Source organism: Bubalus bubalis, chromosome 19 (assembly GCF_019923935.1).
Source record: "Bubalus bubalis isolate 160015118507 breed Murrah chromosome 19, NDDB_SH_1, whole genome shotgun sequence".
In the NCBI taxonomy this organism is placed as follows: domain Eukaryota; kingdom Metazoa; phylum Chordata; class Mammalia; order Artiodactyla; family Bovidae; genus Bubalus; species Bubalus bubalis.
Window position 1 is genome coordinate 21,795,708 of NC_059175.1, and position 144,179 is coordinate 21,939,886.

Here is a 144,179-nt window from a genome sequence, read left to right on the forward strand (position 1 = left end):
AGGAGACCCTCAAACACTCACAGACAGAAGATGAGCACACATCCTTCTACTCTGCCATCAGCAGAAAACTGAATGAAAGATTTACCTAGCATGGCCCTGCCCACGAGAGTAAGACGCAGCTTTCCCCACAGCCAGTTGCTCCCATCACCAGTAGCTCTTAACTTTTAACAATTTTTACTGTAACTCCCCAAATGCTCTGAGAGCTACCTAACCCGAACAAAGGTCAGAGGGTTTTCTCCAGTTTAGTCTCTGAAGCAACAGAGCAAGAAGGAATAGCGTGACTCCAGGTGTGGATAATTAGCCTGTGAGTATGAAAAATACCTGTTTTGTCAGAGTGCAGTGAGTAATCTGAAAGTCCTAGGCTTAGCAATTGCAGAAAGGAAGACTATCTTAAAGCATCTGAGACTCAACCATGAAGGATTCCTTGTGTTTCTAACATACAAAGAGCAAAAAGATGAAGAGAGAGACAGGCTCAAGAAAGAGTTTGTTTTAGGATAAAGAAACACTAAAAGGCTTGTAGGCACAGAGAAGGGAAAAGAAGGGAAGGAAAAGGAGACAAAAACACACGCCTTGAGAAGTAGGTGTCTTCCTGTGCTGTGCTAAATCGCTTCAGTCATGTCTGGCTCTTGGCAACCCCACGGACTGTAGCCCACCAGGCTCCTTTGTCCATGGGATTCTCCAGGCAAGAATACTGGAGTGGGTTCCCATTCCCTTCTCCAGGGGATCTTCTCCACCCAGGGATTGAACCCGCTTCCATTATGTCTCCTGCATTGGCAGGCAGGCTCTTTACCACCAGTGACACCTGGGAAGCCCAGGTGTCTTCATGCTGCTGCTGCTGCTAAGTCACTTCAGTCATGTCCGACTCTGTGCGACCCCATAGATGGCAGCCCACCAGGCTCCCCCATCCCTGGGATTCTCCAGGCAAGAACACTGGAGTGGGTTTCCATTTCCTTCTCCAATGCATGAAAGTGAAAAGTGAAAGTGAAGTCACTTAGTCATGTCCGACTCTTTGCGACTCCATGGACTGCAGCCTACCAGGCTCCTCTGTCCATGGGATTCTCCAGGCACGAGTACTGGAGTGGGGTGCCATTGCCTTCTCCAAGATATCTTCCTAGGAAAAAGCAAAGAAGGCGTTGCTTCAAAATCTGACCCCATACACTGCAGGTAAGGACAGACCAAAGGAAGAGACTGGTCACTCACTCCAGATGGGTAGGTGGCAGGTTTAATAAGCATGGAACTTATGTACGAGGCTGCTCCTGGGAGCTGTAAGATGAGCAGACCTACACACTGGTCGGCAGTATCTTAAAATGTATATAACAGCTTTAATGGGGTTCAGTCCTGTATTCAGAAAACTCAGATCATGGCATCAGGTCCCATCACTTCATGGCAAATAGATGGGGAAACAGTGGCTGACTTTATTTTTCGGGGCTCCAAAATCACTGCAGATGGTGATTGCAGTCATGAAATTAAGACGCTTACTCCTTGGAAGGAAAGTTATGACCAACCTAAACAGCATATTAAAAAGCAGAGACATTATTTGCCAACAAAGGTCCATCTAGTCAAGGCTATGGTTTTTCCAATGGTCATGTATGGATGTGAGAGTTGGACTGTGAAGAAAGCTGAGTGCTGAAGAATTGATGCTTTTAAACTGTAGTGTTGGAGAAGACTCTTGAGAGTCCCTTGGACTGCAAGGAGATCCAACCAGTCCATCCTAAAGGAGATCAGTCCTGGGTGTTCATTGGAAGGACTGATGCTGAGGCTGAAACTCCAATATTTTGGCTACCTGATGCAAAGAGTTGACTCATTTGAAAAGACCCTGATGCTGGGAAAGACTGAGGGCAGGAGGAGAAGGGGACAACAAAGGATGAGATGGTTGGATGGCATCACCGACTTGATGGACATGGGTTTGGGTGGGCTCCAGGACTTGGTGATGGACAGGGAGGCCTGGCGTGCTGCACTTCATGGGGTTTCAAAGAGTTGGACATGACTGAGTGACTGAACTGAACTGAACTGAGTCCTGTATAAGGACTGTCCAGATGGTCTCAGCCATGCTTCACCATCTTGAGGCCCTGTCCTTGGGGCAGCTCTTAGTGCAGGAAAGGCAAGCAGACACCTGTGCCAAGGACAGGGGATGGGGGAGGGGCCTCCGGCTGCCGGGGTCCAGCATGAAGGTTAACCAGCAGTCACATCCTCTCTGTGACCTCCTCCAACACTCCATCTCTCAGACAGGCTCTTATAACCTTACACAGATCCTTCAGTATTAGCATTAGAGGCCCCTCCTCTAGTGGATCTCTGACTACTGGAGGCAGATCCTATAGCAGCAGTAGAGGCACATGCAAGAGAAAACACAGATCAAGATAATGATTTTCAAATAAGTAATTTTTTCCACCAAGAGCTCCATGATCTGAACCACTGATCACTTAGTCCACTGGGCTGGGGTTCAGATCACCTAGGATGTTCACTTGTGTCTGCATGTGATTTTACAAAAATGATATATTAGCAGACTCATCAGCTATGAACACATAGCACTTCATCTGGATGATGGCACAGGTGTTTCCCAGTGAGGCAGTCATAGTGTCCAAGGCCATCCTATTTACTTTTTTTTAATAGTTATTTTTTATTTGGCTGCACCAGGTCTCAGCTGCAGCATGCAGAATCTTCAGTTCTCGTTGCAGCACACTGGATTTTTTAGTTGCAGCATGCATGATCTAGTTCCCTGACCAGGGATCGAACCCAAGCCCCGTGCATTGGGAGCATGGAGTCTTAGCCACTGGACCACTAGGGAAGTCCCAAGGCCATCCTATTTTAAAGGACAGCTTTCCTCTTAGAGGCATTTCAGTGTTGCGTAAGAACAGATTTTGATAGCTATCACTAAAGACTTGGTGAATTTCGTCAGAGCTTCCCTGTATGCTGTCATGCCCTCCAGGCCAGTGGAGCAGCCAAATGATGGAACCAATGGAACAGAGACCACCTGGCCTTGAGGAGAGGGAGGCTGGCGGCATTAGGAATTTGATCTGATTGTACAGATCATACATGTTGGCCAGGGGAAGCAGCACTGTCTGACATGAGATGAACAGGGTGGTGGGTCAGGGGCAGAGTTAGGGTTCAAACCAAAGCTTTCCCAACTCTAGTCTTAATGACCTTACCATTTCCCATAGTGGTTAGCAATCATCTCAGGCTTCTGACACTTTAACTTAAAACACGGCCTTCTCTCTTCGGCCACTTGCCAGCATTTGACACCATCCTCCACCTTCCTCCCTGGCTCCAGCACACATTTCTAGTCTTCTTGCGGCCACTGCCCCGCCTGGCCACTCGCTTCACATCCCCTTCACCTGGTCTTCCTTTGCTTGGCCACACCTCTGCACATGCTCCTCTTCTGGCCCAGTCCTGTCAACACAAATCCTCATGAATTTCTTGCTGAGTTTAAATGAAATACTAACCTAAAGAAAATTTACAACATATCATTGTGACAAGAGAAGAGACAACAACCTGGTTTATAAATGTCACCATTTTAAAGATTATTTAAGATTAGCCACTGAATAAGAAAAATTGTAATGCCTAAGACCTAACAGTTCTCTCATTGGTGAATCTCATTTGATAGAAGTTTTCTCAATTTAGCAATTCTAAAAATTTACAAGTTGTGAAACTAAAGGAAACTTTTCTAAAATATCAATTCAGTCCAGTCTCTCAGTCATCTCCAACTCTCTGCGACCCCATGAACCGCAGCACACCAGGCCTCCCTGTCCATCACCAACTCCCGGAGCCCACCCAAACCCATGTCCATTGAGTCAGTGATGCCATCCAACCATCTCATCCTCTGTCGTCTCCTTCTCCTGCCCTCAATCTTTCCCAGCATCAGGGTCTTTTCCAATGAGTCAGCTCTTCACATCAGGTGGCCAAAATATTGGAGTTTCAGCTTCAATATCAGTCCTTCCAATGAACACCCAGGACTGATCTCCTTTAGAATGGACTGGTTGGATCTCCTTGCAGTCCAAGGGACTCTCAAGAGTCTTCTCCAACACCACAATTCAAAAGCATCAATTCTTCGGCGTTCAGCTTTCTTTATAGTCCAACTCTCACATCCATACATGACCACTGGAAAAACCATAGCCTTAACTAGACAGACCTTTGTTGGCAAATAATGTCTCTGCTTTTGAATATGCTATCTAGGTTGGTCATCACTTTCCTTCCAAGGAATAAGCGTCTTTTAATTTCATGGCTGTAATCACCATCTGCAGTGATTTTGGAGCCTAGAAAAATAAAGTCAGTCACTCTTTCCACTGTTTCCCCATCTATTTGCCATGAAGTGATGGGACCAGGTGCCATGATCTTAGTTTTCTGAATGTTGAGCTTTAAGCCAACTTTTTCACTCTCCACTTTCACTTTCATCAAGAGGCTCTTTAGTTCCTCTTCACTTTCTGCCATAAGGGTGGTGTCATCTGCATATCTGAGGTTATTGGTATTTCTCCCGGCAATCTTGATTCCAGCTTGTGCTTCTTCCAGCCCAGCGTTTCTCATGATGTACTCTGCATATAAGTTAAATAAGCAGGGTGACAATATACAGCCTTGACATACTCCTTTTCCTGTTTGGAACCAGTCTGTTGTTCCATGTCCAGTTCTAACTGTTGCTTCCTGACCTGCATACAGGTTTCTCAATAGTCAAAGATAAATTTCAGTTAATGACATTAGAGGGAAGAGGGGATTACCTTTCTATTCCACTAAAAAACATAAGAAAATGGCATCATATGAAAAAGAGATCAGAGAAAAAGTAGCCAAAAACTGTACTGGGAGAAGTGTTATATAGAGGTATGTCTGGGAACTATTAATAATTTTAAAATATTATCTTTCTGGACATTTTCAGTTTGTAGCATTTGTCATCTTTTTAAAATTTATGATCTGTTGTGATTTGTTCTCATTCTAAATAGTCTGTTTTGTAATTTTGAATTTTTCTTAACATCCCCCAAATTGCATAAGTTTTAGACCACAAAACCTGAATCACCCCAACTAAGCTGAGATGGTATATTAGTTTTGTACAGGCAAATTACCACACACTTAGAGGCTTAAACGACACAGATTTGCCTTACAATTGTGTAGATCAGAAGTCTCACACGGGTCTCACTGGCTAAAATCAGTAGCAGGCCTGTATTCTTTCTGGAGGCTCCAGGGGATAATATGCGTCCTTGCTATTTCTATCTTCTGAGGGCTGTGAGCCCTTCCTCCATGTTCAAAGCCAATAGTGACAGTCAAGTCCTCCACGTCACATCACTCCGACCTTCAGTAGTCACAGCGCCCTGTTAGCCTCCCGCCTCACTCTCCCATATTTAGGGAACTTTGTGACTCCATTGGGCCAACCTGGATAATCCAGGATGTCTCCCTATTTTAAGGTCAGTTGATTAACAACTGTAATTCCATCTGCCGTCTTAATTCCCTGTTACTATTATGTAAGTAACATATTTACAGGTTCCTGGACTCAGGACGTGGACATCTTTGGGACTTATTCTTCTGCCTTCCACAGAGGGTTGTTAGTCTGGACTACTGTGCACCAGACTTCTCCACACCCATCCCCAAAGGCCAAAGCTATCAACAGAAAAGAAAATAAGAATAAACCCGAGGAGGTGGGCAAGATGTGCAATGAAGAGAGGGAGAAGGAGAGAGGAAGAGAAAGAGGAAGCATTCACAAGCCCTGGTCACACCGAGTCCCTGACTCCACCCACTGTTCTTCCTTGTCCTTCCGCTTGAGCAAGTTTGAGTTCAGTTTCCGTCACTTGCCACCAGCAGAACCCTGATTAATAGTACAGTCATTTATTGAATCTACTATATGGAAAGCACTGTGAAACACTTCCCATGCACTTGCATTTTTTTAAATCCTCATAACCATTCTGCAAAAAATTTTAGTTTTTGCATTTTAAAAATGAATAAGCTAAGGCTCTATGAGGGGAAATACCTTGCCCCAGGTCACCCACCAAGGCTCAAACCTAAGTCTGTTGAAAGATTTTAAAAGACTTTTTAGATCAGATTTGGGGCTTCTCTTTTGTGGGTCTTTTCCTTCTGAATTTCCCCCTAACTTTCTGTCCTATGGTTCTTCAGCCAGAAAGAATACAGATTTTCTGTTGGAGTTCTAGCTGTTCATAACTAGGGCCTGACTCAGGCTAGATGCCAGAAAACAGAAATCTCAGACAGTGCTATCCATTTTTTCAGAGCCAACTTCCATCCAGGTTTTTCTGGATGGTCTCTTGCCAGTGCCCCTCTGTGTATCAGTCACTCAGTTGTGTCCAATTCTTTGTGATCCTATGGACCATAACCCGTCAAGTCCCTCTGTCCATGGGATTCTCCAGGCAAGGATACTGGAGTGAATTGCCATTCCCTTCTCCAGGGGATCTCCCCACCCAGGGATTGTACCCAGGTCTCCTGAACTGCAGGCATTCTTTACCACCCGAGCCACAAAGAAGTCCTCGTCTTCCGCCCTCCAAATCTGTATGACTAACTGCCTTCGAGACATTGCTATTTGAATGTCTCAAATCCAGTCATTCTTATTCCCAGAATACACTGTTCCTTCTGAATTTCTTATTTTAGTAATGACACAACCATCTAAACCAAACACAGGCAGGCGTCCTGGACTTCTTCACTCCCTTACCTACCAAATCGTACTGATTCTCTCTCCTTAACGTTTCAATTTCATTCCTATTGAATTGCCTGAGTTCACTTCTTTTCCATTTTTTGCCAAAATGCAACATTTCAAACTCACTCCCTACTCCTCAGTTTACCCCCTTCTCATCTTCTTTTTACACTGTGGCCAAAGTGAACTTTCTGAAATGTGTATACCTGCTCATATGACTCCCCAGTTTAAAACTTTTCAGCAGTTTGTTGCCTCCAAGAAAACCTGCCAGATGTTTATTTCAATAGTCAAGATCTCTGCCTGCCTCTTATAGCTATTCCTCCACACAGTCCTCCAATACCATCTACACACTAGCCCCGTTGTTGAAACATCCTTTCCTCCACCATCCAACTAACAATTGTTCTGCAAGACAGGATCAGAATTTTACGTCTGCAGAGAATTTTCTGACATGCCTTTATGCTCGTCACAGCACTTACGACGCTGCCTTGTTTTTAACTTTGCTGGCCTCTCTAGGAAAAGAGCTTCGTGAAGGACGAGAGTCCCTTTTCAATATCCGTGTTCCCAGAGCCCAGGATAATGGCTGATACATATTAGACTCTCCATAAATATTTGAACAAATAAATGAAATAAAATGTTTCAAAAATGGAAGGGTGGTCAAGTTGTAAATATACTCTGTGGATGCATCTATCCTAGACTTTTCTCTATCTAGATAAAAATTTTAGTTCTTCCAAACTTTTAACACTTTGGTGAACTTCCACCAAAAAACAAACAAAAAAAAATTTCTCCAGCATCCTCACATGGCATTTAACCTTAAAGCAAGTATAAAATTCTTGGTTCTTTCCACTGCATTGACCATCAGTGTGACTGAGTGATCCGAAAGTCTTTTTAATAATTTGGGTATTATAAGGAACTCAATACACCTAAGGCATATTATCAGAACTGCCAAATTTGTTAATAATAACTGGGGAGATCACCCACATTGTCCATTTATGTAAGAGTTCCCTGAAAATAAATGTGGTCACCTTTGCTCTTTTGGTTACAATTATGTGCACCTACAAAACCACAGAGTAAAAAAACTCATTTATTTTGGAACAGGTATAACAAGATAAAATAAATAAACTCAATTAAAGGAAAATTTTAAATATGCCAGACATTCGTAATATGAAATAATGTCTGCTCTCAAAAGAAATATAGACCCATAACAGGGTGAAATAACAAAGATGTGAATCAAAGGCAAGAGGTAATTTCAGAATATCAAGTACAAAACTCACCTTTCTCATCAGAGAAAACTAGCTGCAACGATCAACTTTTCTTGGCAACAGGAAAGTAAGAAACCGTGGAGTACAGTCAATTGGTCAGCATCTTCATGCTAGTAAGAAACTATTCAGCAAAGAATATTATCATTTCAACCTGTATCAACATGAAATGGGACATAAAAAGTGGAATACAAGAATTTGTTTGACACTTGTAAGATAATTTGGAGTGGAAGAAAACTCTATCAATCCAGAGAAGTAGCGACCTAAACCCAAATTAGGCTCAAAAGTAAAAAATAATGCATGCAGTATTTTCCATAAGCTGCTTTGCACTACTATGCCTCTTGAGGGCACCAAAGATTTTTAAATACTTTGACCATGTTTTCTGATGAAATTAAAAATTCTCAAATTTTTTCAATGAACTTTTATTGAAGACTGTTAATACGTTTTATGGACAAGGAGCCATAATGAAGATGCAAAGATAAACAAAACATGATCACTTCCTTGGTGACTGAGCTCAAGGTCTGGTGGGAGTGGCCTTAGCACTATTAAGATAATGGAGAACGTAATTTGTTGAACTAACTGCTGGCATTAGGTATAAGCATATCTAATCTAGCCTTGACAGGGGTTCACTAAGTAGGGGTCAGACTCCTGAGGCTATGACTCCCTTTTCAGGTTGGGAAAAGTCAGAACTACTTTCACTATAATACTAACATGTTTTTGCTTCTGTAACTTTCATTTTTCCATGCATGTACAGTGGAGTTTTCCAGAGGCTAAGTGACACATGATAGTGTTACTGCTCTGCTGACTGATGCAATGTGTATTTGTATATTGTAATTTTTTTTTAGAAATTTCTAAGGCATAACTGGTTTAGGGTATGAATTCCTGCATTTTCAAAGATTAATTTTGTCCTCTGTTCTCCTACAGGGCTCTTGCTAGCTATCTTCAGTTATACTTGCTATGTTTTCTGCTAATTCATTATCCAATAAATCATGATTCTGAAGCCCACAAGATTTTCTTGTAACTCTGTGGAAACAACACTACTGAGTATAATTTGATATTTTTATATTCTTTAATATAAAATTCAATATTTTAAAATTCTTGAAACTGTTTTAGAGTTTTACATAAAATATTAGGGTAGCTTAATATTTTATATGAAAATTAGCTATGTATTTTTCTTATGTTTTAGAATAGATGCCTTAAAATAGGGAGATTGAAAGACTGTTTTTTTCAATCCACACTTGTGCCATCTACATTTAAAGATGTTGAAAGAGATGAAATTGACACCCATAGAAGGGTCCTATCTCATGGAAGGGAGAAGAATCTACATCTACTCCAAAGAAACTGGGCAAGACTATAAGCAAACAAAAGTACAATTAAAACTCTCTTCCCCTTGGCTTGACAGATGTTTATAACTTGCCTTATTGTGCCTTATACAGGAGAATATTTTCATATAGTTTTTCAAATAGTTTTATAGTGCTACTTAAATTGCAACATCATTTTGAGACCAGAGTTTAAAGAAAGTATATAAAGAGTTTAAAGAAAAAGGGATTGAGTTCCCACTGAGTTGTGTGCCGCCCCTCAAGTTCCTGTCTACCTTGAAAGTGAGAATGTCATTTGATGGAGGCAGGGTCTTTCAGATGTAATCAATTAAGAGGAATCATAATAGCGTAAGCCCTAATCTAATCACTGATGTCCTAAAAGAAGGCAGACATACTAGATACACAGAGGGAAAAGAACCATGTGAAGATGCAAACAGAGACTTCATGTTACTTTTTGTTACTGCCACAAAGCAAGGAATGCCAAGCATTGTCAGAAAACACGGGAAGCTAGTTAGAGACAAGGAGGAACCCTCCCCTAGAAACTTCAGGAAGGGGACAGCCCTGCCAACACCTTAATTTCAGGCTTCTAGTCTCCAGAACTGAGAGACAATAAATTCCTGTTGTTAAAAGCCACCTAATTTGTGGTACTTTGTTACAGCAGCCCTATTATTTTTAACATGGACATGATGAGCTCTTTAAAAGCCAAAATAGTTTAGGCATTTCCAAACTGGAAATGAAAAGGTCATCAAAGCATCTCACAAGTTTTTGTATTCCACTAACTACAGAAACTCACACATTAGCTGAGAGGCATTTAATTTCAAGCCCTGATAGAATAGACAATATGGAATGCCTGAAAATTCAGTAAAGACATCACAAGCGTGCTATTTTCCAATGATATGGTAATTTGTTGAATTAAAATTTTAGCTGCAAACATGGAGACTGAATTAATAGCTTATCTTTAAAATTGTACTTGCCATGTAAATGACTGAATTTGGGATTTGTTGTTTTGCTTATATTCGCCTGGTATCAATATCAATTAATTACCAAAGAATATCTTCTTCTTTCATGTAAATGCTTGCCAACAAACAAGTTATTCAGTGCTTAAACAGTCAAACACTGAATAATTTCTTTAAAATATATAGTTCATACTGGAACAATTGCGCTGAATGTGTACACCAATGGTACTTGAGCATGAATCGAGGTGGAGGCACCAAACAATATTAGTAATCATTGTATCTTTTCACTCCCAGGTACTAACAGTAAAGGAAAACAAAACAAAACAAAACACCAGCTTCATTTAAAAATGTTCTGCATAAAACAGTAAGTTATTTTTACCGGATTTCAATTCTTGAATACATGTCTTTTTAATATTCTGTGTGATGCAAAGGGACACACACCTAAGGCTAAATATTCCAGGTCACATTAGTCATAGAGTGCTATTAGAAAGCATGAGGCAAATGAATTACACAGAACATCCAAGGGAGAAGCAGCTGAAGTTCTTTATGACCTTGTAATAAGTCACAGTGAAAAACGACAATTTAAAAAGCACAAGTTCACAAATTTCCCCTACATGAGACCATACAATCTAAGTCAAAAGGGCCATTTCAGTTATCTAGGGCAAGATTTTCCCAAATACAAACAGCCCTTAATAATATCTATCAAAATTGGTCACCCAGCTCCTGCTTGACTACTGTCACTGCTCATACCTTCTCAAGGAAACCACTTTGTAAGAACTCTAGTAGGAAGATTTTTCATTCAGTGAGCTGAAACCTCCATCCCTCATCCAACATTCTTGGACTGGCCCTTAACCTAGTAGAAAGCACACTAAATTAGGAAATTAGACAGCCCCATTCATAATTTCCAGTGTACCCACGTGCTAGGAGGGTGACTTTTGGCAAATTACTAATCTCCTTGGATTTCAGTTTGTAAAAATAAGAGTACTTAGTCTTTTCAACTACACTCCAGCAACTGGTGTAAGGACCAGTGAAGAATATGTTTAAAACTACTTGTTAAACATAAAAATAATGTTTACTCATATGACACATTTATTTAGAAAAATACTTGCTAGATTTCTCAATAAGCTACATAGAAGAAAAACAATAGCAAAAGCTAATATTGCTGGTTGTTGACTACCTGCCAAGCTCTTTAAAGGGCTTTACATGTTTGAGAGGTTTTGTTAGTCTTCCCCCAAATTTTATAAGACACCTCCAAATAGTGTCCAATTTTTTACCTAAGGAAACTGAGGTACACACAAGTTAGGTAACTGAACCAACATCGCACAAAAACTATCTAATTAATCCCTCTTTTTCCAAGAGTCCTGCAAACTCTTAAAACCAGCCTTCTTACTTGCTCTCTACTTGCCTCATCTTTCGGGGACCCTTGTACACACATTTATCTTTTGCTCAAAATAGCCTGGAGTCTAAGCAATTGATAGATGGACCTTCTGAGACCCAAAAATGCCTGTGCTAATTAGATTCAACAAGATGAATGAATGCCTATGAAGAGTCACCCAGCCTGCATTGAGAGAGATGCTAGGAAAATCTAACCTCTCTTCATAATTATCTCCAAGTCAAAAACAACAGCTTGGAAATTTGCCAAAGTTAGCAACTGCAATTTCAGCAAAACTCCTGTCTACCAAATCAGTAGCTAAAATTCAAGGCAAACAACAAGTAATACTCTAGGAATTTTTTTTATTAACATTACATCTTATAAAACATGTGATTTTTATTTTTTTTAACAAGCACACTGGAACTGGACCATCCAAATGACTATTGTTTCAGACTAATCACATTGGTAGGCTGTACACTTCGGAAGACTCAGGAGAGGACCTGGGCATACCGAAGTTGCTTAGATGTGCAAATAATTTTGGTGATTTGCCATTACTTAGATAATTTTTGGAATTTTTTTGGTTCTGTCCTCCAAAGACAAGACATGTATTTATTTTAAATAATCTTTGATAGGAGCACTTCTTGGCCTTAGAGGATACAGCTTAGCCTGTTGTGAATTTCTTCCTCTCAATTGTTAAATAAACCACAGAAAATTACATACAACATGAAAAATTTGAACAAGCTGTAAGTGTAAATTCAATTTATTTTTGGAAATAACACAAATACCTATTCAAAGAGATTTTTTTAAAACAAACGTTCAGATACTAAGAATGTATCTAGGTAAGCTATACAAAGAATCAGACTTATCTTTCCTGGTCTTAAAATACAGATATTTAGGTAAAAAGAGCATGTCTCTTGAGGAAGGACCATGTCTTTATATGTTGAGTCTCCTCATTCACTAGCCCTACATTTTGTTTATGGTAATTGTCAAATAATTTTCAACTATTTGCTTTTTAGTATGAGTTACTTTGGACTACCGGAAGCTGACTGTGGCTCAGATCATGAACTCCTTATTGCCAAATTCAGACTTAAACTGAAGAAAGTAGGGAAAACTACTAGACCATTCAGGTATGACCTAAATCAAATCCCTAATAATTATATAGTGAAAGTGAGAAATAGATTTAAGGGACTAGATCTGAAGGACAGTGTGTCTGATGAACTATGGACGGAGGTTCCTGACATTATACAGGAGACAGGATCAAGACCAAGAAATGCAAGAAAAAGAAATGCAAAAAATCAAAATGGCTGTCTGAGGAGGCCTTACAAATAGCTTTGAAAAGAAGAGAAGCAAAAAGCAAAGGAGAAAAGGAAAGATATACCCATTTGAATGCAGAGTTCCAAAGAATAGCAAGGAGAGATAAGAAAGCCTTCCTCAGTGATCAATGCAAAGAAATAGAGGAAAACAATAGAATAGGAAAGACTAGAGATCTCTTCAAGAAAATTAGAGATACCAAAGGAACATTTCATCCAAAGATGGGCTCAATAAAAGACAGAAATGGTATGGACCTAACAGAAGCAGAAGATACTAAGAAGTGGTGGCAAGAATACACAGAAGAACTGTATGAACAACATCTTCACGACTCAGATAATCACAATTGTGTGACCACTCACCTAGAGCCAGACATCCTCGAATGTGAAGTCAAGTGGGCCTTAGGAAGCATCACTACAAACAAAGATAGTGGAGGTGATGGAATTCCAGTCGAACTATTTCAAATCCTAAAAGATGATTCTGTGAAAGTGCTGTACTCAATATGCCAGGAAATTTGGAAAACTCAGCAGTGGCCACAGGACTGGAAAAGGTCAGTTTTCATTCCAATCCCAAAGAAAGGCAATGCCCAAGAATGTTCAAACTACTGCACAATTGCACTCATCTCACACACTAATTGGAGAAGGCAATGGCACCCCACTCCAGTACTCTTACCTGGAAAATCCAATGGACGGAGGAGCCTGGTAGGCTGCAGTCCATGGGGTCGCTAAGAGTCAGACTCGACTGAGCGACTTCACTTTCTCTTTTCACCTTCATGCGTTGGAGAAGGAACTGGAAACCCACTACAGGGTTCTTGCCTGGAGAACCCCAGGGACGGGGAAGCCTGGTGGGCTGCCGTCTATGGGATCGCACAGAGTCGGACATGACTAAGTGACTTAGCAGGAGCAGCAGCAGCACATGCTAGTAAAGTAGTGCTCAAAATTCTCCAAGCCAGGCTTTAACAATATGTGAACCATGAACTTCCAGATGTTTAAGCTGGTTTTAGAAAAAGCAGAGGAGCCAGAGATCAAATTGCCAACATTGGTTAGATCATCGAAAAAGCAAGAGAGTTCCAGAAAAACTTCTATTTCTGGTTTATTGACTAAGCCAAAGCCTTTGACTGTGTGGATCACAATAAATTGTGGAAAATTCTGAAAGAGACGTGAATACCAGACCACCTGACCTGCCTCTTGAGGAATGCGATGCAGGTTAAGCAGCTACAGTTAGAACTGGTCATGGAACAACACACTGGTTCCAAATAGGAAAAGGAGTACATCAAGGCCGTATATTGTCACCCTGCTTATTTAACTTATATGCAGAGTACATCATGAGAAACTCTGGGCTGGATGAAGCACAAGCTGGAATCAAGATTGCCGGGAGAAATATCAATAACCTCAGATATGCAGATGACACCACCCTTATGGCAGAAAGTGAAGAAGAACTAAAGAGCCTCTTGATGAAAGAGGAGAGTGAAAAAGTTGGCTTAAAGCTCAACATTCAGAAAACAAAGATTATGGCATCTGGTCCCATCACTTCACGGCAAATAGATGGGAAAACAGTGGAAACAGTGTCAGACTTTCTCTTTTTGGGCTCCAAAATCACTGCAGATGGTGACTGCAGCCATGAAATTAAAAGACGCTTACTCCTTGGAAAGAAAACTTATGACCAATCTAGACAGCATATTAAAAAGCAGAGACATTACTTTGCCAACAAAGGTCTGTCTAGTCAAGGCTATGGTTTTTCCAGTGGTCACATATGGATGTGAGAGTTGGACTATAAAGAAAGCTGAGTGCCGAAGAATTGATGCTTTTGAGCTGTGATGTTGGAGAAGATTCTTGAGAGTCCCTTGGACTGCAAGGAGATCCAACCAGTCCATTCTCAAGGAAATCAGTCCTGAATATTCATTGGAAGGACCGATGTTGAAGCTGAAGCTCCAATACTTTGGCTACCTGATGTGACGAGTTGACTCATTGGAAAAGACCCTGATGCTGGAAGGGATTGGGGGCAGGAGGAGAAGGGGACAACAGAGGATGAGATGGTTGGATGGCATCACCAACTCAACGGACATGAGTTTGAGTAAACTCAAGGAGTTGGTGATGGACAGGGAAGCCTGGTGTGCTGCAGTCCATGGGGTTGCAAAGTCAGACACGACTCAGTGACTGAACTGAACTGACTTTGTACAAAGGAGAGATAAGAAGTTTACTTATTGAAAGAGAAAAATCATTCATTAGAACCTCATTTTTCTGGGGTCATTACCTAACATGGTATTATTGATGGGCTGCCTTGGGGAACTTCTCTTGTGCAGATCAGACCCCTGTTCAACCTTTCGCCAACATGCCAGTTTTAATTTGCCTCTTCTATTGCTAACATGCACCCCTCAACCTAGATGACTTTATGTACGCAAACCTGCATGAGACATTGGCAAGCTTTCCCTCCTACCTGCCCCTGAGTTTTAAGAAAGCATACATATGAACCTTGACGTAAAAAGACTTATAGCTCAAGCTTACACTGAACCCCGTAAGGTTTCCTGAACTCAGTATGGGCCAATTCCCATAATTCGCCTAAAATTCCCTTCTGTCCTCTGTGTGCCTTATAAATAATTATTCGTTAAAACCAAGCAAAGATATCTTCTGGAAAGCCTCCCCTGAGACCTCTTACCCTACCCCTAACTCTACACACTGCACATATTTTGAAAACTCATTTACATTAATTTATCCTACAAAGCCGTGATCAATTTCAGCACAGGGGTTATCTGTGTTCTTTGTACTTTCAGCACAGGGCCTGGCCTAGCAGGCCCTCCTTTTACTGACTTTTCTATTTGTTTTAACTTGGGAAGTTCCAGATATAAGGAATATTTACTGCTAAATAAGTCACTGGTCAAATTTAAATGTAAGCTAACAAGAGTTTATATCTCCACATTTTTTCATTCTCCATTTTAGATCAAATCCCTCTTATCTAGGTTGGATGACAGAGTATTTAAACCTGGAGCCAGTTAAAGACCATTTAGTCCTGTCTCTTGGGAGTTATGGCTGGGTTCAGTCATTGCTGCAGGAACTTACTCCTTATTCTTTTCTATGGATTTAGACCCCATGCGGTATCTGTGCAGTGGCTTGACTGCACTGTTTTGCAGGTTTACTAGCTGAGGAAGCTGTTTCCTATCATGAATTTCTGGGTTCAGATTCAATACACTAGTTTTACCTTTTTCCCTGTTAGAGAGCTGAGACCTTTTCCTCACTCCAACTTGAGGAATAATTTTGTACTGTCCTCTTTTCTGTGCCAAACTGCTATTCTGAACATGCACTACTGAGAGATTATCCGAGTTATCATCTGGGCAGTCATCTAAGCAGCCACCATACTTCAAATGAAGGGACCCAAAATGTAATGGGAACCTGATGTGTTGTAATAGTAACTTCCAGTACCAAACAGAGTTGCTTCTCTCATGTTTAACAGATAAACTATTCTTCACCATAAACTGTGCCGCTTCAGAGAAAAATTCTAATTTCTACCAAAGGCTTTGCCTAAAGGCTTTTCCTTTAAAATAAATGGTTCATATTACTGTTGACAAAATAAAAAAGGAAAAAAAAAGTTTCTTTTTATGTTTATAAACACATGAAGTCCAGAATGCTGGCAGAGTAACAGAAGTCAGGAAAGAAATTACTGCACTTTTAGGGGAGAAAAAAGTTTGTACTTCTAAAATTCTCCATGTGTTACTAAAGTTTTTCCATTTTCTCAGTAGTCTCTACTTATATGGTATTGATAAATCTGCATTTCTTTCGATGTGATTCAGGATGCAATGTATTTTATCCTGCATAGATACATTACTACAATCATCTTTACAAAAACAGGAAAAATATTTTAAAGGTTTTTTTAACAAGACAAAAAATCATCCAGGTAATGGTGCAAAGATCAAATACCACAATCCAACTTTTACTCATTTCCAAAGTTCTGGTCCTTAAGACTGAAAAGTTGTTGTGCAGTCACTAAGTCATATCCGACTCTTTGTGACCCCAAGGACTGCAGCACGCCAGATGGATTCCTTGTCGTTCACTATCTCCTGAAGTTTGCTCAAACGTGTATCCATTGAGTCAGTGATGCCATCCAACCATCCCATCCTGTCACCCCCTTCTCCTCCTGCCCTCAATCTAGCAAACTACTGCCCCTAGACAGCTAGTTTTATTGGAACACAGGACACATCCATTCATTCAGGTATTTTCTGACTGCTTTCATGCTATAATGGCAAATTTGAGTAGTTGCCACAGACCATATGGGGCTTCCCTGTTGGCTCAGATGGTAAAGAATCCACTTACAATGTAGGAGACACAGAATGAATCCCTGGGTCAAGAAGATCCCCTAGAGAAGCGAATGGCTACCCACGCCGATATTCTTCCCTGGAGAATTCCATGGACAGAAGAGGCTGGCAGGCTACATTCCACAGGATCACAGAGTCGGACATGACTGAGTGACTTAACACTTTTTCAACAGATTATATGGCCTAAAATATTTACCATCTGCCATTTTATAGAAAGTCTGCCAACACCCAACTTAGAAAAAAAAATGCCCCATAAGGAAATTATAGATATCTTGATGGGTGGCATGAAGGCTTTACATCTCTATTTGGGCATAAAGATGGGCCCTATATGCCTTACTTCTCACTACCCAGGTTTTATCTCATCTATTCCACCAAATGACTCTCTGCTCTACAACTCACTTCACAAAAAATATCAGTGCCATTGTCAGGACATTTCAGCTCAATTTTGAGGAGAAAGTACTAACTCCAAATAAAATACTTTTTCACCTCACCAAATCAGCTTCTTATAAAGCAACTACTACTATTTCAGTACCCAGACTAACTGAAGGAAGCATTTAAAATGTGCTTTGTCTGTCAGTTGTGTTGGATTCTTTGCAACCCTGTGGACTATAGCCCACCAGACTCCTCTGTCCATGAGACTCTCCAGGAAAGAATACTGGAGTGGGTTGCTATTTCCTTCTCCAGGGAATCGTCCCAACCCAGGAATCAAACCTGGATCTTCTGCATCGCAGATGGACTGACTCTTCACCATCTGAACCACCAGGGAAAACACCAGTTAATTGCTAGTTTGCAAATTTCTCCTATCTTTAAAGAAAACCACATTCAGTTCAGTTCAGTTACTTAGTCATGTCCGACTCTTTGTGAGCCCATGAATCGCAGCACGCCAGGCCTCCCTGTCCATCACCAACTCCTGGAGTTTACCCAAACTCATGTCCATCGAGTCGGTGATGCCATCCAGCCATCGCATCCTTTGTCATCCCCTTCTCCTCCTGCCCCCATTCCCTCCCAGCATCAGGGTCTTTTCCAATGAGTCAGTTCTTCACATCAGGTGGCCAAAGTATTGGAGTTTCAGCCTCAGCATCAGTCCTTCCAATGAACGCCCAGGACTGATCTCCTTTAAGATGAACTGGTTGGATCTCCTTGCAGTCCAAGGGACTCTCAAGAGTCTTCTCCAACACCACAGTTCAAAAGCATCAATTCTTTGGCACTCAGCTTTCTTTATAGTCCAACTCTCACATCCATACATGACCACTGGATAAACCATAGCCTTGACTAGATGGACCTTTGTTGGCAAAGTAATGTCTCTGCTTTTTAATATCTATCTAGGTTGTTCATAACTTTCCTTCCAAGGAGTAAGCATCTTTTAATTTCACTGCTGCAATCACCATCTGTAGTGATTTTGAGACCCAAAAAATAGTCTGCCACTGTTTCCCCATCTATTTCCCATGAAGTGATGGGACCAGATGCCATGATCTTAGTTTTCTGAATGTTGAGCTTTAAGCCAACTTTTTTACTCTCCTCTTTCACTTTCATCAAGAGGCTTTTTAGTTCCTCTTCACTTTCTGCCATAAGGGTGGTGTCATCTGCATATCTGAGGTTATTGATATTTCTCCCGGCAGTCTTGATTCCAGCTTGTGCTTCTTCCAGCCCAACGTTTCTCATGATGTACTCTGCATATAAGTTAAATAAGCAGGGTGATAATATATAGCCTTGAGGTACTCCTTTTCCTATTTGGAACCAGTCTGTTGTTCCATGTCCAGTTCTAACTGTTGCTTCCTGACCTGCATATAGGTTTCTCAAGAGGCAGGTCAGGTGGTCTGGTATTCCCATCTCTATCAGAATTTTCCTGAAGAAGGCGATGGCATCACTCTAGTACTCTTGCCTGGAAAATCCCATGGACGGAGGAGCCTGGTGGGCTGCCATCTATGGGATCACGAAGAGTCGGACACGACTGATCGACTTCACTTTCACTTTTCACTTTCATACACTGGAGAAGGAAATGGGAACCCACTCCAGTGTTCTTGCCTGGAGAATCCCAGGGACGGGGGAGCCTGGTGGGCTGCCATCTATGGGGACGCACAGAGTCGGACACGACTGAAGCGACTTAGCAGCAGCAGCAGCAAAATGAATTTCTTACTTTTGACTTATATTTAAAAAGAACTAAGATCTTTTTACTTATATTTCTTTTTACAATAAAAATGGATTAATTATGAAAAAAGAAAAAGAATTTTCCACAATTTACTATGATCCACACAGTCAAAGGCTTTGGCATAGTCAATAAAGCAGAAATAGATGTTTTTCTGGAACTCTCTTGCTTTTTCCATGATCCAGCGGATGTTGGCAATTTGATCTCTGGTTCCTCTGCCTTTTCTAAAACCAGCTTGAACATCTGGAAGTTCATGATTCATGTATTGCTGAAGCCTGACTTGGAGAATTTTGAGCATTACAAAACCATGTTAAAGCTGCATTAAAGGTGTAACAACAAAAGTAAATCCCTTACTGAAAAAATACTCTAATATCTAAAATGTCATTACAAGGGAACCTTACTACACTGTTGGTGGGAATGTCAATCGGTACAGCCACTATGGAGAACAGTATGGAGGTCCCTTAAGAAACTAAAAACAAGAGCTACCATATGATCCAGCAATTCCACTCGTGGACATATATTTGGAGAATACCATAACTCGAAAAGATACATGTACCCCAATGTTCACTGCAGCACTATTTACAATAGCCAGGAAGCAAACTAAATGTCCACTGGCAAAAGAATGGATTAAAAAAATATGGTAAATACATATACATAGGTCTTCCCTGTAGCCCAGACAATAAAGAATCTGCCTGTAGGAGAACCAGATTCAGGAAGATACTCTAAGAGACTGGAACCAGACTGCGTGTGCGTGTCTGTGTGTGTATGTGTCTGTGTGTGTCCACTCCATTGTGTGTGTGTTGCTGCTTAGTTGCTATGTCATGTCCAACTCTTTGCAACCCCATGGACTGCAGCACACCAGGCTTCCCTATCCTTCATGAACTCCCATAGTTTGCTCTGATTCATGTTCGTTGTGTCAATGATGCCATCTAATTATCTCATCCTGTTGGCCCTTCTCTTCCTGTCCTCAATCTAGATAGATATCTATATATTTAGATATAGATCTAAATATATAGATATCTAGATATATACATACACATACAATGGAATATTACTCATAAAAAAGAGAATGAAATAATGGCATTTGCAGTGACATGGATGGACCTAGAGATTGTCATACTGAGTGCAAAGAAAAGAAATATATCGCTTGTATGTGGAATCTAAGAAAATGGTACAAATGAACCTATTTACAAACCAGAAAGTCACAGATGTAGAAAGCAAATTTATGGTTACCAAGGGGGAAGGCAGGAGAGTTGGGAAGGATAAATTGGAAGGTTGGGATTGATATATACACAACACTATAATAAAATACATAATTAGAACCTATTGTGTAGCACAGGGTACTCTACTCAAGGCTCTGTAATGACGTATATGGGAATAGAATCTAAAAAAAAGTGGATATATGTGTAACTGATTCACTTTGCTATTCAGCAGAAAGACACTGTAAATCAACTACACTCCAACAAAAAATTTTTAAATATTACAAAATCATAAACTTCTTAAAAGTTGATACCTATAATCTTAATTTTCTTGTGACCCAGACCTAGTAAGCTTGTCCCATGATCTAATGTCCATTTAAGGGTAAACAGCTTTTAAAAAGTCATATTCCTCTCATCAAAATTCTCCACATTATCTCTGATCATCTTTAGCATCCTAGAAAAAGGATAAAACCTTGAGAGAAATAAACTCCAGCTTAAAATTATTTCTACAAAAAATGGCACTATTAAATGCAATTTTATTTTTAAAAATTTGAAAATACTGAAGCCCACCTTTGTAATTAGTTGACAAGAATATGATTTACCACTAAAGTTTAATGACTGCATTTCAGAAAACTGGTAAACTTCTCCTTAGAGTGAAAAAAAAAAATCAAGTTTAGTTCATAACTGAGTATAATGTCAAATAAATGAAGTGGAAAAGAAGTCAGTTTAGTAAGAACTCAACCAGTTGTTTTACACCACATATAACCACTTAGAATAGTTTCTGTTTAATCTAACATGTAACTTTTAAAAATATGTACTACATGCTTCAAAATCACTGCAGATGGTGACTGCAGCCATGAAATTAAAAGATGCTTGGTCCTTGGAAGCAAAGCTATGACCAACCTAGACAGCAGATTAAAAAGCAGAGACATTACTTTGCCAACAAGTCTGTCTAGTCAAAGCTATGGTTTTTCCAGTAGTTATGTACGGATGTGAGAGTTGGACTATAAAGAAAGCTGAGCGCTGAAGAATTGATGCTTTTGAACTGTGGTGTTGGAAAGACTCTTGAGAGTCCCTTGGACTGCAAGGGGATCCAACCAGTCAATCCTAAAGGAAATCAGTCCTGAATATTCACTGGAAGGACTGAGGCTGAACTTGAAACTCCCAATACTTTGGCTACCTGATGTGAAGAACTTACTCATTGGAAAAGACCCTGATGCTGGGAAATATTGAAGGTAGGAGAAGGGGACGAGAGAGGATGAGATGGTTGGATGGCATCACCGCCTCGATGGACAAGAGTTTGAGCAAGTTCTGGGGGTTTGGTGATGGACAGGGAAGCCCTGCATGCCGCAGCCCACAGGATTGCCGAGTTGGACACGACTGAGCGACTGAACTACATGCTACTGGGAGTTCCTGTTGAATTACATGGTATTAACAGCAGTGATTAACAGCTAAAATTCATGAACACCTACTGTGTGCCCAGGATTTACACTAGGTGTTAGTGATTCTCTTCATCCTTACGGTAATGCTACAGAAGAGATATTAACATCTCAAGAAGTTAACTATCTGGATTAAGATGAAAGCTCACATAAAGAGGAAAGCCAGGATTCAAATCCAAGTGTGACTACTCTACCATACTGCATGTCAATACATTAGGATCTTTTTTTTTTTAAAGTTCTCTAGTAACACTAATGTGTAGACAAATTTGAGAACTACTACTACAGGGGGTCTTATGTATACCCAAGGGTTGGGACACTGCTGCCATTAAACATGCTACAGTAATGTCCTTCTAACATGATTTAACATTATAAATTTGTTTCAGATTAGGTTTCTACAAAACAAAGATTATAAATGGATAGGTAGAGTGAAATCTACAGGATAAATTAAATGTCAGCAAGTGATGAACTGCACAAGTAGTGATTAACTGCACTTTATATCTCATAAGGACAGAATTTCAATTAGAAAACCTTTTAAAGTAGATAAGTGAATTATACATATTCTCAAGCCCTTAAGTAGTAACACTTTGGGTCCATGTGTCAGCAAACAAAATTATCTACTAAAATAATCAAAAGTTCTCTTGGGAGACCCATCATTTTTCCAAATTCTAGCATTCAGCCCTAAGGCAAATTTACATTAAGTGGCAAAATAGAATAATGGAAACTTCTTTACAGCCCTCGGAGACTTTAATGGATTTTGCTATTGCTTGAAATGTCCTGCTCACTCACTCCTGAAGAGCCAAGTAATGATTACAACCTCCAGAAATGTAACTGTTTTCAAAAGAAAAAGTCATAATACCCACCTCTCACAATTAGTGATATTCTTATTTAAAAACCTAGCAATATATCCCTAGGCCTTCCCAGGTGGCGCGAATGGTAAAGAACCCGCCTGCCAATGCAGGAGACATAACAGACGTGGGTTCAATCTGGTCAGGAAGAGCCCCTGAAGGAGGGCATGGTAACCAGTATTCTTGCCGGGAGAATCGCATGGGCAGGTGGTGCAAGTGGTCATAACCTGCCTGCCAATGCAGGAGACATAGAGAGACGCAGGTTCAATCCAATCGGGAAGATCCCCTGGAGGAGGGCATGGCAACCCACTCCAGTATTCTTGCCTGGAGAATCCCATGGACAAAGGAGCCTGACAGGCTACAGTCCATAGGGCTGCAAAGAGTTGGACATGACTGAGGCAACTTAGCAGCAGAGGCAATATATTCCTAAATTTATATGGCAAAATAAAAACCTCACTTTAAGGAAAAATTTCACAAGTACCTTTTCTAATCCAGGTAGCTGAATTCTAATAAAACACATTTAATAAAACATCTTTTACAAAGTTTTAGAGTAACAGATTATGAATCATTTAGGTAGAATCTGAAGTCAGGTCAAGGTTAGTTATGTTTTGGGAGTCAGTAATATACACTTCCACTGTATAATCATAAAGGATAAATCAAATTCCTTATGATTATACAGTGGAAGTCAGAAATAGATTTAAGGGCCTAGATCTGATAGACAGAGTGCCTGAAGAACTATGGACAGAGGTTCATGACACTGTACAGGAGACAGGATCAAGACCATCCTCAAGAAAAAGAAATGCAAAAAACCAAAATGGCTGTCTGAGGAGGCCTTACAAATAGCTGTGAAAAGGGAAGCAAAAAGCTAAGGAGGAAAAGATATACCCATTTGAATGCAGAGTTCCAAAGAATAGCAAGGACAGATAAGAAAGCCTTCCTCAAAATCAATGCAAAGAAATAGAGGAAAACAACAGACCAGCAAAGACTAGAGATATCAAACTACTGCACAATTGCACTCATCTCACACACTAGTAAAGTAATGTTCAAAATTCTACAAGCCAGGCTTCAGCAATATGTGAACCGTGAACTTCCTGATGTTCAAGCTGGTTTTAGAAAAGGCAGAGCAACCCGAGATCAAACTGCCAACATCTGCTGGATCATGGAAAAAGCAAGAGAGTTCCAGAAAAACATCTATTTCTGCTTTATTGACTATGCCAAAGCCTTTGACTGTGTGGATCACAATAAACTGTGGAAAATTCTTCAAGAAATGGGAATACCAGACCACCTCATCTGCCTCTTGAGAAATTTGTATGCAGGTCAGGAAGCAACACTTAGAACTGGACATGGAACAACAAACTGGTTCCAAAGAGGAAAAGGAGTATGTCAAGGCTGTATATTGTCACCCTGCTTATTTAACTTATATGCAGAGTACATCATGAGAAACGCTGGACTGGAAGAAGCACAATCTGGAATCAAGATTGCCGGGAGAAATATCAATAACTTCAGATATGCAGATGACACCACCCTTATGGCAGAAAGTGAAGAGGAACTTAAAAAACCTCTTGATGAAAGTCAAAGTGGAGAGTGAAAAAGTTGGCTTAAAGCTCAACAATCAGAAAACAAAGATCATGGCATCTGGCCCCATCACTTCATGGGAAATAGATGGGGAAACAGTGGCAACAGTGTCAGACTTTATTTTTCTGGGCTCCAAAATCACTGCAAATGGTGACTGCAGCCATAAAATTAAAAGACGCTTACTCCTTGGAAGGAAAATTATGACCAACCTAGATAGCATATTCAAAAGCAGACACATTACTTTGCCAACAAAGTTCGTCTAGTCAAGGCTATGGTTTTTCCTGTGGTCATGTATGGACGTGAGAGTTGGACTGTGAAGAAGGCTGAGTGCCGAAGAATTGATGCTTTTGAACTGTGGTGTTGGAGAAGACTCTTGAGAGTCCCTTGGACCGCAAGGAGATCCAACCAGTCCATTCTGAAGGAGATCAACCCTGGGATTTCTTTGGAAGGAATGCTAAAGCTGAAGCTCCAATACTTTAGCCACATCATGCGAAGAGTTGACTCATTGGAAAAGACTCTGATGCTGGGAGGGATTGCGGGCAGGAGGAGAAGGGGACAACAGAGGATGAGATGGCTGGATGGCATCACTGACTCGATGGACATGAGTCTGGGTGACTCCGGGAGTTGGTGATGGACAGGGAGGCCTGGCATGCTGCGATTCATGGGGTCGCAAAGAGTCAGACATGACTGAGCGACTGAACTGAACTGAACTGAACTGAGAGATCTCTTCAAGAAAATTAAAGATACCAAGGGAACATTTCATGCAAAGATGGGCTCAATAAAGGACAGAAATGGTATGGACCTAACAGAAGCATTAGATATTAAGTGGCAAGAATACACAGAAGAACTATACAAAAAAGATCTTCACGACCCAGATAATGGCAGTGGTGTGACCACTCATCTAGAGCCAGACATCCTGGAATGTGAAGTCAAGTGGGCCTTAGGAAGTATCACTTCAAACAAAGCTAGTGGAGGTGATGGAATTCCAGTTGAGCTATTTCAAATCCTGAAAGATGATGCTGTGAAGGTGCTGCACTCAATTTGCCAGCAATCTGGAAAACTCAGCAGTGGCCACAGGACTGGAAAATGTCAGTTTTCATTCCAATCCCAAAGAAAGGTAATGCCAAAGAATGCTCAAACTATCGCACAATCGCACTCATCTCACACGCTAGTGAAGTAATACTCAAAATTCTCCGAGCCTGGCTTCGGCAATATGTGAACCATGAATTTCCAGATGTTCAAGGTGATTTTAGAAAAGGCAGAGGAACCAGGATTCAAATTGCCAACATCCACTGGATCATCAAAAAAGCAAGAGAGTTCCAGAAAAACGTCCACTTCTGCTTTATTGTCTATGCCAAAGCCTTTGACTGTGTGGATCACAATAAACTGTGGAAAATTCTTCAAGAGACAGGAATACCAGACCACCTGACCTGCCTCTTGAGAAACCTGTATGCAGGTCAGGAAGCAACAGTGAGAAATGGACATGGAACCACACACTGGTTCCAAATAGGAAAAGGAGTACGTCAAGGCTGTATATTGTCACCCTGCCTATTTAACTCATATGCAGAGTACATCATTAGTACAGAAACACTGGGCTGGACGAAGCACAAGCTGGAATCAAGATTGCAGGGAGAAATATCAATAATCTCAGATACGCCGATGACACCACCCTTATGGCAGAAAGTGAAGAACTAAAGAGCCTCTTGATGAAAGTGAAAGAGAGTGAAAAAATTGGCTTAAAGCTCAACATTCAGAAAACGAAGATCATGGCATCTGGTCCCATCACTTCATGGGAAACAGATGGGGAAACAGTGCCAACAGTGTCAGACTTTATTTTTGGGGGCTCCAAAATCACTGCAGATGGTGACTGCAGCCATGAAATTAAGATGCTTACCCCTTGGAAGGAAAAGTTATGACCAACCTAGACAGCATATTAAAAAGCAGAGACATTACTTTGCCAACAAAGGTCTGTCTAGTCAAGGCTATGGTTTTTCCAGTGGTCATGTATGGATGTGAGAGTTGGACTATAAAGAAAGCTGAGTGCCAAAGAATTGATGCTTCTGACCTGTGGTGTTGGAGAAGACTCTTGAGAGTCCCTTGGACTGCAAGAAGAGCCAACCAGTCCACCCTAAAGGAAATCAGGCCCGGGTGTTCATTAGAAGAAGTGATGTTGAAGCTGAAACTCCAATATTTTGGCAATCTGATGTGAAGAGCTGACTCATTTGGAAAGACCCTGATGTTGGGAAAGACTGAAGGCAGGAGAAGGGGACGACAGAGGATGAGATGGTTGGATGACATCACTGACTCAATGGACATGGGTTTGGGTGGGCTCCGGGAGTTGGTGATGGACAGGGAAGCCTGGCGTGTTGTGGTTCATGGGGTCGCAAAGAGTCGGACACGACTGAGTGACATTACAACATTTAGGACATTAGTATTTAAACTTATCCCTAAGTAAGTTTAAAATGCTTATGTAATCTTATTCTAACAACAGTACAAACACTAGCCAAGAAATTTGAAATGTTTATAGATACCAAGCCCTTCAACATACTGAATTTTAATAAGGTATACCTGATGCTTTCAAATCTGATTTTTTTTTAGCTCAACATTTCTATATTCATTTCAACTTTAATAAAAATGTATTTATGGAAATGTTACCCTAATCCTGAATATAAGACAAGATATAGTTTTGGAAATGCTATTTAAAATCCATTACCGTAAGAATTTTGCTCATTAAAAAAAGGCTGGGAAGACGGGGTAGTAGTAGTAGTAAAAGGGGAAGATTACAATGGAGGAAACATAAAACTTCTCAGCGTGACATATACATTCACTACCCTGACTCCAGCAATGGTTTCCACAAGGCAAAGATAAACTATATGCTTTAAATATGTAGTTTATGCCAATTTATACCACAATAAAGTGGTTGTAAAAAAGAACTTACCACAGAGAAACAGTTTGAAGCAATTAAAAGCAGTAACTTCCCCTCCCAGGCCTCCATGTCCTGGGTTTGACAATTTCACACTAGATGTACAATTTAACTAGTTTCCACAATACTCACTGGTTCCCTTTCAAACAACATAGTCCAAACTCTACCAGCTGCCCATATTTCAAGAGCAAGTTTAAATCATGCTATGCTTTAAACATTCTATCAAAATAAAATACATCCATATGGCTCCATCTACTCAGTAGCCAAACTGGTTAATGCTATCATTAAATACACAGAATAACCATACCATTGTATCTTACCACAATGGAAACATTCAATATCACAATATGTGAATACACAATAAACAGTAACTGCTGAAAAATGAGACTTAAGGCAAAATTATCTGAAAGCAGAAAACGACAAAAAATTGAAAATTATAGAATCTTTTCAAAAAGCTATTTAGAAAACAATAAATTTCAAACATAAACCACATTTTTCAGATCCCTTCGAGCTTGTGTTAGCAAATACAACTTGCATCTGATAAATTTTATTAAGCCATAAACCAAACAGTGCAATCTAAGGGTTCCAAAAACATTAGATACTGACGAAGCTTTGTTTCAGTTTCACTGTGGCTAATGCTTCCGTTCACTTTAAGTGATTAGACTGATTTATGGCATATTATATAATAAAAGCCTATTATAAAAGACAAATTTTAAGATATATTTAATACTAATATCCACTTTAATCCATCCTCAGAAGTTCTGTGGGGGTGAAACTTGTGTTTTGTTTCAATTTCCCCATCACCAGCAGTCTCAATGTGGACCAAAAAATCTGGCTTCTGGTGAAAGCTGGGGATCCTGCATAGGATTTCTAAAATGGAAAACAGCAAAAACACTGCAGCTTTCTGAGAAAACATCTTGAGGATGTTAAACATTTTTGCTTTAAGATTATGCTCTTTACAATCAGAATATATTTAAACATGGAAACAGGATGGAAGAAGCTAAAAGCAAATGTGGGTAAACAAAATCAGAACAATCAAAAATACTAAAAAAAGAGAACAAAATTACTCTTACAGTGAGCAGTAAAGAGAAAATTCTATAATTAATGTGCAAATGAAAAATAGTGTTTGTTTTTTTTTAACCATTCATTCATTTAATAAACTTGTTAAGCAGTTGATAATAAAAGGGCTATTTTAAGTAGTTTTCTTTTTCTAAACTCAAAAGTAATCACCATAAAGAAATAAATAAAGTATAACTTTGTTTTAAAAAGCGAATAAACCACAATGTGTTCAGAGACCAATATCTTGAACACTACAGAGAACGACAATATTCTGAAAATCCAGTTTATTTTCCATGTGGACAGATCCAGTCAATGTGATCAGTTTTCTGCATGTGTAATAATTTATCAAAATAAGTTTTCCCACAGACTCTTTTCCATCAACTCTGAAAATCCTGGTCTTACAACATACCCAAATAAAGCTCTTGAAAATCACCTCCTTAAATTTGGAAGAAAGTGTGGCAAGTCTTTCCTGTTATATTTACTGAACTACAAATGGCTAAAGAGCAATTTATGTTTTAAAACGTGACTAGCACAACAGTTGAGTTCAGGAAATTAACGTTTTAGTGCACTTTGCTCCAGTTTTAGCCAACATGCTACATTGTCCTTTTTTGGAGGGGGGGAAGGCTGAGGACAGCGCCACACAAAGTGGACTTGAGGATTTCCATTGTACGAAAAGATATGACTCTGCAAGCAGAACAGTGTAAGCTGCCTTTTTTCTTAAGACCTGGACATTTTAAGACAGAAGCTTTGCAAAACATTACACGATTTTTTTATTATTAAATGAGAAACTCTCATTTGTTACATCGTCACATTGCTAGTCAGAGAAATGCTGCAGTGATGAAGAAAGTCAATGTTGGATCAACCAAAGTCCTCATTTCTACAACATTCATTTACAAAGAAATAATGTTCAACACAGCCCAACACAACATTCTTGGTTTTCTTCATATTGAAGTCCCCCAAAAAATCATCTTCTAATGGGGTATTTTACTACATAAATTATAGTTCTTCATTTTTACAATTCACCCCAAACTGTATGAGAGATGTATCACACTAAAATTTCTAAAGCTGTCAGGAAACCCTTCACACGTCGTCGTCATCTGATGTGTCACTGCTGCTTGTCTCTGTGTCATCATTCTCAATAGTGGGTTTGAAAGTGCTGTTTTTCCAGGGTCCAAACTTGAAGTCACAGATCAGGCCATTTTTCAAAATGCCATTTTTCCTCAGACCATTCTTCTGTAACTAAAATATCAACAAAAATAAACTGAATAAATAAATTATCCTCCCAGAGTTACTACAACTAAGAATCCTCTAGTAATTAAATGTAACCAAGAACACAGTAAAGGTAAATAGAACTCCAAAGATTATGGTATCATTTCTGAAAAACTAGCTATATAGGTAATTATAGATCAAACCAATATAACAAAATATTTCCTAGGAATAAATCACTACTCTCGGGAGAGCTGCATTTACAGCATACCAAACCATTTATATATATACACATACATATTCTAATGTTTTGGGGGTGGGTGGGGGGGTGTGTGTGTGTGGGGAGAGAGAGAGAGAGAGAGAGAGAGACACTACTTATCAACCTGTAGCCATGTAGATAGATATCTATACACCCATATTCACACAGCATTATTTACAACAGCCAAAAGGTGGAAGCACCCCAAGTGTCCATCAATGGACGAATGGATAAACAAAATGTGGTACATACACATATAATGGATTATTGTGTCTCTGAAAAAAGATATTCTGATTGACCCATGCTACAACATGGATGAACCCTGAAGACATTCTGCTAAGTGAAATAAGCCAGTCACAAAAGGACAAATACTGCATGATTTCGCTTACATAAGGGGCTAAGGCAGTCAAATTCATAGAGACAGAAAGCAGAGTGGTTGTTTCCAAGGGTTGGGAGCAACAAGGAATAGTTATGGTTTAATAGGTACAGATGTTCAATTTTACAAAATGAAAAGAGCTCTGGAGGTGAGTGGTGGTAATGTCTGCATAACAATGTGAATGTAGCTAAATGCCACAGAATTGTATGCTTAAAAATGATCTAAATGGTAAATTTTATGCTATTTGCATTTTGGCACAAATTTTTTTTAGGATGATGAATCTACTAATATAACTAATTTCCTCAAAAATTTCATTCAAAGCATGTGAAAAGTGTTTGGAAGATTATTAACATTAATACTACTTAAAAATCACTTCTGTATGACCAGAACTATTTTCAAAAAGTACAATGGATTTGAAAAAAAATTTGAAAAACTCCCTGAGATTTCCCTCAACTCTACCATACATCTTCTAAGAAACACTCCCTGGTGGCTCAGTGGTACAGAATTCACCTGGCAATATAGCAGATCAGGTTTGATCCCTGGGTTGGGAAGATGACCTGGAGAAGGAAATGGGAACCCACTCCTATATTATTGCCTGGGAAATCCCATGGACAGAGGAGCCAGAACGGCTATAGTTCACTGGGTCAAGAGTCGGACATGACTTAGCAACTAAACAACAACTCTTTCAAAAAAGCAACTATGCAGACATTAAAATATATGTAAGATGTTATAGGACATCAAAATTCCTGTGCCAAGAAAAGGATAAAAGTGAAATTACATTTGAGAAAGCTACTGTTGTTTTCTACTTATCATCAAGTCATTTTTTAAATGCCTGGAAAATGATAAATCAGACACATTCTTTACACTAATTTCTAAGTACTGCAAATCCATGGATTTAAAGAAATCGGCCTTGAAGACCTACTTAAAACAAAGGCAAATCTGACCTATAATGTGATGCTCAACAAATCCCTAAATAAAACTATCTTACCCCTTAAAAATGCTTAGTTATATGTTGTTCTGATTAAGGAAGGGCTATTTTTAAAGTGAGCTTACATGATTCAGTTCTTCTTACCTGTTCACTAATAACTTGGAATTCTCTCATTTCATCCTCAGTTAAGGGTGCACATGTTTCATCATTTTCACTGTCTTCTTGCCAACCCATCTCCTTTAACAATCTGGAAAGGGATGGAAATGAATAAATTTAATTTAGAATTTCACCCAAATTAAGTCCTTTTATATTATGCGCAAGAAAACATGATCCATTATACAAAGTCCACACAAAAGATGTTAAGGTTTATGCTTTAACTATCTTTCTGAAAATGAATAGGTAAGATTATGCCCAATAAACTGTTTTAAATAATAAGATCAGAATGAAATGCCTAATTACTTTATCTTAGGTGTAAGAGGTTCTTTAAGGCTGGAAACCTGCAAAAGGTTCTTTAGGCTAAAAACTGAAGAAAATTTGCTAAATTCTTATACTAAAAGTAGAAGCAATACACCTCCCTGTTTTCTTTAGGGCCACTACAGTTCATCATGTTCTTAGCTATTCATTAGGTTTTCTACTTCTGTTTTTTTTTTTTTTAATAATTACATCCCTTAAGCACTTGTTACTCCTTTTTATACCTAACTCATTTTTCAAACTGAACCTGTCACAAATTGACACTCTGTAGATCTTTACATACTGTCAAACAATCTCATAAAAAATCAGTGCTCAGAGACTTGTAATATACCCATAATTTCACCTAAAGCCTTTGACTATGTGAAGCATCACAAACTGTAGAAAACTCTTAAAAGAGATGGGAATACCAGACCATCTTACCTGTTTCTTGAGAAACCTGTATGCAGGTCAAGAAGCAACAGTTAGAACCTTTTTATGGAACAACTGACTGGTTCAGGATTAGGAAAGGAGTACAACAAGGCTGTTTATCGTCATCCTGTTTATTTAACTTATACACAGAGAACATCATGCGAAATGGCAGGCTGGACGAGTTACAAGCTAGAATCAAGACTGCCAGGAGAAACAGCAACAACCTCAGATATGCGAATGATACCAGTCTAATGGCAGATATGCGAATGATACCAGTCTAATGGCAGAAAGCAAAGAAGAACTAAAGAACCTCTTGATGAGGGTAAAGGAGAGTGAAAAAGCAGGCTTAAAACTCAGTATTACAAGAATTAAGATCGTGGCATCTGGTCCCATCACTTCATGGTAAATAGAAGGGGAAAAGGTGGAAGCAATAACAGATTTCCTCTTCTTGGGCTATAAGATAACTGTGGATGGTGACTGCAGCCATAAAATTAAAAGACAATAGCTTCTTGGCAGGAAAGCTATGACAAACCTAGATAGTACAGTAAAAAGCAAAGACATCACTTTGCTGATAAGGTCCATATAGTCAAGATTATGGTCTTTCCGGTAGTCATGCATGGATTTGAGAGCTGGACCATAAAGGCAGAGTGGCAAAGAATCGATGCCTTCAAATTGTGGTGCTAGATAAAGTTCTTGAGAGTCCCTTGGACAACAAGGAGATCAAGCCAGTCAATCTTAAAGGAAATCAACCCTGAATACTCATTGGAAGGACTACTGCTAAAGTTCTAATACTTTGGCTACCTGATGCGAACAGCCAACTCGTTAGAAAAGACCCTGCCTGATGCTGGGAAAGAGTGAAAGCAGGAGTAGGGGGCACCAGACGATGAGATGGTTGGATGGCATCATTGACTCAATGGACCTGAGTTTGAGCAAACTCCAGGAGACAGTGAAGGACAAGGAAGCCTAGAGTGCTGCAGTCCATGGGGTTGCGAACTCGGACATGACTTGGCAACTGAATACCACACTATACCCACATTTTACAGATCAAGAACCATGATCATGTAAGTAAAAAATTTTGCCTACTTGATAGCAAAGCAGCAGAATTCTGGTTTTCTGCCTCCCAAGTTAATATACACTGCACCAAACTCTGTGGCCTCTGGACTAAACCCACAATTAGGAACAGATCATAACAGTGATCTGCACTGTCCCTTTTCATTAGCATTTCTTCTCCTTCTCTTTCAAACTATTATCAAATCACTCTAATACCACTTTCACAATTACCATCCTCTGCCAAATATTTTCAACAGCTTCCCAATTCCTAAAAGAGCAAACTCCGTAGCACACAATGACCACAAATTCAAATTCCTTACACTAGAAAAAGCACAGCACTAGAAGTGGAAGACCTGGGTCACAAATCCTACTCTATCAAAAACTAGATATAAGACAGAGCTCCTTCTTCATCTAAAGCATTCAAAGAGTTTGACTAGATCTCTAAGACCCTGTCTTTGCAATGTATCTCTAACTTCATTTAGGACTCCACACTCTTGTCAAGTTATGCTATACATCACCCCTAAAACAAACCATGCATGTATTCTATTCTAAACATCCTTTCATACCCCCATTTAAAAATGACTACCCAGTACCCTTGCCTGTATTGTCTCAGCCTTTAAGATTTAATTTAGGTCCCAATTAAAACTTTCTAACTGGTACTCAAGCCATAATGCTATCTAACCCCAAATTCCTTTGAAATTTTCTGGCACTGATTTCTATTAATTCATTTGGTGCTTAGACAAGGTAACAATTACCTCTCTGATGTTGAAACTATCCTCAATATTTTGATGGTATACTGAAACTTGGTAATAACTAGTAATATATATGCCAAATTATTTCATTTTAAATTTTAATTTACACATTTGAACAAAAAAAGTCATCCATGAGAACTGTATCACTGATACCTAACTTTTTAAATCAAGCAACATGAGTACTTAAATATGTATGTAACTTAAGAAAGTTTACAGGGAGGTCCCTAGTGGTCTAGTGGTTAGGACTAACACTTTCACTATTGTGGGCTGGGTTCAATCCCAGGTCCGAAAACATATCCCACAGCCCTCCCCTCCGCTCCCCGCCCAAGAGATGTACAGAAAATCTGAAGCCATGGAAAATAAATAGCACTCAATTTTCAGAGAAACACATTACAATATGGATGAACCTTGAAAGTATTACTGAAAGTAGACTGGTGGTTACTCAGGAAAGAGAGTAACAATGAGGAGTAACTGTAAATGAGCATGGGGTTTCTTTATGGAGTGAAAGAAATGTTCTGAAATTAGACTGAGGTGACAGCTACACAACTTCAAATATACCCAAAATTAATGAACTGAGTAAAAAAATTAAGAGTGCATATAAATTATATTTCAATGAAGTTGTTAAAAAAAAAAATCAATTTTCCATGTAAAATCAAAATTTTGGGTAGAGAAAAAAGTAAAAACACCGACCTGTGTTCTGCTTCAAGTGAACTAGAAAGAACATCAGTCTGCGGGAAGGTTGAAGACCGAATGATCTGTTGGGAAATTACTGAGGCATTGCCATTCTCTTGTGGAATTTCATTTTCATCGAAGTTTCGGTTTATATCCCTTTCTTGGTGAGTACTATTGCTGTTATGCAAATTAAATGAGTCGTCATCCTGATTTTTGAAGAGTTAAAAAAAAAATTAGAGAATAGTTATTAAAAAAAGGAAACTTTAATAGATCCTGGTGAGATTTTCATGGATAAAACGTAACTGTAATGTTTATATAATCATGTAGAAAACAGTTTCATAAGATGTAAAAATAAGTTGTGAAGGCAACTTACTAACTTCAAGTATTCACATCTATTTAACCAAAAATTAAAAGGACAAAGGCAGGCAAGATGGGGAAAACCAAAAATACAAATATGAACAGGAATCTTTTAAATTTCATTTTTGCACATCAACTAGAGTAAGAAAAATCTATTCAGAAAGGAATTCATTATTTATGCAAATAGCTAACTGGGCCTTGCTTTCAGAAATATGAAAATATTCAAAGATCCTAAATAATATATGTCCAACTATTCCAATGACATGCTAATGTCAAGCCCAAGAATTACACTACACGTTCAATTACCTTTTCTGAGCCCACATGGCTTTCATCTTCATGTTCCTCTTCCACTCTGTCCCTTTTCAATGCTTTCAAAAACTCACTCTTTTTATCTGTGCGCATTCGTGTCAGTTTGGTTAGACGAGGCTGCTGATTAAGTTTGTCAACAGGTGAAGAAGAATTTGAGCGATTACACTGAGAAAAAAAATTTAGAATGTTGATAAATACATAGAGAACTAATATCAACATAAAGTTCACAACTATAATGACTTTCTATTTCACTGTCTTCACAATATACAAAATTGATTTTAAATTCTATTTTCTACTATCCTTGTTATTTTTAATCTATCTCACTGAATGACTAAATATAAAATCTTTCTTATCTGAGAAACAAAGTCTGATAATACTAAGACCAGAGTCCCTTGGACTGCAAGGAGATCCAACCAGTCCATTCTGAAGGAGATCAGCCCTGGGATTTCTTTGGAAGCGATGATGCTAAAGCTGAAACTCCAGTACTTTGGCCACCTCATGCGAAAGTTGACTCATTGGAAAAGACTCTGATGCTGGGAGGGATTGGGGGCAGGAGGAGAAGGGGACAACAGAGGATGAGATGGCTGGATGGCATCACTGACTCGATGGACGTGAGTCTGGGTGAACTCCAGGAGTTGGTGATGGACAGGGAGGCCTGGCGTGCTGCGGTTCATGGGGTCGCAAAGAGTCGGACATGACTGAGCGACTCATCTGATCTGATCTGATGATTCTAAATTAGGAGTTTTAAATACTATTTTATAAAATGGATCCTGAAATTGTTTAAATATTTTTACATATATTTTTTAAAAAGCAGTTTTTAAAACTGTGCTCCATAGAGTTCGAAGGTTCTAATAATAGTTTCCAAAACAAACTAGTATAATTATTTATGCACAGGTACACTAAGGGTTTATCATATAGAATTTCACAAGGGAAGTTTTGTGGAAGAAAGAGGAGCGTGGTAAAGGAACTTGTATTGGAGTCCTTTTATTTTTCATATATTGAGAGTGGAATACAGAAGGAAAGAGAATGTTGGAATTCTGTGTCACAGGAATTTTAAGCCTTGGGAATAAATCAAAATGCTTAACTTAGCAATAACATCTGCAGACTATAATGAATTGAAGCCACAATTAACCAGCTGGTAACACGGGTCCTTCTAGCACAGCTCTAAAATTCTATGACTGAGAACTAGTCAATGACGGGTTATAATATTCCAATATAGTACCCAGAACAATCTCAGTTATTACAATATAGTCACAAGTGTCTTTTGTCCCTGAACTGGTAAGTGAAGTCCCTCATCTAGAAGCTTCAGAAAGCTGGCCAAATGAGAAAGAAATGTGTAAGCTATTAAGTATTCAAAGTCAGTAAATATGCATCTTTCTCTCTTCTTCCTCCTCTCTGTCCTGAGTGTTAATACTAATAAAATGTCCATCATCCCCAAAAGAAGAGTATATAAATCCTGATTTTTTAGTCAAGGTTTAATCCTACATCATAGCATAACTTTATGACAAAAGTAAAAACATCTGTTTTCATAATTCTTTTCTTAAAAATTACTCTTTCTGGGGCTTCCCTGGTGGCTCAGTGGTAAAGAACCCGCCTGCCAAGCAGGAGACGTGGGTTCGATCTCTGGGTTGGTAAGATCCCCTGGAAAAGGAAATGGCAAACCACTCCAATATCCTTGCCTGGGAAATCCCATGGACAGAGGAGTCTGGTGGGCTACATCTATGGGGTCATGAAGAGCTGGACACCGACTTAGCAGGAGACACAGGTTCCACCCCTATACAGAAGATTCCACATGCCGAGGAGCAACTAAACATGTGCACCACAACTATTGAGCCTGTGTTCAAGAGCCCAGGAGTTCCAACTACTGAGCCCACATGCTGCAAACACTGATGCCTAAGCACCCTAGAGCATGTGCTCCACAAGGGAAACCCAGGCAATGCAACTAGAGAGTCGCCCCCACTTGCCAAAACTCAAGAAAAGCCTGTACAGCAGTAAGACCCAGCAGAACCAAAAATAAATAACTTTTTAAAAAACTCCTTCTGGTTAATGGGTTACACATGTTTATTTTACCATAGAATTTTCTACAGTTTAGGTTATTTGGACATTGTGTTAGAAATTTTTAAAATTGTCCCTCCTTAAATTGCAAAATTAGTTAGCAAACAGAGAGAAGTATCTGAATTCTAGAAGAACTAAAGTCTCTTACTTTAATGAATTTGTTCAGTGAATCTATGCCTTTTGTTCACTGTTAATTAAATTATCATGATTCAGATACATTTGGCTCCTTAGGAGTACTTTTATTAAATGCCATACCTCTTTCACTGAAGTTGTTGACGGACTAAAATTCTTGGCAGTTGATTTAAAAGCATTAAAGTTGCCAACACCGTATGTAGACTCATGAGGGAAAGAAGTCCCAACTTTATTTTCTTTAGTTTGGCTTTTCCATTGTGTAGGCTAAAGAAAAAACACACAAACATTAATTAATGTGTATCTAAACAGATTACATAGAGGAAAGAGAGAACAAAGTGAATACTATAAAATAAAGATGACTAAATATGACTTAAAAAAACAATTATTTTGTATTGTATCTTAATCATTTCTACATGGTTCTCTTTTTTTCAACAAATAAAATCAAAATCTGGTATTCAGATAAAACATTTAACTACCTTGCTTTTTTTCCAACTTTTATAAACCTTAAGTTAGGTTTCCTTTGCCTAATACCAAGAAAACATAAGTGAGAGTTTCAAAAGCCTAAAACTGAAGATGAAGGACAGCATTTTATACCATTAATAAACAAATATATCACAGACGCATCTGGCAAACACGTATTTACAGATTTCATTTACTACTGACTACTAAAACAAGAAAACATACACAAACAAACACACAAACCACTTAAAAGATAATTAAGGATACACAATGGCCCAACACTTTCCACTTAGAAATCAGCAGCCCATCAATACCCTCCCCACTTTGATGTGAATTTTTCAAGTTTTGGCCAAAGTAACTCAGTTGATATCAACTTGTAACTTGCATGTTAAACAATTTAGAACTTACTTTTGTAGGTGGAGCAGCAGGTTTAGGAACTAAGCCTTTATAAACACTTGGACCAGTCCCATTCTTAACTGGCTGTGACTGAAGATTTCCTACTACTGGGAATCCAGATAGTTGTAAGTCTTTTGTATTACCTTTCTTAATGACCAGCATCCTTTGAGTTCTAGATTTAGGATTCGGGGGATATTCTGTATAAATAAAGCACGAGCAACAGTTATACAGTTTAGATTTTAGCATAAAATTAAATCACCAAAGAAAAGCATATTCCAAACTTTACTATATTTAAAAATAACAGCTGCTTCTTGGATAAAATGACTAAGCTATGTAAGTATGAATTATATTCTTGCTTGAGAAATAAAGCTTCAACAATCATCAGACCACAGCAAGGAACTGAGCAATGTCAAGTAACATTCAGAGATGAATTCAGTTAGACAGTGGCCTAGAATGCTATGACCAAGCCAAAATTAACTACATTCGAGTATATTTTTCGATTATAAATTTCATCCTAACAGCTCTTAAGACTTGAAATACAAGATACATTTTCCTCTTTTCCATTTTGAAACGAGTTTTCCTAATTCTTTTTATTTCATTCATAAAATTACTACCAATAAGAAACGATCTACAGTCCCTCTATTTCTAAATTCCTGCTTAATTTATGACTAATGAAAAAGGGAACTATGTTTTCACAATACCAGTTCATTCAAATATTTACTAGCCATCCAAACTAAACTGAAGGCATTGTGCAAGCTGTAGGGGATCCAACTCAATCTTTGCTTCTGAAGATTATACTAGAAAGTTTTTCTCAAGACAACTAAATTTGCTAAAATATGAAATATAACTTTTAGAGTTTAATCAGTTAATGTGTAACCAAACAGTTAATGTGTAATTGAACAGGTGTTACAATGAGCATGTTCCCAACAATGGCAGTGACATGTCTTTCTTCCTATAGAAATACTCTGAAAGCCATCAGTTTCACCACTGAAGAGTTTTGAAGAAAAGAATTAACTGGAAACAAAACTGCAGAAAATGTAAATTAAAATTAGTTTAAGATATGATCCTATGAAACAGTGAGTAGTACATATGTATATAATGATGGCCTGCATCAAACAAACTTTCTACTGATTTATCTCAGAAACTAAACAAGGACTACTAGGAATACAGAGGCATTCTCAAAGTCCCTCTGAAACTTAACTCTTCAAACTATAGAGCTGATAAAGTAGTTCATTTATTGTAATGCTAAAAAAATAAAAGAACAAGAACCTGAGAATTCCCTGGTGGTCCAGTGGTTAGGACTTAGTGCATTCACTGCACAAGCCCTGTGGTGTAGCAAAAGCAAGCAAACAAATGAAAAAACACACCACCCAAGAACCTAAAGCAACTAAGAAAAGATTCATCTTTCTGAAAGTTAAAACACTGAAAGTTTACCTACTAGGGCAAACATTCCAACTTCTCAGCTACCTACAAAGGCCCAAGATATGAAGGCTAAGAAAAATATTTTCAGGCACACAAGGACACTAATTACATCACCAATATATAGTTTTTCTGAAAAACTAATTGAAGTCAAATTGACATTGAAGTCAAAACAAAATGAAGAATAATGATCTTACACAGAGATCCAATGAAGAACATTAGAAATAGTGCTAAACAATTTTAAGTTTTACAATTATTTCTGGTAAACAGAAGGTGACACCATAAATAAAATAATAAAAAGACTCCTGAAATTACCAATTCTTTAAATTAGAATATAAGAGAAAATCTTAACAGTCTAGTACTCAAAATCTAAGTTAACAAACCTCAGGAATCTGAGGGATGACTGACTGACACTGGGAAATGCAAAAAATCTAAGAGTCTCTAAGGTCTGATCTCAGAAAAATCCAAGTGCTGAAGTAGGAGGCGGTCTTATCTGTGCACCACAATAAGTTCATATATGACTGGCAAAGACTTCTATTCCAATATCGTCAATTAAGCACACAAGTTTATCTTCCTTCCCTTTTAGATCCTTATGTTAAAATTACCATAATGAGTGTTAGTCGCTCAGTCACATCTGACTCTTTGCAACCCCAAGGACTGGAGCCCACCAGGTTCATCTGTCCAAGGGATTCTCCAGGCAAGAATACTGGAGTGAGTTGCCATTCCCTTCTCCAGGGGATATTCCCGACCCAGAGATTTAACCCAGGTCTCCTGCATTGCCTGCAGGCAGGTTCTTTACCATCTGAGCTACGAGGAAGCCCCCCAAACTATGAGGGAGTAAACAAATATAGCAATAAAGAACAGGAGGAGGTTCCTCAGCAATGAATGATATCAACCCATATTTCTAGAGAGTAAATAAAGTAAAGAAAGAAACTTCAGCTTAGTGTGTGCACAAAGAAACTCAACAGCTGAGGAGGGGACTAATTTCCGCTGTAGAATCCTGGATGTAGAGTGGGACTTGGAAATGCCATATAAAGCAAGAGGAGGAAATGAAATCTTTTCAGACAAAAGTTAATCACCAAGAAAAGTAAAGTAAATCTACTAAAGTAAAATCTTTACTAAAGCAAATCCTAAACAATGCACTTTAGGCAGAAGTAAATGATTTCACATTGAAGCTGAGGATACAAGATAAGAAATAATATTTTTGTACATAAGTCATCACTGATCAAAACTAGAAGACAGAAGAGGAGAACAGATAAGCACGCAGGGATGATTAAGCCTCAATATAATTTCTGACTACCAAGTTCACCTTTCCTAAAACTGGATTTCTAGATACCTAAGAAATACTTTCACAGTTTCCTCAAAGAGGTCTTTGGTGCAAAGAATGAAAGGAAATCCTACAAAGAAAGATGAAGCCTAAGAAATCAGTCACAGACAAGAGGTAGTAAAGTAAAAGATAATAAATGTACCTAAAAGATGATGAAAGGGACTGGGAGGAAAAAGAAAGCAGACACAGTGCTGATTTACTAAGCATTCATATTCAAATAGTATAGAAATTAAGACCATGTGCTTTTGTACCAGATTTATAGAATTTTGTTACTTGCTCCAACATCACTAGTTAATCTCATCTATAAAATGAAAAACAACAGTTCTTGTCTCAGAGTTACAGTGAAGGAAAAGTCATATACAATCTCCACTGTAATAGGTAACTGTATTTCAAATTAAAGGTGTCTTTTTGAAGAATTTTAAACCTAAAATTTAAACTGAACCACAAGAGTATAGAAGATGAGAAAAATTACAACAGAAATAAACAAAATAAAGACTAACCTATATCATATATATCTATGCTGAACACACTACATAAACCTGCCTGCTTAACAAGAAATGTGTCCTTAGTCTGATGGGCCAGGATGGCATGGTGGCCGCCAGCAGAGGTGTTCACCTGGTGAAGTGTTCCCAACTGTGTCTGCCACCAGTGTCTGTGTCCTCAGGGTGAGCTGCAGGCAAGTCCCACCAGCCTTCCCTGCTGCTCTGGGAGACTCCCCAGGAGCAGCAGATGCTGGTTATTGAACTGCTGGTATCATGAGACTGGCTGACCAAAATTGAGAACTCGGACTTCAGAATCCCTGCTTTTTGATAGAGACGTTCTAGCTAAACGCTCAAATTAATGTGTTAAATATCAATACAAGAATACAGGAGCCAAAAAGACAAGTGGGGAAGGGGTCTGAGGGAGGGGGAGAGGGAAGGAAGAAGGGAAAAAGGAAGGGTGGGAAAGCTGGTTCTTGATGGTAATAATCACATCTAAGCAATAGCAAAGGCGATGGCAGCACTAGTAACTTAAATCTGCATCATTTCTATTACTTATAAACTGGTTTATCTATTCATAGATTATCTCTACAAATTCTCCTGACATGAACCTTCTGAGCTAGGTGCTGAATCTGTTGGATTCAAACAGTACCCAATGACTCCTTCTATATTTTCTTCACTTTATCAACTGCTAAACTTCCTGAAAAAGATTCAAACTGCTCATTTTTCTTTAAAAAGAAAATTTATGCATTGATGAAAGACATTAACACTTATAAAGAAGAATTAGTGACTTAGGTGACTTCCTTCTATAAATCATATAGGCTTATTATCAAGCTCATATAAAGCAAATATTCAAATTGCCTTCAAAATACCTAAAAGCAAATATGAGCTGTGGATTTTCATATCATTACTTCCTTCCATCCTCACCATCAACTGTAATCTGATGATACCTGGCTTTAAATATTGTTTTATCATCTTGTTATTTCATGCTCTCCCAGTATCTTTGAATGTTGTAGTAAGTTTTGTTCCTTAAATACAAAGCCAATAGTGGAGGGGAGAGGCTCAATCTTTTGAAGAAAAATTAGAATTAAAACACTGCCACGTATAATACAAAGTAAGTTGGCCACACTCATAAGTCAGAGCTGACATCTCAATTCCTTATTCTCTTTTCTGTTTTCATGCTCTCCATACAGTTGGCTTATATTCTGAGTCAATCAGTTTTCACTTTTATTTTTGAATCTATCACTTTTCATCTTTTCGTAAATCTATCAGAATCTTCCTCACTTACTAGATTTGAACTTAATTAGCTAACTCATATTAAACAGCTGTTAACATGATCAAGGATACCAATTTAACAGACAACTTAATATTAACAATGCTTTTCTCATTAGTATTAGCATAGTGCTCCATCCTCATCTCAGAGACAAGAAAATTCACTGAGATTAAGTAACCTTCCCAAAGTCTAAATAACTAAAAAGTAAAAGACCTAATGTTAGCACCCAGAACTATCTGATAATGCACTTAACCACTATATTATATTACTGGAGAAAATGGATTAGAGTATTGGCTAGGTCAAACAGTTAAAAATGTATACCATTCTCAACTAAAATACTACTAGTAAGTCTATACTGAATGGTCAAAATAGGAGGCTTGAAAGTGTACACTACCAAGTCAGGGTCCGCCCTTCCCCTCATCACAGTGATGACAATTACTAGGTTTAGTTTCCTTGTCGCAATGTAAGAGGCAACTTTACTGTGTGAATAGTAGTCAAGTGAAGGATAAATAGTATTTTAATTGTTTTCACATTAATTTGAAGAGGAAACTCAATCACATAAGACATAATAACATACAAATACCAGAAGCAAAGAATCGGTACCATAGCAATAAAGCCATCTGAACACTAATTTTAAAGGACAAAAATATTTTAAAGATTATTTTTCTATAGATTGATATTATTTCAATATTTCTATTTTTGATATTTTATATAGTGTACAAATATTTTGTTTCACAGTAGTATGAGACTTTTTAGTCACATGAGTTTCACTAACATAATGTCAAAGAAGGGGCATGATATTCTTTCCTTTAACAAGGTACCCACATTACTCATATGAAAAAGAGCAGGCTTTCTAAAACAAAAACAACTTAATTGACGAACACTATTTCTAACTCTAACTCTTACTTATGTCAAGTCATCTAATCAAACTCTTAATTTTCCCTTCTCAACTTTGAACATGTGTGGTAGTTACCTTTTTCTTACTGTTAACAATTGTTTTCACCTGAGACACTGAAGGAACGTAGACTCATACCAATATATAATCTACCTACAGAATACTTTTATATACAGCAATCTGATAAAGATTATTCCCCTCTCTTAATTCCTTTACAAAGTCACCTTAAACACTTTACTTGTTTTCATGACCTAAAACCTCATTTAGTGTTATCATGTCACTCAACCTGTATGCTAGTGGTTAGTATCATTAGAATTCTCTAGAAAACAACCCATCTTTAAGAACTGGTTGACAATTTGCTTTAATTTAGAAGGCTAAACAAATAAAGTTCATAGTACTGTATCAAATACAAGCAAAAATTAGGAAGTTCATCAAATTATCAAGGGATAAACACAAATGTAAATGCTGAGTTGCAACAAAACTAATAGTGACTAAAGGTTTTCATTATTTAGTATCTTAAGCACAAAATGTTAGGCTCTGTTATGTTGCTGACATATGTCATATGACAACATATGACATATGTTGCTGACATATGTCAACACAGAATAGCCAGTAGGACTTCTAAAAACATAAGTCAATTTGATAGTTACTAATGTCTCAAACTGCATACAAACACATATCATTTTCTTTCTCACTACTCAAATCAATCACCCAGCTAAATTATTTTAAAATTCTCACAGGAACACTGAAGTGCCTTGATTTTTTGTTTTAGATTTAAATTGCTAGATATAGGAGATAAATTTAGTATGAATCAAGCAACAGTAATCCTGGTTAAGATAAAAACACTACAAAAGTCAATTACAAACTACAAGGAGTTTCCAATAAAACTAAGTTCTAGGTAGAATTAAACATATTTAACAACAGGTTTAAACAGCTTAACTATTAATACTTCATTCAAACTATTTTTTTAAATTGGGATATTATGTTTAGACTCTTGCAATTTTTGATTTACAAAAGGACAGTTCCAGGGACAAACTGGTGGTATTTGTTTTTTAATATATATTACATTTCCATTATTAAATTTTGACTTACCTGGAAGGAAGTAGCACTAGAAAAGTTCTACTGAAAATTTTCTGTCTTCCTCAGGAACATAGCTATTTTAAATGTTGCAATGGGGATAACAATATTTGGGAACCCAGGGCATAAATTAAGAAAGGAATAGTGAAGTGTAACACAGTGAAAGTTTCATTGTATTCCTATGGGAAGTACTGGGAATTTAACAATTAATCAAGTCACAGTTTTTTTTCCTAATGCAGACACACTTTTTAGTTTACCTAAGACACAGTAAAGAGTACATCGTCCTTTTAAACATCTTTTCAACTAATGCTCAAAATCCTTAGACCAACTCTGAAACAGTAGAACCAAAATCTTTATATTAATACATTTTATGCTCAATATTTTCAAAAATGTATTTCTAAATCATTTCTAAAATTATTAACCAAGGATCAGTACCAGTAGTATCTATAGGTAGTTTTATATGACAATGCTCACTAACATTCTTGATTTTATTTACTTTCATTTTAATCAAATTCAAATTATTCCTAATTTCTTAAGAGATTTTATTTAACACCTTGCAGGTGGTTCTATATTCTTATGCAATCAGCTGTTCCCAGAAAAACTGAATAATAAGGAAACATACCTAAGAGAGGAGCTTGGGAGATTTTTTTGGTTGGGTATGTGTGTGTCTGGGCGTGTAGGCCTGGGGAGAGTGGTAGAAATACTAATTTGCAATACAGAAAAAACAATGCCATTCACATGGTTCTAACAAAAGTGTCTGACCACCCCCACCCCCACCCTCAAGAAGCCCTTAAATATATTGGGAGATCAAAAGAAACAAAATAATTCCCCCAGCATATCACCCCCAAATACAATAAAGAACAGCACAGGAAGTGGCAAAGTTTAAAATAATGCCTTTATCATTAGGACTATTATGCTGTCATAAGCCACGATCCTTTTGTTTTGGTAAATTGCTTATTTTCAACAGAAAAACACAAGAATGTGTGTACAAGTTCCAAAGCGGATGCAGCGCCTCTGAATTTGGTATCAAATAATTAAATTTATTTTTCAGATATCAAATCTTCATATTTTAAATTATTCCATTATTTTAAACTTCACTTGAATCTCTAAAAAGCTAATTAAGTTACTCTAAGTGCAGTTTAATCTTCTGTAGATGCTATCAAATTAAACTTTCAGCAGTTTTAAAGAAAAGGGAGTCATTACCAGAAAAACTGTCAAGATTTGACAACCAAAAAGGCAAATAATTTCAAACATAGACTAGTTCTAGGCAAAATTTATACAATTACTTTTAATACTCTCTATGTAGAACCATTTTCATTAAAAAAATTATTTTTATAGCACACTATGATTAAAAGTACTTATCTTTCCAGTTAAGTTTTCAACTTTGAAAAACTATAAATTGAGTTAAACTAAATTTTTTGTTTCAACAGATTATCAAGCTGCTCTCCAAATGATATCAATTCATTACATTTAACTTACTTTAAAAACTCATATCTGAATATATTTAATGGTACTAATATGTATAATTATCCAAATCAAGCTTTTCTTCTGTCCCCAATATCTTTTTTTAAAGTGCTACCTTTTTTTTTATAGCTTAGCACATCAAAAACAGGTATTTAAAAGATAAAGTTTAATTCTAGCCTACTATTTTAAAAAACACAAATATGAAACCTAAAAATAACATTTTATACCCCTCAACAATAGATCAAAAATTACTTACCCCATACACCCGCAGCTAAAGATTTATTCTGATTTGGTTCTCTCTCATATTCAGGATTTAGAGATGGCTGGAAAAAAAAAGGTGGAATAAAAAGAACAAATGTTTAAACTAATCATATTTAAGAAAAAAATTCCTTTTAAAAGTAATCTCAAGAATATACTGACAAATTTGACACAATGAACTCTTAACAACTAAACACTAATTATTCATAAATCTTACTTTCTACTTATTGTAACAATTAAAATGGTTAATATCTATACTCACGCTAAGTTGAAAAAAACAAGATAAGTGTCTTTAAATGTTCTCCTCATCCTTAATTACATGAAGAAAAAATGTTAAAAAAAATAAGAAAGCAAATGTAGGAGAAGGCAGTCTTTGCATCAATATGAGAAATCATCCTTTCTTAGCATAAGGTTAAGAGCAGACAAGAGGAAATCAGACCATTCCTTAATTCTTCTGTTAGGTTTCCATCACTGAATGCTTTAGTTAACAAGCTCATACTCAAAGCAAAGTACAAGTTTATTACTTCAAATAGTGATGCTCAGGTTATTAAAAGGAAACTGAGCTGAGCGCTGAATGTGTACTCTAAGATTAGCTTAGTAGATGTTTGCTCTTTAGAAAAGGGAAATTATCTAAACTTCTATGAAGAATAATATGACAAATTTATCCAAAGTTTAAAAAAACCACATGGTGAGACACAGGAATAAGTAGATGTAAGGAATGAAGAAGACTGGGGAAGGAAAGAGTTATCTACAGAAAGTCTCACGAAATGTAAAGACTAAAGATAACTGAACCAAAATAAATAAATAAAAATTAAAAAATAATTGAACCTGTCAAGTGTGATCTCTGGAGAAAATGATATGTGCTGATAAAATCTCCTGAGAGATTTGATGCTTAAATAGCACTTGTAGAAACCTCATTCGTATTAAAATTACAAGCAACTTACAAAATCCTCAGCCTCAAACTGCTTGCGTTCTCTCTTGTCGTCTTTCCTCCCTGTCTCACTGTCAGGTATGTTGTTTTCATGAAGTCCTTGGCTTTTTCCAGAATGGAAAATACTGCTACGAGAACGGGAACTTCCACCATGGTATCCCCCTCGATGATTTATGTTTTCAGTACCATTTCTTCCATGTGTACGCCATCCATTTTTTTCTTTCCTTCCAAAGTTACCTTTTAAAAATAATGGCAAAGTATTACAAATTCAAAGATGGTTATGCTTAAAGACTCAATCACAATCAAAACAATTCTTGCAAGAATGTGAACAAAATTCTTCTTAAACTCTACTATTTCTCAGCAACTTACCTCCATTAGGACGTCCAATACCAGAATCAAAGCCATCTGAAGAGTTGTGTCGTCGGCGGTTCACATCATAACGATTTTCTGTCCATGAAAAGTTTTCAGAATGCTTTTCAAAATTCAGTGACGACTGAAACAAATTATAAGCATACAGATAAACATACATATAAAATTTGACTAACTTTAGAAACTAGTAATAAACTGGCTTAATTAATTCCCAAGAATTTTAAATGGTTAAGAAGAATATTTTATAATTATTTCAATGTGTTTGGTAACTGAAAACTTGTAAGAGGGATTCCACTGTTCATCTATTTTTTCTACTTAAGATAAACGAGAGCACCATTCTTAAAGAGTTTAACAACTACATTCACCGGAAAACTTCAAAGGTAAAGCCACTGTAAAGGCATCACAACAAATATAGTACACTTCTTTTAAAATAAAACATAGCATCGTGTATTTCACATTCTTTGATTTAAATAGCTCAAGGTTTTCTTCAAGATCAGAAAATTATGGTGAATGAAGCTACAGTTCTATTTTAAATTCTCTACAGATTTATTTCCAAACTGCTCTTCCCCAAAACAAGTGTTTTTAAAAATCTGTCCAAGGAAGAATGTTGTAAAAACAATTATTACAATTCTCTCCAGGACAAACAGAAAAGCTCCTCAGTTTTAATACAAACACACTGCACACACTCTTTACATTTAACTAGGCTCCTCCACATGGCCACTGTGGGACTTACTGGTGCAAGTTCCCCTACTGCTCCTGGCTTCATCCTCATGCTGCTTCTATGAAGCATGAAGGACAAAGCCCTTCATCTGTCTTCCACCAGCATCCATGAAACAACAGTGACAACCTGGCTTGCTAAGCTTTTAAGTAGGGTAAAAACCCAAACACTTCACAACCCTATCAGTTATGGTGATGAAGATACCATGCTCTCAAAGCTAAAACTTTCTAGAAAAACAAGGGTAGGGTCTCTTAGGCCAGACGGGGGCACAGGATAAGATTCTTCAGGACCTGGCAACAATTATTCTCATCCAAATGATGGGTAGAAGTAAAGGTTCCATTGTTTAGCAACTAAGTAAGTGGCAAGGGGCAGGACTGAAGCAAGATGTCCAAATAGTGCTTTAATGATGAAACTCTCCTCTGAGTAGAAGGAAGAGATGTATTATCATGAGATGGGGTCCCATCTGAAAGGCAATACGGCTGCAGCTGCTGAAGTCAAGAGGTCACCAAAGCTGAACAGCAATGAGAATAGAGAGTTTGGGAAAGACTGAAAATATTAGAAGTCAATTTGTTAAGGCCAAACTGCTACTGACATTGGAAACAAAGAAAAATGCAAAGCCTAGCTTTCTGGAGTGGATGTATTCTGTGCTCTTTGTACTTTCTGACTCCTTTCTTCCCCACATCAAACTCAGCTGCTTTAACAAGAAAGTCAGTGTGCGCCAGAACTTAAGGCAAGAAAGAAACAAACTCTTATAGTTCTCTTACACACAGGTACCCAAGTTACCATCCTACCCACTCCCATGGAGGGGAGACAGCATCAAGCACAAGAGTAACTCAAACTTTTCCATACAGGGCAAAGCCATGGCATTGTGGTATATGGGGGCATGAAAGGTCCCAGTCTGGGGTGTTTCCTGGGGCCAGGAGGTACATAAAAGAGAAATCAACACCAATCTTGGCTTGAGAAGCCACAAGAGAAAAAGCCTCCAGGCCACCCACGCAACCCCCAAAGGAACAGTCTCACCCTCCACCCTGAACTTTCCCACATTCCATGCTAAAGAAATCGTGAGTGGTCCTGAAAGCTTAGACTGTAACTCTGATATGCATATATATACTAAACTCCTTAGTCTAGGCAAGAACATACAACTGAGAAAACAAGTGGTGCTGGGAAAACTGGTCAACCACTTGTAAAAGAATGAAACTAGAACACTTTCTAACACCATACACAAAAATAAACTCAAAATGGATTAAAGATCTAAATGTAAGACCAGAAACTATAAAACTCCTAGAGGAAAACATAACCAAAACACTCTCTGACATAAATCACAGCAAGATCCTCTATGACCCACCTCCCAGAGTAATGGATATAAACGCAAAAATAAACAAATGGGACCTAATTAAACTTAAAAGCTTTTCACAATGAAGGAAACCATAAGCAAAGTGAAAAGACAGCCTTCAGAATCGGAGAAAATAAGAGCAAACAAAGCAACTGACAAAGAATTAATCTCAAAAATATACAAGCAGCTCATGCAGCTCAATTCCAGAAAAATAAACAACCTAATCAAAAAATGGGCCAAAGAACTAAACAGACACTTCTCCAAAGAAGACATACAGATGGCTAACAAACACATGAAAAGATGCTCAACATCACTCATTATGAGAGAAATACAAATCAAAATCACAATGAGGTACCATCTCACGCCGGTCAGAATGGCTGCAATCAAAAAGCCTACAAACAATAAATGCTGGAGAAGGTGCAGAGAAAAAGGAACCCTCTTACACTGTTGGTGGGAATGCAAACTAGTACAGCCACTATAGAGAACAGTGTGGAGAGTCCTTAAAACACTGGAAATAGAACTGCCATACGACCCAGCCATCCCACTGCTGGGCATACACACTGAGGAAACCAGAATTGAAAGAGACACGTGTACCGCACTGCTCATTGCAGCACTATTTACAATAGCCAGGACATGGAAGCAACCTAGATGTCCATCGACAGACGAACGGATAAGAAACCTGTGGTACATATAGACAATGGAATATTACTCAGCTATTAAAAAGAATACATTTGACTCAGTTCTAATGAAGTGGATGAAACTGGAGCCTATTATACAGAGTGAAGTAAGTCAGAAAGAAAAACATCAATATAGTATATTAACGCATATATGCGCAATTTAGAAGGATGGTAACGATGACCCTATATGTGAGACAGCAAAAGAGACAACAGATGTAAAGAACAGACTCTTGGACTCTGTGGGAGAAGGCGAGGGTGGGATGATTTGAGAGAACAGCATTGAAACATGTATATGACCTTATGGGAAATAAATCGTCAGTCCAGGTTTGATGCATGAGATAGGGTGCTCAGGGCCAGAGCACTGGGATGACCCTGAGGGATGGGATGGGGAGGGAGGTGGGTTCAGTTTGGGGAACACATGTACACCCATGGCTGATTCATGTCAATGTATGGCCAAAACCACTGAATATTGTAAAGGAATTAGCCTCCAATTAAATAAATTAATTTAAATAAATAAATAAACAAACACCTTAGTCTGTGTGCCCAGGGTGGGAATGGACCCTAGTATCCCAACATGGCTGATAAAATTTGGAAAAATCTCAGCAGTAAGAGTGGGAAATTAAAATGATCCTACAGGTGGAGCCACTAGGCCAATTCAATGTACCAGTGTGTTTTATAGCTGGTGCTGATGTTACATGCTTGTACTAAAAATGCTCTAGATTCTCCCATTCAGGAAATGTCACAGGTTGACAGATGATTCCCATCCCCTTCAAAATGGTCTAATAAAAAGTACAGCTTCCAGAAGGAAAGAAAATAAAATCATATGTGGCTGAAGACTTGGCTCTGCAGTATTCAGAAAGACTATTTTCCAATACAGCAATGCCATCTGCCTGACACACACACCAAGTACACACTCCTTTTAAAAACTGAGTTCCCCTGGTAGCCTAGTGGTTAGGATTCCAGGCTTTCACTGCCATGGCCAAGGTTCAGTGTTCAATCCCTAGTCGGCCAAAAAAAAGAATGTGGCTCCTGCCATAATGCTGAGCTCTTACTGAAAGCAAACTTAAACTAAGGACTAACCAATAAAAGAACCCAAGAGGGCTCTTGATCAAATGGAAATCATGTGTTCAACAACACAGCTGGCCTCACCCTTGAAGTGCCAACCATAAACTTGCAGTATACTTTATTCCCCTTCTTGCCACCATGACAAGCCAGTGTTTCAATAAGCTCTCAAATCAGAAAAGTTCCCCTAAATGACTGAGCCTGGTTCACTGATAGTTCAGCTAAGTTAAAAGATGTTGGCACACACAGTAGCCACCCAGCCCCAACAACTCTGGAAAACCAAATGGGTAAGTGCCAATCACCTCAATGGAATAAAGCTATGATCCCTGCCTTAGATATTCTTAAGGACAAGACATTTTATATTTTTCTAACTCTTGTGTTGTTGCCAATGGCCTCATCATCTATCACTGAAAAACTATAGACTAGCCAATTAAAAACATCTCTTGGGGTCACACATGATGGGAAATTGCAGCTGCTGCTGAGACAATCTGAGTCATTCGTGTTGATTCAGTAAGGCTTGCTATCTGATGAGAGTGAATGGCATTGAGAGCGACTGAAATTAGAATGCTGATCAAATCTTCAGCATACCACCTAGACCCATTATCACACCAGACATGAAACACACCCACTATCACAGACTGGTTACAAAAGAAAGGACTTTATCTTTCTGATGCAGAAACCTCTACCGCATGCCAGCTTGTGACTCCTGCCAAAAGCTGGTCCATGTGTCTCACTGTAAAGAACACCACATCACACGGAACTACATCAAAGATCTGACTTCTTCATGGAGTCCTCAACAGAGTTGCATCACTACTGAAACTTTTTCAGGTTACATTATTACTGCTGCAGTCTGATGGGCTAACTCTGGTCACAGTATTGTGTCTCCTGAAATTATTTCACGTAATGGGTATATTCCAGACCAGAACAGTCCATTAAACAGTGCATCTTTTGTCAAAAAGGTCATCCTGCAATGAATTAATATTCAAAGTACTCAATGGATGTTTCATACTATTATTCACAAGTATAGACAAGCATTTTAACAGTCCCCTCAAAATTCAACTCAGAACCATTTATACTACACCTCTATACCCTTCATCTCTTCCCACATCTTAGTAAGATGAATGAATGCAGCATAACCAAAAGGGGATCATCTCCTCTTGGCCACTTCTTGTGTAGTAATCAGGATGACAGAAGTGGAAGAGTTATGACAGTAAACAGACTTACACTAAAAATTCTGCTCTGATTATCCCTAGATATAATGTTTCTTTCTTTTCCCTAAGAACAACTACAGGCCAGGCCAACCCACAGGGTGATGGCTAACCAAAATGGAATTCAAACAAATCTAGTTTGGCCATCTGGATTCTCCTGTTGAACTGGCATGGTCCTAGACATGTAGACAACAGCCATTTGCTTGTGTACACTTCTCACGGAGTCCCTGCCTACAGTATCCAAAGTAGACAAAGGTGAGGGTGAGATATCTTTAAAATGCGGTCTCTGAAAATTATTTAAAAATGCCCCTGTCCCACTCACATCCAGTTCCTCTAGATTAAAATATCTAGGTACAAGGAGAGTTTTTAAGTGAAGTTAGAGCTATGGGAATGCGACACACTGCATACAGATTACATGGCTATAGAGGGAGAGCAAAAACCCTAGCAATTGGGAGAAGAAACATCTTTAACACCAGAAAGCACAGGTACAAAGGAGAACAATTAATGATCTCCTTATCCCTTGGAACAAGGGCCCCCAACACGCCAGGCCATGGACCACTACAGGCCTATGGCTTTTAAGGAACTAAGCCACAAGCACGTGAGCAGTGGGTGAGTGAGAGAAGCTTCAACTGTATTTACAGCTGCTCCCCATCATTCACATTACTGCCTGAGCACCACCTCCTGTCAGATCAGTGACAGCATTAAATTCTCAAAGGATTGCGAACCCTACCATGAACCATGCACAGAACGGACCTAAGTTTCACACTCCTTATGAGAATCTAATGCCTAATGATCTGAGGTGGAGCTGAGATGGTGATGCTAGCACTGGGGAGCAGCTGCAAATACAGATTACCATTAGCAGAGAGGTCTGACTGCACAGTGAAAGTCGCTCAGTCCTGTCCAACTCTTTGTGACCCCACAGACTATACAGTCCATGGAATTCTCCAGGCCAGAATACTGGAGTGAGTAGCCTTTCCCTTCTCTAGGGGATTTTCCCAACCCAGGGATCGAACTCAGGTCCCCGCACTGCAGGTGGATTCTTTGCCAGCTGAGCCACAAGGTATGGACTCCTGACTGCACAGAGACCATAATAAATCAACCGCTTGCAGATTATCATCAAAACCCTATCAGTGAATGTCAAGTCACAACAGGGCCGCATCTGGTGGCAGGCTTTATAGTGGCAATAATGCACTTCGTCTCATGAGACCTGGAAGTCTCATCTTCTGCCAGCATCCATCAAACAGTAACAAGCTAGCTTATTACAGTTATCTTGAAAGCAGGATAAAATTTCAGACCTTTCAGACTCTGACATATAGCCAGCATAGTAAAATATGAATACGAAACACAAAACAGGATTGAAAATATAGAAAGAAAACTGCTATTTTTGTGAATGATTGATTTTCCACATTAAAAATTCCAAAAGCATTAAAGTAAAAATTAATCAATGTTGCTAGAAACAACATTAATACTTCAAGATACAATATATATGCTAGAAAGACTTAATAAGAAAGCGTTTTAAAATAGCATTTAAGGTAGCAACAAATAGGAACCTCCCTGGTGGTCCAGTGGCTAAGACTCCATGCTCCCAAAGCAGGCACCCAGGTTTCATTCTTGGTCAGGGAATTAGATCACACATTGCACAACTAAGACCAAAAATCCTGCATTTCACAACTTAGAGCCAGCACAGCCAAATAAATAAGACTTTTACAGAAAGAAAAAAAAAAAAGGAACAACTACTATAAAGCAATTGAATATGTTGGGTACGTGTGTGTGTGTGTGTGTGTGTGTGTGTGTGTGTGTGTAGAGAGAGAGAGAAATACTTGGGTGACTGAAAAAGAACTATGCAATTTTATGTAAAACAGTTAAAGATCACACACAGACATACATACACACACACACTCTCTTTTTCTCTCCCCCGCCAAACCAGTACTCCCCTCAAAAAGGCAGCCCAGAAGAAATAATAAACAAAGAATGTGAATAGGCAATTCACAGAAACATAACCCAATGTCCAAGAAACAGTAAAAATACATTTCATAACAAAGACTGGAAAAATGTTAACCCTGATAATCTGACAAAGTCTTGACGAGAGTACAAAGTAAAAAGAATAGTTATGTACAGCATGCTATGCTATGCTAAGTCACTTCAGTCGTGTCCGACTCTGTGCGACCCCATAGACGGCAGCCCACCAGGCTCCCCCATCCCTGGGATTCTCCAGGCAAGAACACTGGAGTGGGTTGCCATTTCCTTCTCCAATGCATGACAGTGAAAAGTGAAAGTGAAGTCGCTCAGTCATGTCCGACCCTCAGCAACCCCATGGGCTGCAGCCTACCAGACTCCTCCATCCATGGGATTTTCCAGGCAAGAGTACTAGAGTGGGGTGCCATTGCCTTCTCCGATGTACAGCATACAGGAGTATAAATCAGTATACCAGATGGAAAAGAAATTTGGCAGTATGGAACTGAATTCCAGCAATTTTTCTTCCAACTATAGGTAAGAGCCTTGCCATTTAAAATGTGGTCCAGAGACAAGCAGAATCAACAATACTTTGAAGATTGTCAGGACTAGGACCCCATCAGAGATTTACTGAAACTAGAATCTGCATTTTAACAAAACCCCCAGGTTACTTTCATAGCCATTGAAGTCTGAGAAGCAGGAGTCTAAAGAATTCTTATCCATGCATGCTAGGAGACAGTAAAAGAATAGTCAATACAGTATTCATTATAGAGTTCAGTTCAGTTCAGTCGCTCAGTCTTGTCCAACTTTTTGCAACCCCATGAACCACAGCACGCCAGGCCTCCCTTTCCATCACCAACTCCCGGAGTCCACCGAAACCCATGTCCAGTGAGTTGGTGATGCCATCCGACCATCTTATCCTGTCGTCCCCTTCTCCTGCCCTCAATCCTTCCCAGCGATATAAACAATCTCAACTTAATGAGACAAACACACTGTGATACAGAGGCAAAAAATAGAATACAGAGTTTTGAGGCTCCCCTGGTGGTTCAGACTGAAGAATCCACCTGAAATGCAGGAGACTCAGGAACAGTTTTTAAGGTAATTACAGCAAATCTGCAGATATCAACATGGGGGGAAATCTAAAAGATATAAATAACAAATATAAAAACAAGGTTCAGAATATAAATGTTAATCATTTATATTAATGTTCTATATATACAGAAAACTCTTTTGATATTCACATACCTAGTAACAATATAAGAACATGCACTGAGAATATCTCTGGGGAAAAAACGAAGACAGAAAAAAGACTGTGAAGAAGTCAACAGCAGACTTCAATTGTTTATTTCCATAAGAGACACAAAGATAAAACTGCAAAATGTTATGATGTGACTTATTCTCCATGTTTCTCTGTACGTTTAAATATTTCTTTAGAACTATCCACATGGTTCTTTTAGAACTATTAAGACAAATATACTGTAGGAAAATATATGCAGAATATGCAACAAACCCCACAATATGAAAAGAGCTATTACAAATAAATCACTAAGAAATAAATTACATGAATAACATTTCGTAAGACAAAAATATGCTCAGTCATAATTAAATAATGCAAATCAAAACAATGAAGTGTCGTTTTTCATTGAATTTCACAAATATGAAAAAATGGGACAACAGCCAGCATTGCCAATGGTGAAAAATCTGCCCCCCTCCATATAATTTTTATAGGATTATAAACTGGTACAACCTTTCTAGACAGCAATTAGGCACTATCTACCAAAAGGTATAAACTTCCTAATTTACAGATTCTGCTGCTAGGAATTTCCCCTACAAATACATTCAAGAGATGCCCAAGCATTCCTGCAACTTAGTCCATTAACAGGTCCAATTAATCTATGAAGATTCACTCAATAAAAGATTAAGGTTGACAGTTGAAAAATGCAGGGAGTTAGGGGTGCCGACTATGTATGGTCAAAATCAGTATCCACAGATCACGGAGTTGTACAGTACATATATTTATTGGGGAGAAAAAATCCACATAAGTGGACATAAATAGCCCAAACCCATATTGGTCAAGGGTCAACTGTACACAGCTACTGCAGAGTGAAGACACCCATGTACTAACTACAGAAATAGATTACTGGAGATGCTACCCTTGAAGGAAAAAAAAAAAAAGCAATTTCATTCGCTTACCTAAACCAAGATAAAATTATATTCTGATATATATATTAAAACATCCCGGTATTTCACTTCTGAAAATTAGTCTACTTCTTAATAATCAAAAAAAGAAAGTTATTAAACATAAATATTTAAAGTCAAGCACACATATGTTCCTACACTAACTCAAGCACTTTGGGTCAAGTTACTTGTCTCTCTCAACCTCAGTTCCCCATCTGTTTACATTGGTTGGGGCAAGTAGTGGTAGAAGAGCCGAACAGTATTTTACCTTTTATGCTTTTGTTTGCCTTCTTATAAAGCGCTTTACACAGTGACTGGTATGCAGTAATGACTCGAGAAATATTAGTTACCACATTTTAAATCTTTTTCTGAATTTTTAAAAATAATAGCATAATTTTCTGATTCCCAGAATATGTGAATCAACAGTTAAAAACTGCTTAGTAAACAAGAAGTTTCAATGAATTCAGCTACCAGTCTAAATTTTCTCATCCTTTCTTAGCCTAAAGTTTAAAAAGCACCATTTCAATGCAAACTGATACTACTTATATTATTGAAGGCAAATAATTACAATTCTATTTTTCAAACTGCAGGTGAGGTCTCATTATAAATAAGACACATAATTAGTAACAATTTGTATTTTTTTTTTGATTGGAATAAAAAGACCCCAAGAGAAATAAGAACACAGGTAAATGACTTTTTAGTTACAGCTATGTGCATATGAAAACATGATGTAAAATTTCTTACTGGGTCCTAATGAACAGTTCAAATGCCAGTATGTCTATTTCATAGACAGAAACAACCACATGCAGTTTAAAATTTCACCACATGATGGGGCTAAAATTCTGCACGCCTTAGAAAACTGCTCAGGTGCAGTGTTGAAAACATTGTTAACCCTTAATTCAAGTACTCTTATCATCTCTTCAAATAATAAAAGAAAAGACTTAACACAAAGTTGAAAAAGAGAACCCAACAGTTATTTATGACTATCCCATTTATTCAGGAAAAGATTAAAAGGGCTCTGTCAGAAAACAAGAATTATAACTGAAAACCCACGAATAGTGATTTTGAGTGATACAGCGTAAGTCATTAATACCTAATGATGTGTGTATTTATTTATTTGTTAAAACCACTTTGCGAAAGGTCTAAGAAGGTAATTTCAAATATTGCTAGTTAAGAGTTCAAAGTGACATTATTTTCTGTAGGTAATCTAAAATAAATTAGAATTAATTGAAAATTTAGAATTGGCAAAATCAAGACTTCGTTTCATGAGGGCCTATATTCAGATCAAATGTCTGGTTCTAGAAAGCATTAAGAATTCCACCACACAAAACAAAGTCAATCTTAATCAACCTTAATCAACACTTCAATGAAGACAAGAATTATCCTCAATAATGTTTGTAACTAATTTTCCAGGTGCTGATAATTTTTATTGATATGTTTAAAAATGAAAACAAATCTTGACTCATTTCAAAGAGAAAAGGGAAACAAACAGAGGAGCAAGAAATTCATGTACTTCCAGGCTCTGAAGTGGGTCTGGAAAAAACTGAATCCAGGAAAAGCATAGCTGACAGCAACCAAGGGGGTGGGGTAGACATAAACAACAAGAGCAAAGCAAATTTCAGAGACCTAAAGAGAAGAGGAAAGGCAGGCAAACAGAGTCTGTAACTAAGAAATGGTTTTCCCATTTCCTAACAACTGTGATCCCATTTTATAATCTATGAAATAAAATGTTTAATCATTTTACAAAATTCACAAATGAAAATACTACAAAATAGAAAATGCATCCTAGATTCTAGTCTAGGCTCACACTAATCATATGAAAAGAGGCAAGTCAATGAGCCTTCCAGAGAATCCATCTGCATAAAATAACGTCAGTTCACATGCTATGTCTCCAATGCAACTTTTCTAATATATTATGATCTGACAAGTCCTTATTGGGGAACAACTCTGCAAATTATAAAATTGTTCCCATAAAAGCTGTTTCGGCAAACTGTTCTATAAGAACTGCTTGGACCCCCAAAAGGTCCTAGATGAATGCCTTAGCATGGTAGAGACTGATTAAAAGGTAAGCAGATGATTAAGACCTCCCACTTGATTCCTTTGCACTATGGAAAAAACAAAGTAGAAGATAGTATGGAGCCAGATAGATTGATTCTAATCCATTTCAACATCCCTCTCGGCAAGGCTTATAAGCGGATGACAATTTCAATGTCAAGCATGTCTTATACACCAAGTTCTGTTTCGGTTATATAAAATGAACATTTTAAAATCAGTGAGTCATCTGATATGTAGCAACACTGCAATGTTCTCGTAACTCCTAAAACTGAGTAATATGCCAAAGTCTCATTTATTTGAAAAAGAATTCTTCCAGTTGTAAGGAAAGACTTAAAAAACTTCTGATGTTTTTTTAATGTTATCTATAGGAAAGTAAGCAAAGTTAATTATCAGAAGAATAGTACAGAGAGAGGTAAGCCGCATAAGTAATGTGCAATGTATTTAACTGGCTTGAATTGTAAAATGCAGAACTTTAGCACAAAAGATAACTTTTGAAGTAAATGGTTTAAGAATGTTGATGGTATACTGAAAATTGACATATATAGATAAACCAACACATTAAATATGAAATAATTTAGAAAGTTTAGGTGTTTCTCTGCAAAACATTAAGCTTTAGTTTAACTACATCTGTGCAGAACATGAACTAAATAAAAGCAGATAGTCAAAAAGAAAAGAGAGATGCAAGAAAGAATACCTTTGTTGATGATGGTGGGGTAGGAAAATTAAGCCAGGCTGGAGCAAAGTCATGCTGCGCCATTTAGGTCCAGTCTCTCCAACTCAGCGAAACAAGGTTTCAACACCTCATGGCAAGTCCCTGTTATATAAAAGTGGAAAACATTAGATCTATATAGTTCCTGGCCAAAGTATCTTATACCTCCTTTAAATTACAATGATCTGACTACTGTAAGATTTCAATTATAATTCTAGAAAAGGCAAAAATATAGTGACAAACCAGATCAGCACAGTGGAGGGTAAAGGGCCTGGAGAGAAGGGAAATGACTACAAAGGGAAGAAAGAAATTTTCAAGGGTAACTGGGTATTTATCTTAATTGTGGTAAAGGGTAGACACTTGTTAAAACTCACCAAATTATGCACTTAAAACTGGATAATTTTATTATAAACTACCTCAATGAAGGTTAGTTTTGAAATTACAATAGTCTTGAAACAGACTAGTTATAAAGTGTCTCCTGATGTGACACAATATGATGCACACAGCATTACCTATGTACACAGCACATGTTCTTCCCCCCTGGCCCATACAGAATCTGAATTCTGATCTAATTACCAATTTGCAGGAAATTCAACACAGATAATAAATTAAAGGACAACTGAGGGAAGTAATCCCATCGAATGGAGATGACATGATATTCTACAGGTCAAATGACCTGGCTTCTTCAACAAATACATGGATTTCACAGACAGATCAATCAAATACATGTGGACCTTACTTACATAGATCCTTATTCCAACCAAATTCAAAAAGTGAAAATTATGAAACAGTCCAAAATTTGAACATGATCTGAATATTAAATGACTTTAAGAAATTATTAGTCACTGTAGATGTAACAGTTAGTGCAATGATGGTACTGTGGACCCTTCAATAATAAGGTCTCAAACTGTCATGGTTTGAGATACTTATATACAGATTTTTTTTCACTAAATATGTAATACATCACTACATGACCTGAGGTTGGCTGGATGCAAAGATGTGGAGCAGCAAGTGGGGAGGGCCAACTGTAAAGATTTTTTGATTTCTCAAGTCAGACTTTTGAACTGCATGGATGGACAGCACCCCAACCTCTATGCTATTCAAGGGTCAACTGTATATAAAAGGACATATACTGAAGTCTTTGCAATTAAATCCATGTATCTGGAACTTTAGGGGAAAAAAACAAGGAATATGGAAGTCACTGAAACAAGGTTGTCCGTGTGTTTATAAATGTTAGTACAGGGAGGTGCCTAAGTAGTCTCTCTACTTACATGTATGTTTGAAAATTTCCACAGTTAAAATGATTTTTAAAATTACAATCACCACAATGGGCATCCACTACTCTTCTACATTCTAAATTTAACTTTTTGGAAGCCTCTCTCAATTGCATCAAAAATTTCAAGTCACCAGCCCAATCTAAACACAGTAAATTCACAGATTTTTTTAAAATGGGGAAGAAGCCAGCTGGGCAACTGTACTCATTTCAATATAGAGCTTAGAAATTAGTGAATGAAGAAATCAAATTTTCTGAACATTAATGTCTAAATTTACTAATGTCTTATATTTACAACTGCAGAATAATCTCAAAAGGGAAATTTTAAAAAGCAAAATTATCAATACCACTGCTAATCATCCTTTTTCAAAATTCTTTCAAATATAAGTGCTATGGCAGAATTTAAGTCATACCAAAGTATTTCCAAAAATAAAAATTCTCAAGATACTACACAAAAACTCCACTTCTACTATCCAATGTACTGGAAAGGGGAAGGGGCGGAGTGAAGGTCAACAAACGTCAGATATAAGAAACAGAAACTGGTTAACTCACTAAGGTAATGAAAATGTTTACATAATTAAATGAGCAGGGCTTCACTGGTGGTCCAGTAGTTAAGAATTCACCTGTCAATGCAGGGGACACTGGTTGATCCCTGGTCCTCAAAAATCCCATATGCCACAAGGCAACTAAGCCTGTGTGCTGCAACCACTGAGCCTGCGCACATAGAGCCTGCATTATGCAACAGAGAAGCCACCACAATACTAGCCTGCGCACAGCAACTAGAGAGTAGCCCCGGGAACCACAGGAAACCAAAGATTAAATGGTAAGTTACACACTAAAACTTATCTCTTTCTGTGTGTCTTTATGAATTCTAATTTAAATCAATTCTTAAATAATAAAGCATAGATAGCTAATGGCTTAAGTTTTCCTGTTCTGAAAAAAGGTAAAGAGCAATACTAGTTAATATCACATTTATGCCATCCCCTAAACAAGCCACTTTGATACAAGAAAAATTGAGCTGAAGGCATGTGAGTTCCTAAAATTCTTTATCAAACTAAATGCAGAAACTGCCAAAAGAATTTATTAATCCCCTCTCCTGGAGCAATTCATCTTCTCTTTTTGGGACAACAAAAAAGAAAAAAAAAATTCAGCAGCACACTCAGACACTGCCACAAACGCCTAAGGACCCCGTTACCCATTTTGTCTCAAAAATCATTTGCTTTTTTCTACTAAGTATTCTTTCCCCCTGTGAAGTTACGTATACAGATCCCAAGTTCTACTCATCCTCTTTGAGTTACTCACGGTGAGAGGTACTGCCAAGTGACCGCATGCTAATAAACTTGTTTGTTTTCTCTTGTTAATATGTCTTTCCTCAGTTTAATTTACAGAGCCCCAGCCAGAGAACACAGGAATGGAGAAATTTTTCCCTGGTGGCTGAGGGGTGAAAGAATCGCCTGCAGTGCAGAAGATACAAGAGACATGGGTTTGATCCCTGCGTCAGGGAAGATCCCCTGGTGGCAGGCTCAGCAACCCACTCCAGTATTCTTGCCCAGAAAATCCCATGGAGAGACGAGCCTGGCAGGCTACAGTCTGTAGGGTCGCAAAGAGTCAGACACAACTTAGCGGCTGAACAACAGAGGAACTAAGATGCCACATGCTGCAGGGCAACTAAGCCTACAGTCACAACTACTGAGTCCGCATACCACAAATAAGAGCCCAGGCACCACAAAGAAAGATCCCGCCTGCCACAACTAAGACCCAATGCAGCCAAAAATAAATAAATATTTAAAGGAAAAGAATACCCTAACACAGATCCAATAAACAAAGACCGGGAGAGTTCTTATTTCTTTTCTTTCTTTTTTATTCCCTTTAGGCTCCAGACACATATCTGCAACAAAACACAAACTGGACAAGGTAACGATGGCTCTTGTTTGAAGAGCTCTGACAACAGCCATATCTACGGACAGCTGAAATAAAACTATTACATTGCCTTGAAACTACTTTCTATAACCACTGAACCTTTAGTAAAGTCTTATTAAAGGCTGCAACCTGTCTCAGCTGTGCTATGAGCACTAAGTTGATTTCTTGCTTGCCTATGTGTGAAGGATTTGCAACCTTTAGACAATATATTGAGCCTGATAACTTCTTATTCACCACGGACTTTTTGCATTTGACTTTATTAAAATATTATTTCTCTCAAACAACAACAAAACACTAGGTGATTACAATCTGAGGGACAGAGACTTCAGAAACTACCCAAAACAAAGAATACAGACTTTCAGAAATAGTTTAGAAAAGTCACTAAATGAACACACAACCACAACCCAATAGTAAGCAACTCCAACGATGGGAAGAAAAAAATATTTGACTCCTAGAGTCTCTAACTTATTGATTCAGTATTCAAAATGCTTGATTTTCTAACAAACATTACAAAGCATGCAAAGAAACAATACAGTACAGCCCATGGGGCAGTGGGAGGGGGGGCAAGGGGGGAGCTGTGACATTAGCAGAAACTGCCACTGATGAGAAACAGACATCAATTGTCTTAAATACAAAGGGCTAAAGGAAACCAGAACAATGTCTCAACAAACAGTATCATAAAGAGATAAGAAATACAGAAAAGAACCAAACAAATTCTGGAGCTAAAAAGTACGTTAACTGAAATGAAAATTTCACTACACAGTTTAATAGCAGATTTGAGCCAGCAGAAAGAAGAATCAGAGAACCTTAAGAGTGAAGAGGTCAATTAAAATTACCAGTTTAAGGAGCTAGAAGAAAAGAAAACTGAACAAAAACCTGTGGGACATCATCAAGCATACCAACATACACATAACAAAAGTTTCAGGAGAGAAAACAAGGGGGACAGAAAAATAAATCAAGAAATAATGGCTAAACACTTAGCAAATTAGCTAAAGACACAAAATATACATATCCAAGAAGTTAACTGAACTCCAAGAAAGATAAACACAAAAAGATTCACACCAAGACACATAACCATCTAGTCAAAGCTATGGTTTTTCCAGTAGTCACATATGGATGTGAGAGTTGGACTATAAAGAAAGCTGAGTGCCGAAGAACTGATGCTTTTGAACTGTGGTGTTGGAGAAGACTCTTGAGAGTCCCTTGGACTGCAGGGAGATCAAACCAGTCAATCCTAAAGGAAAACAACCCTGATTTCTATATCTGTGGGTAAAACTGTAAGAGCTAATAAACTCAGCAATATTGTAGGATACAAGATCAACAAAGAAAATTCAGTAGCATTTCTATATACTAGCAATAACAATCCAAAAGGAAATGAATAAACAAGTCTATTCAAAATTATCCAGAAATAAATTTAACCAAGGAGGTTTAAGATTTGTTCACTAAAAACTACAAACCATTGCTACAGGAAAATTTTAAAGATCCAAATTAATATAAAGATATGCTTTGTTCAAGGACTGGGAAACTTAAGTATTGTTAAGATAGCAATAACAGATTCAACATAACCTCTATTAAAATTCCAAAAACCCTTTTTGCAGGAACAGAAAAACCATTCTCAATTCATTTGGAACTGCAAGGAACCCCAAATAGCCAAAACACTACTGGAAAAGGAGAACACAGTTACAGGACTCATAAATCCCTATTTTGAAACTTACTACAAAGCTATAATGATCAAAACAATGTCTTACTGGTATAGTGTAAGGGATAGATATATAAACCAATGGAATGGAACTGAGAATCCAGAAAAAGTCATACATGTATGGCCAATTGACTTTTTTTTTTTTTTAACCAAACTGCTAAGACCACAACAAATGGATTTCAACAAGTGGATACCCAATAAACTCCTATTGATATCTATAACTCAAAATGGATCAAAGACCTACAAAAGCTAAAATTATAAACTAGCAGAAGAAAACAGCAGTAAGGTTTCACTAATTTGGATTTGGCAATGGAATTTTAGGTACAGCACCTTTGGATTTCACTAAAATTTAAAAATTCCATACAAAGGATATCATCTAGAAAGTGGAAAGACAACAAAATGGAAGAAAATATTTGCAAATTTTATCTAACAGGTGTCCAGTGTTCAGAATATATAAAGAATTCTTGAAGACAATGTAAAAATGGGCAAAGGACTTGAACAGACATTTCTCAGCCTCCCTTCAAGAAAGGGGAAAGAAAACGAAAGAGTAAAACAGTAAGTGTTAGACAACCCTGGTGGTCCAGTGGTTAAGAATCCTCTTGCCAATGCAGGGGACATGGGTTTGATCCCTGGTCCATGAAGATTTCACATGCCACAGGACAACTAAGCTCATGCGCCACAACTACTGAAGCCTGCATGCCTAGAGCCTGTGCTCCACAATGCAAGAGAAGTCACTGCAATGAGAAGCCTGCCCACTGCAGCAAGAGTAGCCCCACCTCGCAGCAACTACAGAAAGCCCAAGTGCAGAAAAGACCCAGCACAGCCAAAAATTAATTAATTAAAAAACAAGTGTCTGTACACCCATGGTTGATTCATGTCAATGTATGGCAAAAACCACTACAATATTGTAATTAGCCTCCAATAAAAATAAATAAATTTAAATATATATATATAAATAATATAAAAATTAAATTTAAAAGTATATAAAAAAATAATAAGTGTCGTCAAATATATGAAGAAACTGGTACCCTGGTACATTTTTAATGGGAAGGTAAACTGATGCAAGTGCTGGGGAAACAGTTTGATAACTCCTCAGAAAGCTAAAAGCACATAGCATATGACTCAGTAAAACCACTGCATTCAAAAGAACTGAAAACGGATACTTAAATACTTGAATACTGATGTCCACAGCAGATCTATTCACAACAGCCCAGAGGTGGAAACATCTCAATGTCCACCTATAGATAAATGAATAAAAAACAAACCGTGTATGTATTCAATAGAAGACATATTCTATTATGATTAACCATGAAAATATGCTAAGCCACCAAACACATCCAGAAGCCGGATCACGTGCTGTACGATCCCAATTTTTATGAAATATCCAGAACAGACAAATCCAGAGATGAAAAGCAGAGACCTAACCAGGGACTGCTGGGAAGGAGAAATGGGACTGGCTGCTAAATGGATTCAGACTTTTCTTAGAGGGTAATGAAAATATTCTGGAACTTGGTTTCACATCATTGTGAATGCACTAAATGACACTGAATTATACATTTTTAAATGGTTAATTTCATGTAATGTGGCTTTCACCCCATAAAAATAAATAAATGTGCTATATTATAACCCCTTGAATAAAACACTATGAATCCAGATATACATACAACTGAAAAATTTTAGAAGGAAGAGGTTATTTATACAATTTTTAAGAACCTCAAAAAAAAAAAATAAAAGGTTACTACAGTTTTGCAATGAAATGGCCTGGCACATAGCCTGGGAAATCCTTAATCAACAAATCAAAGCAAGCATCATCAGTAAAAGAACAAACTGAAATTGTGTGCCAATGAGCAAGACAGGGCACCATTTCACTTCTGTAATATCCTAACCAAAGCACAGCCTGTCTTCAACAGGAGAGGCGCTAACTTGAGACATTCAGTTCAGTTCAATTGCTCAGTCATGTCCGACTCTTTGAGACTCCACGGACTGCAGCATGCCAGGCTTCCCTGTCCATCACCAACTCCTGGAGCTGGTGACATTATAAGAGACGCATTGTATGTACTCTAACAACTAGCTCAAAATCTTCAAGAATCAAGTTTTTATAAAAATCATTTTTCTAAAATGATAAGGCTGTGACATGTTTATTCTGTATTTTTGCATCATGTTTTTAACACTTTTTAAAGTTGTTTTTTTTTTTGATGTGGACCATTCTTAAAATCTTTATTGAATGTCACAATATTGTTTCTGTTTTATGTTTTGGCTTTTTAGCCCTAAGGCATGTGGGATCTTAGCTCCCCAACCAGGGATGGAACCTGAACCCCCCTTTCTTTGGAAGGTGAAGTCTTAACCACTGGACCACCAGGGAAGTTTCATGTTTTTAACTTTTGAAAAGTATATTCTGACATCTTATTCCACTCTTGTGTCTGCTTCACTACTGCAATACCACTAATGAAGTCTGGTTAACATTTAGTAAGCGCTAGGTGATTTCCAGATTTCCCTAATAAAAAGTAAAAGATCCTTTCGCTATAGATTTTGACTCAACGGTTCTTAAGGCTGAGAATTCTATTCTTAAGTGAGTACTTAAAGTAATGATAATCAGGAAAAGATGGTAAATACTGTAATATTTACCAAGAAAAAAACTCTTGCCTAAGGAACATGGCCTCTAAACACAGGAAAATAATCTACTGCTCTACTGTGTTTTGCAGTTTCAGTTATGAAACAAAGGGTCTAATACCTTTTCTTAGTTATCAAACTCTCAATTACAGATTAGACTCTCAAATATAAAACATCAGCAAATTTCACAAGAAATCTAGAGTATTAGAAATTTTCATCCTTTAAAAAGCTTCCTATTATTGGCTTGCTTTAACCTTGAATTTTGTTAGGTTTCCCTACCTCCCTCAGCTTATCGCTTATTAAGTTGCTCAGAACCTTTCTGTTTTACTTACAAATAAAAAATAAAACAGAAGAAGAATTTAATGAGAATTGTTATTTGCTAAATTGCTACATGTGAAAATTGCTACTTTCACCCCTACAAAAAGAATTCTATTTAAGGAGAAAAAAAAAATGGAAACAGCATGCTTTCAATTCTTGAGATTTTAGATTACTGAAGGCTTAATACACAAAATATAACTGAAGTACTCCAAAACTTATAATGAGCTAACAATTTTCATACAAAATGTACCACTACAAAAAAACAACACCTACTCTATAAACAAATTTTTACTCACTGAGCTTCTCTTTCAAACTCACAATACTAAACAGTTTAAGTCATCCCTGAATGAGACCTTGTTTTAAGGGCTGGTAAAGATACATTTTAATTTAGAAATATATTGCAAACAATATGGTCTACATAGGATAAAATTTAAATCAAATCAGCTCATTTACTAAACAGCCAATGTAAGCAAAAACAAGCAGCACTAAACACTGCTGATGATACTAGATTTAAAAGGGCAGTCTTCCCTCTTTAACAGCTAACAAATGGAAACAAAGTTGCTGCCTCATATCCTTCATAAGTTAAGGTATAAGCAAATTATCCATCTGAAGTATTTAACCAAAGAAAAGCGCAAAGTGTGTGTGTGTGTGTGTGTGTGTGTGTGTGTGTGTGTGTGTGTGTGTGTGTGTGTGTGTGTGTGTGTGCGCGCGCGCGCGCGCGCGCCCCATCCAACTCTTGCAACCCCACGGACTGTAGCCCACCAGGCTCCTCTGTCCATGGAATTTCCCAGGCAAGAATACTGGAGTGGGTTACCATTTTCTACTCCAGGGGAATATTCCCAACCCAGGTCACCCCTTGACTGTGGACTAGTCTTAATGGCTTGCTTCTAATGAAAAGAATGTGGTAGAAGTGACTTCTAAGACTAGGTCATAAAAAGCACTGCACACTTCTAGCTGCTTTTCTTCTCAGATCTCTTCCTCTGGAAATGCAGAAGCCAGGCAAACAGTTGGAGATCTACATATGCAAAGGAAATTTGAGTCCTCTAGACAACAGCCAGCAGCAACCTGCTAACCCAAAGAGGAACACCTTCTTAGAAGGAGATCCTCTAGGCACCAGTGTCAAGCCTTCAAATGACAGCAACCTTTGAGATTTTTATGAAAGACATGGAAGAAGCCAGAACCACTCAGCTAAACTGCTACCAAATTTCTGGCCCACAGAAAATTCATGTGCAAAAGTATTTTAACTCCCTTGTTAAAAGAATATACAGTTTAAGGGGGGAAAAAATGATGTTTTGCCATTAAAAAAATGCCAATATTATCAGAGTTCAAATAAAGTAAACAGATACACTTTAAAAAATAAATGTGGCATCAGCTTATATATGTTCTCTGAAAGGGGTGGGGTGGGGCGCAGAATAGGAAGAGATAATTTACCCCCAGACTAGGCCCTTCCCAGGTGGTTCAGTGAAGAATCCGTTTGCCAATGTAGGAGAAAGCAGGTTTGATCCCTGGGGGTCAGAAGAACCACTGGAGAAGGAAATGGCAACCCACTCCAGTATTCTTGCCAAGGACAGAGGAGTCTGGCAGGCTACAATCCATGGGGTCACAGAGTCAGACACAATTTAGCAACTAAACAACAACAACAACAACAAAACTACAGAGCCTGTTACGATATGAACTCAAATCTTCCTGCCTCAAAACCATGCTCATTGTTCATTATCAGTATATTTCTCAAACTTTTTCCCACAGAAGTTACTTACAAAGTTAACAAACCTGCACCCTCCAAAATGTATTTTCAGAAAGTAACCAAAACAACTCGTCCTCAAGTCCTATTGTACAAACTCATGAAATTTCTGCACTGTACTTTATATATGTTTCAATATAAAAAAATTTAAGTTACTTATTCAAGTAAAATAACCTTGGATCAGAGGTGATTGGTTTACCTTAAGGTTTCTTAAACCGTGTGTTTGAGAAAACACTGCTATAACAAGGTAAAATCCCAGAGATGACTTAGTTCAACTGGAATATAAACATAAGAAAAAGAAAGATGTATGACTATAGTTAAACATATATATATATATCTTAGATACAACTGACAATGGTTCATATAATATAGAATATTTTTAAAAAAACGGTATTATAAATTAGAATAATTACCAAGAAGCTTCTAAATTACCATCCCTTAAGATTTAAAGATCTTGTTATTTAAAATCTTCAAATTTATTTAGCCCAAGACACAAAACCATAATGTTTAATGTCATGTTTCAATTAAGTACAAAGCAGAAAACAAATTACACTCTCTGGCACTGACACAGAAAGGAAATGGAATTTATCACTGTTTCTCCTTGTCTGTCCCCACACCTTGGCCAGTAACATAATCCTAAAAAATAAAAAACCTGAAGGAATCATTTTGTGTGAATAATTTAGAGTAAGCACAGAATATTTCTAAACAGGTCTCTTAAAACCACTGGGGGACTTCCCTGGTGGCACAGTGGATAGGAATCTGCCTGCCACTGCAGGGGACATGAGTTTGATCCCTGGTCCAGGAAGATTCCACATGATGCAGGCAACTAACCCTGTGGGCCACAACCACGAAGACCGAGTGCTGAAACTACTGAAGGCCACGTTCCAGAGCCCGTGCTCCTCAACAAGAGAATCTCCCACAATGAGAAGCCTGAGCGGCACAACAAAGAGTTGCCCCTGGCTCGCCACAACTAGCAAAAGCTCGTGAGCAGCAACGGAGATTCAGCACAACCAAAAATAAGTAATTTAAAAAACAACTACTACTACTGGGGGTTTCCTTTCTCAATGGTACTAAGTCATTCTGTTACAAACTTCTTTGAACTAATGAATCTAGCCAATAGACTCTCAACACATCAACCCAGTAATGAAAATGTCAACCAACACCACTCAACAGGCCAGGATATCTAAAACCAAGTAGAGAAAGTACTCTGAGGACACTACGTACTGCCTCAAACAGCACACAGGAATGAGAAATAGGAACTAAATTCAGCAGGCAAAGGAAGCACCCAGAAGTTTTAAAGTTACAACTGTATGTCTGGAAATGTGCTTAGAAAAAATAAATCTGGTATAGTTTGTTGTAAAATAAAGGGGGCAGGGAGGATTCAGAAAATCACCTTGAGAGGAAAGGTATTGGTTCCCATTACCACTCACTCATAACAGAAGCTTTCAAAAGATGTGTTACTTAAAAAATTCCAGTTTCAGTGGAAAAGAGCTAGCTTCCTTCAATTTTCTAAAAACTGTAATATAAAAGCCAAACTCAAAGCTCTCTTATAAAGAATGGAAGTAAAGAGAGCAAGAATAAGGAGATAGTACATGCAAATAAATGAAGTCAGAACACTCTCTCATACCACACACAATAACAAACTCAAAATAGCTTACAGACAAATATAATACATGACACCGTACAACTCCTAGAAAAGATCATAAACAAAACATTCTGACATAAATTGTACCAGTGTTTTCTTAGGCCAGTCTCCCAAGACAATAGAAATAAAAGCAAAAATAAACAAAAGGGACCTGATAAAACTTATAAGCTTCTACACAGCAAAGGAAACCATAAAGACAACCTACAGACTGGAAGAAAATATTTGCAAACAATGTGACCAACAAGAGCTTAATTTCCAAAACACACAAACATTTTCTACAACTCAGTAACATGAAACAAACAAACCCAAACAAAAAATGGGCAGAAGACCTAAATAGATATTTGTCCTCCATATCTAGAGATATTCTTCTCCAAAGAAGATATACAAATGGCCAAAAAGCACATCAACAGATGCCCGATATCAGTAATTCTTAGAGAAACGCAAACCAAAACCATGAATTATCAACCTCACTTGGTCAGAATGGCCATCATCAGAGAGTCTAGAAATAACAAATGCTGGAGAGGTTGTGGAGAAAAGTAAACCTTTGTACACTGTTGCTGCGAATACAAATTCGTGCAGCCACTGTGGAAAAGAGTATGGACGCTCCTTTAAAAACTAAAAGAGTTACTGTATGACCAGCAAATCCCTCTCCTGGGCATGCATCTGGAAAACACAAAAATTCTAATTCCAAAAGATACATGAACTCTAATGTTCATAGAAGGATTATTTACAATAGCCAAGACATGGAGGCAACCATGGACATTTATCCATACAGATGAAAGGATAAAGAACATGTACAGACACACACAGGAACATTACTCAACCATAAGAAAGAATGAAATACCATTTGCAGCAATATGGATGGACCCAGAGATTATCAAACTAAGTGACGTAAGTCAGAGGAAGACAAATATTATATATCATTTATATGTAGAATCTAAAAAACAGTAGTACAGATGAATTTACTACAAAACAGATTCATAGAAAAAACTTACAGTGACCTAAGGTGAATGGGAGGCATAAACTGGGATTACGGTATTAAAAGATGTACACCACCATATATAAAAGAAACAACAAGGATGTAAACCAACTATACTTCAAGTAAAGAAAAAAACAACAAAGAAAGAAAAGAATAAGGGGGTATTAACGATGGAAATGATGTGCAGGGGGGAGACAGAGGGAGACTGCAGAAACACAATCTACAGGTGGGTGACTGCAAAGGACTGGATGTGAAGACACAAACTGGATGTGGAGACAGAAAGGGAAGATGAAAAACATTTCAAAGTTAGAAAATGAGAAGGACACAAACATTTGGGGGTGCTAGTAAACGGTGTTAATATAGGGTGTTCACTTGTGAACACACTGCATACTTAAAATTTGTGTGCAGTGTCCATTAGTGTATGTGTGTTACAAATGAAAACTTTTTACCAACAGAAAACCAGAAACAAAATTTTCAAGAACTACTGGGCAACTTGCAGCAAATCACTAAAGGCCAGTGATTTAATCACTCACTCCTAGGTACTAGAACCTCTGTAAAAACCCTAAAAGAACGGGTTTGCAGAGCTTCCAGGTTGCTGAATGTGCCTACTTGCTGAGGCAGTGGTATACCCCAAACTCCAAAGGGACTATTCCAGACAGCATCCTATGTACTGCTTCATTTGGCTCTTCAGTTGTGTCTTCTAGAAAATCCTTTAAAATAAACCAGTAACAGTAGTGTTTTGTTGCATTCCGTGAACCTTTACAGAAAAATATGGAACCTGGGGGGTGGCAGGGGGGAACTGGTGGTGGTGGGAGGGGTGTCCATGGGCATCTCTACTTTAAAACCAAATCAGACAGAAGTGTGGGTAACCTGAAAATCTAGTACTTGAAATTCATATCTGAAGTGGGACCAGAAGGGCAGTCCTATGGGACTGAGCCCTTAACCTGTAAAGTCTAAACTAACTCCAGGTAATAAGTGTCAGAAAATCCGAACTGAATTCAATTGTAGAAAACCCAGTTGAGTATCCACAAGAAAAAAAACTGGAGAACTGCTTGCTGCTTGGTATATGAATGTACATAGAGTATGGAGCAGTACTCAAAAAGAAAATAACGGAGTTAGGGTAGATTCTCCAAATAAAGAGCTAAAATGGGCACTAACACCACAAAGATATTTGGCTTTTCAGAGTCCTTCAACATAACAGCCATTCAAAAAGCACTGTTTACACACATCAAGTCCCAAAGAACTTTTTAATCATTTTTAAGTGTGAAGTAACAACCAAACATTTTAAGACAAGTGGCAACAGCAAAGAAACCACTAAAAACCATGAACACAAAGGAAACACATAATTCAAGAAATAACTAGCAAAATGGAATTTTCAGAACCCCAAAAATACAGAACAACTTCTTGAGAGATAAAAACAAAACATCTCCACATGAAGGGGAAAAAAATCATACGCCATCAAACTACTTAAACATCTCATGCTATTAGACAGCAAAATGGCAGTCAAGGTGCTGAGGGAAAAAGTATTTTGAATCATGAAAGCTATACTCAAAGTATCAAAAGTGAAGCAGATAAATACCTTCTTAGACAAGCAATTCCTAACAACCAGGAGGAAAGAAAAAGAAGAGTGGGACTTCCCTGGCTATCCAGTGGTTAAGACTCCAGAGTTCCAACTGCAGGGGGTGCAGGTTTGATCCCTGATAGAGGAACTAAGACCCCACATGCAGTGTGGCGCAGCCAAAAGAAAAAAAGACTAAGATCAGTGACCAACATTTTCTAGTCACTTTATGGACAGTTCATAAAAAAAATTAACCATTAGGGGCTCCTCTGGTGGTATAGTGGTTAAGAAATTTGTCTGGCAATGCAGGGGATGCAAGTTCAATCCCTGGTCAGGAAACTAAGCTCCCAGGCACCACAACTATGGAGCCGGTCCACTATGGAGCCCGTGTGCCACAACTAGAGCACCCAAGTGCCACAACTTCTAACGACTGAGAGTGGCTCAAGACTCCTGGAAGCCTTGAGCCACATACAACTAGAAAACCCAGGCACAACAACAAAATTCACATACAATGCAACAAAGATCCTGTATGTTGCAACTAAAATCCTGAGGCAAATTAAAAAAGAAAAAAACTATTAGACAGGAAAAGATGTCCAGCTATTTTAATAACAAATTTAATAACTGGAACTACTCAGCTACCAAATTGACAAAACTCTTTGTTCAGTTCAGTTCAGTCGCTCAATTGTGTCTGACTCTTTGCGACCCCATGAATCGCAGCACGCCAGGCCTCCCTGTCCATCACCAACTCCCGAAGTTCACTCAAACTCACATCCATCGAGTCGGTGATGCCATCCAGCCATCTCATCCTCTGTCGTCCCCTTCTCCTCCTGCCCCCAATCCCTCCCAGCATCAGAGACTTTTCCGAGTCAACCCTTCGCATCAGGTGGCCAAAGTACTGGAGTTTCAGCTTTAGCATCATTCCTTCCAAAGAACACCCAGGGCTGATCTCCTTTAGAATGGACTGGTTGGATCTCCTTGCAGTCCAAGGGACTCTCAAGAGTCTTCTCCAACACCACAGTTCAAAAGCATCAATCTTCGGCACTCAGCTTTCTTCCCAGTCCAACTCTCACATCCATACATGACCACAGGAAAAACCATAGCCTTGACTAGACAGACCTTTGTTAGCAAAGTAATGTCTCTGCTTTTCAATATGCTGTCTAGGTTGGTCATAACTTTTCTTCCAAGGAGTAAGCGTCTTTTAATTTCATGGCTGCAATCACCATCTGCAGTGATTTGGGAGCCCAAAGAAATAAAGTCTGACACTGTTTCCCCATCTATTTCCCATGAAGTGATGGGACCAGATGCCATGATCTTCGTTTTCTGAATGTTGAGCTTTAACCCAACTTTTTTCACTCTCCTCTTTCACTTTCTGCCATAAGGGTGGTGTCATCTGCATATCTGCAGTTATTGATATTTCTCCCAGCAATCTTGATTCCAGCTTGTGCTTCTTCCAGCCCACCCGATGTACTCTGCATATAAGTTAAATAAGCAGGGTGACAATATACAGCCTTGACGTACTCCTTTTCTTATTTGGAACCAGTCTGTTGTTCCATGTCCAGTTAGGGTGGGTCCAGAAAAGCTTGTAGTTTAGAGTTAATTTTGCCCCACTAATTGGAGCTAATCCTTTTGAAGATTTTGCCTCTATTCTACTTACTGCCTATGCTCCAAATCTTAGGTGGGTTTTCCACTGAAGCTGATGTAAACATAAACTTTTCCTGACCCTACATAAATCTTTGGAATTGGTACACCTACTCCTTTCTGATGGTTGTATTCCCTGGCTTCAGTCACTTCCAAACATGCACATGCAGGTCCAGTTGTAAGTCACAAGCCTTGAGTAGATTCTTCTGAGTTCTCTCTCCACTCAACAGTTTCCTATTACTTTGCCCCACAAATTCTATCTACTTTGACCTTTCCAAATTTTCAGCTGTCTCAACTTGTAGTAAGACCACCAGACTGTTTGAATTCACCCCACCACTCCCCCACCCCGTGCTGTAACCTATTACTTTTCTTCAAGCAATGAGGGCTTTTATACCACCTCCTGTTATCCAATGTATAAAAGCCTGTAACATACGTTTTGTCCGGCTCTTTAAATTTCTGAGACGAGTGGGTAAATCTGGTTATCTGGTTGCCTGTTACTCTGTCATAGCCAGAATTTAAAAACTGCATGCCAATTCAATTTTACTATTACAGGATTTTCACGAAATTTAAAGTTTTACTTGTACAAATTTCCTCTTAGAACTTTTCTTGAAAAGATCCAACTAATTCCAGCTTGTTTCCCAAAGCAAAGTCCAATGACAAAACCTAACACTTAACAATATGAAATTCATAATCTTTGGAATTCAGTCAAAATTTACCGGTCACGCAAGACTTCCCTGGTGGTCCAATAGTAAAGAATCTGCCTGCCAATGCAGGGGACACAGGTTTGCTCCCGGGTCCGAGAAGATTTCACACGCCGTGGGGCAACTGAACCTGTGTGCCACAACTACTGAGACTGCACTCTGGAGCCCACATGCTGCAGCTACTGAAACCTGCACACCTACAGCCTGTGTTCCGCAACAAGAGAAGCCACGGTGATGAAAAGCCAATGCACCGCACTAGACTAGCCCCAGCTCTCCACAACCAGAAGCCTGCTTGCAGCAATGAAGACCCAGAGAAGCCAAATAAACAAAACAAAAATAATTAAAAGTATCTGTCATGCAAAAAAAAAAGGGGGGGGGGTGGCTCCCCCACAGGAAAATACTACCAATAACAAGAAGAAGAATCTACTTAAAGAGATAGCCAGATATGACATGACAGCATTAGCAGACAAGAACATTAAACCAACTATTATAAAAATGTTTACGGACAGGGAAAATAGGAACATAAAGGAAAAATAGAGAACATAAAATAGTACTTCTAGAAATAAAAAATGTAATATCTGAAGTGAAAAACACTGGACAGGATTAACAGCAGATTAGATAATGCACAAGAAAATGATCAGTAAGTGTACTAACAGGGTAGCATTCAAACTAGAAAGCATGAAAGTAGACAAAGACAGACTTTATAACTGAAATGTACAATAACAAGGTAATTCTAGTATTTATGATCCCAATAACAGTGATACACTTTCATAAAGCATAAAATACAGGTGATACAAGAAAAATACAGAAGACTTGAACACATCTTGCTCACTCCAATACAAACCTAGTGGATAAAAAATTAGTAAGCATATAGAAGATTTAAACCATACTCATTTAAATTTTAACAGATTTTATGTATCAAATGCTAAACCCCTAAATACAGAAAGTACATCTTCTTTTTGAGCAACCTTCTCAGGCCACCAAGAAATCTTTAATAAATTTCAAACATACCTACAAATGACATTACCTGACCAAAATTCAATTAAACTAAAAATAACAAAATCAAGCCTCTTCCACGTGCAATTTTAAAACAAAATAAAAAGAAGCAAAGTCACTAAACCAACAGTTAATAAATTGGAAAAGCTGAAGAACTATAAATCCAAAACTGCTGTGGGGTGGGGGTACGGACAGATCAGTAGAGAAGCTACTAGCACAAATATATAAAATAAAAAATGACAACATTTAAAATCATACACCATCTGAACAACTCTATGTAATTAAAGCTGAAAATATAGAAATGGACAATTTTTAGAAAAAGACAATTTACTAAAAATATCCCCAGTAAAATCTAAACAAATTACCATGAAAGCGTCCCATTACTAAAAAAAAAAAAAAAAAAACCAGACTAAAGTGTCCTTGAGAACCAAGATTCTAAACGTTGAAAAAAGGAAAATACACATCTAAGACAGAAGGCGATAAACAAAAACCCAGTGGTCCTAAACTTGAACTGGAAGTATCAAGATGAACTCTACAGTACTGCAAAGTAAATAAATATACATTAAGACTGGTTTATAATTTAAATTGTGCTTTAAAATTTAACTCAACGTGATAAACAACTATTACCTTTCTAAGAAACTCTTCCATCCACGGATGAATGGATAAAGCCGATGTGGTACAAAAAAAAAGGAAATCTTGCCATTTGTGACAACAAAAAAGAGTAGACCTTGAGGGCATTATGCTAAGTGAAATAGGTCAAGGAAAGACATATACTGTATGATTTTACTTTTATGTGGAATCTGTTAAAAAAAAGAAAAAAAAACTAGAAAGAGATCAGATTTTTGGTTACAGAGATGGAATGAGGAACCCAATGGAGAAGCATAATCAAAAGGTACAAACTTCCAGTTACAAGTACTCAGGATGTTATGTACAACATGAGAAAATGGATGCTAACTAAACTTACTGTGGTAATCATTTCACAATATATGTTAAGTGAAAACATGCTGTGTACACTTTGAACTTACACAAATTATATATGTCAATTTATATCTCAATAAAACTTAAAAAAGATTAAAGGCATAAAAATTTTTCATAAGAAAAACCTTAATCATTTCACAAGTTATTTATCAAAAGATTCAGCATAAATATGCTATTCTATTAAACAATTAAGAAATATCTGACATATTTGTTTTCATATAACAAAAATGAAATCTAGGGAGTCAAAACTCCAAACCAACACTTTAAAGTACATCCTTCAAAAGAACACATAATAGTACGGAATGAATGAATGAACTGGATGGAGAACAGGAGAGAGGGAGGGAAGAATTCATGTCCTGTTTAGAGAATAATGGGCCTGATAATTTCCATTTCAAAGGCAAATCAATGTTCTAAAATTAGGAAATAATAAATTAAATATTAAATATGCAGTTCCTTAATTACGGATTAAATGGCTTTTTAACTTCTTTTTTATTTAACATAACTCAACTTTAAAAGTCACAGTGACTTTAAGGCACCATAACATTAATATGTGAACAGAAAGAAACCTCAGTGAAAGAAAGAAAAGTCCACATAGGCAACACATACAGAAATTTAGTATAAGAGGAAAGTTTGGACAACTCTCCTACTTCAAAGTTTACTTAAAATAATCAAAGAGATTAACGATTTAAAGGAGAAAAAAGGCAAAGTCATTACAGAAAAAGTAAGAGAAATTTTTATTATTTCAGAAAAGGGAAGAAAGGCCTTTCTAAGTATGACACACAAGAAGAGAATAAAAACACATTTACATATAAACTCAAAAAGCATTCTATTTGATGAAAATCACAATCAATGTCAAATAAAACATCATTATACTGGAGGAGGGCAGGGAAGACTTGTCACACAAAGCATATATAAAGGTCTTTTACCTTCATACACAAATGTTCCTATAAATCAACAGAAAAAGAACTCATAGAAAAGACAGAAAAAGGAGAAAAGGATATAAAGAGTTCACAAAAAAAGATCTTATATATAAAATTTTCATTCTCAGGAGTTTCCTGGTGGTCTACTGGTATTAATATGGAATAATCTTCCAAGATAATTCCTTAAGTAAAAAAGGTTCAATAGCAAGATGGAGGGACTTTCCCTAGTGGTCCAGTGGTTAAGAATCCATCTTGCAATGCAGGAGACAAAGGCTCAATCCCTGGTCTAGGAACTAGGATCCCACATGCTGCAGCACAACTAAACGTGCACACCGCAAAGAAACCCAACTCAGACCAAAAAAAAAAAAAAGAGAGAGCCAAGTGGACATCATGCTACTACTTGTATTAGAAAGAAAAATATCACGTGCTTACATAGCCATAAAATCTCTAGAAAAATTCATAGAAAACAGTTTCTTCAGACAAGAACTATAGCTGGACAAAAGGAGGTGACTTTTCTATTAAAAAAAAAAAAAAAAACTCGTGTACGATTTGTAATCTGCACTAGGTGCATGTATTCAAAATAATTTTAAATCCTCTAAAGTCTGACTCAGCTTTACCAGTTCTTGACTCCTCAGACACTTTAATATAATCCATCTTTAAAGATTTGGGGAAGTCCCTGGTGGTCTAGTGGTTAGGACTCTGCTTCCACTGCAGGGGGCAATCTCAGGGAACCAAGACCCCTCAGGCCACACAACATGGCTAAAAGTAAAAAAGTTAATTTTTTAGAAAATAATTCAGGCAACTTTTTAAAGGAACTAACTGACTTAGCAACAGCAACAACAGCAAACTGGTTATGAAGACAAAATATACAATGAATATATATATTCACACGCACACAATTTGTTGGGCAATCTGATTAGGATTTTACAAGTATTATCTCATTTAGTTCTCACTATCCCCAGGAGGTTGACATTATCTTTTCTTCAAACAAGAACAACAGGTTTTTAGATGTGAAGTACATTTTGAAGTTCCCAGGGTCACAGTACTAATCAGTGGTAGCTCAAATTCTTAACGTCTATATACACCCTACACGTACTGTAAATAACCCAGGGTACATTAGGTAGAGATGATGTGTTATATAAAATATTAGCTTTAAGTTTAACAAGTATTTCAGTCAGTCTCTATTTTCTGAGTTTTAAGTTTCTGCCTTACCTGTCAGGCACCATCTTGAGTTATAGCTTTATAGCAAACCATAGAAAACACAGATCTCCATCTCCCAGACAAAAAGTCTTTTAGGTGGCAAAAAGAAGACAAGTAGTCTGAACTTCCACAACAGTCACAACTTGCTTTCCACTAACCCAGCCAACTTTATCTTCAAATAAGACTCGTTCTCTCATCAAATTCAATCCTTGGAAGGCCCTAATTTAAAGTACTAAGGTGAAAACATTTTTACTCACTTTTCCCCATTTCCACAAAGTGCCTATAAAAGGAACTCATTTTAAATGTAGATCAAAGAGTACATAATGTGAAAGATCTAAACTATGTTAAAAAAAAAACCTAAGGCAACTAAGCTTGCATAGGAAAAGTCCTTAAGACATCTTGATAATCAAGTAGTTTTCAACCTAGCTAGTGTTCATGCAGCAATGATTTCATTACCCACCTAATGACACCTGCTACAGCAGCCTTAAGTTTACCATCCTACCAGAGTTTTATTAGACAAGCCCCCTTGGAAAGGATCTAAAAGATTCAAAGCCAAAACCAAACTGAGAAAATCTGCAATACTAAAAATAATTAAAGTTCTATGGACATAAATCTGCATTTGCCATCTCTGAGGACAAAACGTAAAAGGATTATGTTTCCTCCTTAAATAAAGACATCAGTTAATATAAATGAATTGTCATGGCCTTTCTGATTTCTGAAAATGAGCCCAAAATTGGCCACCCACATATTTCAAGGTCACTTCTTGAAATGTAAAGTGTTTTATCTTCTTATGCCGGAGAGGCCAATTCCACTAGATTTCACTCCCTCTGACTGAACATTTCAAAACTATGGAAATTTTTTTAAAAGGCCCGGGTTATAATAAAAAGAAGTCTTTATCAAGCAGTCCCTTCAGAAAGGTTACAGCAAACCCAAAGTTAGCCTTGAATCTAGCAAGCAGACTAGAAGTTACTGTAACAATTATTTAAGTCTAGGCAGATAAAGCGGAGAAGGCAATGGCACCCCACTCCAGTCCTCTTGGCTGGAAAATCCCATGGACGGAGGAGCCTGGTAGGCTGCAGTCCATGGGGTCGCTGAGGGTCGGACACGACTGAGCGACTTCATTTTCACTTTTCACTTTCATGCACTGGAGAAGGCAATGGCAACCCACTCCAGTGTTCTTGCCTGGAGAATCCCAGGGACGGCGGAGCCTGGTGGGCTGCCGTCTATGGGGTCGCACAGAGTCAGACACGACCGAAGTGACTTAGCAGCAGTAGCAGCAGCAGGCAGATTAAGAACTTTGCTGGTGGCTCAGACCATAAAGAATCTGCCTGCAATGCAGGAGACCTGGGTTTGACTCATCGGTCCAGAAGATCCCCTGGAGAACGAAATGGCAACCCACTCCGGTATTCCTGCCTGGAGAATTCCAGGGACAGAGTAGCCTGGCAGGCTATATATAGTCCATAGGGTTACAGAGTCAGACACCACTAAGCAACTAACACTTACTCTCAGGCAGATAAAACTGCTTCTAAATGGTCAGACAACAAAGAAATTCACCTGTAAATAATCCCCTAACAAATTTTACCTAGCCCCCAGGCAATTAAATAGAAGTTCTACAATAAAATACCGAGGGTGGTGATGTAGGTGGGGAATGGATTACATTATCTAAGATGTCTTTGCTGTACACTAACGCACGGAGCATATAACAATAAACAAACGAGACAAGGTACCTCTCCTCAGAAGTTTATGCAATAGATAGGTGAGAGGAGATAATTAAGAGACTGATCTGAACGTAATACAGTAACAAGAGAAATCAAAGGTTATAGGAAGGGGGTTGCCCACTTCACACAGAATGATTAGAGACAGTCATTCAGAACGTAACATATGAGTCAAAACTCAGCTAAAAAAGGAAAAAGAGGCAGAGCATAAAGGCCCAAAGACAGGAAGGAAAATGCCTGGTGTATTTAAGAAGAAAATGCCAGAAGTCAATGGTCTAGGATGACAGTGACCAATGTTGCAGAGACAATGAAGTTGCTTGTAGGCTGTATCGTCTGCGTGTTATTCTTAGGTCTGATGAAAAGACCATGCTCTGGGAATAATGAACTATAAGAATGCAAGAATGACACAATTACAAAGTTACAAGGCTACAACAAGTAGTTCAAGTAAGAGAAAATCAAGGCTTGTAACAAGCCCAGTGACGGTGGAGCAGAAATGGATATATCTGGGAGAGCAAAGAGACTTCCTCCCATCTAGTCAATTGACTAGATGGGAGGAAAATAAATCAAACATGAGACTTGATTATTTAGTCTGAATAGGCGGATACTGTATCCATTTATTGAGCAATGGAAGCAGGGACAAAGGGGCTGGGAAAGACTCAAAGACAAGTTCAGTTTTGGATATGTTATATTTGTAAATGAAATAAAGAGGTCAAGGTCAGTTAAATTACAAGCGTAGAATATGGGGAGGAGGCCTGGACTGGAGATTTAAATTTGAGATCTTTTGCATAAAGATGCCATTTAAAATTATGGTACCATACTGCAAGTTAAGCAATTACCTCAGAAGAATGTAACGACTATGGCTCAACAATTTTAAACAGGTCATAAATGCAATCTAAATATACCTGGTTTCTGCTCAGTTCCCTACTTTCCCTTATCTACAATTTCCCTCCTGGCTGATCACATGATCCTCAAATACCACTATCTATATGGCCCAGCCATAACAATACTATGTTACCATTATTTTACAATTTCAAAGCATTTAACATTCATTATTTCACTTGATTGTAATGATAACTTTGTGAAACAGGGAAAAAAAACTAGTTTTACCTGAGCAGAAAATAAAGTCTTAAAAAGGCTGGCCTGGCCAACATTAAATAGTTATTATTTACTAGATGATATGAAATCAGCATTCAAATTTAAGGACTGTGTTTACTCTATATTCACAGAACTTCAGAGAAGACAAACTACATGAGTTTAGGAATCTTATATTATCACCTTGTTTGCTACTAAATGCCCAGCACCAATCAAAGTACAGGCATATAACAGACAAACATCTACCAGGCAATAAACATCTCTAGCACAGACTAACACTCAAGAAATAAAAATCCCAGATCCATTGTTGAGTCAATATTTTACCATAAATAAGATGATATGCTTGTATCTTACTTTCTCATTTGCCACATGAAAATGCTGTCATTTATTTTTCAAGTACACTTACATATAAATTAGATAATATCTAAAATCACAAGCCATTCAAAACACAATTGCTCCATGAATTCAAGATGGTATTATTTTGCAACAGGTCATATTTCATATCCCCACAAAAACAATTTCCCCTTTTAATCCAAATTTCCTATAAAAGATGTCAATCAGGTTTTAAAATAAAGCAAAAAGAAAAAGTCAAAAGTTACCATTTGTATTTATCGACTACTGCTTTGTGGAACTGACATATATCAAAGAAGCCACAATAGTTCCACATGTATAAAGTCAACTGACATTCAACAGAGGGATTTCAACATCATTCAGTGGGAAACAAAGTCTTTTCAACAAACAGAATTAGGAGAGTAGGACATGTATATTCAAAAAAGAAAGAAATGAACCTCAACCCTTTCACAAGTAAAAAAAAAAAAAAAAAAAATTCACTCCAAATGGATCACAGATCTAAAAATATGAACTACAGAACTTTCAGAAGAAAGCTAAAAAGGAGAAAATCCTATGAATTTGGGTTAAGTACAAATTTCTTATGACACAAAAAGCACAAATCGTCAAAGAAAAATAACCAATTTTACTACAAGTTTTAAAATGTTTGATCTCCAAAACACAGTTAAGAAAATGAAGACAAACCATAGATGGGACAAATTTGCAAAATACATTATCTAATACACTTATAGCCAAAACAAAGAATTCTAACAATAAAACAAGATAATCTTTTAATGGATCAAAGACTTGAATAGACACTTCACCAAAGTACATTAAAAGATGCTTATCATGTTACTACACTGTATGATAGCTTTAATGTTGGCTAACTGCCCACTCAACTACCCTAGCAGTAAATACTATTAAAGGAAAAATTAATCAACTTGAGGAGCTTATCTTCCTTAAAGGACAAGAGTACTTATTAGATCATCTGCTTCTTTTTAAGAAGGGCAAATAACCTGTAGAGTATGGTCTGGAAATTAGGGGGCAGAGAGGAGGGTATCTGATCATACTTATGCTATTATATATTCAAATACATTATCATAAATGTCTATTTTCTTATTATTTAGCTGTATAACATTGTGATATTACTATATGCATAGGCGATTTTATTTCAGGATAATATGGAGCACTTTAAAAAGTATTTGTCACAAACAGTTTAGGAATCTGACAGAATTCTGTACCACTGCTCTAGAGCTGTGCTGTCCAATATGGCAGCTAGTGGCCATAAGCTGTAATTTAAACAAAAATTAAACAAATCTTAAAATTCAAATCCACATCTGCACTAGATGCATTTCAAATCTCCATAATGACACATGAAGTCTTGAAGTGTTGGTCGCTCAGTCGTGCCCAACCCTTTGCGACCCCATGGACTGCAGCCCACCAGGCTCCTCTGTCCATTCAATTTTCCAAACAAGGATTACTGGAGTGGGTTGCCATTTCCTTCTCCAATGACACATAGCTAGTGATTATTATACTGAAAGAACAGACACAGAATCTTACACCTTTTCACAAAGTTCTGTTGGATAGAATAAGACCTACTACTTAGAACCTTAGAATGCTAAGGAAGCTAATTGTAACAGAAGAATGCAAATACTCCAAATTATGGTTCCCTCACTTAGTGAGAAGCTTGCATAAATTATTTAATTTCAGACTGACTTTCTTAAACCACTGAACGGAAATAACATTTATTTTACATGATAATTGGGGAAAACACTTTCTAAATTAAATTGCTATACAAACATTAGTAATGAGGTGATTCTAAAGGAAAATATTCCTGAAAAAGAACTTATGTGAGCATTTTATTAACAAGTCACAACTGTATCACATTAAGGAAAATAAAATTTAGTTGCTGGTTAAGAATAAAGTTTCTAAGTTCCTGAAATAGAATAGAATTTGACTTTCTTCCTCCTGTCATCCTAAAACTATGAACCATAATGGTTGGGAGTTCTAGGTTCTGGATGCAGAATGTATGGATTCAGAAATCCCACTTATAGGCTGTGTAACCTTAATAAGCAATTTAAAACCTCTGACTTCATTTTCTTACCTATAAAATGAGAAGAGAACCTTTCCACAAGCTGCACCTATGAGGATCAAATTAGTTAATACAGTTAAAAAGCTTTGAATACTGCTTGAAACACGGTAAGCATTAACATGGATTAACCCACTCATTATGGTAGATGTTGATATCAAGAATAAAGAACTTCTATAACTCAACAACAATCTGGTTTAAAAATGGGCCAAAGGCTTGAACAGGTGTTGCTCCAAAGCACACAAATGACCAATAAGCACACCAGACATCACTTATCACATTACTAATCATTAGGGAAATCCAAGCCAAAACCATAACAATATCACTTTACAACCATTAGAACACAATACACAGAAAACAACAAATGCTGAGAAAAATTTGAGGAAATTGGGACCCCTGTGCATTGCCGGTAGAAATAAGAAACGGTGCAGCCTCTATGGAAAACAATATGGTGGTTCCCCAATTAAAAATAGAATTACTGTATGATCAGCAGTTCCACTTCTGGGTATCTATCCAAAAGAATCAAAAGCAAAGATGCAGACAAATATTTGTACTCCCATGTTCACAGCAGCATTTACAGTAGTCAAAAAGTGGAAACAACCCAAGTGTCCATTAACGGATAATGGATAAACAAAATGTGGTACATACACATATAATGGATTATTGTGTGTTAAAAAAAAGGGTATTCTAATCGACCCACGGTACAACACTGATGAACCTCAAAGACATTCAAAGGAAATAAGCCAGTCACTAAACGACAAATTTGCATGATTCCACTTATATGAGGTACCTAAAGTAGTTAAGTTCATAGAGACATAAGGAGAGTGGTGATTTCCAAGGGTTGGGAGGAGCAAGGAATAGTTATGGTTTAATGGGTACAGAGGTTAAGTTTTACAAAATGAAAAGAGCTCTAGAGGTGAGTGCTGGTAATGACTGCGTAACAACATGAATGTACCTAAATGCCACACAACTATACACTTAAAAATAACTGAAATGCTGAATTTCATGTTATGCGTATTTTGCCACAAATTATTAATTAGAACCAAAAAGTCTATTTTATTATAAACATATCTGATTTCCTTGAAGATATCCTTCAAAATATTTAAGAAGTGTTTCAAAGAGTACAATATCAATAGGGAAGAGGTACCCAGAGTAGTCAAACTCATAGAAAATACAACAGTGCTTGCCAGGGGCTTGGGAGAAGGGAAAATGGAGAGTTAATGGGTAGCGTTTCAATTTAAGATAAAACAACGTTCTGGAGATGGATGGTGATAATTGCACAATGTGAACGTACTCAAGGTCACTGAATTGTACACTCAAAAATGGCTAAAATGGTAAATTTTATGTTTATCTTACCATAATAGAACAGTTCATCATTACACAGATTGGGAGATTAGTGCAAAGGGGGCCGAAGATTTTACTTCTCTATCTCATACAGTGGCTCAAAGGGCAGAAAAGACTTATACCTGCTAAACTGATACAAATTTAGAATCTATCTTCTTCTCTAAACTTGAAACCACCTATCTGTGGGGGTGAAGACTTTAGCTAATTATATTGACAACGTGTGGGTATCCTCAGTCACTCAGTAGTATCCAACTCTTTGCAACCCCATGGACTGCAGACTTCTCGGTTCATGGAATTTTCCAGGCAAGAATGCTGGAGTGGACTGCCATTTCCTACTCCAGGGGAATGTTCCCAACCCAGGGATCAACCAACGCACCCCCGCCTCTTGCATTGGCAGGCAGATTTCTTTACCACTGAGCCTCCTGGGAAGCCCCCATATTGACAACAGGTTGTAAAGAATTACCCCCTAATTTTTTTAACTATGTCCACAAAATCTTTTGACAAAAGGTGGAACCTAACTTCTCACTCCTTGACTGTGGGCTAGACTTAATAGGTTGCTTCTAATGCAAAGAATGTGGCAGAAGTGACTTCTGAGACTAGGTCATAAAAGGCACTGCACACTTCTACCTACCTTTCTTCTCAGATCACTTCCTCTGGAAATGCAGCTGCCATGCAAACAGCTGAAGATCTACATATGCTAAGGAAATTGAGTCCTCTAGACAACAGCCAGCAGCAACCTGCTAGCCCAAAGAGGAACACCTTCTTAGAAGGAGATCCTCTAGGCACCAGTCAAGCCTTCAAATGACAGCAACCTTTGAGATTTTTATGAAAGACATAGAAGAAGCCAGAACCACTCAGCTAAACTGCTACCAAATTTCTGACTCACAGAAAATCCACATGCAATAGTATTCTTTTAACTCCCCTGTTTAAAGAATAGTTTTAAGCAAAAAAAAAAAAAAAGTTTTGACGTTAGAAAGAAAAAAACAAGAACATACAGTTGACCCTTAAACATAGTCATTAGAACTGTGCAGGCCACTTTACATGTGGATTTTTATCAATATTAAATATTAGACTACTACACTATCCAAAACTGGTTCAATTTGTGCATGCAAAACTGCAGATACCGAGAAACCTCAGATACAGACGTCTGGCCTACTATATGCAAATCTTCCAATTCAAAGATCAGATCAGATCAGTCGCTCAGCCGTGTCCGACTCTTTTCGACCCCATGAATCGCAGAATGCCAGGCCTCCCTGTCCATCACCAACTCCTGGAGTTCACTCAGACTCACGTCCATCGAGTCAGTGATGCCATCCAGGTGCCTATAATCCCCGTGTCATTCAAGAGTCAACTGTGTTATTTATGTTCATTGAAAGCTAACTTGTTTTTACTAGTATACATACATACGTAAAAACAAAAAAAAATGACAATTCTTCAGTTAAATAATTTTCTAAAGGCATCTGCGAGGTACAACCAAAACAATCCATTTAACTAGAATTTTTAAGATTCTTGCTTAAAAAAAAAAAACAAACTTAAGTATGGAACAACTTCTAAATATGGTTTTAAAAATACATAACCTGGAAACTGAATTAACGGGTAGGAAATGAAGATGAAAACAATGCACTGCCCAAGTTGTGAACAGAAAGATAACTAAAGAAACTGGGGCTTCCCTGGTGGTCCAGTGGTTGGGAGTCGACGCACGGGACGTGGGTTTGATCCCTGGCCTGGGAGGATCCCACATGCCTCACAGCAGGAGCGCAGTTACTCCAGTGCTCTGGAGTCCAAGCAACACAGCTAGAAAAAATCTGCACACAACAACTAAAACCAGCACAGCCAAAAATAAATAAATAAAAACTTTTTAAAGAAACTGAGTATGATCTCTTATATAAAAAGACGCAGAAAACAGCAATTACTTTAAGAGATACAGCACAAAAGCTTCTAAGTATTCTGCTGGGTGGGACAGCTAACAAAAAGGGGAAAAGCAGGCAGGTAAAACTGAAAAAGAGATCCAATCATAAAAGGTCTTATCAGTAATTATAACATTTTGTGTCTCGTGATCCTGCTGTTGAAACTGCTCTCCAAAAAAAGACATGGAAGCACCTTAAAATACATCTATTTCAAAGACTTCTCAAATCAGTCTCCCATCCACATAGCCAAAAAAGAATTCATGTTAGGAGCCCCTCACACATGAAACATTAAAAGAGGGGAGGGCATAAGATAACATCTCTTTGCAACTTGCTCTTTCCAAAATATTCCAAAAACATTAGCTGAAAGGCTGCTAAAGTAACAAAACCAAGAACTGTAATTTAGGCAGATTTCTCTGGCCACAGGAAAAGACTTTGTAAACTCAACTAAGGACCTCCTTGGTGGCTCAGACCGTAAAGAAATCTGCCTGCAATGGGGGAGATCTGGATTCGACCCCTGGGTTGGGAAGATTTCCCTGGAAGAGGGCATGGCAACCCACTCCAGTATTCTTGCCTGGATAATCCCCATGGACAAAGGAGCCTTGTGGGCTACAGTCCATGGGGTTGAAAACAGTCGGACGAACTGAGCGACGAAGAACACACACACACAAACTCAACTAAAGTAGGGTATTTCCTTAGCCAAAGATCAAGCTGGGACGATAGATTAAACTGGAAATGAGGAAAGCGTGACTAGGATGCAGGTAATACCGTTAACAGAAACAAGAGACAGAAATAACTTCAGAGCCCATAATATTAGTTTAACATGTAAAATATATTAAATAGAATTTTATAATGTTACAAATAAAACTTTACCTGTATATTAATTACACCTCATAAGTAAATATGTGCATGCATGCCAAGTCGCTTCAGTCATGTCTGACTCTTTGCAACCCAAAGGACTATTTTGCAACCCGCCAGGCTCCTCTGTCCATGGGATTCTCCAGGCAAGAACACTGGAGTGGATCATCACGCCCTCCTCTAGGGAATCTTTCCCGCCTAGGGATGGAACTCCCATCTCTTACGTCTCCTGAGCTGACAGGCAGGTTCTTTACCACTAGCACCACCTGGGAAGCCCTTAAGTAAATACGCAAGGTCACAAAGACCCTTTTCTAATATTCCAAACCTAGATCAAAAACCTCCTAACTCCCCCAAAACTACCCTTTTCCTACATCACGACCCCTAATTGGATCTAAATTGTTATCTAAACGCTTTTATTAAAAAGTGGTTGAGTCAAAAACAATTAGATAATCTGGCCTGTTTAGGTTCTATTCTCACTTGTAATTTTACTTTCAGATTAAAGGTTCCCATCCTTATTCCCTTCCCTTGTTGAATTTTATTTTCTTCTCTCTTCTGTTCACATTTCATAATCTGAAACCATACTTTAATTTTTAGCTAAATGAAGTTAGCACTCAAATAGCTACTAACAAATAGTAAAACAGTGGTTTTTCTTCTGTTAGCTGGTCTCCAAGCTCCACCAGTAATCATTATTAACCAAAGAAAAGCAGTAAATAAGAAAAATACATCAGTGATAATGTTCAAATTGAATTAATAAACGTAAAAGCCACATGAAGACAGTATTAAACATGGCTAGTGATTAAGTTTGGGTCTCTCTAGTCCACCTTGGAGACTTGGTCAAGACTCCTACACCAGTCTCGGTCTCTCTAAAACTTTTAATTTCTCACCTATACAACTAATAGTAGTTTTCTCTACGATACACTACTATGTACCACACAATCAGCATCTATAAATGTTAATCATTGTAAATGTTATTTTAGACCTATTATTGTTCAGGCACAGAGGTAGGGAAAAAATGGGAGAAAGGGAGATAGAAGTATTTAGGGTGAGGGGGGAGAACCCAGCCATTATTTCAATTACTCTGGTACTGTACATTTCAATGCCAAGAAAATAATGAAATATTTATGAAAACACTCAAGTCAAATAAAGCTGCCCTTGAACAACTACTGTAAGCAAATGTTACTATTCAAGGATTAAAGTTAATTGTTAAAAATCCTGGTCACTAGAGTCATCTTTATCCTGATACTACTGCTTGGAGCAACAGGAGAGATTTAAAGAAAAATAATCACAAACAGTAAATCTTATGTGGTTCTTTTCTATAAAAAAAAAAAAAAAGGGCCATTCACTTCCAGTTCAAATTCCTAATCACATTCAAAATGCATATTCTTAGATAAGTAACTTGAAAACCCATTAAGTTTGAGGAATATAAAAAATACAGGCTCTCCGAAGCAAAGAAAAGGGCAGAAGGGGGGTTGTTCTCATCACAGGTTTATATAAATCAAGGTGGAAACTCAATTAGAAGTACTACACAAAGCTGTGACAAAGAACACAAGAAATATCCTATTCTTTTCTGACAGATTTATTTAACTCTAATCTCAATTTTGTATCAGAAAATAAAATATCACGTATATCTAAATACCTACCATCTTTTGGACTCTCCTACCTCTCCTGCTTTAAGGGAGCTAACAGGATTCAACAGCATAACAACAACAGGACAACAAAGGAGCCAAATGACCAGTTATTAGGCTATCCTAGCAAAGTGTGCAAATATTATGGTATTTTTTAATCTCAGAGAGATAATTAAGTGAAAAAAAAAAACCTTAACTTTAGCCACATTCGTCTGTTAATATGCACTGCTTCAAAAATAAATTTTAGTCAATTTTTTAAAAACACACACTTCTACTGAATGCCTATGACTCACTAAAAAAAATTAAATGCAGTAACAAATCATAGTACCAGTCAATCCTCAAATAAACAATTAAAAGATGATACTCTTTTGTCAAAGGATTTTTATTACAGCAATTAATATTCACAACTTTTTTTTTTTAAACCAAGATTTGTTTATAACTTAAGGCAACATTACCTTCTGGAGGCAGAAAATGTACACTCATTTTTTTTTTTTAAAGTTAAAGGTTCTTAGTGTACCTTCTCTACCTCTCAGTTTCTGTTCCTAGTATTGACTTTTTGAAACTTTTTGGAACTTAACGAACAATCTGAAATACAAAGCCACTTCAAAATTTGTTTCAAAAAATTTCTGTAATGGATAGAAATTGTTATCCCTTAAAACAATTTACTTCATGAAAGACCAGATTAAAAGTCAAGCCCTTTAATTTGTTTAAACAACTACCTAATTCTACACTGGAACACTAAACTACATTCAGAATGTAATCTACACTCATATTTAGGAAGTAAAATGGCTATTTGTTGATTTTTTTCCTACCTTTCTATTAATCCATAAAGCCATACTGACCGTATGGATTTGTCTACTTCAGAAGCACAAAAACTTCAAATGTGACCAGTTTCATCTGAAATATTCTTAACAATTCTTTCTGCATTTCAATTTACTTAACAGTTCTTTTCAGAATGCCCAGGAAACTGAAGCCAAGGAATCTTACTGCAAGAAACTGAAAAGCTTCCAAAGAATAACACAGGATAAAGTTGACTCATTATAGTTTACAAATGAACATTTGATTTGCTCACCATATAGTACTTACAAATTCCAACAGGACTGCACAGGAAGGTGTTGGATTTGTCTCTGTAATCTTTATGTTTTCCAGTTTGTTTTTTTATTTTGTATCCTCTGAAATAATATCCAAGTTCTTTGAAGACACTTAACCTATGGCTATTTGACATAGAGTTACTTCAGTCAGCTACCCATACTTCTGTTTTAAAGTTTTCATATGGCTATCGCCAGAATTAGCCAAGTTCCTTGGATTTTAAGATTTTAAAGTCTTCTTTATTATTCCATGTACTTGTCACTGTTGTACTTATCCACTCCAGATGAAATAATCCAATTTATGAGTCAAAAAGAAAAAACAACAAGAAAATTTCACATCTGAAGAGCATTCCTAAACATCAGCATAAACAAGAGACACACAGCTATCTCAATACTACCATGCTGCTGGGAAACTGCCACATCTTAAATTTCCACGTAAATAAAAGATAAAAGCAAAAAAACTCTGTATTCATTCAATGTCTTCATTTAGAAAAGCGGTCCCATTGTGACATGAAAAGGGCTGAGGTCAAAAATTCCTAAAACTTTTAATAAAGGTAAAAATAAACTGCCATGAAACTTCAGCAATATTTAAACAGTAATTTGAAACTGCCGAAACTACTCAGTACACAAATCAAACATATCTTACAGTTTTGGCTGAAGAACACCAACAACAGGGGAGGGGTTGGGGGGAAGGCAAAAATACCACCAGCTGAAACACTTTAAACCAGTTATATAATCCGTTTGAACCAAAATACTGAAGAAATGCCTGGATCTCTTTTTAAGAAGCTTGCAGAACTGTTCACTACTATCAATTCACTTCAGAGATGATTCTTGCCAATTTTAATAAACTTCTGGGGTAAAATTATCCAAAAACATTGTAATTCCAAAATGGCCACTTGAAATATCCGGGGCCTTTTACACAAAACCTAGAAGATGATCTTCATATCTGAGTAATTCAATCACCTGTAAAAGTTATAAAAAAAATTTAAATTACACAATGAATTTTAATTTTGAACTAAAAATCAATCCCCATCCTCAACAGGCAACCTCTGGAGAGAAATGCACTTCCGCAACCAAAAAAGGTCTACTGTATGAAAAGGACTTCAAAATATGTTGAGGGGGAGAAAAAACGGTGGGAAATGGTATTATGGAAGACAAGTGCTGATTCCAACTGGGAAGAGTGTGCGGATATAAGGTAGAGGGATTATATAAGCAAACCTTCCTATACTTTGAGTAAATGTTACAAACGAGCAAACAATCTTCTAAGAGATCTTCCGTATTTCTATTCAAATCTACCAAAAGAAAACGCAAATACAGGTGTGCTGCTACCGAGCATTACTAAAGGCAACTTAGCGAATGAGGGATATAAAGAGAAAGACGCTCCCTCCAAACCAGAATGTCCAGAGGAAAGGGGCACATTTCCCCCATTCAGAGTATGAAGGTAAGTGGCCGAGAAGTGGGACAAGAACATTCCTTAAATTCGCCCGAGGGTGAGACTTACCCGGCAGCCACGAGATGTGAGGGTTCCTATTTCCTTGAATTAAGAAAACAGGTTTCTCTCAACACTGAGGGGGTGGAAGGTACTGAGCCCTTCTCGTATACCACGTTAAGAGTGCTTTTCTCCCCAAACAGACCGAGTCCCCTCAGACCCTACAGGACTCAGAGGGGCAAGGCTGCGCTCGCCTCGGTCCACAGCCACGGACCTGGAGAGGCGGGCTGAGCGGGTGCGCTGAGAAATCACCAAAGGCCACAACTCGGCCTCGACTCTCTCAACCCTCCGACAGCGGCAACGGTGCAAAAGGAGGCGGGCGCCTGCGAGAGCCGGAGGGAGGAAGACCGAGCACGAAAGGCGTCGGACCCATTCCCAGCCTCCACCAAACAACACCCCCAACCCTCAAGCCGCCCGGGCTAAGCCACCCACCCCCTCCCACAACCGCCACCTCCGCTCCACCCGGACCAAGCCAATACCTAGAGGGGCCTCGCCGCGCCGTCCTTCCCTCTCTGTCCTCGCTCTCCCGCCACCCTCCCCCCGTCCTCGGGCAGCTTCACACCTCACGCCGCCAACGCCGCTCCCGACCCCTCAAACCTCAACGCCGACACGGGTACCCCCTCCCATCCCTAGACCCTGGCGCCGAGCGCAGAGAACGCTATTACCTTCTGCCACACCAGAGGTGCCCCTGGCCTAGGGGTGCCGCTGCGCTCGATCCCGGGAGGAGGTTTTCGGTACTTTGAATAATCCCCTTTTGCCGCTTTTCCCTCCCCCACAACCAGTCTCAGTCCCAAAATGGCGCCGACCCGATCCGCAATGTTCTGGGCCAAGTCTCGCGAGATCGTGGAAGGTGGCGAGGCGGGGAAGAAACTAAAGGGGCTGAGGATAAGGGAGGGGAAAGGCGGGGCAAGGAGAAGGAGGAGGGAGATAGGGTGTGGAAGAAGCGGTGCGAACGAACCTACTGGGCGGGGCAGCAGGAGGAGCGTCTCCACCAGAGAACCTTCTGGCCTAAGCAACCGCTCACGCCCGGGCCAAAGAAGCCCCGCCCTCTACGTCGAGCGACTGGGGGAGGGGAAGAGGGCGTGGTTATGCCTAGGGGAGGGGCTTCGAGGAGGTCCCGGAGGCAGGGGCGCGCGGGGGGCGGTGGCTCCGCGCGGTGACGTCAGGAGCAGCTGGAGTCGGGGATTACCCCCTGCTGCTGACGTGAGGATGGTGAACAATCGGGAACGTTCGGTGGAAGGGGGAATTCCCCGCTGCTCCCTGAGGAGCCCCTCCTCCCGCCCTTCCCCCCGTCCGCGGCTGCCCGGGAGCCTGGGATGGTGGGGCTGCGGGAGGGCGAGAGGGGAACGCCGATTCGGGAGGCAGCCGCGCCGGCTCGAGTGGCTCGCGCCGCGGCGTCTACCCTGGCTGGATGGTCTGAGGAGCCGCGGCGCGCGCGATGCGCCGGATACCTCTCTCAGGCCTGCGAGGCTGAGAGATCACATGCTCGCCGGTACACAGCCTTGCGCGGGCGGAGCGCCGGCTAATCCGGCGCCGTGAAGTAGTGGATCCACTGTCGTATGCAAATACGAGAGTGTCGGACATAAATAATATACGCGAAGCCAGTGACTAAGGAGACTCGCTGGTTGGGAACGAAGCCCAGATTCTCAGGGATAAAACTGGCTACTGGATATGACCGTGCTAATTATCGTTTTTCTCTATTAAATCTACAGCAGGGTAGGATTATTTCAGCAGTGTGTCAGTCCCTCACAGCTCGTAAGATTCAGTATAATGAATTTTGTGGGCGTCACCGTTTTCTAATCGCGATACCTTTTTGCCTTGAAACTGATGTTGAAACCTGTGAAATCAGCCTTTCAAGGGGTATCGCAAAGTAAGAAAAGTAACCGTATTTCTTTAGGAAGTATGTGGGGGAAGGGTATTTTAACGAGGGAAAACCCAGAGAAGAAAAAATCCTTGGCTCTTCGCCCTTCTCCAAGCAATGAAGATTTCATACACGGAAGCTTTATGGTTCTTTTATGTGCATTATGGGGTTTGTAGTTTAATGAACTGCTTCTAAAAGCTACCTGAAAGAATATTTGAACATAAACTCACCAAAAATTACACCTCCCAATCTTTTCGTTTTCGTAGGGGAAATGGACACTTGGCAATTAATAATGCCTCGCTGAGTGCAAAGAAATGAGAATTAACACTTGCTGGATTCCTTGTCTGTGCCAAGTACTTAATTCTTATTCTAGTCTCTGAAGTGGTGTTGTTTTCCTCTTTTGCAGATGAGGAAACTGGTTCAGGTTACACAACATAGAATGTGGGTGCCACCACTTGGCTGTACCAGACTTGAACTCAAATGTGTTTGGGTCTTAATTCACGTACTTTACACCACACCACATTGCTTCCATAGAAATAACTTACGTATTGGGACAAGACCTGCTGCTGCTTCTGTTTCTAAGATGGTGTCAATTCAACAAACAAAGGAAAATACTGATGCTTTGAAAACACGAATTGTACCTTTCATATGGCAAAAGATATAAAGCTGAAAACCCAATAGTGAATGGAGAAACAGTTGTAACATGGATGACGAAAGTGTTAATATTTAATTATATACAGTTGGTTACTATTCGAAATATCTAATAATGTTTAATTTACATAATACATTAAGAGCTCTTACAAATTATTAACAAACAGGCAACCATGCTGTTTTAAAAGGTCAAAGTACATGAAGAAGCCAGTCACCTATGTGTCAGTAATTATATGAAAAGATGTTCTACCTCACTAAAAATCAGAAAAAATGAAAATAAAACTAATAGTGACCTACTGTACTACATTTCACCTAGCAGACTGGCAAAAATTTAAAAAGAATAAAAACTAGATGAAGGTATAAGGAATAGGCGTTTGTGTATCAACAGCTATTCTACATCTGAGAATTTTTATTAGTAAAATAATAGGAAAGGTGTCCAACAATTTATAAAGATATCCATTGATAAATTGCTTATAATTACAAAAGCCATTTAAAATGATGATATACTTCTTTGTAAAAAATGATAACATAAAAAGATGTTCACAGCAGACATTACTGAAAAGTAGGTCGGTTACAGGACTGTCCATTTTCTGTCACCTAGAAAAACTTTACATCAAAAGATTAAGTCTGACTGAATAGATAACAAAATGTTACCAATGTTTATTTCCAGGTAGAGAATCTTTATTCTTGTTAAGGGCCTGTATTACTTTTCTAATCATTAAAAAACAAGCTAACTAAAAAATATACAAGAATCTGTCTTCAACCAGTAATATGGTTTCCATTATTTTATTCATTTAGTGAAATGCAAAGGATTTATCACATAATAGATTATTTTAATTTATTAGTTAGCATAACATTATAATAGTTTGAAAAATGCTTTTTTAACCAACCCCCGTATAAGAAATAAGGGCTTCCCAGGTAACTCAGTGGTAAAGAATCTGCCTGCCTATGCAGGAGATGAAAGTGATGCAGGTTCGATCCTTGGGTAGGGAAGATTACCCTGGAGTAGGAAATGTTAACCCATTCTAATACTCTTCCCTGGAAAATTCCATGGACAGAGGAGCCTGCCGGGATACAGTCCATGGCATCGCAAAGAGTTGGACACAACTGAGCATGCATACATGCTTCACTTTATATAAGAAATAGTGATAAATTTGACAACTCTTTCAGTGATTTTATAAATATTAGTCATAAAGAGATTAAGTAACTTGCTTCAAAATAATGTTAGCTCAAGTATACATGATGTGTAAATGAAGGTATTCATTCCAACTTATATGTAATAGTGAAAACCAGAAAACCTAAATGTCTGCCAGCCAAATGTGTGTGTGAGTGCATGCTCAGTGGTGTCCAACTCTTTGCGACCCCAGGGACTGTAGCCTACCAGGCTCCTTTGTTCATGGGATTTTCTAGTCAAGAATATTGTAGCGGGTTGCCATTTCCTACTTCAGGGTATCTTCCCAACTCAGGGATGAACCTGCCTCTCTTGCATCTCCTGCACTGGCAGAAGGATTCTTTACTACTGTGCCACCTGGGAAGACCCTACCAGCCAAGTACTGGTTAAAAAATTAATGTGCATCCATATAATAGAATACAGCTGCTAAGAATAAGGTAGGCCAATATATGCAAAGATATTCAATATGTTAAGAGGTCAAATATGTGACAAAACTATATATATATATATATATATAGCATCAGCATCTGTTTTTTAAAGCACGTATATTTATATAGCAATATCGAAAGAATAACTTTACTATTCATCAGATCAAGATTTTTTTGTTTTATTCACTTCTGTGCTATTTGAATATACCATTTTATAATAATTTGATGTTTAAAACTTAATTGCCAAAAATCTAAAGCAGTTGGGAAGCAAAATATTTCTGCAGGAAACCTTGAATCTTTCCAAACTATATCCAGTGTTCCTTTTCTGTGTTCCCATTATGCAATTCTGTGTTCATATCTATGATTACCCATTTTTACCTCTATCTTGATCCTGGAAAGTGTCTAGGAACTTCCTTATCATCCCTCTACATGTAATTACAGTTGCTGATTTCCTTACTTGTCTCTACCACAGAACTCAAAGGTTCCTGAAAGCAGCAATTATGTTTTTCATATTTATTCATAGCAACTAGTATAGTTTTGGCCACAGCATAAATATTTGTTAAATGCATGGCTTCCTCGCCTTATTCTTTGTTTTTGCCACATACTATTATACTTGTGGGCTTCCCTTGTAGCTAAGTCAGTAAAGAATCTGCCTGCAATGCAGGAGACCCAGATTCAGTCCCTGCATTGGGAAGATCCTCTAGAGAAGGAAATGATAACCCACTCCAGTATTCTTTCCTGGAGAATCCCATGGACAGAGGAGCCTTGCAGGCTACAGTCCATGGGGTCACTAGTCAAGACACGACATAACATCTAAACCACCACCAATAACAATTTTTAAGTACAAAAGTTGTACATGCAGAATGTTTGACAGATACAGAAGAGTATAAAGAAATAAAAATTACCTGTAGTCCATGACCCAGAAATAATGGCTCTTAAGTTTTATTAATGTATTCCTTTCAAGGATTTGTTCTTAGTATGTCTTTGTATCATCATATATGTAAAGCTAACCTTTATATCCCTTTTTTATTCCATATGTTCAAAATTTCCCACATTTAAAAAATTCTTCCTTTTGTCTACGGTTCATTTTAAGGATTAGCATAACATTTGATATCTAGTCTTTATGATCTGTTTATTTTAACACAATAAGGATGGTCATTATTTTTGAGCCACTTTTCTAACCTACCTTTCCCTAGAAAAGGTCCCTGCTCCTATTAAGTTTCACTCAATTCATGATTATAAATTTAAATTTACCATGTATTTTCTCCTTTTGATGAGTTTTTCAGTTGTGACAGTGTTAGTCACTCAGTCATGTCCAGCCCTTTGCTATCCCATGGACTGTAGCCTGCCAGGCTCCTCTGTCCATGGAACTCTCTAGGCAAGAATACTGGAGTGGTAGCCATTTCCTTCTCCAGGAGATCTTCCCAACCCAGGAATCGAACCCAGGTCTCCTACATTGCAGGCAGATTCTTTACTGTCTGAGCATAGAACTAATTGCTGGAGAACTGACCACTTACTCCTTACTCAAAGCATATATGTGAATTGACAAATATTCTCTGGGCTCCAGTTATGGGTGGCCCAGTTTTGCTAATTGGCACTTCCACATCTGTGTTCCTCACTTTGTTCTAGGAGATATGGAGGAACACCATTAGCTTGGGCACAATTGTCAAGAAAATTTTTAAATGTTCTCTCCAATATGTGACTTTCAAAACACAGACTCTTCATCTATAATTTTAAAGCTATAACATGTAAATGAATGTAAATCACTGATGATAAAGTGAAGAAAACGCTTTGTAGAGTTTTTAAAAGTCTTGGAATCTATTTCAATATGTTCCTCTGTGATCTCTGAAAATGAAATATGAGGAGCCCTGGAGGTACAATAGCCACCATCCCCTGCACCTTGTTACTGACTGAGTGACTTGAGAGAAACTGAGTCAAGAGCTGGGCTATTCTGCTACCTCTTGACTCTAGGTACAATCAATATGTAGGAAATTGCTTAGGAATATTCTCCATGATGGAATCTCCCTGGTGTTTTTCCTCTTAGGTTTCCAAGTTCATCTTGGGGTAGCTCCATCCTCTTTGGGCTCTGAATATTCATTCAGTGAAAGGAAATCCATCACGTACTTTAGAAAGTTTATTGAATCAATAGCTTCCCAGTAAAAATGAGTGACGACACTGCCCCCCCCCCACCCCACCTGGGCAAATAAATCTAAATGCGTTAATGCCACTTGTAACACTAAGTCTAATTGCCTAATAAGCATATAGGGATACAGACTGGAGGCTAAATGGCCTGGTAAAAGTCAGTCAAACAGATCTGGAAGTAAAACTAAAGATTTCTCATTTAAGTTTCAGAATTAAGTAATACTGCTAAGTCAATTCAGTTGTGTCCGACTCTGTGCGACCCCATGGACAGCAGCCTCCCAGGGTCCTCTGTCCCTGGGATTCTCCAGGCAAGAGTACTAGATCACTTCAACTTTGCTAAGACTAGAAGCTATGCTCAAACTAACCAGCTTTTAAAACAAAATCATAGGAATTAATATGGTAATAGTTTATGTTATCAGAGCATCTTTTATATTTTCACCCTTATCTTCCTTTTTAATTATGAAAATGATACAAGTTTATTCTAAAATCAAACAATACAAAAGTATATAAATTGAACAACCATCTCCTACTATATAATACAGAAAACTATGTTCAATATCTTGTGCTCAGTCACTCAGTCATGTCCGACTCTTTGTTGTAGCCCATCAGGCTCCTCTGTCCATGGGATTCTCCACGTAAGAATATGGAGCCAGTTGCCGTTTCCTCCTCCAGGGGATCTTCTCCACCCAGGGATCAAAGCTGAGTCTCCTGCATAATAAACTATAATAGAAAAAAATCCAAAAATACATATACGTACCAACTGAATCACTTTGCTATGTACCAAAAACTTAAAAAAACTGAAAATCAACGATACTTCAATAAAACATTTTAAAAATTTAAAAACCTAATGGAGATAAAAGACGTTCATGGAGGACTTCCTAAGCATCCGTCTTCTGCATAGATGGTTCAGTGTATCTTAGGTCAAGGATCATTGTGAGAACCTAATGATGATAATGCACACCATCCCTGGGGGAAAAAAGCACATTTCTACATACATGCAAAAGGTATATGCTCTGTCAGAGGGTGCGCAGTCAGTCCCCCGTAGCCCAGCTGACAAAGCTCTAGGAGAGTCAGGGGTGTCTCTAAACTAAGAATCTCAGTCCTACTTATAGAAAACAAACTTGTGGTTACCAAAGGGGAAAGGACAGGGGAGGGATAAATTAGGAGTTTGGAATTAACATATACGCCCTACTATATATAAAACATATAAGCAATAAGGACCTACTACATGGTACAAGGAACTATATTCAATATCTTATAATAACCTATGATGGAAAATAATCTGAAAAAGAACAGGTATACACGTATGTATAACTGAATCACTTTGCTGTATACCTGAAACTAACACAACATTGTAAATCATCTATACTTTAGTAAAAAGTTGTTTGTTTTGAAAAAGTATATATAAATGAGAAGATCCTACTATACCTCCAGAATGAAGATTTTGTGAACAGTTATGATCCTTGTAGATTTTTCTTATTCATGTATGTATCATATCCATATATATTGTAATAAAATTGGTCTATACACATTATTCTGCAACTTGTTTTTTCAACTTAGTAATATATGGTCATCTTTCTTTGTCAGTTGCACTTAGTGCTAACTTAAGAATTGCATAATAATCCTTTGGAAGAATTTACCTTATTTAACCAGTACCTTATAGAAGAACATTTAGATTGTATCTAATTTTTTCTTCTATTAAACTGTATAGTGATAAATGTTTCTGAATTTAGAGAGTGTGTCTGGAGATGAAGGAGACAGAAGTGTTGGAAAATTAAGGTAATATGCCAGAGGGTGACTCATTGAGCCAAAGATGGTAGTTTAAAAGGACGATTTGGCAAAATTACATTATTTATTGAGCATTTAAAATGAACCAGGTCCTGGTTACTTATGATCCATGCTGACATTTTTCTTTAATAGTGTTACTATTTTTACTTTAATGGACTCGGATTCATCTGGATTCCACATAGTAGTGGAAAGATCATGGACTTTGAAATTAGGCAGACCTGGGCTTGAATACTAGCTCAATTCAATTCAGATTTAATTATATTTGGCACTGTTGTACATCTGTTGAGGATACAGAAATGATTAAGACACAATCAGTGCTCCAGATTCTCATAACCTGAGGGGCAAAGCTGACCTAATATCTGTTTTGTTCACTACTGTATCCTCCAGTGCCTAAAACAGTGCTAGCAATAGTAACCACTCAATATTTGTCAAATGAATGGATCGCAAGACTTTGTGCCAAGTGTTATGTTAGACGCATGCAGAGTGCTGTGAGGTGGCTTTCCAAGAAAAAACCTTTAAAAAACTGAGTCTGATGAGTTGAACATAATTCCAGGAGGGAAGGGCCTTCTAGTTAGAATCTGTTGCACAGTCAGAGGTACATGGATGAAAATAAGCCGGAGCAATGGGGTTACAAAGAGTCAGATACGACTGAGCGACTAACACACACACACACACACACACACACACACACACACACACATACACATCATTTCCAAAGACGCAGATGAAGTGACTGCCACCACATAGACTGCTAGGAACCATGAGGGAGGAAGGCAGAAAAACACGTGAGAACAAATCCCAAGGGCCTTGAATCTGTGCTAGGGAGATTAGGTGTTTATCCCGAAGGCTTTGGAGAGTCTTTAAGTAAGAAAGAAACATGTTGGATTCATGCTTTACAAAGAGCCTCCTTGTGATCCTCTGAAGAAGAGATTAGGAAAATGAAAGTCCACGAAGAGAAAAGCTAAAATGCTATGGCAGTCATCCAGGTGAAAGACGATGATGTCTTGAGATTGCTGCAGCCATTTTTCAGTTTCTCCTACATCCCGTAATTCTCCACGATCCTTCTAACACATCCTCCTCCTACTCCTCCTAAGTCGCTTCAGTTTTGTCTGACTCTGTGCGACCCCATAGACGGCAGCCCACCAGGCTTCCCCGTCCCTGGGATTCTCCAGGCAAGAACACTGGAGTGGGTTGCCATTTCCTTCTCCAATGCATGAAAGTGAAAAGTGAAAGTGAAGTCGCTCAGTCGCGACCCCATGGACTGCAGCCTACCAGGCTCCTCCATCCATGGGATTTCTAGGCAAGAGTACTGGAGTGGGGTGCCGTTGCCTTCTCCGTCTAACACATCACAACTGTGTAAATGGTCATTACACAAACTTCCTCTTGGCTGGAACACAGGTGATCTCCCACTTTCTGCCAGTTCTTACAAGCTTTCAAGCTTCAACTTAAATGTCACTTCCTTAGCTAGTCATCCCTGAGCTCCTTGTTCCCCTTGTACTCACCCTTATAGCACTGATCGTAACTATAAATTAAAGTTATTTTTATGGTTATTCATTTGATATATACCTGGCCCAGTGGACTCGAGATTTCTTGAGGAATTGAGTGAGTGGAGTAGGTGAATGGACAGGGAAAGATTCGAACAGATTCAAGGATGGATGCAGAAAATGTTATGTTTAAATGTTTGAGAAGATGGGCAAGTAAAAACTAGCTTCTAATTTGGTCATCTGTGTTGATGCTGGTAGCATTTTCTGAGTTAGGAAATCAAGGCAGAGAAACAAATTAGGTGGAAGATGGGAATCCCAATTCAGATTGGGACTTACTGTGAGTTTGAATCTCAGATCACAAACTCCAGTGGACAGCAATGAGAACTCAGTTAGCTTTCCATAAAAAGCGCTATATCCCAGTTAATTTCAGAATCTCCCATGCTGACTCCAATGATAACTAAGGCTACCAATTTTCTCAGTAATAATTATGCTGCTGCACTCTTGGAGTTATTTTACATCTGTTTTATTTGTGTCTTTTCTTTTTTTTCCCTAATTTTCTCTCTTTCCAGGCCATAAAGTCACTAAAACAAAGTTGTCAAAGTTTGACATCTCTCAAGATTCCAACAAAAAAGTAAATTAGAGCATGAGTAATCTTGATTGGAAATAGAGATGATTTCTGATAAAAATTTACTAAATATTGTAATTAATAACAGGATACTTTAAGAAATTGCCATCTTTTAAGTGTCAAACTTGAAAGAAGTTTAAAGTGGAGACCCATAAGAAAAATATTGATGGAAGAGTGGGGGCTGGCCAGTACTTCTTTCCTTTGAAAACTTCTAGAATGTCTGTTTGGAAAGAGACCCATTCTGTGTTATACGATTTGGGACTGACCCCACCCCTTAGCCATTAGCCTCCCCACCTCTCAGTTACAGGTATGAAGCTGGATCCTATCCCTGCCTAATTGGAATACTATCTCCATGGCCACAGTGCTGATTTGAGGCACCTTTCTCAAGCTAGACTCATCAGAACCTTCTCTGAGACTTTTCTACAGGAACTATCAAGAAAACATTCTCTATTAGGGTTACTAAAAACGGAGGGAGGCCAAATCTGGAATTTCCAGTGCAGAAACTCTGGAATTCTCATCCTGCCTACTATGTGGCTCTTACAGGTAAACATAGTCAGAACCCTAACATCCTCTCAGTCCTTAGACCTAGTCCTACCTGAAATAATGACCATCCCTGGGTTTTAGAGTAATGCAAACAAATTTTCTTCATTGCTTTACTAGTTTGTGTTACATTTCTGTCACTTTCAGTTTAGGAGTGTCTATGAATTTAGGGTCTTTGTCCTGTAGGCTGGCTGATACTATGCAATGTTTTCTTTCATCCGTGATATCCAAAGTCAGTTGTGAAAGACCTTCAGTTTCTGGTAAAGGAACTGGCCATCTGAAACCACCAATGGGGTAAGTGTAACAATTCCGGTGTTTTTCTCCCTTTTGTGTCAACACTGTGGCTAACCCAAAGAAGAATCAAATTCACTTATCCTATCTATAAATAAGTTTCCCTTTAAAGCAGGATTTCTTTTGTGGAAAATAAATTGAAAAGGAAGCAATTTATCCTATCCAATTTTCCTCTATTACCCAGGGCGGACACTCTTTTCACTTCCACAGAATGAAAAGGGCATCTGAGAAAGACTCTAGGAAGTCTCCCTACAGTTAGCATTCTTTTCTACTGTAAAGAATGAATTCAGCCAGACTTCTGGACTGTAAAATGAATAGGTGAAGGAAGGCAATCACTTTAAGGGGAAAAAGTTGGTGACTCAAAGAGTGAGAGAAAAGCATAACTGGAATAAGAAAATAAACTGGATAAGAGAGAAGAAAACTGAAACAGAAAAATAACCTTATTTAGAATTTTCTTTGTTGTTCTTTGCCTTAACTTACATGCAAAAAAATTATTTATCAATTCCATAATCATTCATCCATTAAAAACAAACAACAAAGTCCTATAAAGCCTACTCCGACCTAGGCAGAGGCTAAATGCTGAGGATGCAATAAGGAATAAGATACCCATAACACCATCTATATTTATAAAAATCAAAGGTTGATTGTAGGCAGGATTGAGGAGAGGAGAGAAATAGGTGAGGGAGATTAAGAGGTGCAAACTTCCACTTACAAAATAAGTCTCCGGTATGAAATTTACAGTGTGGGAAATACGGTTGATAATTATGTAATATCTGTGTATAGTAACAGATGTTAACTAAGTTTAATATGGTGATAATTTTTAGCATATTATATGTAATATATAACATTTTATACACATATATTGTATAATAATATAATCTAGTATTACAATGCATAATTATGTGATCTATTATATGTAATAGATTACTTGTGTATGCATCTTTATATATAAATTTGGACTGAGCAACTTCACTTTCACTTTTCACTTTCCTGCATTGGAGAAGGAAATGGCAACCCACTCCAGTGTTGAATCCCAGGTATGGGGGAGCCTGGTGGGCTGCCGTCTCTGGGGTCGCACAGAGTCGGACACGACTGAAGCGACTTAGCAGTAGCAGTAGCAATACTGAAAAAAGCAGTATTACACATTCTTTTCAAGCATATACTGAACATCACTAAAAATCATCAACTGGTCTTCCCAGGTGTCTTCAGATCAGATCAGTCACTCAGTCGTGTCCGACTCTTTGCGACCCCATGAATTGCAGCACGCCAGGCCTCCCTGTCCAACACCAACTCCCAGAGTTCACTGAGACTCACGTCCATCGAGTCAGTGATGCCATCCAGCCATCTCATCCTCTGTCGTCCCCTTCTCCTCCTGCCCCCAATCCCTCCCAGCATCAGAGTCTTTTCCAATGAGTCAACTCTTCGCATGAGGTGGCCAAGTACTGGAGTTTCAGCTTTAGCATCATTCCTTCCAAAGAAATCCCAGGGCTGATCTCCTTCAGAATGGACTGGTTGGATCTCCTTGCAGTCCAAGGGACTCTCAAGAGTCTTCCCCAACACCACAGTTCAAAAGCATCAATTCTTTGGCACTCAGCTTTCTTTATAGTCCAACTCTCACATCCATACATGACCACAGGAAAAACCATAGCCTTGACTGGACGAACCTTTTTTGGCAAAGGAATGTCTCTGCTTTTGAATATGCTATCTAGGTTGGTCATAACTTTCCTTCCAAGGAGTAAGCGTCTTTTAATTTCAAGGCTGCAGTCACCATCTGTAGTGATTTTGGAGCCCCCAAAAATAAAGTCTAACACTGTTTCCACTGTTTCCCCATCTATTTCCCATGAAGTGGTGGGACCAGATGCCATGATCTTCGTTTTCTGAATGTTGAGCTTTAAGCCAACTTTTTCACTCTCCACTTTCACTTTCATCAAGAGGCTTTTGAGTTCCTCTTCACTTTCTGCCATAAGGGTGGTGTCATCTGCATATCTGAGGTTATTGAGATTTCTCCCGGCAATCTTGATTCCAGCTTGTGTTTCTTCCAGTCCAGAGTTTCTCATGATGTACTCTGCATATAAGTTAAATAAACAGGGTGACAACATACAGCCTTGACAAACTCCTTTTCCTATTTGGAACCAGTCTGTTGTTCCATGTCCAGTTTTAACTGTTGCTTCCTGACCTGCATACAAATTTCTCAAGAGGCAGGTCAGATGGTCTGGTATTCCCATCTCTTTCAGAATTTTCCACAGTTTCTTGTGATCCACACAGTCAAAGGCTTTGGCATAGTCAAGAAAGCAGAAATAGATGTTTTTCTGGAACTCTCTTGCTTTTTCCATGATCCAGCGGATGTTGGCAATTTGGTCTCTGGTTCCTCTGCCTTTTCTAAAACCAGCTTGAACATCAGGAAGTTCATGGTTCACATATTGCTGAAGCCTGGCTTGGAGAATTTTGAGCATTACTTTACTAGCGTGTGAGATGAGTGCAATTGTGCGGTAGTTTGAGCATTCTTTGGCATTGCCTTTCTTTGGGATTGGAATGAAAACTGACCTTTTCCAGTCCTGTGGCCACTGCTGAGTTTTCCAAATTTGCTGGCATATTGAGTGCAGCTGGTAAAGAATTTACCTGCCAATACAGGAGACGCAAGAGAAGTGAGTTTGATCACTGGATCCCCTGGAGAAGGAAACAACAGCCCACTCCAGTATTCTTGCCTGGAGAATTCCATAGACAGAGGAGCCTGGTGGGCTGCAGCTGAGCAACTGAATACACTCATCCTCAGCATTTAGCGTTAGATCACAGGCAAGTTTCAACAATTACAAAAAAACTGAAATCCCGGTAGTTTGTTTGGGTCATTATAACAAAATACCATAAACTGAAAGTAGTCAAAGTGAAAGTTGCTCAGTCGTGTCCGACTCTTTGCAACCCCATGGACTATACAGTCCATGGAATTCTCCAGGCCAGAATACTGGAGTGGGTAGCCTTTCCCTTCTCCAGGGGATCTTCCCAACCCAGGGATCGAACCCAGGTCTCCTGCATTGCAGGCGGATTCTTTACCAGCTGAGCCACAGGGGAAGCCCACCTGGGTGGCCTTCCCAGAAGGCCACAGAAATTTATTACTCAAGTTCTAGAGGCTAAGTCCAAGATCAAGATACCAGAAGTTTCACTGTCTGCTGAGAGTCTGTTTTCTGGTTCACTGTGTCCTCATATGGTATAAAGGTCATGGTGATCATACTGAAATGTATAGAAATACAGAATCACTATGTTGTGTACCAGGGATTAAATAGTGTTGTATGTCAATTATATTTCAAAACAAATAAACAAATAGACTCATAGAAGAAGAGGTCAGATTTGTGGTTATCAGAGGTAGGAGGTGGGGGAGGGGGAACTGGATGAAGGTGCTTAAAAGGAACAAACGCCCAGTTATAAGGTAAATAAGTCCTAGCGATGTAATGTGCAACATGATAAACATAATTAACGCTGCTGCATTGTCATCCATACCAGCCCCTGAGAGCTAAAGTATGCTTGTGTTAATTTATCCCCGTGTTTGTTTCTAAAGCACCTGGCATTTGACAGAGATGTTTTCCATCTATGCTTTAAGAGAAATGCTGTGGTCAACTGCTCTGAACCAGCTGGCTCTGATTTGATCACAGAACCATACCTGAGCAGATGAGACCTGGAGGTATCCGAAAGTTACCTTTGCTTCATTACCATGCTAAGATCTCTGCCCAAGGAGGGATTTGTTCTCTGCTAGGCACAATTTGTACCATGTGCAAAGAATTGTGGAAGACTGTGTGAGCCCCAGCTGCCCCTGGCTGCTCAAGGAAATCTATCTCCACCACTTTCCTAGAGCCCTGATGACAAGTCTCCCTCCTACCCCTTAAAATTTCCTGGGGAAGAAGGTGTTTTTAGAGCATGAACTCTCTCTTCTCCATTCCTTGGTCAATGAATAAAATTTCTGCTCTGCTATACCAAACTCCGTTTCCTTTGATTGGCATTTACAATTCCAGGCAAAGGACCCAAATTAAAGGATCATTGATCCATCAGGGATTGGTAAAGGATGTTATATATAAAAGCTGATAAGAGAGTAAATCTTGAGAATTCTCATCACAAGGTAAAAATATATCTATACATCTATAAATATATCTATTTCTTTAATTTTGTTTCTATATGAGATGATGGATGCCCACTGAACTTACTGTGGTAATCATTTCCTGATATTCGTTTTCATTTCAAATCATTATCCTGCACAGCTGAAACTTACAGAGCACCCTGTATCAATTATATATCAATAAAACATAGAAAAAAAAAGTTTAAATAAAGACCAGATGAGTTAAAAAAAAAAATTGATTGTAGGAAGGAAAGAGAAATGAATAGCAAGAGTCCACTGTATCATTGTGTTGATGTTCTCCTAATCCCAGGAGGGTGCTTAGGCCATTCTGAAACCAACCAAGAAGGAAGCTTGGAAGACAGGACACTTGACTCAGACCTGAGGGTCTCAATGTTGTGGTGAGCTGCTTTTCTGACAACAGAGTTAAGCAAGAGAACTCTGTTGGGAATGGCCTGAACCTGAAGTTTGGTGGGTTAGGGAGTGCATAAGTGACTCAAAAAACAGATGTAGACGTAGGGAAGGGAGCTGGACTTGGCCCAAGATGATCACCCGAAAGGGTGCGGTGACTTCAGCAAAAAGGTCGGTTGCCTGAATCCTAAAAACTATCAAAGAAAAACAAAGGCAGATGCTAGCTAAAGTGGTAAGGACAAATTTTAATTAGTATTACACTATTGCATAGGCGGAGAAGGCAATTTTACCCCACTCCGGTACTCTTGCCTGGAAAATCCCATGGGCAGAGGAGCCTGGTAGGCTGCAGTCCACGGGGTCGCTAAGAGTCGGACACGACTGAGCGACTTCACTTTCACTTTTCACTTTCCTGCATTGGAGAAGGAAATGGCAACCCACTCCAGTGTTCTTGCTTGGAGAATCCCAGGGATGGGGGAGCCTGGTGGGCTACCGTCTATGGGGTTGCACAGAGTCGGACACGACTGAAGTGACTTAGCATTGCCATAGGGAGAAGATTCCAGCGTAAACTGAACCCAACTTTTAGTGGAATTTGTGCAGAGGTGGCTGGGCAGTTAAAGGGGAGAAAATGGAATAGGGAGAGGGGAGGGCCTTAGCAGAGTCAGGGAAGTGAAAAATTATAAAAAGCTAGAAGGGTGGGGTGGCGCCTGTGAAACCCATCTGTGTGTGTTAGTTGGCCCTTATCAAAGTCTCTTCTCCCACAGAGAGGGAGGCAAGGCTCTATCTTCAGGTGTTGGCTGCAACAGTCAATTCTTTTGGCAGCATGGAGTTTTCTAGGGAGGCACTTTAAGGGAGTGAGACTCATCCTAGGGATGTGGCCTTGAGCTGTTAGAAACTATGTTTGTGCTTGTTCTAATCTTTGCAGGCCAAGGTTGAGGCCTACTCAAGAGAGGGCTCAGAAGTGCCTGGCTGAAATGTAGTCAAGAAGAGAAACTTCATCAAAACTCATGTGAAAGTGACAATGAAAATACTGCCCAAGATTTTGTGCTGAGACAGACAAGGGCCATTCTAGAGAGTTTAAGGGACTTCCCAGGTGGTGCTAGTAAAGAAACTGCCTGCCAGTGCCAGAGACTTAAGAGAGGTGGATTAGATCCCTGGGTCGGGAAGATCCTTTGGAGGAGGGCATGGCAACCCACTCTAATATTCTTGCCTGGACAGAGGAGCCTGAAGGGCTATAGTCCATAGGGTCGCAAAGAGTCAGACACGACTGAAATGACCTAGCACGCAGCAGGAGGAGAGTTTAAACATAAGGCTGCAAAGGAATAAGGGTTGTTTTCTGTTTACACTGGTCCAATTTTAATAGTTTAGTAAACTATTCACACGCATTCATCCAGTACCTCCTCTTCCAAATGTCCCTTTAGAATGAATCTATTTGTATATACAAAGGGTAAGGTGCTTATGCAAGTGTTTATGCTTAAATGTAAATGTATAAGAAGTCTCCTGGTTTTCATGATGCTCTTAAAGGTCTATTGATCCCAAAGTAAAAAAAAAAAATCTTACCCTAGGCTAATGGGTCTAAGCTCTACATATCTACACCCTCCTCCCTTTTTAAATAATAAGTGTTTTTGTCACCCCCTTTACTTTAAAAAACTGGAAGTAATTTGTAATAAAACACACAGTTGGATGTGTAAATGCTTAGTCACAGTTTTACTGGAATGCATAATGGAATCGTCATATGTCTGTAGTGTTAAAAAATAAGACAACAGGCCCAAAATGGAATCATTTATGCCAAGGCCCATGTTGCCAAACCAAAACCTAATTACAGTTTCTGTTCTCCCAGAAATGGGATCTTAAACTAGTTAATCAAGAATCATCTGATCAGCACCAGTTGCGTAAACTGCTTGACAGACTCCTGCCATCAACTGAAAGAAAGTAACCCTGCAATAACAAAATGCTTCTTTTTTTTTTTTGGCCTCCTCTAACTTCCTTGTTCCTCCACCCTTCTACGGATGAATCTTTCATGTTGTACAGCTCCTCGGAGCTCCTTTCTCTCTGCTAGATTGGATGCTGCCCAATTCTAAGCATTTTTTGCCCAAACTTAAAATTTTTTATATAGCTCAGTAATTTCTTAACAGTTTCTGTATGTGGAATTTTTGACTGCAAAAGCTATAAATGCAGACTAAAACAAGTATATTATTTTGATTTAAATAACATTAGCTGACATGTTACTACTGGTATTATTTCAAAAGTTCTGAATGTTTCTTGGTAAAGTTCTGCATAAAAGGAGGTATAATTTTCCTTCAGTGTATTCAGTAGCTGCAATCCCAGAAAATTCAACAACGTACATTAAAGTCAAGCAAGAAATATTTGGTGTTTATCTTTTAAAAGAAGTGACATTGATTACATTTAGCTTTACTAAATGCTATCTTTGTAACACTCAAAAAACACTCACACAAATTTCCAGCTCACCCTCAGGGGACTATCCTGCCTTTGGGTGCTGTTGTTCTGGGAGGGCCCTTGAAGGTCATCTAGTCCCACTTCTCCCTCCCGCCTTTTCAGTTCCTGCCTACCCCTCCCTCCTACCTTTCCAGTTTAAGGGGAATTTCTGGATTAAAGAGAAACCACTTTGTAGTATTTTTCTTTTAGAAAAATTGAGAGGATCTTGACATCTGATTATCCTATACAGAAAGCCAAATCTTGATTATGTTTTAGATGCTCTGTGTGTGCTTGGTCACTCAGTCCTGTCTGACCCATGACCTGTAGCCCACCAGGCTCCTCTCTTCATGGGATTGCCAGGCAAGAATACTGGAGTGTGTAGCCATTCCCTTCTCTAAGGGATTGTCACAACCCAGGGATCGAACCTGGGTCTCCTGCATTACAGGCAGATACTTTACCATCTGAGCCACCAGAGGAAGCCTAAAACTCCCCAAGTCACCCAGGTTCTCAACCCTCCCTTTTTAGTGATTTTGCTTTGAGAAGATTCTCTGTCTGTATTTGGGGACTCTCCTGCAGAAAATCCCAGAACCATGCTGACTGACCTTATTACAGATTTACTTGTCTCCGTTTCAGGTCCCTTGGAGCAGCGTATTTTCTCACGTCAGCTTCTCTCATCTTCCTCAGCCCTGACCCCCAAACCCTCTAACCAATTCACCACTCCAGCTGAACGTCAGCTGAATGTTTCTTGGTAAAGTTCCTACCTCAGTTCCTACTTCAGTGAGATAAAGTTGTATAATCCTTCCATTTCCTTGCTTTTCTCACCTGCCAAAGCAACAGCTTTCTACAGTAGAATGTATCCTGGCACCCTGTTATGGAGGACAAGGTGGAATGCTGAATGAAGGTTTCTACTGCCAAGCAGGAGGATGCCAACCCAGCTGAGTCTGGTCTCCAGTGGATGAAATTGGAGAGAGAGAAAATGGAGTCCTATTTTAAAGCCAAAAGCCACAGTCCCTACCCTGTTTTAGGACAGTGTTGCTGTGCCCAAGGACTGGGTGGGGCTGGAGGGCATTTGCCTCAGGAGCTTAACTTTCAGCAGCTTCTGCTTCCAGCTAGCTGGTGAAGTGCGATTTGAAACCTCCTTCCCTGGTGGTTCAGACGGTAAAGCGCCTGCCTACAATGTGGGAGACCTGGGTTCGATCCCTGGGTCGTGAAGACCCCCTGGAAAAGGAAACGGCAACCCACTCCGGTACTCTTGCCTGGAAAATACCTTGGACGGAAAAGCCCGTAGGCTACAGCCTGTGGGGTTGCAAAGAGTCAGACGGGACTTCCCTTTCACTTTCCTTCTTGGACTTCCCTGGTGGCTCAGAGGGTAAAAGCGTCTGCTTACAATGCGGGAGACCCGGGTTCGGTCCCTGTGTTGGGAAGATCCCCTGGAGAAGGAAGTGGCAACCCACTCCAGTACTCTTGCCTGGAAAATCCCATGGACAGAGGAGCCTGGTAGGCTACAGTCTATGGGGTCGCAAAGAGTCGGACACGACTGAGTGACTTCACTAGTCATTGATATTTTGCTTTCAGATGCCACCACTTTAACCTTCATAAAATGCTTAGATGGTTGGTCCATTTTCCCTTCACTAAGAAATGGGTTTTTTTTTTAGGATTTGAAATAGCTCAACTGAAATTCCATCACCTCCACTAGCTTTGTTCATAATGATGCTTTCTAAGGCCCACTTGACTTCACATTCCAGGATGTCTGGCTCTAGGTCAGTGATCACACCATTGTGATTATCTGGGTCCTGAAAATCTTTTTTGTAAAGTTCTTCTGTGTATTCTTGCCGTCTCTTCTTAATATCTTCTGCTTCTGTTAGGTCCACACCATTTCTGTCCTTTATTGAGCCCATCTTTGCATGAAATGTTCCCTTGGTATCTCTAATTTTCTTGAAGAGATCTCTAGTCTTTCCCATTCTGTTGTTTTCCTCTATTTCTTTGCATTGATTGCTGAGGAAGGCTTTCTTATCTCTTCTTGCTATTCTTTGGAACTCTGCATTCAAATGCTTATATCTTTCCTTTTCTCCTTTGCTTTTTGCTTCTCTTCTTTTCACAGCTATTTGTAAGGCCTCCCCAGACAGCCATTTTGCTTTTTTGCATTTCTTTTCCATGGGGATGGTCTTGATCCCTGTCTCCTGTACAATGTCACAAACCTCATTCCACAGTTCATCAGGCACTCTATCAGATCTAGGCCCTTAAATCTATTTCTCACTTCCGCTGTATAATCATAAGGGATTTGATTTAGGTCATACCTGTATGGTCTAGTGGTTTTCCCTACTTTCTTCAATTTAAGTCTGAATTTGGTAATAAGGAGTTCATGATCTGAGCCACAGTCGGCTCCTGGTCTTGTTTTTGCTGACTGAATAGAGCTTCTCCATCTTTGGCTGCAAAGAATATAATCAATCTGATTTCAGTGTGGACCATCTGGTGATGTCCATGTGTAGAGTCTTCTCTTGTGTTGTAAGTGGCCACAGGACTGGAAAAGGTCAGTTTTCATTCCAATCCCAAAGAAAGGCAATGCCAAAGAATGCTCAAACTACCGCACAATTGCACTCATCTCACATGCTAGTAAAGTAATGCTCAAAATTCTCCAAGCCAGGCTTCAGCAATATGTGAACCATGAACTTCCTGATGTTCAAGCTAGTTTTAGAAAAGGCAGAGGAACCAGAGATCAAATTGCCAACATCCGCTGGATCATGGAAAAAGCAAGAGAGTTCCAGAAAAACATCTATTTCTGCTTTATTGACTATGCCAAAGCCTTTGACTGTGTGGATCACAAGAAACTGCGGAAAATTCTGAAAGAGATGAGAATACCAGACCACCTGATCTACCTCTTGAGAAATTTGTGTGCAGGTCAGCAAGCAAGAGTTAGAACTGGACATGGAACAACAGACTTGTTCCAAATAGGAAAAGGAGTACGTCAAGGCTGTATATTGTCACCCTGCTTATTTAACTTATATGCAGAGTACATCATGAGAAACTCTGGACTGGAAGAAACACAAGCTGGAATCAAGACTGCTGGGAGAAATCTCAATAACCTCAGATATGCAGATGACACCACCCTTATGGCAGAAAGTGAAGAGGAACTCAAAAGCCTCTTGATGAAAGTGAAAGTGGAGAGTGAAAAAGTTGGCTTAAAGCTCAACATTCAGAAAACGAAGATCATGGCATCTGGTCCCACCACTTCATGGGAAATAGATGGGGAAACAGTGGAAACAGGGTCAGACTTTATTTTTGGGGGCTCCAAAACCACTGCAGATGGTGACTGCAGCCATGAAATTAAAAGACGCTTACTTCTTGGAAGGAAAGTTATGACCAACCTAGATAGCATATTTAAAAGCAGAGACATTCCTTTGCCAACAAAGGTTCGTCCAGTCAAGGCTATGGTTTTTCCTGTGGTCATGTATAGATGTGAGAGTTGGACTGTGAAGAAGGCTGAGCGCTGAAGAATTGATGCCTTTGAACTGTGGTGTTGGAGAAGACTCTTGAGAGTCCCTTGGACTGCAAGGAGAGCCAACCAGTCCATTCTGAAGGAGATCGGCCCTGGGATTTCTTTGGAAGGAATGATGCTAAAGCTGAAACTCCAGTACTTTGGCCACCTCATGCGAAGAGTTGACTCATTGGAAAAGACTCTGATGCTGGGAGGGATTGGGGGCAGGAGGAGAAGGGGATTACAGAGGATGAGATGGCTGGATGGCATCACTGACTCAATGGATGTGAGTCTGGATGAACTCCAGGAGTTGGTGATGGACAGGGAGCCCTGGCCTGCTGCTAATCATGGGGTCGCAAAGAGTCGGACATGAGTGAGTGACTGAACTGAACTGAAGAAATGGGTACTGACATTTAAGAGTAACCTCCAGGTGGTTAAATTATGAGTAATTATTTTGCTATTTTGTATCTTTCAGATTTCAAACAATAAACAGGTATTGTGTGTTTTCATTTTTAACTTTGAGATGGTAAAAGTACAGAATAGTGCAGACAAAAGCATAATACTCATGTTTCCATAATCTTAAGTTCATCTATAACATTTATATTAATAATTTACCAAGTAATATAAAATGAGTAACAGTTACAGAATGGAAGCATGAGATGACACACTTATCTGACAGGCTCAAATCCGCCAGGTGGGCTTTCAGCATGACCTCCACTCTTTGTGCTGCTGATTTTTTTTTTTTCTGGTTATAAACAAAATAAAACTTTATCTTATAGAACATAAAAAGCCAGAATGACAGCGGAATCTGAAGGGAGAGGTCATTACTAAATGACTACTTCTCTGAGTACACAGGTTCTTTTGGAATGATAGAAATGTCTTAGAACTAGATTGGCTGCACAATTATTTAACTTCTTTATTTTTTTGTTATTGTGATTTTGGTCTTCTGGCTATGCCCCTCAGCATGTGGGATCTTAGTTTCTGAACCAAGGATTGAACCTGCACCCCCTGCATTGGCAGCATGATGTCTTAACCACTGGACCACCAGCAAAGTCTCTTATTTCACTTCTTGATTTGCATACAGTCTATCAACACATTCTACCTTCAGCTTTCTGATAAATAAGGAATGACTAAGAAGGAAAGAAAAAGAAAACATGAGTTGCCTTATATTTCCTTTTCCTTTTATGCCACCATTTTCACTTGGCTATGCAAGAAATTGGGCTTCTCAGGTGGCTCAGTTGGTAAAGAAGCCACCTACAATGCAGGAGACATGGGTTCGATCCCTGGGTTGGGAAGATCCCCTGGAGAAGGAAATGACAACCCACTCCAGTATTCTTGCCTGGGAAATCCCATGGACAGAAGAACCTGGCAGGCTACAGTCCATGGGGTTGCAAAGAATCAGACATGACTTAGTGACTAAACCACCACCACAATACAAGGATTATTGTCTCTTAGAACACCACTGCCTTTTTTTTTTTTTTTCCTGTTTTGGAAACTAGTTCCAGTTCAAGCAGATAACCTGGCCTCTGGGGGCTTCATTCCTTACTCAGTCATAGATGCAGTATGCTATCTTGCCCTTGGTTTGAGTCTTATGGAACTTTCACACATTGTGAACCCACGGAAATTTTGTGACCATGGGCCTCACAAATTGTATGGGCAAACAGAACAGCAACAAGTAGCAGATACATCTATTGTACATATCTCTTCTGTTGATGCACAGGCTTCATCGTCTCAAAATTTCTCTTGCAAAACACTAGTTCAAAGATAAAATTTTTAAGAATTTCAAGACTGTGACAGCAGAGCATTAAACTCTTTGGGAGCTCATTGACCTGTGCCACTGTATAGGCTGTATGTCCAGGAAGCCCACTCTCATTCCAGAGCCCAGATTCAGCCTTCTCAGGACATTGACCGGGTCCTGAGCAAAAGGAAGAGCCTGGGAAATTACTGTGATATTGGCGACATCATTTGGAATCAAAATAAATTTTTAAAATCATTTTACTTCAATATGGGATAGAATATTTAATAGACTTATGGGTCAAAAATTTAGATATCGCTAACTGGCAACTCTCTCCCTTAACTCCTGTCACTGTTTGATTTTCTAATTTCGGTTTCTTTATATATTCTATTTCTCTAGTTTAAATTGAAATATAATTGACTTTTAGTACAAAACACAGATCTTAAGTGTACAGTTCACTGACTTTTTACCTATATATCCAACTATGTATGTATAGGTACAATATGGAAAGTTTCCATCACCCTAGCAAATTCTCTTGTACCCATTAACAGTCAGTAACCACCAATCACTCTCCAAAGTTTGTGTTCTTTAGCTATTTGGCTTTTCTAGAACTTCACGAAAACAAAAGAAACAAAAAGTAATTAAAAACAACAACAGCAAGAAAATAATTTTAAAAAAGGAAAAAGAGAAAACAGAGTCTGATAGTGTATATTCATTTGTGTCTACTCTGCATAATGTTTTTTGAGATTCATCCATGATGTTGCAGGTAGAAATTGTTCATCCATTTCAGTGTTAATGGACGTTTGGGTTGTTTCTCAAAATTCTCCAAGCCAGGCTTTAGCAATATGTGAACCGTGAACTTCCTGATGTTCAAGCTGGTTTCAGAAAAGGCAGAGAACCAGAGATCAAATTGCCAACATCCGCTGGATCATGGAAAAAGCAAGAGAGTTCCAGAAAAACATCTATTTCTGCTTTCTTGACTATGCCAAAGCCTTTGACTGTGTGGATCACAATAAACTGTGGAAAATTCTGAAAGAGATGGGAATACCAGACCACCTGATCTGCCTCTTGAGAAATCTGTATGCAGGTCAGCAAGCAAGAGTTAGAACTGGACATGGAACAACAGACTGGTTCCAAATAGGAAAAGGAGTTCGTCAAGGCTGTATATTGTCATCCTGCTTATTTAACTTATATGCAGAGTACATCATGAGAAACTCTGGACTGGAAGAAGCACAAGCTGGAATCAAGATTGCCGGGAGAAATCTCAATAACCTCAGATATGCAGAAAGTGAAGAGGAACTCAAAAGCCTCTTGATGAAAGTGAAAGTGGAGAGTGAAAGAGTTGGCTTAAAGCTCAACATTCAGAAAACGAAGATCATGGCATCTGGTCCCACCACTTCATGGGAAATAGATGGGGAAACAGTGGAAACAGGGTCAGGCTTTATTTTTGGGGGCTTCAAAATCACTGCAGATGGTGACTGCAGCCATGAAATTAAAAGACGGTTACTCCTTGGAAGGAAAGTTATGTCCAACCTAGATACCATATTGAAAAGCAGAGACATTCCTTTGCCAACAAAGGTCCGTCTAGTCAAGGCTATGGTTTTTCCTGTGGTCATGTATGGATGTGAGAGTTGGACTGTGAAGAAGGCTGAGTGCTGAAGAATTGATGCTTTTGAACTGTAGTGTTGGAGAAGACTCTTGAGAGTCCCTTGGACTGCAAGGAGATCCAACCAGTCCATTCTGAAGGAGATCAGCCCTGGGATTTCTTTGGAAGGAATGATGCTAAAGCTGAAACTCCAGTACTTTGGCCACCTCATGCAAAGAGTTGACTCATTGGAAAAGACTCTGATGCTGGGAGGGATTGGGGGCAGGAGGAGAAGGGGATTACAGAGGATGAGATGGCTGGATGGCATCACTGACTCGATGGACGTGAGTCTGAGTGAACTCCGGGAGTTGGTAATGGACAGGGAGGCCTGGCGTGCTGTGATTCATGGGGTGGCAAAGAGTCGGACACGACTGAGCGACTAAACTGAACTAGGTTAGAACTACTGTAAATTAAGCTGCTATGAACATCTGTGTAAAAATCTTTGTGTGGATATTCCTTTCCATTTCTCTTGGGTAAATACATAAGAGGGAAATACTGTGTCATCAGTTCAGTTCAGTCTCTCAGTCGTGTCCGACTCTTTGCGACCCTGTGAATCACAGCACGTCAGGCCTCCCTGTCCATTACCAACTCCCGGAGTTCACTGAGACTCACGTCCATCGAGTCAGTGATGCCATCCAGCCATCTCATCCTCTGTAATCCCCTTCTCCTCCTGCCCCCAATCCCTCCCAGCATCAGAGTCTTTTCCAATGAGTCAACTCTTTGCATGAGGTGGCCAAAGTACTGGAGTTTCAGCTTTAGCATCATTCCTTCCAAAGAAATCCCAGGGCTGATCTCCTTCAGAATGGACTGGTTGGATCTCCTTGCAGTCCAAGGGACTCTCAAGAGTCTTCTCCAACACTACAGTTCAAAAGCATCAATTCTTCAGCACTCAGCCTTCTTCACAGTCCAACTCTCACATCCATACATGACCACAGGAAAAACCATAGCCTTGACTAGACGGACCTTTGTTGGCAAAGGAATGTCTCTGCTTTTCAATATGGTATCTAGGTTGGACATAACTTTCCTTCCAAGGAGTAACCGTCTTTTAATTTCATGGCTGCAGTCACCATCTGCAGTGATTTTGAAGCCCCCAAAAATAAAGTCTGACCCTGTTTCCACTGTTTCCCCATCTATTTCCCATGAAGTGGTGGGACCAGATGCCATGATCTTCGTTTTCTGAATGTTGAGCTTTAAGCCAACTCTTTCACTCTCCACTTTCACTTTCATCAAGAGGCTTTTGAGTTCCTCTTCACTTTCTGCCATAAGGGTGGTGTCATCTGCATATCTGAGGTTATTGAGATTTCTCCCGGCAATCTTGATTCCAGCTTGTGCTTCTTCCAGTCCAGAGTTTCTCATGATGTACTCTGCATATAAGTTAAATAAGCAGGATGACAATATACAGCCTTGACGAACTCCTTTTCCTATTTGGAACCAGTCTGTTGTTCCATGTCTGGTTCTAACTCTTGCTTTCTGACCTGCATATAGATTTCTCAAGAGGCAGGTCAGGTGGTCTGGTATTCCCATCTCTTTCAGAATTTTCCACAGTTTATTGTGATCCACACAGTCAAAGGCTTTGGCACATAGTCAAGAAAGCAGAAATAGATGTTTTTCTGGAACTCTCTTGCTTTTTCTATGATCCAGCGGATGTTCGCAATTTGATCTCTGGTTCCTCTGCCTTTTCTGAAACCAGCTTGAACATCAGGAAGTTCACGGTTCACATATTGCTGAAGCCTGGCTTGGAGAATTTTGAGCATTACTTTACTAGCATGTGAGATGAGTGCAGTTGTGCGGTAGTTTGAGCATTCTTTGGCATTGCCTTTCCTTGGGATTGGAATGAAAACTGACCTTTTCCAGTCCTGTGGTCACTGCTGAGTTTTCCAAATTTGCTGGCATAGTGTGTGCAGCACTTTTACAGCATCATCTTTCAGGATTTGGAATAGCTCAACTGGAATTCCATCACCTCCACTAGCTTTGTTCGTAGTGACGCTTTGTAAGGCCCACTTGACTTCACATTCCATGATGTCTGGCTCTGGGTCAGTGATCACATCATCGTGATTATCTGGGTTGTGAAGATCTTTTTTGTACAGTTCTCCTGTGTATTCTTGCCATCTCTTCCTAATATCGTCTGCTTCTGTTAGGTTCATACAATTTCTGTCCTTTATCAAGCTCATCTTTGCATGAAATGTTCCCTTGGTATCTCTAATTTTCTTGAAGAGATCTCTAGTCTTTCCCATTCTGTTGTTTTCCTCTATTTCTTTGCATTGATTGCTGAGGAAGGCTTTCTTATCTCTTCTTTGGAACTCTACATTCAGATGCTTATATCTTTCCTTTTCTCCTTTGCTTTTTGCTTCTCTTTTTTTCACAGCTATTTGTAAGGCTTCCCCAGACAGCCATTTTGCTTTTTTGCATTTCTTTTCCATGGGGATGGTCTTGATCCCTGTCTCCTGTACAATGTCACAAACCTCAGTCCATAGTTCATCAGGCACTCTATCTATCAGATCTAGGCCCTTAAATCTATTTCTCACTTCCGCTGTATAATCATAAGGGATTTGATTTAGGTCATACCTGAATGGTCTAGTGGTTTTCCCTACTTTCTTCAATTTAAGTCTGAATTTGGCAATAAGGAGTTCATGATCTGAGTCACAGTCAGCTCCCGGTCTTGTTTTTGTTGACTGTATAGAGCTTCTCCATCTTTGGCTGCAAAGAATATAATCAATCTGATTTCAGTGTTGACCATCTGGAGATGTCCATGTGTAGAGGCTTCTCTTGTGTTGTTGGAAGAGGGTGTTTGCTATGACCAGTGCATTTTCTTGGCAAAATTCTATTAGTCTTTGCCCTGCTTCATTCTGTATTCCAAGGCCAAATTTGCCTGCTACTCCAGGTGTTTCTTGACTTCCTACTTTTGCATTCCAGTCCCCTATAATGAAAAGGACATCTTTTTTGGGTGTTAGTTCTAAAAGGTCTTGTAGGTCTTCATAGAACCGTTCAACTTCAGCTTCTTCAGCATTACTGGTTGGGGCATAGACTTGGATTACTGTGATATTGAATGGTTTGCCTTGGAAATGAACAGAGATCATTGTGTCATTTTTGAAATTGCATCCAAGTACTGCATTACGGACTCTTTTGTTGACCATGATGGCTACTCCATTTCTTCTGAGGGTTTCCTGCCTGTAGTAGTAGATATAATGGTCATCTGAGGTAAATTCACCCATTCCAGTGCATTTGAGTTCGCTGATTCCTAGAATGTCGACATTCACTCTTGTCATCTCTTGTTTGACCACATCCAATTTGCCTTGATTCATGGACCTGACATTCCAAGTTCCTATGCAATATTGCTCTTTACAGCATCGGACCTTGCTTCTATCACCAGTCACATCCACAGCTGGGTATTGTTTTTGCTTTGGCTCCATCCCTTCATTCTTTCTGGAGTTATTTCTCTGCTGTTCTCCAGTAGCATATTGGGCACCTACTGACCTGGGGAGTTCCTCTTTCAGTATCCTATCATTTTGCCTTTTCATACTGTTCATGGGGTTCTCAAGGCAAGAATACTTAAGTGGTTTGCCATTCCCTTCTCCAGTGGACCACATTCTGTCAGATCTCTCCACCATGACCCACCCATCTTGGGTTGCCCCACGGGCATGGCTTAGTTTCATGGAGTTAGACAAGGCTGTGGTCCTAGTGTGATTAGATTGACTAGTTTCCTGTGAGTGTGGTTTCAGTGTGTCTGCCCTCTGATGCCCTCTTGCAACACCTACCATCTCACTTGGGTTTCTTTTACTTGGGCGTGGGGTATCTCCTAACGGCTGCTCCAGCAAAGTGCAGCTGCTGCTCCTTGCCTTGGACGAGGGGTATCTCCTCACTGCCACCCTTCCTGACCTTCAAAGTGGATTAGCTCCTCTAGGCCCTCCTGTGCCCGTGCAGCCACTGGTCCTTGGACGTGGGGTTGGTCCTCCCGGCCTCCGGCCCTGATCTTGGGAGTGGGGTAGCTCCTCCTGGCCGCCGCCCCTGGCCTCGGGCGTGTCATAGAGTGGCATATATTGTACTTGAGTAGAAATTGCAAGTGGGCTTCCCTGGTGGCTCAGAGGTTAAAGCGTCTGCCTCCAATGCAGGAGACCCGGGTTCAATCCCTGGGTCAAGAAGATCCCCTGGAGAAGGAAATGGTAACCCACTCCAGTATTCTTGCCTGGAGAATCCCATGGACAGAGGAGCCTGGCGGGCTACAGTCCACGGGGTCGCAAAGAGTCGGACACAACTGAGAGGCTTCACTTCACTTTGCCTAAGTAGTTATATAATTTTGCACTCTTGGACTTCCCTGGTGGTCCAGTGGTAAACAGCATGCCAGCGTAGGGGATATAGGTTTGATCCCTGGTACAGGAATATTCCACATGCCACAGAGCAACTAAGCCCTTGGGCCACAACCACTGAGTCCAAGCTCTAGAGCCCATGCATTACAACTACTGAAGTTCATGTGCCTAGAGCCCATGATCCACCACAAGCTGCTGCTGCTAAGTCACTTCAGTCGTGTCCGACTCTGTGTGACCCCATAGACGGCAGCCCACCAGGCTCCCCCGTCCCTGGGATTCTCCAGGCAAGAACACTGGAGTGGGTTGCCATTTCCTTATCCAATGCATGAAAGTGAAAAGTGAAAGGGAAGTCGCTCAGTCATGTCTGACTCTTTGCGACCCCATGGACTGCAGCCCACCAGGCTCCTCCGCCCATGGGATTTTCCAGGCAAAAGTACTGGATGATCCACCACAAGAGAAGCCACCAAAATGAGAAGCCCAAGCACCACAACCAGAGAGTAGCCCCCACTTGCTGCAACTAGAGCAAGCCCTCCCTCTCAAAGCAATGAAGACCCAGCATACCCAAAAGTAAATAAATAAATAAAAATTTAAAACTTTTAAATACTCTAGCAATGTATGAAAATTCTTTTCATTTTTCCTTTTGTTTTGCCTCCTTGCTTCCCCAGCTTCGTAATCATTTCCATATAATTGAGAGGAAAGGTCTTAATTTAGGAGCAAACTATGTACATGGCTAAGAAGAGAAGGATTTGAAAATCTGAGGGTCCTAAGCAATTTAATTCTTCTTTTAAAAAAGTTATTTACTTTAATTGGAGGCTAATTACTTTACAATATTGTGGTGGTTTTTGCCATACATTGACATTAATCAGCCAGGGGTGCACATGTATACCCCCGTCCCGAACCCCCCTCCCACCTCCCTCCCCACCCCATCCCTCTGGGTTGTCCCAGTGCACCGGCTTTGAATGCCCTGTTTCATGCATCGAACTCGCACCGCTCATTCTATTTCACATATGGTAATATACATGTTTCAAAGCTATTCCTCAAATCATCCCACCCTCACCTTCTCCCACAGAGTCCAAAAGTCTGTTCTTTACATCTGTGTCTCTTTTGCTGTCTTGCATATAAGGTCATTGTTACCATCTTTCTAAATTCCATTTATATGCATTAATATACTGTACTGGTGTTTTTCTTTCTGCTTATTTCACTGTGTATAATAGGCTCCAGTTTCATCCACCTCATTAGAACTGACTCAAATGCATTCTTTTTTATAGTTGAGTAATAATCCATTGTGTATATGTAGAAAAGATGCACTTGTGTGTGTGAGTGTGTTTGTGCGTATGGAGGGAGCATGTGTATTTCATGTGTTCTTAGATAATTCATACTGCCAACTAACTTTAGGAACAAATATTTCTAAAATTCCCACTCAACTGAGAACTTTAAAAACATCGAGCATATTCTCCTACTCTTCATATTTCAATTTAATCTTAAAATATTAGCCATTCCAGAATAATACAAGAAATTATTTTATTTAAAACGTTCAGATATTTATCAATGGTGATGATGTGCAACCTACAAGTGACATTTTTTAGAAGAGATAACAGATAGTACCAGATAATGTTATCTGTTTTTATTGAATTCACTTAATGTTTATTGAGATTCCCAGGTGGCTCAGTGGTAAAGAATCTGCCTGCCAATGCAGGAGACACAGGTTTGATCACTGGGTTGGGAAGATTCCCTGGAGGAGGAAATGGCTACCCTCTCCTGTATTCTTTCTGAGAAAATCCCACGGACAGACGAGCCTAGCAGGTTACAGTCCATGGGACACAAAGAGCCGGACACGACTGAGCACGTTCACACACACACACACACACACACACACAATGGTTTATTATTTTAGAGGACTCAGCGTTTCTTTTTTTCTTCCATAAAATCTTCTTTGTTGGTAAAATAGCTACAACATTTAAGAGGTGAATATACAGGTAAGATAGCATTGTTAGATCCTATGGCAGCACAAGAGTCCAAATACACGGTTGTGATTATCCCACCTGTCCCAGGTCAGAGGGAAGTTGGGAGAAAGGGGCTTTCTGGCCCACAGCAGTGGCTGAGGGACCTGTCCCAGAAGAGGGCAGCCAAGAGCTGAGGAGAGATTCACTGAGACCAAGGGTGATTATGAAAGAGACTCTCGTCCATTATGGAAGTTCCCAGAGTCTGGGGCCTGATGAGCTCCAACTTGACTTGACCAGGAATGACCATTAGTAGTGGAAGCTAGGGTACCAGCTCAGGTACCCCAGAGTGAGATTAAGAGAAAGCAGAAGGTTGCTGGCCTAAATCAAAGTCAACTGAGAGATGATATAAGATCAAGCTCAACAAAAAGAACAGATCAACTCACAAGCTTTTTCTTTTTTTGGCTTTTTCTATTTTTTAATAAAGTATTTTTCCTTTAAAAATATTCACAGTCATTATGATACACTGGAAATTACAACAAGGTTTGTTCTAAGGATGAATTTGGGGATGCTTTTAGGGCCTGAAGCCAGAAGATAGTTGTGATCGATCACAGTACCAGGCCTTCAAGCTCCCTTGGAGTATGTTTGGGAGGAAGTAAGGGCTAATGCTTAGTTAAAAGCCACTCAGATGTTAACTGAGGCCTTCTATATTTAATAGACAGGATTGGTCTGCTTACTGTGGGAAGTCCAATCCCTCTCTGAGACTGCTGGCAATCTCTGGGAGAGAAGAGGCAAGTGCTGGGTATTACATTCTCGTGGTCACCCTCATCTGTGAAAAGCAAAGCATTTGGACAAATCTTGGCACACTTTACAAATGACCATTATTTCCCTCCTTCATCTTCCTTTCTCCTTCTCTTTTGCTTCTTCCTCCTTCCCCTTGTCACTGTGATGCCCTCTGGTTCTGAGTTCCTGCTTCCACTGGACACCGGTCAGTTAATAGATTGTTTCACTATTTCTTACTCAAGTTGTCATGTTCTGCACCAGGCAAATCCATCTGTGAATCTCATTCCCTTTCATAGTTGATACATACTAATAACACTACCACTTCCCTCTCCCCCTCAATACACACAGATGTGTATATATCTGTTAACATGAGATATTTTTGTTTTTATCAGAATTCAGTGCAAATTGAGGGTGACAAATGGAATATGAGTATTTACAGCTCAAAAATGAACTCCTACTGTCCACCTGAAATTATTACAACATTGTTAATCAGCTATGCTGCTGCTAAGTCACTTCAGTCCAATATAAAATAAATTTTTTAAAAAATGAACTCCTACCACTTGAAAACTTGATTCTTCTTTGAAGTTCTTTTCCCAGGAATTGTTCTATTAGCTTTTCATCCATATAAGGGCTCAGCCACACACTAGCTAGCTTGTTTCTCTTCCTTTCCCCCAGGTGCTATTTCCTCAGCATCCTCTCCTTCCTGGCTGCAGCCTCCGATGCAAATTCTTTATTCCTTATGCAGAGCACACAGTTCTGGCTGGGGTCTACTTTCAAGCTAAGGTCTGGACCCACTTTTGCATATTCAAACCTATAGAAATATTCAACAAAGCAAAAATGTTCTTGTTTACCATGCTCCATTCTCCTTCTTGGGCTTCCCCAGTGGCTCAGTGGTAAAGAATCCACCTGCCAATGCCAGAGACGTGGGCTTGATCCCTGGGTTGAGAAGACCCCCTGGAGAATGAAATGGCAGCCCACTCCAGTATTCTTGCCTGGAAAATCCCATGGACAGAGGAGCCTGGCAGGCTGCAGCCCATGGGGTCGCAAAAGAGTCGGACACGACTTAGCAACTAAACAACAACATTCTCCTTCTTACACTGTGGTTGTAAATTTCATTTCCACTTCTTTTTTGCTCCAGGCAAGTAGAGTGACTGTGTGGATCACAATAAACTGTGGAAAATTCTGAAAGAGATGAGAATACTAGACCACCTGACCTGCCTCTTGAGAAATCTGTATGCAGGTCACGAAGCAAGAGTTAGAACTGGACATGGAACAACAAATTGGTTCCAAATAGGAAAAGGAGTACGTCAAGGCTGTATATTGTTACCCTGATTATTTAACTTATATGCAGAGTACATCATGAGAAATGCTGGACTGGAAGAAACACAAGCTGGAATCAAGACTGCTGGGAGAAATCTCAATAACCTCAGATATGCAGATGACAGCACCCTTATGGCAGAAAGTGAAGAGGAACTCAAAAGCCTCTTGATGAAAGTGAAAGTGGAGAGTGAAAAAGTTGGCTTAAAGCTCAACATTCAGAAAACGAAGATCATGGCATCTGGTCCCATCCCTTCATGGCAAATAGATGGGGAAACAGTGGAAACAGGGTCAGACTTTATTTTTTGGGGCTCCAAAATCACTGCAGATGGTGATTGCAGCCATGAAATTAAAAGACGCTTACTCCTTGAAGGAAAGTTATGACCAACCTAGATAACATATTCAAAAGCAGAGACATTACTTTACCAACAAAGGTCCATCTAGTCAAGGCTATGGTTTTTCCTGTGGTTATGTATGGATGTGAGAGTTGAACTGTGAAGACGGCTGAGCGCCCAAGAGTTGATGCTTTTGAACTGTAGTATTGGAGAAGACTCTTGAGAGTCCCTTGGACTGCAAGGAGATCTAACCAGTCCATTCTGAAGGAGATCAGCCCTGGGATTTCTTTGGAAGCAATGATGCTAAAGCTGAAACTCCAGTACTTTGGCCACCTGATTCGAAGAGTTGACTCATTGGAAAAGACTCTGATGCTGGGAGGGATTGGGGGCAGGAGGAGAAGGGGACGACAGAGGATGAGATGGCTGGATGGCATCACCGACTCAATGGACGTGAGTCTGAGTGAACTCCGGGAGTTGGCGATGGACAGGGAGGCCTGGCGTGCTGCGATTCATGGGGTCGCAAAGAGTCGGACACGACTGAGCGACTGAACTGAACTGAACTGAACAGGGAAGAAGATACACTGGGAGAGAAGTGGATCATCCTAGCAAAGAGATTAACATTTGGACAAAAGTATCTGCAGTAACATGGCAGTTTCAGTCTGGAAGCCCCAAACTTAGAGGAATTCAGTTTGTAGGGAATAACACATACTAAGGGCTTCCCTGGTAGCTCAGACGGTAAAACGTCTGTCTGTAATGTGGGAGACATGGGTTCGATCCCTTGGTTGGGAAGATCCCCTGGAGAAGGAAATGGCACCCCACTCCAGTACTCTTGCCTGGAAAATTCCATGGATGGAGGAGCCTGGTAGACTACAGTCCATGGGGTCACAAAGAGTTGGACACGACTGAGCAACTTCACTACTACTAATACATACTAAGACTTTTATCCAAAGCAGATCAAAGAAAGAGTAGAGACAAGACCCCAAAAATGAGGCTAATAGGTAAGATAATCAACCAATTCCATGCAATTATAGTCTGCACTTGATAGCCATGGGGTATTGGTTCCAGGAGCCCCTGTGGGTACTAAAACTTGGTGGTGCTCAAGTCCCTTATATAAAATGGTGTAGTGCAATTGGCCTCGGTATCCACAGATACAGAGGACTGACTGCCCTAGGGGATCTGATAAAGCGCATCCATATTCCTGGTACCTGTGTTGTGGGGCCAGAAGAAAGGGTGTGGAAGAAACCCCAACCTTGAAAAATCCATGTGAAAAGGATTTAAGTAAACAACCTAGCTGCTTGATATGGATTTGAAGACTCTCTGACACTCATGATGTAATCAATATTTTTTCCATTTTGTGAGAAAACAAGTGTCATTAAGTAAAAAAACTTATTACTCTTAAGGAAGTCACACTAATCACTCGGCAATTCCCCATAAGATAAAGTGTTCCTAATACAACAAGGGTAGAGAAAATATAGTGGTAGTATAACTTCACTGAAAATCTATGGTAACGATAGTATAGCGTTAGTGTAGGCAGACAGATAAAGCAGAGGAACACAATGGAGAGCTTAAAAATATAAACTTGATATTTGACAAATGGCAACCCACTCCAGTGTCCTTGCCTGGAAAATCCCATGGACGGAGGAGCCTGGTGGACTGCAGTCCATGGGGTCACGAAGAGTCGGACAGGATGGAAGCAACTTAGCAGCAGCAGCAGCAGCACAAAACAATCTGGAATGGATAGATAGATGGCTTCTTAGGTAGTATTAGAAAACTGGATCACTGTAGCGACTTCCCTTTCATGTTTCATTTTCATGCATTGGAGAAGGAAATGGCAACCCACTCTACTGTTCTTGCCTGGAGAATCCCGGGGACGGCGGAGCCTGGTGGGCTGCCGTCTATGGGGTCGCACAGAGTCGGACATGACTGAAGCAACTTAGCAGCAGCAGCACCACAAAACAATCTGGAATGGATAAATAGATGGCTTCTTAGGTAGTATGAGAAAACTGGATCACTGTACAAAGAAAAATTGAGCTTGATCCTGCATTTTTACTATATGCTAAGAGGATTCAAATTGGATTTTACAACCTATTAACGTAATAGAATATGAAAGGACTATCTTTATGAACCAGGGGGAAACCTTTTTAAGCAAGAGCCCAAAATATAAACATGAGATAAAGAAATAATTATTATCGCTGCATAAAATTTGAAGATTTCTGTTCAATGAAGTATAAACTTAGACAAATGGCTAAGAGGAGATATCTATCAGCAATGACTAAAATCTACAGGGCATTAAAACTAAAATATACAACAAGGACCTAGTGTATACACAGTGAACTACACTCAATATTTTGTAATAACCTATAAGGGAAAAGAATCTGTAAAAGTATATGTGTGTGTGTGTTTTAAATCACTTTAGGTCTGTCCGACTCTTTGTGACCCCCCACAGACTGCAGCCCACCTCTGTCAGTGGGATTCTCTAAGCAAGAATACTGGAGTGGGTTGCCATTTCCTCCTCCAGGGGATCTTCCTGATCCAGGGATCAAACCCACATCTCATGTCTCCTGCACTGGCAGGCAGATTCTTTACCATTAGCACCACCTGGGAAGCCGTCATAAAAGTATATATGCATATATATATATATAAACACACACATACATTCATATACAACTGAATCACTTTCCTATACACCTGAAACTAACATAAATATTTCAATTAAAAACAAAAAACTAGAGGGATTTCCCCAGTGGTCCAATGGTTAAGACGCTATGCTTCTAATTCAAGGGGCATGGGTTCAATCCCTGGTTGGGAACTACTATCTCACACTCTGTACAGTGCAGCCAAAAAAGAAAAGCTAGAATATACGAAAAGTTTCTGTAAATCAGCAGGAATAAAATTGGCAACTGATTATAAAAATAGATAAGGGATATGAATAGGCAATTTGAAGCAAAGGAAGCCCAAAGGGCTAACAAATAATAAAAAGATACTCAATATCACTAGTAAGCTGATATATCAAAATTGAAGCAAAAATGACACATCAATTTTACAGCCACCAAATTGGCAAAAATTGGAAAAGATGATGCATATCAGCTTGGCAAGGATATGGAGAAGTAATGTAAACTGGTACAGGTATTCTGGAAGGCATTCTGGCAGAATTCAGTAAAAATGTCAGTGCATGCCTCAGACTCACTTATCTCAGGGAATATACATACCAAAGAAATTCTTGCATGGATCTGAAGGAGAGTTATACAGGGACATCTGTTGCAGAGTTTATGGAAGAAGTATGCTAGGGGATGGGTACATAAAATGCAGTGAATGTGAAATGCTATGCAGGTAGAAGCAAGATATATACAGCAATATGGGTACATCACAGAAGATTAATGCTGAGGGAAAAAAGTAAGAAATAGAACAGAAAACATAGCATATATCATTTGTGTAAATTAAAAACACAGAGATATACTGTATAAAACTGTATTTCACAAGAACATACGCATATTTTATAATCTGTATTAAACACATTAGAGTGAGGAGAGGAGCATGGGTTTGGATTGAGGTTAAAGAAACTAAAATAGACCAGGAATAAGCATTACATAAATGATGTTGACATTAAGCAATGAATTGAGAGGTATGATTAAATTTTCTATAACCGAGGTCTAATATGAAAGTAGAAGATAAATGATGAAAACATATGCTTACTGAGCAATAACCACCTTGAAAATATTATAGAAAAAGTGATAGATAATTACAATAAACATAGTAAAAATATATTTAGGAAAAACTGCATTACTGGATATTTAAAGACGACATGAACCAAAGGATTTTGGAAGGGGGAAAAAGAAAGCATATACCATAAACATGTTATTCTTTGTAAGTCAATTTATAGCTTAACATTATTCCAATCAAAACACCAATAGGATTTTTCTTCGAAGAAGATAAAGCTGATGGAAAGTTCACTAAAGTGCACTAAATAGGATAAGGTCTCAAAAAATAGCTTCAAAAAGAAGAGCAAAGAGAAGACAGTAGTTTTCAAGATGGCAAATGATAGTATGATACAACAAAAATTTATATAATGGCACAAAACAGATCCACATAAGTGAATAGAAATTTCAGAAATAGAACATTATTACATACCATAATTAAATATAGAATTAAAAATATACTGCAAACTAAAGGCAAGGGAAAGAAAGATTTCATAAGACAACTAGATTATAATCTAGAGAAACTTAAGTGAGAACCATACCTTATATAAATACCAAAATAAATTTGAAGAGTATTTTCTTTTTAAAATCAACTCTTGTAAGTAATTTACATATAGTGTTCCATTCGCTCTTAACAATAACTCTGGTGATGGTGATTTAGTCGCTAAGTCATGTCCGACTCTTGCGATCCCATGGACTGTATCCTGCCAGGCTCCTCTGTCCGTGGGATTCTCCAGGTGAGGATACTGAAGTGGGTTGCCATTTCCTTCTCCAGAGGATCTTCCCAACCCAGGAATTGAACCCTGGTCTCCTGCATTGCAGGCAGATTCTTTACCCACTGAGCTATGAGGGAACCCCCAATAACTCTGTAAATAGGCATAATTATTATAATAATTTTACAGATGAAAAACTGAAGCAAAGAAAATTAAAAAAAATTTTTTTGACTGTATTTTTGGTTGCTGTCTGCAAATATCATTAATCAGCCTAACACAAATGTCCCCAAAGTGTCTTTATTCCTTTTATTGGTTGGAATGAAAGTCATTCTCTCCCAGAGGTTTTCTCCCTTCTGTGCCCTACCTGTGAAGAAATCAATTTCTGCTGTCAATCCAGGCACTAATAATGACCATATAAATTGGCTATACCTTGAGGGAAAATTTACTGGAGATCTAAGTAAGATCTTTGGGAACTCTAAGACTTTCATTTAAATCCAGTCTTGAATACAAGTATTGTAATGGTATCCAGAGTGTTTCTTAGGGCTGTTTCCAAACGAAAAAAATAGGTCTACTGAAGGTCCTAATGATGGAATTTTGTTCTGAAGACTGATTTTGGCAACTGAAGAAGTTTGTATGCCTTTGCTATGACGATTAAAAGAACCAATGCTATCATCTCTCACGAGATCCAAAATCAATGTTCTTTAAATTTTGTTACTTTGCTTGATTATTCTACTAAATTGTTTTTGTCCCCCTCAAACTGTGCTTTAAATCTGTATCTTTTTGGCCAGGAGCTATGTGAGTTGTATTTGTCTGTGCTTTCTATGGGACAGATACCACAGATAATTTTTTTAAGGAGAAATGACAGCATGAAAAGCACATCAGAGTTCTGTTAGCTCATGGCTTCAGCTTCCCATTGTGTATGTAGCTTTGCTTCCAGAAGAATTAGTTGCTTATAATTTAAAAATGCTGCTGCTGCTGCTAAGTCCCTTCAGTCGTGTCTGACTCTGTGCGACCCTGTAGATGGCAGCCCACCAGGCTCCTCCATCCCTGGGATTCTCCAGGGATACTGGAGTGGGTTGCCATTTCCTTCTCCACTGCATGCATACATGCTAAGTCGCTTCAGTCGTGTCCGACTCTGTGTGACCCCATAGACGGCAGCCCACCAGGCTTCTCTGTCCATAGGATTCCCCAGGCAAGAATACTGGAGTGGGTTGCCGTTTCCTTCTCCAATAACTTAAGAATATATAAAAATAAATTTAACCAAGCAGGTATCAGTTATCACTGAAATTACAGTATGAAAATTATCTCTCTCTTTGGGGAGAAAAATTAAAATGAAAGTACTGTGGTTAAAAACTAGAACAAAATTAAAAGAACTGGTAGAGTAAGATCAATGAAGCTAAAATATCATATGCATGGGGATTATAGCAAGGTACTTCCCAAGTTAAAGTTAATGAGAAATGAAATTAGGTAGATTCAAGAATGTAATGGGTGAGTTCAACCACTTGTACAAATGATATAACAAAGAAATTGTCTTTAATATTAACTGAAGAATTCAGAAAATATCTAAATCCAGTCGAAGAGTCTTGTGTTTCAGGAAGGCATGTTAACTGTTGTGACCCAGAAAATATCAGCTAGGGGTCAAAAATTCAAAGACCCAAAGAGAATATAAAGACTCAGGCAGTTAATATAAATATAAATCAAGATGAAAAATAAAAAATAGCAACCTACTGGGGACTTCCTTGGTGGTCCGGTGGCTAAGACTTCTTGCTCCCAATATAGGGAGCCCAGATTTCATCCCTTGTCAGGAAACTAAATCCCACACACCACAGCTAAGAGCTTGTATGCCTCAGCTAAAGATTCCACATGCTGCAACGAAGTGCCACATATTCTTAAAAGCCATTAAAGAATAGCAACCTACAGATTGAGATATTTGCAAACCATAGATTCTATAAGAGGCTATTATCTAGAATATATTAAAAAAAAAATCTGAGAATTCCCTGACAGTCCAGTGGTCAAGACTCTGTGGCCTGCCTCTTTCCACCATCTTTCTGTGCCACCAGAATGGTGCGCATAAATGTCCTGGCTGAAGCTCTCAAGAGTATCAATAATGCCAAAAAGAAAGGCAAATGCCAGGTCCTTATTAGGCCATGCTCCAAAGTCATTGTCAAGTTTCTAACAGTGATGATGAAGCATGGTTACATTGGCGAATTTGAAACCATTAATGATCACAGGGCTGGGAAAATTGTTGTGAACCTCACAGGCAGGCTAAATAAGTGGGGAGTGATCAGCCCCAGATTTGATGTGCAACTCAAAGATCTAGAAAAATGGCAGAATAATCTGCTCCCATCCCGTCAGCTTGGTTTCATTGTACTGATAACCTCAGCTGGCATCATGGACCATGAAGCAGCAAGACGAAAACATACAGGAGGGAAAATCCTTGGATTATTTTTCTAGGGATTTAATACATACAAATAAAATGCCCTGGAGGACTCTGGTGCTTCCTTAAGTCATTTTGAACTTTGTACAGCAGAGTAGCAAGAGCGTCTTCAGGAGCATACAGCCTTTGTGTTAATTGTGGCTCATCAGAGGAAGGTGTGTCTGGCCCTGGATGGTTGACTCTGGTTTGGGGTCCAGATGGTGAAGCTGCCTCTTCTGGAGTCTTAAATTAACCCTTGGATGAGTGGTGCCTTTCCTATTTTTAGCTTGATAGAATTCACATTTCATGCCCTAAAAATATGATAACAGTTATAATTGACTATGTAAGTACTCATAAGGAAGCAGATAATTAGAGCCCTACAGCTCACTAAGACTCAAAGTAAATTTGGATGGCATATCAGGGACATGCCAGCAGTATGTGCTTATAAAATGCCATTCTTTTTAAAAAACCAGTACTGTAAACCTATCACCAAGTGTATTCTGGAATTGGGCAGAATTAGTAAGAGCAGTGCTGTGTAGTAGGCATCTAACAAGAGCCACATGTGTATTCAAAACTTCTGGAGGCCACATTAAAACAAGGAAAGAGAAACTTTTTTTTTTCTTAAAATAACATTTTGTGTTCAAAAGTTAAAATTTCACCATATAGATAATATGGGGAAAAAAAAAAAAAAGACTCTGTGGCCTCACTGGTGAGGGCCCAGTTTCAATCCGTGGCTCGGAAGCTAAGATCACATAAGCCATGAGGCATGGTCAAACAAACAAACAAAAAACCTGTAACTCAACAATAATTTAAAAACACAAATAATCCAATTTAAAAAATGGTTAAAGAACTTGGGCTTCCCTTGTAACTCAGCTACTAAAGAATCCGCCTGCAATGTGGAAGACCTGGATTCGATCCTGGGTTGGGAAGATACCCTGGAGAAAGGAAAGGCTACCCATCCAGTGTCTTAGCCTGGAGAATTCCATGGACTGTATAGTCCATGGGATCTCAAAAAGTTGAACATGACTGAGCGACTTTCACTTTCACTTAAAGAACTTGACTAGATATTTCTTTCTTTTTTTTTTTTTTTTGACTAGATATTTCTAAGAATGCCTACAAAAGCCCAATAAGTACATGAGAAAACACTCAATATTACTAATTGTTACAAAAATGTAAATCAAAACCACACTGAGATAGCTTTTCACACCCATTAAAATGGCTACTGTTTAAGAAGGAGAAAATAAGGAACGCTGCCAAGGATATGGAGAAATTGGAATTCTTGTGTATTGCTGGCAGGAATGTAAAGTGCAGTCAAACAATATAATAGCTCATCAAAAAATTCAAAATAGAATGACCATATGATTTCAGCAATTCCACTTCTGGGTAAGTATATACCCAAAAGAACTGAAAGCAGGTACTCAAAATATAGGGTGCCCCTGATGGCTCAGAGGACAAAGAATCCCCTTGAATGCAGGAGACACATGAGACATGGGTTCAATCTCTGGGTCAGGAAGATCCCCTAGAGGAGGAAATGCCAATCCACTCCAGTACTCTTGCCTGGAAAATCCTATGGACAGAGGAACCTGGTGGGCTAAGTCCATGGGGTCTCAAAGAGTCGGACACGACTTAGCAACTGAACACGCATACACACACACACTCATTCAAAAGATATTTGTACACCCATGTTCATAGCAGCATTATTTACAAGAGCCAAAAGATGAAGGCAACCAAGGTGTCAATCAACAGGTGACTAGATAAACAAAATGTGGTATATGCATACAATGGAACATTATTCAGCCTTAAAAGGAGGAAATTCAGACACATACTGTCACAGTGATGAGTCTTAAGGAAACTATGCTAAGAGAAATAAGCCAGTCACCAAAAAGTAAATATTGGATAATGGTATTTATTTGAGGTAGCTTGAGCGGTCAAACTCATAGAGATAGAAAGTAGAATGTGGTTGCCAAGGATTTGAGGAAGAGAGTAATAACAGGGACTTGTTTTTTAATGGATGCAGAGTTTCAGAACTGCAAGATGAAAAGAGTTCTGGAGATTAGCTGCCCAACAATGTGAATGTATTCAACACTACTGTCTACTTAAAAATAGTTAACATGACAAAATTTATGTTCTGTGTATTTTACCACAATTAAAGACAGCAGCAACAACAACAACATTGTATCTGTCAGTAGACTTCAGTAAAGGAGAGATAATTAGAAGTGATAAATAAGATAATCACACATATGTATTAGTTGAGATAAGCTAATGTCAGAGGTTTCTTGGGTTTAGATAATTGTTGCTGCACAGGAATGTGGGTCCAGTGTTGTCTAATGTTCTAGTTTTTTAAAATCTGAAATTTCATTAAAATACCCTGACAATTATCATTAACCAATATAAATATTTTAAAAATTCTGTGCAAAGATGAGCAAAATGTTGACAAATGTAGAAGCTAGGTGATGGGCATACAGTGACTCACTATATATCCCTTCTCCTTTCCTGTATGTTTGAAATTCTTATAGTAAAAAGTTAAAAAAAAAGAAAGCCTATCTTGGCCAAATAAAATATGTCAGCTAGCCATGGGCTATAAATTATAATTATAGTGCTAAGCACTATAGAACACAAGTTCCGTGAGGGCAGGGATCTCACCTCAATGACTTGAATGGTGCTGGGAACACAGTAGAAAGTCAGTCTATGTTTGTGGAATTAATGAATGAATGAAGGAAACATACCTTTTAATAGTGCCTGTGCAGGTGTTGTGTTGGACACTTAACACTACCGCTGTATAATTGTGCTTTATTTTTTTTCTAAAGAAATATTTAGCATATACAGAATGGTCTGCATTGCCTGTATAAAAGATCAGTTAAGAAAAAGAGTTCAGAGAGACTGGTTTTTTTCCTATTGCTTCATAAACTTAGTGGCTTAAAAGAACACATATATAATCTTAAAATTTTGGAGGTCAGAAATCCCAATTGGTCTAGAATGGGCTAGAATCAAGATGTTTAGCAGGGCTGTGGTCCCTCTGGAAGCCCCATGGGAGAATCTATTGCCTTGCCTTTTCCAGTTTCTACAAGCTGCTTGCAGTCCCTGACTTGTGGCTGCTTCCTTTATATTCAAATCCAGCAACGGCTGATTCAGTCTTTCTCACCTTGTGTCACTCTGACACTGAGATTTCCACCTGCCTCTTTCATGTTTAAAGACACTGTGAGTACATTGGCCCTCCAGGATAATCTGAAATAATCTCTCTCTCTCTTTTTAAGGTCTGCTGTTGCAGTCTGACTAGTGCTGCACTCAATATGCCAGCAAATGTGGAAAACTCAGCAGTGGCCACAGGACTGGAAAAGGTCAGTTTTCATTCCAGTCCCAAAGAAGGGCAATGCCAAAGAATGCTCAAACTACCACACAATTGCACTCATCTCATGCACTAGTAAAGAAATGCTCAAGATTTTCCCAGCCAAGCTTCAACAGTACGTGAACCGTGAACTTCCAGATGTTCAAGCTGGATTTAGAAAAGGCAGAGGAACCAGAGATCAAATTGCCAACATCCGCTGGATCATTGAAAAAGCAAGAGAGTTCCAGAAAAACATCTACTTCTGCTTTATTGACTATGCCAAAGCCTTTGACTGTGTGGTCACAATAAACTGTGGAAAATTCTGAAAGAGGTGGGAACATCAGACCACCTGACCTGCCTTTTGAGAACTCTGTATGCAGAACAGGAAGCAAAGGTTAGAACTGGATATGGAACAACAGACTGGTTCCAAATAGGAAAAGGAGTATGTCAAGGCTGTATATTGTCACCCTGGTTATTTAACTTGTATGCAGAGTATATCATAAGAAACACTGGGCTGGATGAAGCACAAGCTGGAATCAAGATCAGCGGGAGAAATATCAATAACCTCAGATATGCAGATGACACCACCCTTATGGCAGAAAGTGAAGAGGAACTCAAAAGCCTCTTGATGAAAGTGAAAGAGGAGAGTGAAAAAGTTGGCTTAAAACTCAACATTCAGAAAACTAAGATCCTGGCATCTGGTCTCATCACTTAATGGCAAATAGACGGGGAAACAGTGGAAATAGTGACAGACTTTATTTTGGGGGGGCTCCAAAATCACTGCAGATGGTGACTGCAGCCATGAAATTAAAAGACGCTTACTCCTTGGAAGAAAAGTTATAATCAGCCTAGACAGCATATTAAAAAGCAGAGACATTACTTTGCCAACAAAGGTCCATACAGTCAAAGCTATGGTTTTTCCAGTAGTCATGTGAGAGTTGGACTACAAAGAAACCTGAGCACCAAAGAATTGATGCTTTTGAACTGTGGTGTTGAAGAAGACTTTTGAAAGTCCCTTGGACAGTAAGGAGATCCAACCAGCCCATCCTAAAGGAAATCAGTCCTGAGTATTCATTGGAAGGACTGATGCTGAAACTGAAGCTCCAATATTTTGGCCATCTGATGTGAACAGCTGACTCATTTGAAAAGACCCTGATGCTGGCAAAGATTGAAGGCAGGAGGAGAAGGGGACGACAGAGGATGAGATGGTTGGATGGTATCACCAACTCAACAGACATGAGTTTGAGTAAACTCTGGGAGTTTGTAATGGACAGGGAGGCCTGGTGTGCTGCAATCCATGGGGTCACAAAGAGTCGGACATGACTGAGCGACTGAACTGAACTGATTAGCAATCTTAATTCCATCTATTATCTTTAATTCCCCTTTTACATAGAACACAATAGGACTTAAATGTTCCAGGGATTAAGATAGAGACATCTTTGGAGAGTGAATTATTCTGCCTTCTTGGGGCTAAAGTGGGTATCATGCCTCCATACCTGAGCAGCCAAAAGGGCACACTAGCCACCGAGAGGATCCCTCTATAATGCAGACTGGTGTACCTGTCTTCCATACATAGATGTGTCTGTCTTTAATACATATGTGTATCTTTCTTTCATAGATCTGTTTTTTTTACAGCTTGATCACAGTACATATTAAAACCATATAATTTCCCTTTTACTAATACCATGTTCAAACAGTTATATGTATATGTACTTATGCATATATATTTTCAAGATACAGAGTATTCTGTCCAGGCAATATTAATACATTCTCCATTTGGCAGTTACACATTTAGGATGCTGGTTCTAGCTTTTTGTACATTTCCTGGACAATGAGAAATTCATTCTCTTGGTATATACAAAAAGATGGAGCTTTTGAACTTGAGGACTCAATTCTAGATTGTGGTGAACACAGCAAAGTTCTGCCGTTATGTGGCTATTCCCCAGTCACCATCTGTCTCTCTCACTGGGCATTTCTTAGAAACAAAGCAAAGACATCATAAATGGAAAGTCATCTTAAATGGAAGTTGAAATGAATTATGACTTTTATACAAAGATGACATCATAGACAAAGGATAACACAGCCTATCATGATATCAAAACAAAATCAAGGACTTTTAAGGCCAAGAAGGCAAATGGAAAGACAGCCACAAAAGGCCCAGTAGTTACTTGTCTTCTTGACGTATAACACACTGTGACTCTAAAGGAAGCGCAAGGGCCAAGGATACAAGGAACAACACACAAAGAAGATGGACAACAGCACCCTGGTTTTTCCTGTATCTGCCAAGGTCAACAAGCCTTGGATCAAGCATTCTCTGAAAAATCCTCACAACATCGACATGGCTGAAACTGACATCCTGATCAGGCTTGATGGAACATACATTCACCTGGCCCTTGATTCCGGTGACTTAGTGCTGCCAGCGGGGTCTTCACTGGTGGTCCAGTGGCTGAGAATCCGTGCTCCCAATGCAGGGATCCCAGGTTTGATCCCTGGTCAGGGAACTAGATCCCACATGCTGCAACTAAGACCCAGAGAAGCCAAATTTTTGGCTGCACTGGGTCTTCATTGCTGTGTGTGGGCTTACTCTTGTTGCTGCAAGCAAGGGCTACTCTGTGTTGCGGTGAGCAGGCTTTTCATTGTGGAGGCTTCTCTTGTTGCAGAGCACAAGCCTTCAGAGCATGGACTCAGTAGTTGTGGTACTAGGGCTTAGTTGCTCTGTGGCATGTAGAATCTTCTGGACCAGGGATTGAACCCATGTCCCCTGCATTGGTAGGCAGGTTCTTATCACTGTACCACCAGGGAAGTCCCCAAACTCTTTAATATGTGCAGCTCATAATATTTTGAGATATTAGTTTCAAATTTCTCCCCATATTTTCCACTTGTTCTTTCCTCATTCAAGCAGATAGCTGGTTCTTCATTTCTGCAACAGGTCAGAAAACACAAGCCCATCAGATATCCTGTATATCTCCAAAATCTCAATCAATCCCATGAGGAACTGAGAGTTTTCCAGAAGTAGAAAGGAAAGAGTGTGTGGGACAAAGGGTTTGGATAAAGCTGTTGAGAGAGGAGATGGTTCTTCATCCAGGGTGCAGAGAGATGTTACAGGCTGCAGGGCAGAGAGGGTACGTCTCTGGAGCTTGTTTGAGTAGCAGAGAGCCCCATGGTGGTCCCAGGCAGCATCTCCAGAGGATGCAGTAAGATTTCCAAGAGAAATGATTGCAGGGGACATGTAGGGCAGGGACTACAAACTCAAATAGCTGTAGGGCCAGGAAGTTTCCACTAATCAGCAAAAAGGCTCTCAAGCACGAAGCCACTACTTAGTCCCAGCCTGGTGTTGTCATGTGAGAATGTGGAATCCAAATTACCGTATCTCAATTAAAACAATTAATAAATCTGGATGCTACAAAACCAATCTCCAGATTGTTAATGTTGCAGTTAATTCACATGTCTAAATGCCACTATGTGGGCCAAAATAAAATCATCCACTGAGTCCCATATGTCAAGTGTGACAGGACTGCACAAAGCCACTGGACTGGAACAAGCTACTTGGACAGGAACAAGGGCTGGCTCCACTGTGGTCTGTGCACAGAGAGAGAGTCAGTGACCAGAGGCCCCTACTCCACCTCTGCAGCTTTGACTTTGTTGGCACTTTCTTTGTTGAATATACCTAGGTGAAACTAAAGAGTGACTGTTCATCTCTTGTCAGCCCAACATGATCGATCTTGAAGAAATAATTAAATTCATTCATGAAAATTAATGGATTGTGACATATCTTTCGGGTGTGAGTTCATGGGCTGAGATTCATGCCTGTTACACAATTAAAGGTATCTAACCCCCCTGTGGTTTAAAAAGACTTCCCTGGTGTCTCAGATGGTAAAGCATCTGCCTATAATGTGGGAGAACCGAGTTCGATCCCTGGGTCAGGAAGATCCCCTGGAAAAGGAAATGGCAACCCACTCCAGTATTCTTGCCTGGAAAATCCCATGGACAGAGGAGCCTGGTAGGCTACAGTCCATGGGGCCGCAAAGAGTTGGACATGACTGAGCGTCTTCACTCACTCACTTAACCCCACTGTGATCAGGCCTATGTCCTACTTACAACCTCCTCTCCACTTCAGGCTTCGGTTAACTGAACGCACTGATATCATATTCTTCGATGACAAAGCCAGAACAGTCATTCCCTTTATGTACCCTCACATTCTGCCCAGGGCTGCGCTTACTCTGGTCCTTCTCTTGGAATGCCCTTCCCCATCCTCATTTCTGCCTACAAAAACCTATCATCTTTTTTATTTAACTAGAGGATAATTGCTTTACAATGTTGTGTTGGTTTTTGCTATACAGGAATGGTTATGATATATAGTTATGTATATACCTATATATGAATATAGTTATGATATATAGTTATAGATATAACTATATATATATTCCCTCCCTCTTGAGCCTGCCTCCCCTCTCCCATCCCACCCCTCTAGCTTGTCGCAGAGCACTAGGCCAGGCCCCCTGTGTTGTACAGCTTCCCACTGGCTGTCTATTTTATACATGATGGTGTATAAGTCTCCTTCCCCCACTGTGTCCACAAGCCCTTTCTCTACATCTGCATCTCTATTCCTGCCCTGCAAATAGAATTCTGGGCTTCTTTGAAAAGTGATAAGATATATATGAAACCTGTCATCTATTCAGAATCCATCTTTTTCCTGTCTGTTCTCAAAAGCAAGTGGCCTTGTCTATACTGTGGCTCTTTAGGGAGGGGCCTTGCCTGACACTGAGTCATAAATGTTTCCCTTTGCTTTATGGATGAGCCTTGCCTTAAGATTTTTGCTTCTGCCATGGTCTCAGAACAGGCCTGAAAAATGATGGCTGACTGGACTTGAATCACACAATGTGTTGTGGCTTAGGAGATGCAGCCGTGTGATTTTCCTTGGAGTTTGGAAACCAAACAATGAGTTCCATTGTTTCTGCAATGGACACTGCCATGCAGCACGTAAGAGTCCTTTCAGAAAGGAAGGGCCTATTCCCCCAGCTGCCAGGGGTGTTGGGAGGAGTCAGCCCTGGGCTGTCAGCCTTCTTTGGTGATTGCTGGGACTTCAAGAAAACTGTCTCTCTTCAGATTACCTGTCCTTTCAGGGCTGCCCTGCAGCCAATGACTAATAAATCTGGAGCATACAGACTCTTTCTCCCCAGCTTTGGATAACTCTGAAGGGCCATCAAGCTACAGGATAACTTTGCAGGGCCCACTGACGCCCTTGTTGGACCTGCGTATCTGCTAGATTTCCCAATCTTGCTTTCCACCTTCCTTTCCTCAGGTGTTGATCCTGAGAGCACTCCCTAATGGAAATCACATGCTAACTTCTGCCACAGAGTCTATTTCTGAGAAACCCAGCTGGAAAAAGGTTCCATGTCAATTAGCTACTATTATCTTGTAAATTTACTGCTGTTCATTCAGACAACAGACATGTCAAATCCACATTAATTATGCTTATTTTGTAATATAAATTCAGTGAAAGAGTAAAAAGAAGGAAAGATGAAAACGTAGGGTGGGAAAATAGGTAGTGATTACTGAATTGTAAAAGAACATAAATTAGTGTCATGAATTTAAAATTGTTTATTACTGTTTTGTTCCATAAAATAACTTGGTGTGTCAGTGATCATTTCAATAAAATTAACATTGTGTTCAGCAAAATTTACAGAGCATTCTAACAGTTGTGCCATTAGCTTTATGTTTCTCTCCTCAATTTTCTCCAATCGACAGCTCTTTGCCATGAAAATTTGGGTTTTGGTTTGTTCCCAGGAGCATCCAGGCCAAACATCTTTGGGGGAAAAAAATTAAGTGAATTCCCTTTCAGTAGCTTCATCTCTAAATGTGCTTGACAAAGATAAGGAAGAAGACTCATCTATGTCAAGCAAGTGGGCAACAAAGATGCTGGCAAGATCCTTCTACCCTGTTTTGCTCTTGACTGTGAGTAGTAAGTAAGAGCAGAGAGAACGTGAAGGTGGCCCCATAGACTAATGGTGAGCTGGGATGTGCCGAAGGCCAGCAATGAGAGGCCGTGGAGCTACACGAGGTGGACAGCACAGGAGAGGTCAGGGTGCCAACAGGAAGACTGAAAGCTCTTCATTATTAACATTTAAGGGTACAGGTTCTAGATTAGTCTGCTTGGATACAGAATCCTGGTTCTGTCTCTAGCTGTGTGACCTTGAAGAAGGTCACTTAACTCTTTTGAACTGGTTTCCTGAAACTTAAAATAAGGATAAGGACAAGTCTTACTCTGTAAATTAGTCAGGATGAGTAAATGAGTTGTTACCACTAAAGCACCTGGAGCAATGCCTAGCTATGAAATTGCTTAATGAATGTTAGTGAAAGCGTTAATTGCTCAGTCATGTCTGACTCTTTGCAACCCCATGGACTGTAGCCTGCCCTCCAACTCTGTCCATGGAATTCTCCAGGCAAGAATACTAGAGTGGGTAGCTATTCCTTTTTCCAGGGGATCTTCCTCATCCAGGGATCAAACCCGCGTCTCTCACATTTCACGCAGATTCTTTCCATCTGAGAAGCCCCAAATGAATGTTAGGCCTGGCCCTTCTAGACTGGGAGTTGGAGGCTGACCTCCCCAAGGCCCCAGGAATGGGCAAAGTGCATAGGAAACAGCATCAACAATAGCAGAAGATGGCCTATCTTTTATTATATTATTTAATTCAACCGACATTAATTAGCACCTAATAAATGGGGTGACCTGTGGGGACCCAAAGATAATTCAGACTGAGACCCTCTGTCCCAAAAGTCTAATGGCAGGTAAGGAGCATACGGTCACCTGGCTTCTGGTGGGTGGAGACCCATCCTTTGAGATTCACAGGGCAGTGAGGGTCAGGGTGACACTTCACGGGTGCACAGTCATTCTGTGCAGAAAGCCCGCCTTGCAGAGGCCACTGCTGTAGGGCAAAGGGCATGGCTGTTGGAGTAAGACTGGCCTGACTTTGAATTCCATCCGCTTTGGGCAAGTTTGAGCATTGCTGAACCTCAAGTATTAGTAGCTTCATCTGTAAAATGGAATGGCATTTACCTTATAGGATTTTTGAGATAATGCAGATTAAATGCCTGCACAGATACTCAGTGAGCATTAATTCACTGAGCAAACATTTGTTGAGTGCCTATTCTTTTAGGTACTGTGCTAAATGATGGTGGTGGTTGTTGTTCAGTAGTTAAGTTACATCTGACTCTTTGTGACGCAATGGACTGAAGCAATAGTCTCCTCTGTCCTCCACTATCTCCCAGAGTTTGCCCAACTTCATGTCCACTGACTCACTGATGCTATCTAACCATCTAATCCTCTGTCACCC

At 39.1% G+C, this 144,179-nt stretch overlaps 2 protein-coding genes and 1 long non-coding RNA gene across 8 annotated transcripts; 2 read left to right on the top strand and 1 right to left on the bottom strand.

Annotated features, from left to right (window-relative positions):
* Nucleotides 1–28,588: 28,588 nt before the first annotated feature.
* On the bottom strand, nt 28,589–94,304 carry GPBP1 (GC-rich promoter binding protein 1). 6 transcript variants are annotated; one of them, XM_006055612.4, is made up of 14 exons: nt 93,904–94,143; nt 91,748–92,712; nt 69,292–69,367; nt 59,517–59,636; nt 47,639–47,762; nt 47,283–47,506; nt 46,337–46,403; nt 45,239–45,298; nt 38,159–38,343; nt 37,415–37,555; nt 35,102–35,269; nt 34,457–34,644; nt 31,230–31,332; nt 28,589–29,558 (listed from the first exon to the last, which is right to left on the bottom strand). In XM_006055612.4, the coding sequence occupies exons 4-14, from the start codon at nt 59,577–59,579 to the stop codon at nt 29,400–29,402; spliced, it is 1,482 nt and encodes a 493-aa protein (XP_006055674.1). In that variant the 5' UTR covers nt 59,580–59,636; nt 69,292–69,367; nt 91,748–92,712; nt 93,904–94,143; the 3' UTR covers nt 28,589–29,399. The 6 variants fall into 6 exon arrangements, with proteins under 6 accessions (XP_006055674.1, XP_006055673.1, XP_025126294.1 ...); XM_006055611.4 differs by lacking the exons at nt 69,292–69,367; nt 93,904–94,143 and adding an exon at nt 94,197–94,304; XM_025270509.3 differs by lacking the exon at nt 69,292–69,367 and having other exon boundaries at nt 91,734–92,712.
* A 13,390-nt stretch (nt 94,305–107,694) lies between these two features.
* On the top strand, nt 107,695–112,004 carry LOC123330628. The gene is made up of 2 exons (XR_006546656.2): nt 107,695–108,719; nt 111,796–112,004. It is a non-coding gene; the product is annotated as an uncharacterized LOC123330628 (long non-coding RNA).
* Nucleotides 112,005–133,165: 21,161 nt separating this feature from the next.
* Nucleotides 133,166–133,672, top strand: LOC102398255 (40S ribosomal protein S15a-like). The gene has a single exon (XM_044932484.2). It carries the CDS (start codon nt 133,166–133,168, stop codon nt 133,556–133,558), a length of 393 nt encoding a protein of 130 aa, XP_044788419.2. The 3' UTR covers nt 133,559–133,672.
* Nucleotides 133,673–144,179: the final 10,507 nt, after the last annotated feature.

Coding starts and splice junctions, on each gene's coding strand:
- GPBP1 (XM_006055611.4), bottom strand. CDS start 59,579: ATGGCGCAGCATGACTTTGCTCCAGCCTGGCTTAATTTTCCTACCCCA. Junction 35,270..37,414: donor CAACAACTTCAGTGAAAGAG/GTATGGCATTTA, acceptor TTTTTTTCTCAG/TGTAATCGCTCAAATTCTTC. Junction 34,645..35,101: donor GCCATGTGGGCTCAGAAAAG/GTAATTGAACGT, acceptor TTCAAAAATCAG/GATGACGACTCATTTAATTT.
- LOC102398255 (XM_044932484.2), top strand. CDS start 133,166: ATGGTGCGCATAAATGTCCTGGCTGAAGCTCTCAAGAGTATCAATAAT.